This window comes from Plectropomus leopardus, chromosome 11 (assembly GCF_008729295.1).
Source record: "Plectropomus leopardus isolate mb chromosome 11, YSFRI_Pleo_2.0, whole genome shotgun sequence".
Lineage (NCBI taxonomy): Eukaryota > Metazoa > Chordata > Actinopteri > Perciformes > Serranidae > Plectropomus > Plectropomus leopardus.
The window spans coordinates 5,316,601-5,460,779 of record NC_056473.1 but is presented as its reverse complement, the minus strand read 5'-3'; the positions used below and the strand labels follow the sequence as shown (position 1 = coordinate 5,460,779).

The window sequence follows — 144,179 nt, the reverse complement described above, 5'->3', positions numbered from 1 at the left end:
GTCTTGTAGCTTATGAATCTGGACATGTTAACATTGTAAAAACTTTAACATCTTGTTATTGTGTGTGCAGGAAGGAAGAGCGTCCAGCAGGGCCTCGGGACGTCTCGCCTGCCTACATTTTCCCCCCAAGAGAAGAGCTACATCAAAGGGACCAGCGACTTCCTCGGCATTGGCCATTTCACCACCCGCTACATCACCCAGAAGAACTACCCATCAGGCCGTAGCAGCAGCAGCTACTTCACTGACCGTGACCTGGCCGAGCTGGTCGACCCACGGTGGCCTGACCCCGGCTCTGAGTGGCTCTACTCCGTGCCCTGGGGTTTCAGACGTCTGCTCAATTTTGTCAAGGTGACTAATGTCGTACAGTGAATGATGCAGAACAGGCTGAAATGATCTTAGCACACTGCAGTCCTGATTAAAATTACATAAAGGCAACTTATTGCATGTTGATTTGTTCCCCATGTAGACTCAGTATGGAAACCCAATGATTTATGTGACCGAGAACGGAGTCTCTGAGAAGATGCTGTGCACAGAGCTGTGTGACGACTGGAGGATACAGTACTATAAGGACTACATCAATGAGATGCTGAAAGGTGAATGAGCTTAAACTTGTATTTTTTGTTTTGTTTGGTAATTTGGAGCAAATGTATTCAGCTCATTGTCTGTGGTGTCACTCAGCTATCAAAGATGGAGTCAATGTGAAGGGCTACACCGCGTGGTCCCTGCTGGACAAGTTTGAGTGGGATGAAGGCTACTCCGAGAGGTTCGGCTTGTACTACGTGGACTTCAGGAACAAAAACAAGCCTCGCTATCCCAAAGCCTCTGTTCAGTTTTACAAACGCATCATCAGCTCCAATGGATTTCCCAATCAGAGAGAGGTAAGAGACACAAGGTGGTCACTACAACGTCCTGTCTCTAATCCTTCCCAGACAAACTTTTCAGATATTCCTCTAAAAACAGGGAGTCAGTTTACTGCCTGGGGGGGGGCACTTTTGCATAATGACAGCAGGCAAGGCAGTTAGTAATATTTAACATAACATATAATGAGTGCCAGGGGGCATATGTTGAGTATCTCTGCTCTAAAACATTAAGATGGATTTGTTAATGCTCTACTGTGCCACAAAACCTATTCCAGTGATGATATGTGATTGCACTGTAAACCCCCACAGGTTGAGAACTGGAGGAGGAAGGCTGTGGAGACCTGTTCCTCTAGCAACCAGCTCCTCGCTGCAGGTCAGTTCATCTCGAGCATCCCTGGCCACGTTTATCGATGATCAGAGGTGAACAGCTAGCCGGGGTAAACAAACAAAGATTCTGAGCTAAAGATCAAAAAAAACTTCCATCAGTTTAAAATGCAAACAAGATCCAGAATTATAATTTGACTTGAATGTGTGTTGCTGCACCTCAGAGAACACATGAATAAATTACTATTATTTTTGTTAAATACAATGATGGAATTATAATACATAATTCACAAAATCTCCAACAGAATATCTGAGATATCTTTTTTGTTTGCCCCTCCAGCTAGAAGAAAATCCCAGGAACATGCAGAAATGCCAAAGGTTTGGCCAGTGCATGATGAAGTTTAGAACTTGAGGGTATAAATTTTCCATTAATGTCAGTTTTTTGTTGTTGTTTTGCTTTGTGATTGTGCTGTTTGGCGTGCGACTAACAGAACAAAGCCTCTGCAGTTTAACGCTGCCTCTGAAACAAGCTAGTACTCCCTGTGCAGTGTGTGCAACTCATCTTCATTTATCTGAAGATTTACTCGTGTGCTTAAATCTAATTTGCAACCAGGAGCAGCCCTTTTTGATTTCACAGCAGCTTTGACAGTAAGCATAAAGCTTATCTGTGGACTTGTGCCCATGGGGTATTTCACAAAGCAGGATTAGGAATTTAACCAGATGACATAATAGTGGTGAAATGGTCTATTATATAATTAAAAAAAAAATTTAAAAAAGGGAGCATAATTTATCCATGTCTGTTAATATCTGGTTATAAATAACATTTCAGATTGGACTTTCACATGTTATCTGGCTATAATGCTGCTTTCTGAAATAGTCCCCCGTAGCTGCATGCAGTTCTCAAAGGGTTAAAGTGTCGTTAATCCACTCTGAGTACTTTCTCTTTTTTTATTAGAGGAACAGCGGAGTACTGCTGCCAATATTCTAAGACTTATACATGGTAAGGAATCACTCATGCTCACTATAAATTAGATAAAGGATGATTTGATGTAGGGGGAAAATATTAACCCTTTGAGTGCTGTGCTTGAGCATCATCCCTCGCTTCATAAGCAATGTGTGAACTAAATGACAACATTAGTGAGTTGTTAATGTGTGTGTGTGTGTGTGTGTGTGTGCTTTGCAGACCCGTTGACCAGCCACATGGAGATGGTAACAGAGATCGTTGTTCCCACTGTGTGCACGCTCTCGATTTTGCTCAGTGCTGTCTTCCTTATGTTCCTGCTGCGGAGGCGGAACTAGACAGTGTGCATGTTTACAACCACAAACATCAACGCACACATACACACACATAAGCTAAACGCACCCACTCATATTGTAAGCGCATCATTTCTTGGATCATGTGTGAGCGTATTTGAATTTCAAGATAATTAGTGACTTCATTCATTTGAGGTGCATACAGTGTTTGCTGTAAAAGCATTGGTTTGGCCTTTTATAATGACTTTAGTACCACACACTCAAAAAGTGTGGATAGCCCTGCAACATATTGATTTTCTCATACTGCTGTGTAAAATTACTATTGCAAATGGCCCTTGTGATCTATTGTACTTTGTGTTTTGAGTTTTTTCAGCAAAATCTCTTTCTGCTGCTATACTGAACTTAAGAAATTGTGATAATAATAAAGATGCAATTAGAAAACCCAAGACAGTGTTAAAGAACATGCATTCATCGGACTGAAAGTTATTTATTCAAGGCATATGACAAAAATACAGTATATTAACAGGAACATACACTTTGTGATGCAGTAAAAGGTCATCTGCACCTTAAACCGGAGAAGTTGATTTTAGTAAAATAATCTTGGAAACTGATTACCTTGAAAAAGGAAAGTAAATATAACTTTAAATATTACAAATGACAAGTAAAGTTACCTTGTTCTTTCTAAGTGTTAGCAACTACAGCAAACCAAGTTAGGCTGACATAACTTGATCATGACGAAGATTTTGCCGATGATGAAGTTAGGAGATCTGCGAGTTCTGCTTTGTTAACTAGTTTCTGAATATACAAATATTTTGCAATCAGCAAAATACAGATATGTAGCTCAGTACACTTGGTTTACTGATGTTACCAAAGTTTAGAAAGATTGATTTTAATTAAAATTGTCATTTTTATGTTGCAAAAACTTGACAAAATTAAGTAAAAACAACTAAATTTCAAGTAAACTTAATTAGATATAAAGTAAAAATAAATTAAATTTATAGTTATATTTACTTACATTTTTATGGCGATTTGTTTCCTTGATATTTTAAAGTAAAATCACCTTTTCAGATTTCACAGTGTGGGTATATGTTTTTGTAATTAAAAAAATGTTATTTGCTGATGAGAATATTATGAGATGACAATAATCATCTCCTTTGTTGTTTAGTTGCGCTCTTTGTAAATTTACGCAAAGTTGACGAGACTGCAGCACACCATGGTGGAGAAGAAGGCGGGATCCTCGCTGTCCCCATTCACTGTTTCATTTGGGTAATCTAAAGACACAACAATTAAGAAAAATGTTAATCTGAACTGAGTTAGGTAGCTACTTAAAGGTATACTTTGCAGAAATTGTCAGTAACTGTTTGTAAACCATATTTGCATTTTTTCTGTGCTTTTTCTTCCTCTTTGGTGCATGCTGCTTATGGTCTGGCAACTGGCCGCTACCCTGTTATGAAGTCTCGACCTCACTTGTGCACTGTGCCGAGGAACGTCCCGAACACAACAAAATAAGAGGAAAATAAGAAAATACAGGCAGAGGGCAGAGTCTCTGCAGATAAATACACCGCCACACTTCTAGTGGCTCATAAGTGATAATAGGAATTACTTTTGTAGTCTGTACATTGTTTTTTGGGGAAAACCCTGCATGGTATACCTTTAATTTTATAGCATGTACTTTATTTTGAAGTGGTGCATAAAGATCACCTGTGTCAAAGATGACATGATCAACCAGCGGTCTGTCACTGAGCTGCACAGATGTCCTGACCTCACGTGGACCGTGGCCACTGGACATCTCAGCCCCCCACACAACAGGGTGCTCTCTGAGGAACACACACAAACATGAGGGATGAGACAGTAAAACTTAACAGTTACAGTTGAGTGCATATTAGCTGATCTAATCTCTGCAGCTCAAAACACTGTTATGAACATATTAAAAAAGATGAATACAGAGGGTCGAATCACGACAGCTGTATTTGGAGCGAGCAGGTACTTGTGATCACATTAAAAAACAGTGGAGTGAATGTTTTTGTCTAAATTCTCAAGCTCAATAAAACTCATGAACACATCTACATACTAAGGGCTGTCCTGAATACCATTTTCTGAGCTCTGGAGCTTCGCCATTAATCAACAATGAATACTAAGAGCTTCTGATCTGTGTTCAGCGTTCTAAATCAGTCTGTTAAATTTCTTTGTGCATCTGAAATGATAAGTGTCCTCATTATGTAAGATATTAAAATTCTCCTGCTCTGTGCTGCAGGAGAGCTCCACTCAGGGTGAGCTGCTGTAGGGCTCACGTTTGCTTTCTGGTGCTGCACACAGCCTCACAGAAATGGCTCAAGTCAGTCAATAAACCTGTTAATAACCGTTGTGCAAATGATCATTCCCGTCACTGTTTGACAGGTGCAGCAGCAGTATCACAGACATGGAGGGAAAAAAAAAAGAATATCTGAATGCCTAAATTGAAAACCAAATAGCCAAATATTTGGGTCCAGCCCTACTAGATACAGTTGACTTAAGTCTTTCACATGACTTAGGCAAGTTTTTAAATTTAATACCTGATGCAAAGTAAATGCCCCCAATTCTCTTTTACTTTTTTGACACTTTTTTAGGTGGAACAAATGACTACTTTATGTGAAAACACGTGAAAAGACAAAAATCTTAATTTCAGTTCCAATTTTCTTTGCATGTAAAGCAGCAGTTAGTGTGTAAATGTTTGTATTCCTTACTTCTGGTAGAAATGGCTGATCAGCGCAGGTTTGATTTGCAGTTTGAATTCATGCTCCTCATCATATGGGTGTGTTTTGTAGTGCTGCAAACATGACCTACAAGGAAAATTCAATTCTTTCCTTTAATACCATCTTTTGTAAGCACATTTTGCACAGAAAAATCATCACAGGAACAAGTCAAATTGGTTTACTGTGTGAGAAGGAAGAGCCGGTCGTAGGGCAAACCCAGGAAAGTACTGCAGGTCACGATTATCTCCAGCAGATGGTGCAGTTTTCTAAGTCGGATCACTTGCTCCTGCAGGTCAACCTCCGTGCTCAGGTAATAACACTACGGAGGCAATTATTCACACTTAGAATATTTGGTCAACAGTCATATGAAATAGCTGTAAGTTAAATAGTCTTAAGCTTACCAAGTGGTTAAGAGTTGTCAATTCTTCACCTGTGCAAAAAAAGTTGCAAATGGAGGATTAACCCTTTAACACCTGGATATCAGTTTTCTTGTGTTGCATTCAGACACCTTAAACCTCTAAAACCGAAGAAAATTGGTTTGATTTCTTTCAAAAACACAGGAAAAAAACATAAGGAGCAACTTCAAAAGAAATGTCTGGCAAACTGCAAAAATATAAGTAAAAGGTGACAAGGAAATGATCTGGAAAATTAGCTGGGGGATAATTATTAGATATTATCCAAAAAATTAAGGGGGAAATGTCAAGAAGACTGTATTTATAATTATCTTAATATATTGATTATATAATAAATCGGTACAGAACATTAAATTATATATAAATTATTTAATTTTTTTTAGCACTTTCATGAGGTAATATTCTTAGTTTTTTTGTTTGTTTGTTTTTTCCTTTTTGGGGCCTTTTATAATTTCATGCATTTTTTTGGACCACTTGCCCTCGTCACATGTTTTTAAAAGAAATCAAGTCAATGCGCTCAGGTTTCAAAGGGTTAAAGCAATGTTTGTGCATAATGATTTGCATGAAGTGAAGTTAATTATGACTGTAAAACTCTAAATCCCATGGAACAGACATAGAATTTCAGTGTGATAAGTGAGAGATTACCAATGAGGTAGTTAATGTAATCCTTTCTCATCTTGTCCAGACCCATCTCCAGCAACATGTGGACAGGGGTGACACCTGTGAGAGACACGTGGTCGATCTGCTGATGGTAGGACTGCAGGATGAGCTTGCTGAGGGAGCTATTGCTGTCTCTGTGAATCTGGAGAAAATTAAACAAAACAAAAACTTTACACCCAACAACCTTCAACCTTCTATTAGTGATAAACAGTTTTCAGAGGCTGCGTCTTGTCACACCCAGGGTTTGATGTCACCGTATCTCAGAGCTTCCGTGACCAATTTCAGGCATTCTCCAATGTCTTGATAGGAAGTCACACCTGTAATGAAAAACAAAACGGAGGAGAATGGTTGTCACTGTCTGTTTGTAACGCTAAATCAAGTGAATCCTGGTTTCCATAACAGAGGAATCGACTCACTCTTTCTCATCCGAACCCACAGCTGCTCCACAAAATCCAAATCGCCTCGTTCCAAGAAAGAGTTGAAAATGGGAGGGTCTGTCTCAGCCTTCGGCTTTGTGGGCTTTAAGAAAAGACGAGGGAGCATATAACTACCCTATTTGATGTAAAATTAATGAATATGTGAAAGGAGCCTTAATTTTTAACACTATCATACCTCAGCTGTTTTTGTAGCCTCATCCTGTAGTGTCTTCGCAGTGCCCCGAAGCTCTGAAAGAAGAACCCAAAAAGAAAATACTCTTCTTAACTAACTATTAGTGTTAAATCCTAGAGGAGGAGCAGTGATTTAACAAAGCAGACACCTTCTAAGAAAGCTTTGGTCAGATTTACAGCTGATGTGTTTTCCAAAGGCTCCATCCATTCAGTCTCACCAGTTCTTAAACCATCCGCAAGAGTCTGAAATAACAGGAAATATATATGATATGATAATGATATATTTAGCTGTTTATTTGTTTATTGATACATTCATCTCACATAACTGTGGGACACAAACCTGAAGGAACTCTAGCTCCCTGTAGATCTCATACATCGGGCTCCTCATGTCCCCGCTGGAAACTTTGATATTCTGTAAGTGAACAGAGATAAAAATTAATTAAATAAATAAACCACAAAAAGTTAAGTGTACAAAATATACAACTTCATTCTGTGGTTCTAAAGGTATTACTAATGTAAAAGTCAAATTTCTACATTCATTTTTTTATTTTTAAATAAATTATGGTCAAGAAAGTACGGCGCCCCTCTAGTGACATTTCATAAAAAAAATAATAATGTGTGGCCATAAGATAATAAGGCACAGCTACGAGACAGTAATGTGTGGCTATGGGATAATCATCCCATAGCCATGCAACGTTATCTCATGGCCACAAGACAATTAAGTGGTGTCAAGATAATTATTGTAGTAATTTCCACGCAAAGACTGCTGAGTGTTGCTTTGAGACACTTAAATTCGACTGCTTAAAATGCATGGGCTTAGATGCAAGGAATAGGCTGATCACATAATCATCTCATGGCCACGCTTTTTTTTTGTTTTCTTCATTAAATGTCACCAGAGGGGCCTCAGTAAAAAAAAAGTATGTTTCAAATGTTAAGTACTGGTGCTTACCAGTGTTGCTGTGGAGGACAGGGGTGGAGTCTCGAGAATACTCTCCACGTGGCTCCACTTGAAATCCACTGTCACACTACTCTGTGACTCAATTATGGTGTTTTCAACAACACTGGAGCCAAACAAGCTGAACTTGGCACTGCCTTTAACGGCCATCTGGAAGCATTGACAAAAAGTAAGTGAATGAACGTTTTACCCACATTGACTGACAGAAAAGGATGCCCACTCACTTACTGAAGATGGAGGGTGCCTTTTCTTGTGCTCTTGTTTAAGCTCCTCCAAGGTGATGAGACATCTTTTGTCCACAGTTGAGCCTATATAAAATTAATAAAACAAATGCTAGAGACATTAAAATCACACACACACACACACTCACACAAAGGAGTTAATTACAAATGTTCACTATACTACTCACAGAGGAAAGAATTTGACATATACCTTTGCAGGTAACAGAGTATAATTTGACACCAGACACTTTATTGCCTGTGCAGACTGTTTCAGCTCCAAACCAGGTTGTCCCAGCTGGATCAGACATGTCACATCGCACCCACAGTGGGTGTAAGCCAGGGTTGTTGTCTACGGCTGACACTTTAGCATTCTGAGATAATGTGTACCAGGACAGCAGCTGCCTGTGAACAAAGTATGAAAATACTACATTTCAATTGTTATCTTCCGTGTACTAGATTCACTGGTTATACAATCTTACACTTGCTTAATTTGTGATACATTTCTTAGCAATAATCACCTTGCTTTCATGATTGTGAGTGGCTGTGGTCCCAGCTCTGTCTGGAGAACATTTGCATCATCATCAGCACCGTCATCAGTGCAGTTGGATGTTTCAGTCATCGGCTGATCATCAGGTTCATCTATTTTTGGAACCTTGTTAAAAAATGAAAAATAAAACCATGAAACAATAGTAAATATTAGTTAGGTGTTTTAATTAAGTATTTTGTTATAAACCTTTCTTTCAAATGGTGCATGGTGGTAATACACAATTATAGAACTTAACCTAAAATTCAAGGTAGTTCATATTCAAGCTACTAAACTGACTGTGCACCACAAAATACCAACATTAATTAAATCCTAAGCATGATATAACATGTCAAAAGACAACACAACAAGAAACCATAATGAAATGCATATCAATGTTCACGTGGTCATCTATTCAGTTACCATATTATACTGTGAGATTTGCTAAGGGTTTGCAGACACACTGAATATATTTAATGAGTCACAGCATTAACATAACTTACAGCTTTTTCACAGATGAAGACCGGCTGGTTGCCATAGTACATATTCAGCACAGGGATGTTGTCTCCATTCATCTTTAAAATTTGGATGTCCTCCTAAATCAGATAATGTATCAGAATCGTCAAAATAACATATATGCATACACCAAATTACAACAAATTATGCTTTAAGCAAAATGAGATTAGGACCTCATATGTAAATGGATCGTTGCTTTCCTTATCTTGAAGTGACCTGAGATCAAACGAGACATAACACACAGAAATTAACATTACTTCGGCATGATAAATAGCCTGTTAGGTGTTACTGAAGCACTCACTCATCCTCTGTCTTGCGTTCATTTGACGTTAGCTAAAAAGGCTAAACAATTAGTAAAAAGTAAACTCACCGCAGAATTTTATAAAACTCCTTCGCACTAGTTATCACCTTTGAGCCCATTGCAAAATCGTTGCGCAAGACACCTATTACAGAGCGAACAACATGGGAAACAATACAAATTTGTGAAGTTAATCGAGCTTTGGGCTGCTCAAGTGAAGTTTGAGCTGCTAGTGTTGATATTTTGACAGTCGCGCGCTCAGTCGGGCGGTGACGTCATGAGTTCACAGGTCATCACTTTATCGAGCTTTACATATTATAAATTAATTAATTATTCAGTAAAATACACATGTAATCTCAAAACGGGCACACTGATTATATAAATAAAATAAAAAATATTCTATATTTAAAAAATGTTAAGAAGAAAATAGTTCTGCCTTTACGTTTATCCTGCGCCAACATGGCGTAAAGAAGTAGTCCCAATTGTCCCAACTAACTTTTTTTTAGCCGTGAGAATTTGTTTGAAACGCTAACGACATTTTTCATAACATAGATACACATTTTATAAAATGTGTTTCTCTGCATTAATCAAATCAATGATAGAAAATAATCTCTGAGCGGAAGTGGTATCCGTCGAGGCGGAGGCATAAAGCATTTAGGGTGATTTATCAACTTCCTTTTTACTGTGGCCGCCATAGCGTGAGGAGCGTGGTTCCCGGCGAGCCGAAAACTAATAACCGAAAATGGTGAGAAATTACGCTCAGGTCGTTGTGAAAATGCCGTGTAATGCTTAAAATATATCTCGCTATCTTTACTGATCAACTAAGCCGGTAGTCTTTGTCAGTGAGAAGCTTAGATTTAGATCCAAAACAGCAGCGAGTTGAAATGCTCCCGGCTAGCGGAGCTAACACGAGGAGCCATTTTGGACGAGCAGCCCAGTAGTTCAACCCAGTTACACGTGTAGTTGTCGCTGCAGTGGCAGACCAGTATTGAACAGATAGCAAACTTCGTTCACGTAGATAATATCTATATTTTCCTTATTTTAAAGTCGTGGCATACGAGTGTTTTTACGCTCCCCTGGCGTTAGCGCTATTTATTATCAGCGGACAGTGAAACGTCAGTAAGCTTGCTAAGTCACATTAGCAGAATCGGGCTAAGCTAAGGCTAACAATTGCAGATTTCATGGTGAATTTGTCTTAATACCATAATGGTATTGAACAATCGTCGCCGCTCTTGTGTCAATTAAGTGCGAGGACATGCCAGTTACACTGGGTTGCATTAGGCTAGCTCTAAAGTAAGCAGGTCTTCGGCCTGCACATGCTAAGCGGTGGCTTGTTCGCAACACACGTTAAGAGAAGTCATTAACTCTGTAAAGATCAACAGCATCTCCTAGAGTATGCAACACCCTCTAAAATTAAACGTGAATGTGCCTGAAGCTCAGTGTTCGTTTTGCTTCCTAGGCCTGTGCCCGACCCCTGATCTCGGTGTACTCCGAGAAAGGAGAATCAGCAGGCAAAAATGTTGTCATGCCTGCTGTGTTCAAGGCTCCAATTCGCCCTGATGTTGTGAACTTTGTGCACACCAACATGCGCAAGAACAGTCGCCAGCCATATGCAGTCAGTGAGCTGGCAGGTGAGTCATGATGTCTGCTTTGTTCTATGATTTGCCATGATAATTTCAGGACTAAGATGGCAATGAAGCTCATGCATTCATTAATTTTATGTATATTGTATGTCATTTAAGTGTGTAATTGTGTTAATTGCAGGCCACCAGACCAGTGCCGAGTCCTGGGGTACAGGAAGAGCTGTGGCTCGTATCCCTCGTGTGAGAGGTGGTGGTACTCACCGCTCTGGCCAGGGTGCTTTTGGAAATGTATCCTTTAAAGCTGAAATTGAAGCTTTACATTTCTTCCCTCAGTTTAGCAGTACTGTGAAAGCTACAGGTGACACAAAAACTTGCTGTGATGGTGTAATTTGCGACTGACTCTGTGACCAGTGACAGAATGCCTGCTGTCATATGCTGGCACAGATGGCTGACGAACAATGAGTCTGAGCAGGTATCAGGTACTTCAGTATCAGCTAATGCAGGTGTTGTCAAACCTCCTTGACCTTGGCTTAGATGTGTCGTGGAGGTCGCATGTTTGCCCCCACCAAAACCTGGCGCCGCTGGCACCGCAGAATTAACACAACCCAGAAACGCTATGCCATCTGCTCTGCTGTGGCTGCCTCTGCCATCCCTGCACTTGTGATGTCCAAAGGTAAGCTCCAAAAACAGTATTTTATCAATACAAGTTGAAGAGTTCAAAGTTCATTTTTAATGTTGTTTCTAGAATGAAATATTCTAGGGATGCACAATATTGGGCTTTTTTTTTGCTGATATTGAAACAACCTACTTGTTATAACAGGTACAGAAATCAATATACCTACCCGCACTGATTTTAGTGATCATAAAGTGTCTTATGTAGCGGGAATAACATCATATAATGCTTACTCACACTGTGATGGCCCATTAGCAGATGGAGACATGAAATACAATGCTTTTCTCTGTATGTAATATTCATTTATTTTGATATTTTAAAGCCAATATCTGCTGATACTATGCACCCCTAAAATATTCTCGTAATTAAAGTCTAGTTTAACATTTGCCTTGCCATGATGGTGTAATTTGCGTCTGATCCTGTGAACAGTGACAGTTGCCTGCTGTCTCTAAGCTGTCACATGGTATTGATGTGTGTTAATTCTGAGCTAAACTGGCAACATTGTAGTGTGTGACAGTCGCAATAAGTTGGTGTATGTGTGGATATCTTTGGTTGACATGGCGATCTTGTCTGATAGGACACCGCATTGAGGAAATCCCTGAAGTCCCACTGGTGGTTGAAGACAAAGTCGAGGGCTACAAGAAGACCAAGGAGGCAGTTCTGCTGCTGAAGAAGCTTAAAGCCTGGAATGACATCAAGAAGGTAATCTAAAATTTTAAGTTTTGCTTGTATTGTAATTTGCTGTATTCAGTCATCCTTTGGGGTACACATGATTTGAGTGGAACCACAATGATAAAGAATTTTAAGTGCTGATTTCAGCTTGATGGATGTTTGATGGTTTTCATATCTGCATTATGGGGAGTGCAGGAATCATGGCTGTTTTTTCAACAGTCTCCTCAATTTAGGAAGACTCTTGAGCAAGTTTTACACACCTGTGGTAAAGATGTAATGCAAATAAATTAGATGGCTGCAGCACAGGCTGAGTACAGCGTGATGATGTCTACCATCTGTTATCTGATTGATGTGCATGATATGGAGTGTAGCAGTAAGACCTCAGTCTGAACTTGTTACTTTCAGTAGGATTGATTGACAGCAGTTCCTCTGTGTGGGATAAATGCTTATGTTTAATATCTGAAAAGGCATTACTGGGTTTCTGAATTTCTTATGATAGTGTATGAGAATAACATGAACTTCTCTCTTCCCAGGTCTACGCCTCTCAGCGCATGCGCGCTGGCAAGGGAAAGATGAGGAATCGCAGACGTATCCAACGCAGAGGACCATGCATCATCTACAACCAGGACGCCGGTGTCACCAAAGCCTTCAGAAATATCCCAGGTGTGTAGTTAAATCAAATGCAGAATTCATAACTGTTTCAAAACAGATATCAGAACCTTATCTAAATAATCTTTAGACTGAAAACCTGCCAATGCATAAAGCATGTATGAATAATTCAAGATGATTCAACCTGTGAATGTTTAATTATTGTGCTGTGTCGTAAAGGCATCACTCTGCAGAACGTGAACAAACTGAACCTCCTGAGGCTCGCCCCTGGTGGTCACGTTGGACGCTTCTGCATCTGGACTGAGAGTGCTTTCCGCAAGCTGGATGAGCTGTACGGCACCTGGCGTAAACCTGCTTCCCTGAAGGCTGGCTACAAGTGAGTACTTCAGGAACAATCACTCTGCAGCACAACTAAAACTATTGATCACATCAGTGATGAGCTTCCACTTCAGGTCCGTGTTTTTGATACCAAGTGATATTTACCGAAGTTCTGAGTTTGAGGATCAAAAGATTATCAGTTTGCCATTTTCATCATTTCCAACATGAGGAATTAAATGTGTAATGTCTATTTATTCCAGCCTGCCCATGCACAAGATGACCAACACAGACCTGACCAGGATTCTGAAGAGTGAGGAGATCCAGAAAGCACTTCGTGCACCAAAGTAAGCACTGATCTCTTTAAGATGTTAAAATGTACTTTAGCTCGTCAACTATGATGATTTTCCACTTCAGGTCCGTGTTTCTGAACCCTGATTATATGGAAGTCCTGAGCGACACAAACTAAAAGCTCCTAATAAACTTTTTGTTCACTGAAGTTTGCATTGTTAAGACCGGGTTGTGTTGTCATTACAGCAAGAAGATCAATCGCAGAGTACTGAAGAAGAATCCTCTGAAGAACTTGAGGATAATGCTCAAACTGAACCCTTACGCCAAGACGGCCAGACGTCATGCCATTCTCAAGCATGACCCTGCGGTGAGGACATAAACGGTTCAAGACAGTCGCAAAAATTGTCAACTTAAATTGTTGATTGTGACTTCAACATCTTGTTTGTTGCCTCCACAGATCAAGGCCAAGATGCTGAAACCCAAGAAGAAGCCTGGAAAGAAGGGTGCACCCGCCAAACCCAAGGCATAAATCTCTACTTGCAGACAAGAGTTCAGTGATTTAATAAATCATTTGTTTCAAATACATGAGTCAGACCTGTCATTCAAAACGGATTCACAAGACTTTATTTTTTTTTTTCACGTAAGCTAACAAAGACTTAAATCTGTTGGCGCTGTAAGAACACAAGGCAAAGAGGAATATCAAGCACACAGGTTGAGCAGCATTTGTCATGATTAAATAATTTGATCATTAGAAAAAGATGGCTTTTCAGGCAGGCCTGCAATGTAGCCCAAAGAACTTGTTCAAGACCGTAGTTAATTTCACTTGGCATGTAGGTTTGTACACTAAATATACAACTATTGATTGCACAACTTTTAAACCCATTTTAGAACGCGCTATAAATACATTTTCTTTTTACCCATGAAATAAATCCAGTTGTCAGATGTCCTTGGGATAACAGGCCTCACATCGCTGTACCGTGGGTGGGAGTCAGAGGCTGATTGAGTCCAATGGTGCTGCACAACCAGCCGGCAAAGTCAACCTGCTCTGCCTCAGACTGCTTGATAAAAGGATGCACCTGGAAAAAGAAAAAGTGTAAGAAATGTTAAAGAATAATGCAGGGAAATAAAAACATTTCTGAATGAAGACTCACAATCAGCTGTTTGAGGTCTGCTCTCTCTGCAGGATTCTTGATCAAACTGCAATGGAGACACAATACATCATAGGATGCAATGCATTTTAACACCACTAGGTGGCATAAAGCCTGATGTAGATTTTGCATTGTGTTTAATGTTTTAACACATTTCGCCTACATACCATTTGTTCACAAAGTCTTGAAACTCAGAGCTAAATATCCCGGGCAACTTTGGTGGAGGCTGAAAATGTAAAGGTCCAGTCAGCAGTGAACGGATTCAGCTTTTAATGCTCAAATTACTGGAATGGTCATGTTCAGATGTGGTCACGTCAGGGGCCGACTCACCTCATTGACGATGTAATCAAGCAGCTCAAATATGGCCATCGGTGGTCTGCTGTCAGGACCGTATGCTGAGGGGAGATAAAAAAAAAAGCCAGTGTCATAATTCACTGTGTCTCCTGCATTAACTATCACTTATCGTCCATTGATTTCTCATGGTTTTTAATTATGGTATACCTTTTTAAATATTTTCAATCAAAGGTGCCATAATCTTTAACCCTTTGAAACCCGGATAGACATCTTTCTTGAGATGACTTTCATAAGTATTCAAAGCTTTGGACCCTAAACAAATTGGTTTGAGTTTTTGCAAAAATATGGAGAGAAAGGCAATGAGAAACTTGGCAAGAAATGTAAAAAGTTATATAAAATTTAAAAGTATATACTTTTGTAAATGCTATTGAACAATGTCAAGAAAACTGTAATTGTCAAAACAATATATTTAAATTATGTCACAGAATAATGATTTTAAAGTGTTTTTGCAGTTGATTTCCTTTATTGTCCTTTTTATTTCTTTATTTATTGCTATTTTTTGGGTCATTTTCTGTGCTCATTGCCTTCCCATGTTTTTGAAAGAAGGCAAGCCAGTTTGTTGAGGTTTTAGAGGGTTAAAGAATCAGTTGATGAATGAGTGACTTACAGCTGCCTGGTCTCCCGGGGGGCTGTGGCTTTGGGGTGGACTCGCTGCAGGCTGCCTCGCCCTCCACTGGGAAGCCGAAAATCTGTTCCAGTTCTTTAGCATCAGGAGGCGGAATCGGGAAGCGTCCGATGGCCATTTCAACCAGGGACAGACCCATGCTCCAGATGTCCGACTGGACAGAGTAATGGGTGCCCTGCAAACGCTCCGGCTGCACGACACACATGCATTTATATCACCACTACAACCATTACTGCTTTGTACGATAATTAGTGCCAGTTAAAATACAAAAGCATATAATAAAATCATGCAAAATCGAAATGGATCGTGTGTTTTACTTTTTCCTGTCACATGTTCCAGTGCAGTCAGTATACACAGACATGAGACGGTGAAATTATGATTGATGATTCCCTAGCTTTTTAAAAATAATTTTCTAAATTTCTTGCAATTCATTGCACATTTCTTGCCAAGTTGCTCATTGCCTTTTTTCCCTATGTTTTTGAAAGAAATCAAAGCATTGTGCTCAGTGATCTGTCTAAAATCAAATTTAACATAAAAAACAAACAAATAAATAAATGAAGTACATCTGTCTTATCAGTGACAGTTGTGTTAATACAAATAAGTTCAGAAATGTAATTAGTTTTTGAGTGAGCTCTACATCATTCCATCAGTGGTATAAATGATATTAGTTGCACAGCCTGTGTCTACATGTGGGCCTGCTGCCGATGCTGAAAAGACATGAAGCCTGTCTATTTATAAAGCCGGTCCCAATTGATTTGTGACTCATCCGAATTGGGAATAGACTCTGAACTGGGGACTGTGGCTGCCTTACACACATAAATCTGAGACTTGAATTGCAACAGGAATCATGAAAGCTAATGTGAGAATGAGAGCAGCAGGAAAGGAGGAGCGTGTCCGTTTGAACTCACAGACATGTAGGAGCGAGTGCCCACAAAGGAGTTGGCCATGGAGTCTATGAGCTGTCCACTCACTCCAAAGTCACACAGCTTGATCTCACCGCGGGAATTCACGAGGATGTTAGAAGGCTTGACATCTGAAAGAGGGACATGCAGTCTATTTAGAAGAACATGGTGGGCAAGTGTTCAGCAGGGAGCAGAGAGCAGCACAGAGCAAACTGCTGCAGAGGCTCAGTGCATGTTGTGCAGCGCCTGCTTGTCTGTTTCCTTTCATCATTCATATACTCTGCCTAATTAATAATGTTATTTAACCCCTAGGGAGTGTGGTGAATTTAACACACTTTTCATTCTTCATTTTTTTATCATTTTGGCTGTGTTAATGCATATGGCATATGTTTTGGCAAGATTATATGTTTTTGTTTAATCTTGGAATTTCTGGCTCAGCTCCTACAATAAGTATAAAATACACCATATAAACAAAATTGTTATATTCATACTCTTAAGTGCAAAAAAATGAAACCCATTCAAACTGCAAAGCATTAAAACACACATTGTCTTATTTCTGGGTGTCATTTTGTGCTTTTGCCTTTGTCATTTTTACTATTTTCCATCTGATGATGTCATTTTTTCCATATTTCTCAGAAAATACATGCTATTTCCACTAGGTGCACTGTCACAATTAATGCTGCTGCTGTTGCAAAGAAATCCACTTTAACAATTATTTTTTTCATTTAAAAAAATAGTGGCATCATGACAAAAACCTGGCATTTAAAGGGGTAAAATTTTGAAAATTAATGAATATTTGATATTAATTGTTTGGACAGACTTTATTTTATTTTATTTTTAAACTCAATGAAAGAAGAAAATTATTTTGAAGCATAATATTTTTTTATAGCCTGATTAGGAAAAGCACATTTTGCGTGTAGAGTGACATGAGTGCGAGTATTTGACAGTGCACAAAAAATAATAATGTCAAAAATCAACATTGCTGCTAATCATTGACAAATCCCAGACTGTGATAAGAAAAAAAAATCTACCTAGCATGTAGTATATTGGAAATAATGGAATAAAATAATATTAATGCATACTATTTTTTAAAACTTGATTCTGAAAAGCACTTTTGTGCACAGAGCAATATGAGTGTGTGTAATATTAAAGCGGGCCCTGACAGTGAAAGCACGCAGTCCTCATTCATAAACTTAAAGGTCTTTTAAGTAAATTTACAAAAAAGAAAGTGATTGACCTCTGTGCATGATCTTGTGTTTCTCCCTCAGGTAGGTGAGCCCTTTAATAACCTGGAAAGACAAATATTGCATGATAGCGTATGATAGGAATGTGATTATTTAAGCACATACAGTATGCATCAGTGCTAAACTCAATTTTATAATAAAGACAAAACAAATATAGCTGTACTGTGACGACCAGAGCATGAAAGTGGTGGGAGAGGTGTTGGAGCTACCCACAGCGATGCTGACTTTGCCCAGGATCTGCTCTGGGATCTTGCCTGCCTTCTTCAGCGACTGGTCCAGAGAGCCGCCATCCTACAGCCAGCAGGGAAAACAAAATACAGAGCATCTACTACAAATTCAAAATATCATTTATGACATGCAGCACACTAACTCAAAATGAGAATGAGCTTGTACATAGAAGGAGAGGCATGCCAGACACGTTCAGCACAGTCTGTAGAGCAAATCAAATGCTGTATAAACAACACGCCGGCAGCCAGAACTTATTAAAGATAAGTACCATATGCTCCATGCAGATGCTGATTTCTCCATCGCTGTAGAACGCTCCATAGAAGCCCACAATGTAGGGGGAGTTACACTCATGTAGCACCTGCAGCTCCCTAATGATCTGGTTCCTAATGGCTGGTTTGATCTCCAGGTGGATGAGCTGGAATGACGGCAGACATCAGGTTTAATTTATGTCCTCATATCACACAGAAATTAAATACTAGCAAATTAAAGGGACAGTTCACCCTAAAATCAAAAACACATATATTTCTTCTTACCTGTAGCGCTATTTACCGATCTAGATGGTTTTGGTGTGAGTGGCCGAGTGTTGGAGATTTTGGCCGTAGAGATGTCTGTTTCCTCTGCAATATAATGGAACTACATGGCATTCGGCTTGTGGTGCTCAAAGTGCCAAGAAATATATATATTTGATAAAACTCAACAGCAAGGTCTCTTTCCAGAAATGGCGACCCAGTTAGGGGCCGGTCACACCAAGATGCATCATGCCAGGTGCGACCGCTCCAAAAATACCTTGAAAGCGCATTGGGAAAAACAACTGGGAGCGCCTGTGAGCGGGGCCAAAAGAGATACTGACGAGGGGTACCTCTCTGCACCTTGAGTGGAAAAGTTGAAAATATTTAAACCGCCAGAAAAACGTGTTGCGCAGCAGCAAGAGAGGAGTTCCTGACAGGCACGCTGTACCATGAGAAAACAACGGTTTTGCTGGCGACGCTTCTCTGGCGATGCGTCCTGGTGTGATAACCCGCTATTTTCTTCATACCAAACAACACGTGCCACCTGGATCACAACGCAGAAGGAGGCATGCATCTTCTGCTAGATCGCCTAGCACCATAGAGCTAGCTAACATTACAGCTTAGCTGAGGAGGACGCCATTAATGTTTACATCTTGCGCTGTCATCCATGAGTAGATGCACACTTCCTTCTGCCCAGTGGCGGTTGGAGGATGTAGTTCAGTGATTTTTAGGGTGAACTGTCCCTTAAAATCTTCCTCCTGAATGTGCGTGTACACACAATTAATCTACACTTCTGTCCTCTATCATCTTATCACCACGCAGTAACCAAGAACCAAGGGGCATCAGTCACTCATCGCAGGACTGTTCCACCAGACTCAGTGATGGTATCTTTTCGGCTGCTCTGTATCTCGACACCAGTGCTTTTCCTCGTGTTTTTTGAGCCTGTTTATTGACAATTAACTTGCATGTCTCTGATCAACTCACTACCTCCAATCTGAATTACCACACCCTGCCAAGCAAGCCCATGCATTCATCTGCTGGCTTTTCCTAGCCACAGCCAGTCCCAACTCCTCGTCTTCCTGTCTGACCTGCCATCTCCGGCCTCCCACATTCAGCCAGCCCTCTGCCCGAATGTTTTTGGGTCCTGAAGAACTCCATGCCTTCACCCTTTGAAACCTGGTGTCTCATTACTGCTCTTGTGCTGTTTTCAGATGCCTTTGACAAGTATTTAAAAGCAAATTGGTGCAAGGCAATGAGCAACTTTTTAAGCATTGTTCAAAAAATTGCAAGAAATTAGTAGATTTTGATTTTTTAAAAAAGCTAGGAAAAAACTATATTTACTGTCAATTATCAGTTTTTTAAAACATTTTTAAAAACTAAATTTCAGGTAATTTTTTTGTACTTTTGTACAAGTTTAAGTTTTAGGTATTTGTTCTTTCATTGCTCATTGTCTTCTTCCTGTGTTTGCTCAGGCTTTCAAAGGGTTAACAGACACATGTTTCAGTTTGTATTTCAGTCTTTTCTGCCAGGTGTTTGAATATTGTACAGTGGCTCTTGGACACTGTGACAGACAGTTGCCCCACTAACCCACATTTTATGCTGCTCACAGAATACATGAAAGTGAGACACGTGTGACCCCACACTCTCTCAAAACAGCAATGGCCTGGAAAAATACATTTTTATCTGACATAGTGAAGAAAAAAAAAGTTTAAAAAAACATTATACTCTGTATAGTTAAGGCTGAGTGGCTGTCTGAAAGCAAAAGTAGCTATTTTGTCCACAGTTTCTTCCCTTCGGCCCTACTTACAACCAGCCGCAGCTTACCTTCCTCGCCATAATCAGACCAGAGGGTCTGTGGGAGACCTTGAAAACGACTCCTCCGTTGCCGGCGCCCAGCTCACAGATCTTCTCAAAGTCATCATCCTTCAGCTCCCCTACCTTCTGCTTCTGTGTCAGAAAGGCCTCCAGGCGTTTCCGCTGCTGCTCGTCCAACTCAAGCTCCTCGAGTTTCTTCTGCAGTGCCTCCAAGTTTGTTCTTAGAAAGAAGAGAAAGATAAACAAAGACAAAGATCAGCAATTCATGTATTATTAATGCTTTCCACCCCAAATAAAAAGGTCCTTAAGTTCATTCTGATGGAACTATTGCAGATGTTTTTTGGCTGTCTCCGCCTCAGGAGACATGGGGCAGTACATGGTGCGTCCAGATCTATTGTATTATACTGTATTATTAAATCCTTGGACAAAAGACAGAGCTTAGTGCGTGACAACTGCTACACGTGCTTCTGCGAACAATGGCAACTGACCAAGGAGCCAGCAGGACGACACAAAGTGTTTCAGTGTTTCTTCCCAGATCTCAGGGAGAGGAAGCTCCAAGTTCCTCTGAGCACTGACACCACTCTCCTGGCGCTTGTGTTGTCATGGCGATGTATTTCCTTAAGAAATCAATTGTGGAGGAACCTCCTCTGACATGCTGCTGTTTGACCTCTGCTTCCCCTCCTACCCAGCTGTCTGAAAACCCTGCAACGCAGAGTCAGTCCGAGCTTTTATCATTAACTTGATAAGAATGCCATGTAGAAATGAGTCTTTGCGTTATTATACATGTAAAATTATTTTTTGTTAACCCTTTTAAAACCTGGATCAACCTCAGTTTCCTTGTGCTGCTCCCAGATGTATTTGACAAGCTACTGTATTTAACCCTTTAAAATGTGCCCAAATTGGTTTGAGAAGACCAAAATCCTAATTATATTTTTAAAATTGCATTGCAGAAAAAAATACAAATAATTTTCAGCACTTTTTGGAGTCATTTTCTTGGATGTTTTATGTTTTTTTTTTACTCTCTTTTTTGCTTATTTTTTCATAATTTTCTTATAATGTTTTTACTAATTTCTTGCTAAATTTTAGGCCATGTCTTGTGAAGGTGCCCATTTCCTTCTCAATATATTTTTTGAGAGAAATCAAACCAATATGCCCAGGTTTAAAGGGTTAATTTAAAAAATCCCAATGAGTGTAGATGTCTTTCGACAAAAGGGAACTAGGCCCAAATGAGCATTTTTGAGGAAATAATGCAAACCTAAAGAATAAAACAAAAGCATGCAATATTTAATGGAATGACATTTCATACGCCTGCAGGCGCACAAACTGCAGAGGAACTGCAAGGTGTTCCATCTTTAGCTTCCAACAAAAAAAAAATCATACTTCGTTTCAATGCTCATTTTTCATATGCATGCTAATGTGTTGATAATAAGCTAGGTTTCTTTAAGCGCAGTGCTTTTTAAAAAAAAAAATACAAAATTGTACTTAATCATGACTCATTGGAGAGCTGTAGGACGCTGAGCTCTTCTCTCTGCTGCTAAACTACATGGCAAAGAGAGGGTTAAGTGGTTTTATTTTTGACAGTAGGCCTGCATATCCATGGAGACGAGGTGCTGAGTTTGAGTTGGTTGTGGGTAGCGTGGGCGTCTTGCCAACGAGAGCTGGAGGTGGAGGAGGCCGGAGATACTGAGAAGAGGAGCAGCCTGAAACACAGTCCACACAGTGTGGGAAGGACCGCAGCAGCTGCACACTGCAGCCTCCCCCTTGCCGGGTGCAGCAGGCAGTGAGCACGATGCTGGCCTTTTGTGCTCCATCCACACAATGTCCAAGGACATCTAATAGAACCCTGAATGCAAAAGATGAAACATTTTTCTACAGCTTGCCACAAAGCCCCAGAAAGAGGATGGCATTGCTGTTCTTCCTTGTGACTTTGGCTGCAAAACTGTCCGCCTGCTTTACGTAACATGAATCACAATGGACTGAGAGGAGTTCAAGGGAAATAGATAATCATAACATCCTGGCTTTTTAATATGGAGAGCTTTGTGCTTTGATTTAATTTTTCCAAATACTGGCTTTCATTGTAAAACCTGAGTTAATCCTTTAAAAACTGAGAAAATTGGCTTGATTTCTGTCATTAAAAAGGCAAAGAAGAAGGCAAAGTGCAACTCAACATGGAATGACTTGGAAGATAAAAATGGCAAAATGGTAAAAATCTAATTTTAAATGTAATGACCATTATCAGAAACATAGTTTTCTTGATATTTTTTCTAGTTATTTGATAATCCTCTAACCGGTCTCTCTCTCTCTCTCTTTTTGGGACATTTGATGCAAAGTTGCTGATTCACATTTTTTTTCAGGTTTAAAGCATCTGAATGCAGCAGAAGAAAAGCGCTGTCAATCCAGGTTTGAAATCGCAAAATGCACATACATATCACAGTTTGATGTACGACACTGTCGGTGTGACTGCGTTTTCAAAAGATTTTACTCTGCAAGAATGCTTTCGTAACCAAGCGTGCATATTTGTGAGTATAGCAAATAAATATAAAGTCATTTTTGTTAAAACAAGATATGCTAAGTGGTAGACTGTGGTCAGCCAGACAGACTGTGGTCAGCTATGAGTTAACCATTTATCTTCTTTTTGCTCATTCACATGCACTCTGTGGGTCAACATGAACAATAAAAAAATCATAACAAAGTTCTCTAAACACAAATGAATGGACACACTTTTGAATATTAAAACTTAAAAGATTCCCTGAACAATGCAGGCTTGTTCTGCATGATTGGATGTGTGAGATAGCAGGATCTTATCCAAGGTTTTAGCTAATTTGCCTGAGCAGGTTTGCTTTTATTTGTTCTCAGATCTCCTCTGATAATATTCCATGCTTGGCTGGCATTATGTGGGCCGCTCAGTACACTTCTCTCATGGCTGCCAGCCATTTCATACTGAGAGAGCATTTTTTGCGGGCTGTAATGGCAGCTCCTCCCCACCAGTGGAATAATGGTTTCAGTAAGAGAGATGATCAATTGCACCCAATATGCAACACCTGTGCTGCTTGTATGGGCATTAGATCCTAATGTGTGCTGAAATTAATTACCCAAAGTATCTGTAGTGTTCTAAAGCATGAGCGTGTTCTATTTTTCTTCTCTATTTAAAACAACTGGTGGCTGATCAGTTATAATATTGACATATTGTATTGTGAGACTAGATATAGATAATATGCAGTCTACATCTACAGTTATTGCTATCAAACATCCTTACACAATGCAGTCTTTTTGGAGGGCTTTTTTCCTCATATCTTGACATGCCACAGTAGAAAAATCAGGGATGTAAATGTCAAAATTAATGATGACTGAATTCCATTCAGCTGCGTCAGTTTCAGGGTCCTGAGAAGAGAACATAGCGTCTTTAAGGTTATCAGTAACACTTGCGCTTTTCCTACCAGGACAAATCAAAATTCATTCCGTGAAAAATGCTGTTTGGTTAAATTATTGCTGCCTCCGTGTGTTCCCCGGAAATATTTCTTGCACGTTTTTAGTGCATTTACCATATTTCTTGAGTTACAAGCACATAAATGGGCCTCTAAAGTCGTAATTACGTGTGGAAAATTTGGAACTTTCTATGATATCCTAGTTTCCCACTTGCTGAGTTGTGACGTTCGTGTGAAGTTTCAGGGCAGCAGAAATGGCGGAACGCATGGAAACAGTGAAAGCTGGTGAAAAATAATATATTTTGTTAATTTGCTCCTAGTAGCTATCATTTAATCTTAGTAGTTGCACATTTTAGTGTATGCATCTATGAGCTGTAGCAAGCAAGCAAACTTTTAACTATAAAGCATGCCATGTGAGGATACTAACATTAATAACAACGTTATTTTATAACACGGATTACTGACTTGATGTCATAAATGCATAAACGTGTTCGACAAAAGTCAATACTTTGTTGATATTAAGAAACTTTTTTATTAAATCATGTATTAAATATCAATTTTTGATCACGTTAAGTGTAATATGGTATTAATGTTAACTGCTGTCCATGTAAAGTGACCTAGATTAATAAAAAATATGATATGTAATGTTCAAAATATTGAAAAATAAAAACAGCTATCAACCTCTTGTTTAAATGCTGTTAGCATTAAATAAAACCCATCCTCTCTGTAGCTTCCATATTGTTCTCATCTCAAAGCACATGTATGGAGGATTTATTTTATTTTTTATTTTTTTATGTGCGGTGTCACTCTGTTGTCTATTTGACACAGTCAGCCAAGTCAGACAGGTCATGTTAATTTTTCTGTTTATTGTTATCATCATTTCCTCTTTTATTTTGTAGGTCTCACCCTTGTCTCTGTCTTCTAGGTCCTGCTCCTTGTGTCTCACCTCGCGCTAACTGTCCTCACCTGCATCTTGTTAACCCCTTTAGTCTGTGTATATAATCCCCATGTGTTCTCCCTCATGTTGCCAGTTTGTTGTGTGTCCCTGGTGTCATCTCGTGCTCACGTTCTTTATCTAGTAAATCTCCTTGTGTGAACCACAGGCTGCCTTTTTAATCTTTTGTCTCAAGCCTGCTCCTTGTTTGTATGTGTGTGCCTGAAATTTTGATTACCTGTGCACCGACTTGGACTGTCATCACACTCTGCCTCGTGGTATCTGCGCCTGTGTGAGTCCACCTTTCTGTGCTCCACTAGCTGTGTTGCTATTTGTCTTTTAAATCGAACTATAAACAGTAAGACACTGCAATGTTGGCAATTAAAGTAGGTATGGGTAGTGGAGACAAAATGGTAAATTAAAGCTGTGCCAACGTGTGTGCCTGCAGCTGTGCTCGTATTTCATTCCACCTGTGCGTAAGTCAGAGCCCCACAAGGGCCAGTGAGGTGAAAAAAGTCTTGTCAATATGTATGGCACTGTCAATATTTTCTTCACATGACTCATTAGGGAGACTATGACATGTTGATTAGTCTTAGTATGAAAAGCACAGGTGAAATTGCTAATATTAACTATGGCTTAAGGCCCTGACAAACTTAGCTGACATGCAGCTGTTGGTCAATGTTGGGCTGATGAGCCTTTGTCCACTTAGTCACTGTGGTGTGTCCCAGTGTCCCACACCATTGGCCCTCATTGGCAACTGACAGCATTTTTTTTTTTTTTTTTTTTGCAACGTGAGGCAATGCTGGTCAGCAGGGTGCAGGCAGAGCATTCCAAAATTTAGGTGCAACAGGCTCAAATGCTCAATCACCACGTGTTTTAAGGCGAGTGCCAGGGACAGTCAACAAGTTTAGCGTATATGGTTAAAGAGTACAAGCTGAAGAGTACGGGTAAAGTAGTTCAGCCACATAAAAAAGGAGTTTGATCGTGTAAGAATAATACGCTCCATAAGTAAGAATGAGAACTCAGTGTAGCCTGTTTCATAACCCCCTCTCCTGAAAATGAGTCCTTTTTTTGTCTTTCTTTTTTTGTATGCAACTGTTGGGGGAAAAAAAAGAATCGTGGGCGGCTGGCCACATGACTTGATAAATGCGCTGTTCTAAACCTAGAGAGAGAGAGAGAGAGTGCATGCACACTGCATATAAGTAAAACAGATTTTGGGGAGGGTGCTTTTCTGGACCTTTTCGGGGGCCCAGTCATCTCTGTGGGCGGGCCTGCTGTTAGGATCTGACAGACATTTTTATCATTAGATAAATAAATTTCAACCTCTATCTGTAACTATCCCAAATCTTACCCATGCTCCTTTTATGATTTGGTTTCATGCAGTGTTTGAGGAACAAGACGTGTGCAGAGCGTGAGGGACGAGCGTGTGCCTGCAGACCCGTCAGTCACCATCACTGGCCTTAAAAGCGGGATTTGCTTTCCGTCAGAGCCTCAGACAGCTGAACATTTGGACCCGCGTGACTTTTTATGGAAAAGAGGTCAGAAGTGACAGCAGGCCGCACGGCTCTCTGTCAGCAGCGTGCCAGTCTGAGTATCACAGAGCACAATACAACTGTATCACTGACGCACATACATACACACACACACCCAAACACATGCACACACACATTGTGAGCTCCCTCAGTAGCAGAGACTTCCAAATATCTGATTCAGAGTTCCTAATTGTTGCTGTATCCATGACGAGCTGCTCCTCTGCCAGCTGAACATTACATCATCAACAAACAAAGCCAAGTGATAACTGATGGTACCCACTTCTTAAATGTGAGGGTTTACTGATTTTCTTTGTCCTAAAAAATAATAATCTTTGTGTTTTGGACAGACAGAAAAACAACAATAATTTGATGATTTGACCTTGCCTTACAAAATAACATTTTTTCCATTACATGGGCCAAATGATTAATCAACCAAACCACAAAATTCTTGGCAGATAAATGGAAAATAACTGTTGCAGCCCTGTGAATATGTACTAAAATGCTGAGCTGTGGAAAGAGACACCTGAATGTTAAATGTATAATTATATTCAGATTTCATGCAGGATCCGATTTTCACTTTTTGTGATGTGCGATCTTATAATGAAATAACGAAATATTTCTCCTCTACAACACGTTAAAAAAGCATTGACATGTTATGTAATTGTCATCTCATCCGCCGCAGCTTGTTGCTGGACTGACTGGGCTTTTCTCTGCGAACTGAGAACTAGAGCATGTTGTCACAACAGTTTAGGATCTCAATTACTGTGTTTTGTGGAAGGGTGGTGGGAACAGGCCTACACAAAACTTCTTCAACGCACAGAAATATTATTCTACATGCTGCCTCCCTGCAAAGGTCAATCTCTGACTAATCACTGTCCCCACAGAGTGCGCTGTTAGAGTGATGGAGCGACCTGCTCATCCGTGACACCATGAAGAGATGACCCAAGGACCTGAGAGCTGTATATTATACACTAATTTTTTATTTTTTTTAAATTTTTTTTAGACACACAGGTGAGACAAATGATTATTAAAAATGGCTCATATCCATCAAGTGCACTGTAAGCAAAGCAGTGAGTGATAACAGAGCCTGGAACTAGGTCACTGAGAAAAAGGTCAATGATGTTTGGATTTTCTCTGGATTGATTATGAAAGCATTTAACAAAATAGCTTATTAATTGGAACTGTGAACCTTTTAGCAGTTTGTATTCAGGAAAAAGTAACAAAACATATCATTTTTTTGATCTGACAAAGATCCAAGTAGGATCGAAAAGTTCTTATGTGGCATGAAGTAAGTTCAGGTGTTTTTCTTCATGCGTGCTCTTTTTTTTCTTGCACCTGTGTGATGTGATTTAATTATTGTCACTCAACATTTGGCATTTTGCAATATTAAGTGTAAACTGGTGCATGAAATGATGACATTGTAAAAAAACCCAAACGATAATCCATAAACTGTTAGCATTACTGATAGAAAATTAATCTGCAAATATTGTACTAAATGCTTAATAATTGAAGTCATTTATAAATAAATACTAGGGGAGGGGGGAAATCAATAAAGCACAGTATCGTGATATTTTGTGTGGGAATATTGTATTGATGTAGGGATACTGAGCATCACTTTTTTAAATCATTTATTGTTTATTTATTATTATTTATAGGATTATTTTTTGGCTTTTTTTCCCTTTATTAGATAAGACAGATGTAGCATGAAAAGGGGAAAAGAGAAGGGATGACATGCAGCAAGGACATAGCCTTTTGTATGTGGGGGGGGGGGGACTCTACCAGGTGAGCTACTGGGGGGGCAAATTTCTTCTGATAATCTCATAGAATAATAAAATCAATTGCTTTTTTAGTCCAGTAGATACATTTTGCTGCAGTAAAAATGACCGAAGTGAGACAAACAGACTGAAAACATAATGATGTTGACAAAGTTTTCCTTTAGGGACAAAATTTGCAGTTTAAAAAGGCAATGAATTGTAAAATATGTTATCGCAATACTTAAATACTAAATAATAATCACTATAATACTGTATCGTGACTTGAGTATTAAGTCTCTGGTGGTTCACGCCTTAAAAACATGCTTTGTGTTTTGGACAGTTATGGACAATACTGTTTGAAGATGTCAACTTGAGCTGCGGGGTAATTTTTCTTTAACTGTTTTCTTACATTTTATAGTATAAATGGTTAATTTAAAAAAAAAGAAGAAAAAGGCTGATTAACCAATAAGGAAAATTTTCATCTGTTACTGGGACTCCCTGGTCATATATATATATATATATATATATATATATATATATATATATATATATATATATATATATATATATATATATATATATATATATATAGAAAGATCTCACCTTATAGGCTCTAGGAACGATCATCAATTATTTGATTTAAAGACATCTAAACAAATTAATAATAATGAAAGATGATTATTGCTCAGTGAAAAACCTCAGTGAGCATACAATGACACACACACACACACACACACACATACACCTGGTGCAGTCTCATATCAGAGAGCTGGGATAAAAGTTTAGGCTACACACACTGTAAAGGGGGGATTCTGGTGTCTACACGTTGCATTTGTCAGGAGCCTTTGCACAGGGCTATTGATCATGGATCTATTGATAACTGATCAGTCAAAGAGCATTAATCAATTCTTCCCAATCACCATCAATACTAGCTGGTTACTGACTCACTCTGTGGCTCCGCTGCCGTTGATAGTGTTTCCATCAGGGATCGGGTTGAGTTGGATCGGCTCTGGCTTCCTTCTCTTCTGCATGTTGGACACAAGAAGAAGAAACAGGCTGCTGAGGAGACGCACGAGCTGCAGGAATATGGCTGGAAACCCCGAAGAGAGAAACGAAAAAAGAAAAAGCAGAGCTGTGCTGTGAAAAAGGCACAGTGAGGCTGCTCCTCGACACACACTGACAGGAGAAGACACACAGCTGAGGAGTCAGGAGCTGGAGGGGCTGATGATCTTCTTAATGGGTGGATGTGAATGATCCGGGAGATGAAACGTCACAAAAATATTTACATTCGTCTTCCGGACAGCATGGCTGTGCTGGGGACAGCGCCCCCTCTGCTGGCGATGACTGGTATTACAACAAGATGTAATCAGCAGGTATTTGTCATAAAAGTAGCAATACCACAGTTTAGATATACTCTGTTACGTGTTATGAAATAATTAGAATCATAATCCTAATCATAATAAAATAATATGTGAAAGTACAAAAATATTAGTATCAAAATACACGTAAAGTCCAAAACAGTAATAGTACTGCAGGATGGCCCCTTTGAAATGCACAATATGTTATTGAATTATTTATGCATTAATATTACTTTAATGTTTAATGTCTTATTTTACCACACACACACACACACACACACACACACACACACTGCTGTGTAGCTGTCTAATAGATTTAGGATTCGATAAAGTTTTATTTCTATCCATATATTTTACATCATCACTTATTTGTTGATTATATTTTGTATTATTAATGTGGATTTGCAAAATAACTAGTGACCTCTTTGAAATAGATTAAAACCCATTTTATAGTGCTTTGCTTTTATGTGATGTAACCTTTTTACATATCTTTTTATTCTTATTATTATTTTTATCTTTTTACTTAGTCTTGATCCTGTTTATTATGATTATTATTATTACTAGTAGTAGTATTGTAGTTTTGATCCTTTTTATTGGATTTACTTTTATTAGTATGTTTTCAAAATCATTTTTATCTTCATTCATTATCGTCTGTATTCTTTCTAATATGTTCTAGCATTTGATCTCTTGTTTAATTTAGCTTTAGTTTAGCATTATTGTTTGACTTCTATTGTTGTATTGTCTCTGGAGTTTCTTGCTCTGCTTGTCAAAGCACTTTATAAACTTTATTTTTAATGATTCTATATAAATCATTTTATTATTGCAATACTACTATTATTACTACTTCTACTACTACTACTACTACTAGTAATAATAATAATAATAATTTGTATGTTTCCCTCATAGTGAAAACAGTTATGAGAATACCCAACTGACTAACTATTCTAGAGCAAGTTACAAGAGATCAAATGCAGGTTGGCTGTTGTACCACTTAAACTACAATGAGAAGTTCAAACCATATAAATAAAGCTGAAAAGTGCATATTTCTCACAAAATAGAAATTTATTTATTAGCCTTCATCCACCATTCAATTCCCGTAAATGTTTAATTATCAAAAATGCAGAACAATGCTGATACACTTGGACCTTCCACTAAACAAACTAATTGACCGTCTCACCAGATGCAAGCACAAAATATATTCAAATCAAGAGCAAGAAAGAATGTACTATGAAAAGTAAATGACATGCTAATGTGAGTTTACTGTCATGCAAGTTGTGTAATCATTGTGCAAATGCTCTTAATGCAGGAAACTTATGCAAAACCACTTTATTTAATGTAATTAATTTCTAAAGGATGATCATTGAAACATTAAACAGACATCATTCAGGAATTAGGGCAAATAGATATTTATACAGATGTAGGGCTTTTTCCATGTTGCAATATTTAGTGATGATTTAAATAGTTTTATCTAATTTAAAAAAATATGGGAGAGGTGTTATGAAAACGACATTTGTGAATAAAATATTTTACCAAGATATATATATATTATTGCTCTTCATTCTGAACACCAGAGGTGATTTTCTGTTAAATGCTGAGATCTCTTGTGCGCATGCAATAGCAGAGGTGCGTGTGTCTGCAGATAGGCGTTCTTACAGACCAGGTACTTTACACCAGTAAAGACACTGCAATATATTTATAAAGCAATTTCACATTACAAATCAGGGTTTTCCTGATACTGCAAATACTACTACAGTGGCTGACGCAAAAACGTGAATGGCCATATCTAGAACCAGTGTTTGGTTTGTCCCTCCTGGGCTACCGTAGAAACATGGCAGAGTAACATGTTGTACTCCTTGGGATGAGGACCCTCCTCCTATGATGATATATACATCTTATTCTAGGGCAAAGAAAACACCACAGTTATTATATTCTGGTGATTATACACTAAAGAAAACATACATATTATATTATATCTCCTTTCAGCCAATATATCCCTTTAAATCCTACACACTGGACCTTTAAAATCTTACCACAACCTTTTTTTTCCTCCAGATTATCATTAGCTTCCCACAGGTGCATTTTTTAGTGAGGCTCCTCTGTTTTCTTTACTTCAGCCTCAAATCACTGAGGATTCTTTGTCTGATTTCACACACAGCAATACCTTCCCCTCTTTAACACTCCTCTTTACATATTTTGTAACTTTCATTATTGTTGACACTCTCTGGCTGTTGAGGGGATTAAAAGAATCTGTTGATGAATCTTTTTATATTGAACAAGAGATTTGACTCTAACAGGAACTCAGACTTGTGCTCAGCCGCCTCAGAGCTCTCTTCTCCTTTTTCCATCCGTGCCCCGCTTACCGTTTTCACTCTCACAAAAATATCAAATCTCCAATGGCTTTCTGCATAGAAAGCCGTTCTTTCAGGACTCATCTCTGAACGTTAAAAAGATTTGAGCAGTATTTATTAATTTATCAAAATTTTTTGATCTATTCTCACAGAGAGATCACAACATGGAGAAACTTTCTGATCTTCTCTCTGCTTAATTTAGATTACATACTGTATCAGTCAGACTGTTCGACCTCTGTGGAAAAAATTAATCAGAACCGTCAAAAAATGGTTTCACCTGTTCGACAGGAGCCCATCACCTTCCCCGGTGAATGATGTGTCAGCTGTCAGACTAACTGTCCCATGTAGATTAGACATCAAGCACAACTTGAAACTGGCTGCCATTTTTACAATCTGCTCTGAAGTCTCTACACATTGTCCTGACAGACACAAGGCCACTGAGCCGTGCCTGGTTTACCAAAAGCATCTTACTGCCAAAATCATCTTTTTCTCCATAAACCAAGACTGACAGAGAGGAAAGATTGGTCGTGTCCCATCTCGAGCCCATGGACAGGAACCGTGTGAATTCTAAGTTGCTTTTGACAAATTGGGTTGCGGGCACTTGAGCATATCAGATCTGACTACAAACCCGCTCTCCCACACGAACCATAAAACATCGACACCAGTGGTTTCCCTTCCTGGGGGGTCAGGGGAGCTGCAGCTACTATAGATATTGCTTTGCATTAAGGGCTCAAAAACTGATCTGCAACCACTCAAAAGGATATTGTTATCATCTGCAGGAACACAAGAAGTCCTTCAGACCCGGTGGGAGGTGTTGCAGTAATGTGAAAGAAATTATTATTGTTTTTTTGCCATTCCATACCTTATATCCAGCATATTTGGATGTTTGAAAAAAGAAAATCCTATCAACAAATCTAAAAGAAAATACACAAGGATGACAACAAAAAGACTACAAGGATTGAATCAAGATCATGGTGTTGATTTAGCTCGGAATCAGTATCATATTATGTCAACAAACAAACCCCCTTTCCTCCTCCAACCAAATATGTAATGTTAACATCTTTAAACATACACAATATGCAGACTTTTAAAGTGGTTCTGAACGTTAAGATAATGCTGTCTCAAGAGCTCCCTCCCAGGCTCCCAACACCTCCTGTCTGAGCTCAGTGAATGCAGAGATTTCCATCTTGTTGCTCGCCTGCTTTTTGCTGCGGTGGATGCAGCTTGTCATAATCTTCTCTGAGACAAGTTTAAGTTCAAGTTAGAGTCATCATTTGATAACATCACTTGTAGATGAGAACATGTGTTTTTCCCCAACATCTGCGGGAGATATTTATTTATTTTTGTATTCATTTGTTTATTTATATTTTTCTTTATTTGTGATTTTCTTTATTTATTTTTTACAGTGCACATTGATAAACATTGTTGTAGTGTTACGGTGCCTCAATTTGCGTCCGTCCTACCCCACTTGTGGTTTGTATCCATCCACAACCCCCCCCTTCTCTACCAGAAAAAGGTTTATTTTAGTATTTCCTGGATTTATACAGAGCTGTTTGTGAGTAGCTGTGTTGATGTAAGTTTTTTGAAATTGTCACTCCCTCTCCTCATGTCACCAGCTTAGTCCACATTGCAGGTATCCCAGCATGCTTTTTTGTACTGGGAATCAGTCGTTTCCAATACAAAATGCATGGGAGTGGATTTCCGGTTGCGTGAAGTCGCCTATAGTGAGCATGCACCATGTCAAAGGCTAGATTATCAAGTCCAGTATGTAGGATTGAGTGATAATTATTGTGACTGCAGAAGTGAAACTTCTTCTGTGCGCCGAGCGCGCAGGAAACTATGGTATCTGATGCAAAAAAACGAATTACCATATCTAGAGTTTGTTTGATTTGGCCATTCCGGGCTACTGTAGAAACAACAAATGAAAACACCAAAAAACCAAAACATTTTTTCGTTTCAGGTGATTATCCAGTAATGAAAACATAGTAACTATTACTATATTCCATTTCTGCTCATATATCCCCCTCAAATCTAACACATTGGACCTTTAAGTGGGGCAATTTTGAGCATTAAGCACTTAAATTCCTGCATTCTCTGGAATTTTTATACATCATTCTGTGCCTATTCTGCATCAGTTCATGGTGAAAAGGTCATGTTACTTCTCGCTTCAACTGTGCATAGATGATTCATCTTCTTTTCATTTTATGGCAGATTGCAACCATAGCTTTTGAGGGCTGCATAAAGCCATTGTCACAACTATGATATAATAGCAGTTTGCCAAAATAAAAGTCCTGTGCTACTTTCTTGTTTTGATTACAAATGCATGTGTTCTAAATATTGAGGAAGAAATGTGACCTGCGTCTCACCCAAAAAATCTACACTATCAAAAAATCTATGCAGTTGGGTAAAAGCGATCGATTCAAGAAATGATTATAGTCCGTATTTTCTTGTTCTACAGGATATCAGTTTAATCAAAAAGGAGCTTTTCTTTTTATTACTTCGGCTATTTTTTTAACTTTGATTTTATCTAATCAGCCACAGTAACTGAAAACACATTTGTGGGTGATTTTGGCTTGATTTTGTCAAAGCCCCTTCTCTCGAAAGGGAGTTTCGGTTGTTGTTGCTTCACTTGGATGTTTGATCCTCACTGTGCAGAATGATGGATGTGCAGGTTTTGTTTCCACATTTAAATGCTCACAGGAAGAAGATTCTCAGTGCTCGCTTTAAATCTGAGTTTAAGATGCCGATGTACGAGCATGATTTTGAGACTCCATCATTTGGAGGCTAATTGTGGTCTCATTTGCATGTGATATCAATATAAAGTGTGATATTGAAACATGAAACCTCTTGTACATATACTGAGAATGGATTGTCAGTGAAGTAGGAGACATCTTGGGTCCAGTGGTTAACATTTTAAAATTAATAATAGAGATTCTGGATTTTTCAATGAGGGAGATGGGGCAGATGTAATTTTAGGATTTTTTTTTAGCAGAGTAATTGAATCTTTTTTTGTGGAAAAACCCTATCAGACTCAAATTATTATTCAAAGCAGAGTATTTTTTTCTTTTTCCTTTATATCTCAACATGTCTGGAGGGGATCTTTAAAAAATTCAGCAGCAACATTTCTTTCCAGAGTCAGTGTCCCTGATTCTGTGGATAATCCACGGACCTCAACAGATTTTATGAAGGCTATTTCTTGGTAAGTAAGTAGTAAGAATGACAACAGTTGACTGTGAGTTCTGTGGATAATCCAGGGATGTTGCTCCAGACTGGCATTTTCAAAACTATAAACATCACAGACAAAAAAATGTATTTATCTCCATTCTAATGTGGTGGCAGCAGAAATCTCACAGATATGTCAGAACCAGGGCAAATAAAACAAGAAAAAATTTATTCTAATCTGTTTATTTCCATAATTTTCTCTTTGCTTCCAACTAAACTGGCAACATTCAAACTTTTCACTTCTCCCAGTCAGATTTCAACCTCAATCTCTGTGAGCCAATCACCAATTTGCAGTCAAACTTTAAATAAACAAACAACACACAGTCTTTACTCTATTGTTTTGTTTTTTATCTTTATATAGTGTATTTATAGTTTTTATTTTATAGTATAGCTACTACATTGTAACTTTCAAATGGTAATATAAGGTATTCTTACCTGTGTACACACATGTAGCTGGTGACCCACATATTTAGCTAAATCCATGGCTGTATACATATATGTATATATAATGCGTATTCATGATGATCAACCTTAACTATAAATTAAAAGCTTATGAATCCTATGTCTTCAACTTTTTCCTATTGTGCACACAATATCTATATTTACATTTTTAGGGGAACAAGCATAAACAGAGCACATAGAAAAAAGACAATATTTTCTTTGCTTGATTTAAAAAAAAAAAAGTTTCACAAAGAGTTATCAAAACCTTAACCCTAACCATAAACTTTATTCAATCCAACCCCAGAGCAGAAATAATGAGGAAAAAAAGGTTGTCGCTGATGACCAGGGTCCTGAAGACCTAAGAGGGAAGGACCAGTGGTCACAGCCTGTACACAGATGCACAGCCATGCACATCTTATCTGTATGTATATCTAAACTAGGAAAATCTTACACAGAGGCTAGATATATATATGTCTGCGGCAGACAGGTGGCAAGAAATGCATTTAATTTAGACAATACTATGGTAACACTGCATTAAGGACAAACCAGGAAACATAATTAATCAGTGCCTTCCAGTTGGAATAAAATCTTCAGCACGAAATATCACATAGATTAATTTTTTAATGATTCTCTAAGCCCTTATTTAAACTTTTATTTCTCCCTGGAAAAAACAACTAGACAGGTCAACTGTGGGTTCCCTCTTGTGACTGTGGTAATTATTACAGAAGCAGAGGAGGAAGTGACATGAAGAAGCATAGAAAGCAACACAGTCTGCGTAAAGTTGTATGAATATTAAAGAGGATCCTATAGGGTGGGTAGGAGGTATTGTAGATGGTTCAAACAAGCGCAGGACTTTCGCCCAGGAGACCGGTGTTTATGTCCCAAAGTCAGTATTGACTTCTTTTAATAACAACTTAGCCATGTTCATGCAGCATGTTACACAAGCGACATATGTGACATGTCCTAGCATGTGAGTTATGTCACATGACATACATCAAGCTATGTTAGTGACAAAAGTAAAGCTCAACTATGATGTTTTTTTCGAAACCTAACCACCTAGTTTTCTTGCCATGTAGTTTTGGGGTGGAACTGCGATTGTTTCACGATGTTAAGGATGAGTTTAAAACTACAACCATTACGTTAATATTGTTGCGGACCTGTGTTATGGGTGCTTTACTGAGGGAGACTTATCTACATCCCAGTTATTTTTTGGTTCTAGCTGTTGAGTGAGTTATTAAATTCACTTCGAGAATGTTACTCTGGTCTCTGACTGGTCAGTGATCCATTACAATATGTGGTTGCAGTGCTGGTCATATAAGTCGTTATGGAAGTCAGTAAAAAAATCCACCTAGTCTGTTGTTTCGGCATAGCATAGTGCTGAGTGTGAAATAAAGTTTTTTGGGGGGGTTTCTTTTTTAATTTGGGTGAAATGACCCTTTAACTGTCAGAAAAGGGAAAAGGGCAAAAGGCAAAAAAGTCTGAAATCACTTCAGTGCAACACACATTAGGGACGATGTTAAGTGAAAATTACAATAGACTTCACACAAGCTACAAACTTACAGCTCACAGAGTTTCAGTCTGACACCATTTACTCAGCAGACACTGCTGCACCATAAGGAGACAGCAGATGAGACATGAAAGGGACAAACTCAGATGCACTGATCGAGGATAAGCAGCAGTGCTGGAAAACCAGAATACGCTATGTCTTGTTTGATGCTGCGGATTTGTTGCCTCATCCACCGCTACTTTGTTTGGGGAGTCAGGGATTTGTGGTCAGGGATTACAGCGGGCCACAAAGGCAGCTTCTGAAGCAGCCGATAACAGCAGCCAGTTGCTCCGGCTGAGAAGAGAGGCCAACAGTTGGGGTCCCAAACATGCAAATCTGTGCAATGACTAAGACAGAAATGTAGCCACAGGATGGGACAGTTATTGTAGGACAACGGCATACTCATGCACCATTTTCACTTCTCAGAATAACTGTTTCAATAAGCATACTAATTTCCTTTTTATTCAGTCGCTGAACCTCATTTGAAGTATTTGAGATTCCTTCTTCAATCCATACTCAAGGTAATCACATGAAACACATGGGCTTCATATTCAAGAGTTGGCCCATTTTAATCATTTTTTTTTACAGAGTGATATTCATATCATTGTTTCCTTCACCTTGAGTGTCCTCCCCATGGTCAGGATGGAGTCTACTAAGACTAGAGACTTCTTAAATTAATTTCCCTCCACATTATGTGCTATATAAAATGTGCTTCAAGAAATATGTTTTTTCTTGACTAATGGGTCGCATAGATGGAGGCAAATCTCTGTAAAGATAACAGTAAAAAAAATCATGCATGAAAAGGATCAACAGAAAACAAAGGCAAACTTAAGGAGGGGGAAATACAAATAACTTCAGGAGAGGATTTTTCCAAAAAAGAACTTGTTTGCAGATCCTTGAGTGGTGTAATGGATTTTCATGTTTCATACAGAGCATAATGTCCCTTAGCCAGTGGCAACGGGAAGGTGGAGCTGCGCCCTTCTGTTTGGGTAAGATAACTCAGCAAGCTAATACAGAAGCAAAGGCAACTGTGTCTTCTCTTACTTTTGGGCAGATGTAGTTCATCTGGAGCCGTGCCAAAGGCGGCACACAGAGGACTGCATGCTCCGAATGTGGCTGCAAACACATTTCTGATAAAGTACGAAAAAAACAAAAGTCCAACACTCAGCTTGTACTGAGGCAGAAAAAGTACTTGTAAATGATTGAGACATGAACACAAACACAAGTGGGGTACACCACCGGGAATACTGCAGGTTTGATGAGTGGGATGGAGTATTTTGAACGCATATGTGGTGGTGTATAGTTACTTAATACATATTGTCAACTAATGTAAGTAAAAAATTGAGCAGTACTTGTACTTAACTTGAATTCTTCCATTTTGTGCCACTTCATGCTTCTCCTCCATATCATTTCTGTGAATAATTTACAGGTATAGTTACTGGTTACTTTACAAAAAACACCTGGAGAGCTTATAAAAGATGGAGTATTGTTAGAGAAGTGAGGTGGACAACACAATCAATTTTAACATGTCATTTGGAGCAATTTTAAACTTTTTTCTGACATTTTACAGGAAAGTTTCCAGTGTAGGGACCTCAGAACTGTATCCTTGCTCTTTGCAGATGATTTGGTTCTGTTGGCGTCATCACACTATGACCTCCAGCATGCACCGGGGCAGTTTGCAGCAGAGTGCGAAGCCACTGGGATGAGAGTCAGCAGCTTCAAGTCTGAAGCTGTGATTTGCTGCCGGAAAACTGTGGATTACCCTCTCTGGGTTGGGAGAGAGTTTCTGCTTCAAGTGCAGGAGTTTAAGTATCTTGAGATCTTGCTCATGAGGGAGGGTCAAACGGAGTCTTGAGAAGGGCAGGCAGTTTGGCACAACATCTGCAATGATGCCAGTGGTGACCTGGACTGTTTTTTGGTAAAGAGGGAACTGAGCCAGAAGGCAAAAGTTTTTTAATTACTTGTCCATCTATGTCCTGACCCTCACCTAGGTTCATGAGCTTTGGGCAGTGACTGAAAAAAATTAAATTTTGGATACAGGTGGTCAACATGACTTTCCTCCGTTGGGTGGCCAGGCTCAGCCTTAGAGGTAGGGTGAGGAGCTCAGACATGTGGAAGGAGCTTTGAGTTGAGCCGCTGCTCCTCAGTATCAAAAGGGGCCACTTAGATCTGATCCAGATGCCTCCTGGGCGCCTCCCATTAGAGGTTTTCCTGGCATCTCTAACTGGTAGGAGGCCCCAAGGCAGAGTTTAAACACACTGAAGGGATTATATATTTTTTCTGGCCAGAAAAATGCCTCCGCATCCACCAGGAGGAGCTGGAGAGTGTTGCTGCGGAGAGGGAATACTTGATTGCTTTGCTCAGCCTGCTACCCCGATGACCTGGCCCCGGATAAGTGAATGAAAATGGATGGATGGATGGATGGGAAATAATGACCGTGGCAATCAATAACCAGCGAAGAGCTCTATATGAAACAGTTAATTCCACCTCAACCAACTACAATAGTAAATTGTTGCTTACACATTATTGAATCCCAATTCCAAACAATAATCCAGTGATATTATATATAATATTATTACACTCACAGGTACAAGTACTTTATTTGTACAATTATTTTACAATCATTTATTTTCTACATTTTGCTAATGATACAATTTACCAAGTTTATACATACTTGAATCATTTTTTCAGTGAGTAATTGTTGCTTCCTTTGCCACTGTCTTCATGTACCATTTCATGTTCTCATGCTGTTTAAATGGCAATTGAATGTAGATGTATTAAAAGATAAGCTAATGGATGTAAAATCTGATGTTGACCCTTTGAAAGTAGCCTATGTTTTTTACGGCGTTATGTGTGAAATATTCTTGTTGTTGTTATTTTTTGGGTATTTGACATTGAACATAATAACTAAGAAATAGCTGAAAAAGAAGGACAGCTTGGAAAGTAATAGGTTGAGAAATAATTATTAAAAAGCACATTTCGATACAGACGAGTGACTCAGCAGAGTTTTGATGAGGCCAGTAGCAAGTTCTGAGTCGCTGCAGAGGTGTTGATTGGTCTTGCAGATGATTACAGATCTGCAGCTGTTCCTCGATCCTTAGAATTTATAAAGCGGGTTGTGAACACTCGTTTCAAAGTTTTACTTTTCATTATCTTTTGATGTGTTTCGTGAAACATATCTGCATTGAGTCTTAATTTAAGGATAAGTCTGATATTAAACTGTACATTCTTATTATCAATAAGCCTAATGAAAAATCCCAAACCAGCAATGTCTCAGTCCATGTCTAAGCTCTTTCTTACTTCATTATCCTGTCTGAGGCACTCAGCCCGAGGCACATTTGTTCCTGCTGAAGAAAAGGCTCATGTGTATACAGTGGAAGAGGGAATCATAGCTCTGATGGCTAAACTGACAGGCGCCCTTTAGAGGGTCAGGTGAAAGTAGGAAAAACAGGATCCAGGAAGTCTTGGCAATTGCCCATATGCTCAAAGAATACATTTATAGTAGCCTACTATTTGGCCCAATAGAGTGCCTTGTTGTTTTTCTCCATGGTTGCCTGCACCACTTAATATCAAATAACACTTTCTGTATGTTTTTTGCAGCCCCAAAAATATAGTTTCATTTTTAAAAAAGGCTGAGAAATCTATTTTCTTAAAACCAATGGACACTGCAGCCAATGTTCATCAAACATGGGCAAATGGTCCATCTACTGGGGACTATTTTCAGCTGCCCAGCACTTCTGCATTTGCCCAGCAATGCAGAAAATTCAGGTACTTTCATGCCATGGAAATAGAGCTTTGTATGCTTCATGCACTACTGAGCAGCTCTCATAGGAATGAACGGGGACCTGCCTTCATGCCATATCCAGATTTTCTCAGTACATCCATGACATAAATGTGGACAACGGTTAGCAGAAAGCTAAACTATCAACTACATTCTCTCTCCATCTCTGAAAAGCTTTGCCAGTATTGGCACGTTTTATTTAGTCTCTTTTAGGCTCTTATCTTTTTGATAGGTCCATTTTCCTTTTTTGGGTTGCTTTGCCTTATGGGCAGTCGTCTTCAAATCAAAAATGACTAATAGACCCACCCTCTACCTTCCTTCTTCTTCTACCTTCACCTTTTTATGCAGGATTCTTTCCTATTGAATAAGGCTTTCAACAAAGGAATGTGCACATACATGTGCATCTGTAGAACAGCTGCCCTCTCCCTGAAAGGACCAGTGATTGGCCAAAGTCTCCTGCCATGGTCGAGATTTTTTAAAAGCCTGAAAACAGAGCCAGGCGGAGGTGCAGAAGTCTAGTGTTCTCTCAGACCACTTTAATTACAATATGCTCAAAGTTTTTATGAGACTTTTGACCACTGATGCCAAAATAAAACTGCCTGTCTCAGCTTTAAGCTTCATCAGGCTTTGGAAACACAGACAATACTTGTTAGTAGGTTTAGTTCATTGTTAATTTAACTGATAATAATAAAAATATTGAATTTATTGAGTTATGTTTTTAGGCACTAAAATCAGTCAGTAAAAAAAAAGGAGCATTCACCTTAAAAGATCTGTCCACCCAACTCACCAATCTCTGACCTCCCACCATGGAGCCAGACATAGCCGCCTCCATTAAATGTCACAGTGTGAAAACTAGATTCAGTGATAAGTTTCCAAATCCTCCATGTGGAAAAATCTAAAGTGGGATCTTGTCTATTCTGTGAAACATCAGGATTGTAAGGTTGCTCTGCAACATGTAGCCGTCCCTAAAACCTTGCAGAGACTTTCCGCAGTAAATCATTGGTCAACTTTATCTCTAAATTGCAGCATAGATCTGTCAGAGGCAAGTGAGGATACGTCAGTAGGTACAGGTGGGTTTTCGACAATCATCTCAAGGAAAACCTCATTTTACCAGATCAGACTTGAACTTTTTTGTCGTGGTTCAGCGGACTGTGTTCACCCTCGCAGAAAAATATAGGATGTAATTATGCTAATCACGCTGTTCTGGGCAATTTACCCACTTTCACCTCATACACTTTTAAAAGTTGCAGCCATGTGGCAAGCTGACAGATAGTCTTTAATGGCATAAGAAAATTATCTTTGCATTTTCAAAGTGTCCCACAAGTTGTTTAAAAAGTTCACAAAAGCACACACATCCAGGGGACAAACAGGAGGATAGGTGCTGTACATGAAATAATACCAGAGAAGAAAAAACTAATTCAGATTATGTTTCCATTAATATTTAATAAAATTACTACAGAGGTGACATTTTGAGTTGCATGCTCTTCATCAGACAAGTGAACAATGCAGACACATACCTTCAAATACTACTTCAACAGGTCACCTGGTACCCAATAGGCTCCCATCCATAAATACATAAAGATAAAAACATTAATAAACATATTAACAAAACAAATTGCAAAAAAATGCAAAAAATGTGCATATACACATGTACAGATAACTGTAAATAATCTATATATATACACACATAGCACCAGTGTAGAGAGCTAGAAAATCACTAGAAAAGGGGATAATTTTAACATCTGAAATTGCAACAATCAGACAGAACCATGAAACTCATTATAAACATTGTCAGTGATGATTACTCTCTGCTTGCCAAAGGACAAACTAATATCTCATACTTTTCGGAGTTCTTCTGCCAAGACTCATTTGTGAGCTACAAAAGTTAAAAAAAAAAAATCATCAATGTTATTTCCTCATTATGATTTAACCTTTAATGTCCTTGAATTTAAATCTGTATCATTTTGTTGACCATTTTGTGGCCTAATATTTGATATCTGTGTCAAATATTAGCTTCATTGTTTCCAGCCAGAAGAGGTTGATTGTGTCATTGGTGGTACAGTTAGGGTCAATTGTAATGGTGTGTTTCAAATGACCCCAACACCGTCCTAACCCATTAATGTCCATTGTGGAATTCCAGATTTTCCTTCCCAACACTGACCTAAGAACTAATCAATAGAAGTATGAGGCTAAGTTTTTCTTAAGTTCCTTGTTTTAGTCATTAGTCACAAAGGGTTTTTTGTTTTTTGATTTTCCATGAAAACACATCTAAAACAATAGGTTAGGAATTTCAGATCTGAACAATTTTTCATACACACATTGTCCAGACTCTCATAAAATAGATTCGATGCATTTTATATTGTTTTCCTACTGGGTTTTAAATGTGAATAAAATACCTGTTTAATGGCTTCCAGCTTAGCGACAACAACAAAACAGATGACCCCCCCCCCAACAAAACAGATGATCCCATTTAAGAAAAGTGTTACTTAAAATGTCTTTGTGTGCTTTATTATATTTTTTGTGACATAGTTCAGTGTGTAAATCTTTTGCCTCATAATCTGGGGACGTGGGCTTAATTCCTGCCTAGAGCCAATTTCTTATGCCTTCAAAATCTTAAATTTCTAGAAATCAAAAGTTGTCTTAACTTATCATCTAAACTGGCTGAAAATCAAAGTATTTTTGAACTATTATTTTTGGTTTGTAATAGTAACTTTCCTATAGTTCTGAAACTCAGATGTTTGGGCCATTTAATTGACACTTTTTATACAAGAGGCATTTGTACATCTCACACTGTACCAATCAGATACAAACAGGGACATGAAACTCGGCCTACTTACTTTATTTGTACCCATATGTATGTATATGATTTCTTTACAGTAAAAAACAAGGCATCCTTGTCACACATTTAATAAACAACACTGTGGTGATCCCTCCCTGCCTGCAAACTGACAAATGGATTAATTGTATTTAATAAAAAATGGATAATTATATGTTTTTATTAAACTGGAATCAGTTGTTTTGAGGATATGAAATTGTTTGAACTATATCTACATTCAAAAGTTTATTGTTTTCGTTGGTACTTATATGAAGGTTTTAAGTATGCTGTTGCAAACGCCCCTGCATGTGGGGGCAGATGTAACATTTGACCTTCCATGTTTCAATTCATATTGTGACTCTGACGTTGTTTGCAAAAAGCAATTAATGACTGTCAACAAGTACAAGACAGATACAAGTTGCCTACATAAAAGCTGTATCCAAATAGATGAAGAGATTTTTGAGTAATAACATCAAAACCAAAAAAAAAGTGATTCATTTCAGAAAAAGAACCTAGGGTCAATCAATAAAATGCTTTTCACAAGTATTTAAAAGTTAATTTGAACCTTGAACATTGGTGTAATTTCTCTCAAAAACATGAAGAAAAAAAAAACAGGCAATGAGCAGCTTGGTAAGAAATTATTCACAAATTGGTAGGAAAAAATTGATTTAGGGAGTTTTTATATTCAAAAAGATAGGAAAAAAGTGAAAAAGACAAAAGCTAGGGAAAACTATGTATACATATTTAAAATTATGTTTTATTAGAATTTTTAAACAATTTTTACAGGTAATTTCCTTTTTTTAACTTTCTCTTTCTTGTTTCTTGTTTATTTTTCTTATTATTTTTTTTAACAACACGTAATTTTCTTGTTTGTTTTACTTTTTTTTTTGCTAAAATTCATATGTTTTTTCATAGTTTATAGCTGTCTTCCCATGCTTTTGAAAGAAATAAAGCATGACATTTAAAGTCTATCTGAACAACCTGAATATCGTGAGAAAAACATGTTTTTTCTTCTCCAACAGGTTGTTTACCTGTTACAGGTGCATTTCAAAGTTGGCTTATATTTCATTATTTATTATGGAAAGATTGCAGGATTATGTTAAAGAAGAGACGTGTGCGTTTTTCTGTGCGTTTAGGGGTGTGAGGCTGGGTGATGGGGGGGGGGGGCGCGCATCATCAGCATCAGCACCCATGACGTCACCAGAGTTTAAAGTGGGCCGCGCTTCACCCAGTGAAGTAGAGGAGAGAGAAGCGCGAGGAAGCAGCGGCGGCTCCTCTCAACTACACCTGACTTCTGCCTGTCGCCGTTTGTGTCAAAAAAAACGTCGCTTTAAACTCCGAAAACTACCGAACCTGCCAGCTGTTTCGACTTTTTCACTAATTAAACATGGAAGACCTTGTTGCACCGTGTCGGACCCGCTGAATTCGTCGAGGGCGACAACTTTAAAACCTCAATAAGGGTGAGTTCAAACGCATTTTTTCTAGCCTCCGAAACAAAAATGGCTTTGATTAAATCGGCCGAGGATGCTAATGATGCTGCAGCAGGCATGTCACCGCCACCGACACTATCTGTGGTGACAAACAGCTTTGCAGATGTTTGCTCAAAGAGATGAATGAGCTTTTGTTTGTATCTGTTTGTGTTGAAGCGGCCCCGCAGTAACTTAGGGCGCAGTCTGTTGGCATTTGCTGCCGTTGGCTGGTTGATGTGACAAATTGTGCTTTCTATTTAATTAGGCTATTGGCGAGTCTATCCCATGGAAATGTGCATGCTGTGCCAAAGGAAAAAAAGGGCTGTATCATCCCGGAGAGTTTTTCTAATTCTGCAGACATGTAGCCTATTGTTTCTTTGCACGGTTCGGAGACTGCATGATCTGCCAGGAGAACTATTAGTTTGGAGAAACAGAGATTTCAAAGGCTGTTTTTGTTATGCACTGAATGCTAATGATGTGGAAGTGTGTTGAAGGATGCATAAGCAGTTTGGTTAGAGCTGCTTCAGTAACTTTAGATTATTAACGGTGATGCTCTTTATGTTCCTGATAAGTTTGCAGCTGATCATAATATTGCATTTCTTACATTAAATCATTACATTTGACATTATAATTGGTTTATGTGATGCCTGTGTGATGCCACAATGTCTTTCTCAGTCATACATTATTTTATAAACTAGGATTTAAGATAATTTCTAGTCCTTCAAAGTGATGGATGAGGAGTGAATCCAGCAGCTGTGATGAACATTTTTGATTCAGTCTGGAATTAGGAGCTCATGCGGTATGTTATGTCCCGTTTGAGCCACTAGATGACAACAGAGTGCAAGTTAAAGCAGCTGATTAAACTTGCATTAGTCTATTAGTCAATGAGCAGATCTGCACCATAGTTTAATAATGGAATCATTACTGCTGTTGATTTCCTTTTGCGGAATAAATAAACAGGCCGAGATGGCTTTTGTAAAATCAATGATTTTCATAAAATCACTGGCAGACACATTAGGTGGACTCACACATGCACACACACACACACACACACACACACACACCCTGTCTCATTTGAAGCAACCGGAGCCCTAGAGAAGAGACTGTTGTTTTGCCCTGTTGGAGCTGCATACATTGTAAGCCCACGCTCTGCATGGGGTCCCCGCATTATAGCAATTTGTCATGAAGTCATTTATCATAAATAAACATATTAAGCCATGTTTCTTAAAAATTAAGATATACTTATGATTGCTATATTTTCTTCAAGTCTTGTTGTTTTTGAAAGGGTGTATAATGGCTTTACATTAAGTTTTTAATCACTTTTCAATTTTAACATCCTCCATTCTTTTGACATACACATCCACATGCACAATTAGATCATGCAAACTCATGTTCAACTCATTCATATCATGCAAACTCATGTTTAACTTTAAATTACTGTTTTCCTTTGTATTAAGACATTAGAGGACCAGTTTCATTGTCAAAACAATTTCAAATCCACTGAAGCAACACACGAAGATAACTGTGATTTCAGAAAAACAAAAAATGTGGACACATCCCATCCCACAATTCTATTTTATTTTGTTTGCAAGTTCCAAATAGGCGACAGCTGTAATTTTAGCTAGCAAACAAGTTAACTAAATCTACATATTCCCTTTTCATACCTCATTGCTGTGCTGTGAAAACCATGCATATTTAAAATTTCAACTTTTCCCAATCACAAATAACCGCCTTGTTTTCTGCTTCGTGACAATGCAATTTTTTAGCTGATCAAGTGGGTTTTTAAAATGTTTATTTATGTCAAGAAGGAGGATTTTCCTAATCCATCAGTTTGTCTAATAAATTCCAAATCACCAAATTTTGAATTACTTGGTTTCTTAGAGCATCATCTGGTGAATGAGCTTATATCCCATTATGAGGCATAATTATACAACCTTTTTTCTTAAATTTACAGTAAATATATATATATATATTATATATATTTATTTGTATGTACAGATATTTATATGGTGAAAGAGACATTGCTTGCTGTTGGATCCACATGCAGTAGTTTCAGTCTGTCAGGGGGTGGCATGCACTTGGAAGTAACATGTTCAGTGAGCTTTAAAGTTATTTTCCCCTCCAATAAAGTGTCTGTTCATCAAAACTTGTGATCTGTAGGTTGTTGCTGTATACCATCCGGTGGTCCTCCTTGGGGTAAGGGTCGGCTCAAGCTGTGATTTCATACATCTTTTCCTTGCGATGAGAGGTCCTGCTGCCAGAAAACAAATTGATACTCAGTTCAGCCTCAGTGGCTTCGGCTCTCAGTCGAGCCAAGGACGACATTTGCCTCTGAGACGCCGTGAATTCTGCCGTTATTTTAATGAGAAGTGAGCGGACACATCTTTGTCTCATTTTCTGAGCTCCTCCAAAGCGACGGAGCCTTCAAGGGCACATAAGTGGCTCATGCATTTGCTAGTTTTCTTTTTTTTGTTGTGTGCACTTTACAGTCTAGTAAACCCTTTCAACTGGAAATCCTGATGTTTGGCTCAATCAATATGTTTAATTAGTGCTGATTAATGAAAGAGCGTGGCTGTGGAAGGCAGACAGCTTTCTCACTTCACAAGGACACATTCTATTGCCAAAAAGAGAAATTGCTTTCCATGGTGGGAATTTGATTGTATGGAGTAATAAAGCCATTCACAATTTAGATGAGACACCATGAAAGAATAGTGTGTGAGTACAGTTTACATTTCTTTTAGATTTAGAGGACACATAATTCATTCTTTAAATATTCAATGAATGCAATTAACACTTGATCAGCTGCCGTTTTGGGACCATGCAAGCTCAATAATCTCTTAATCACACGTGAATTAAAAGATTTAGAAACACTCATCAGCACATATGCTTGGAAATAGTTTTCCCCCCACAGGCCAGAGATGTTGCTTGCAGTTTGAATAGTCTCCAGCAGCATATCGAGGTATGCAGTATATACTGTGTCCTGTAGGAAAATGAGTGGGTTGGGTCGAGGTCACAAGGGCAAATCATAATAGTCAGCACAGCGCTACAAACTTGACACTGATTTTGAGAACTACAAGTGACGACCTCAGTGTACTGTAATATTTCAAGGCACAGTTTCTTCCAGAGTTTGTTGTTTTGAACACTGTTCTCTGTCAAAGCCCCTCAAAAGTAACAGCTCCAATGACCTTTATTCTGCAAATTAAGCTGTTTTTGCTTCGCACTGACTGATAGATCTTATTATTTCAGCAAAAGTGCATTGAGCATTGAGCAAATACCCCGGAGCCATAGAGACTACATTAACAAAAGTTAATGAAATATATGGAGGCAGGACCTGGACTTTGCTTTTCTTTTGAAAGCTGTGGCATTTACATTTTGCACGTCTGTGGAGAGGGAATAAAAACACTATAAGACGGCGTACACCCACAACTTATCTCTCTATGTAAACGTATTTATGCCGCAGCCTATACTGTACTGTTTGACTGTACAAGCAGACCTGTTTAAGTCCCTTTTGTCATACATACTCTTCCCATGCGAGTCTAGACGGTAATGAGAAGTCATGATTTGCATCACAACAAAGTTAAATAAGTGCAAAGTGATGCTAAATTTTTAAAACCGCATAGCAAGCTGGCATTGAAAAATAAGAAGAAATCTGCAATTTAGATTCAGCTTCAATTCTATGTTAGCTGTCCCAAAGGTCTGACCATGTCTGCATCTGATTACGCCTGCATGCATTTAATTAATAATTCGACAATGCACAGCATTGATGTCGGTCAGCCGGTGCTCTGCAGGGGAATAGATTGCCTGAGTCTGATATCCAGCCACAGCCTCTCAGCGAGGAGCAGAAACGATGAGCTCAGGCAGATTTCAGATACAGGAGCTCCAGTGTGGAGCTGCGTTAATCCCCCCTCCCTCAGGTGCAGCCACTCCTGGGGAGGAACGCCACGGACTACAGCTCCCCACCGATGCTTGGCCGCGCTCTGATTAATGCACTCATCAGTTCTTTTCTTGTTTGTTTTAATGACAAGCATGTCCCTTGTGGGAATCTGGTGACTTTTTGCAAATACTGCTGATGCATCTACTTACACCTGCCACTTTTTTTTCTCTTTCTTGTCTTGTGAAAGGACCGTTACCAGAACGCCTGAGTCTTTTGACATGACTAGGTTGTCAGTGGGAGTGCAGGGAACCACATGACACATTTTCCACCGGAGATACAGGAAATACATGAGCTGAGGAAATGAGCAGTGATAAGATCTCAGCGTGTTGGGATGTGTTGTGCTTTGTTGATAAGGCTATTATTCATCATTACGCCTTAGACAGCAAAATTCCGCTTCTCCACCTCAGGCATATGCTTTATACGCACAGTTTACTCACAGCTTTACATTTGCAGTTGAGTTGTACTGGCTAATTAGTTTAAAAAGTATTTAATCACTTATTCAGACCGTATGGAAACTGAAGATATTCAGTGAGCATCTCAGAATTTGGTTAATCTTTTACTAAGGTTGTCGAGTGGAAGAACTGAAATATGGTCCTCTCAGAAACATGCTGAAATTGAATATTTAATGTTAATTTGACAGCATCAAAAAGGTACTGAGAGGCACCAAGAGTGTTTTAAAATTTTGAGAAAATCAGCTAAAATGGATTTGATTCATTTTATAAAAGTCCCAGGAAATGCAGTAGAGGATTCATAACTCAAAAGAGCGAGGCCGCTTTGAATACTTGATGGATAAAACAAATCCCAACAATGCTCATCTCTGTTAAACAGAGGTTAAACAAACCCAGTCACTCCCTTGAAGTGCGTGGGTGTGAACTTTGCATGGGTCTTACATGTGTTGAAACTTCTCATATTGTTTCTTTATTATCAAGCAGTCAGAAATGTCACACGCTAACAAAAAGATCCAACGTGAGAGGTTCGTAATGAAAAGGCTTGAAATACTGATCTTAAAAAAAATATGCAATTAACAAAAACATGAAATGCTGACCTGACTGTGAACTCCTGAGGACACAAGATTGTTGCGTGGGAGTTTCATAAGCACCACAGCAAGTCCTGTATGCCTGAGTAGGCCAGCTGACACGGTAATTGTTATTCACATTCCATATTATACAGTAATTCTGCAACATGATCGATGATGGATGATGATCATCCTGACAAATGCAGACAGGGAAGAGTTGCGGTCATGCCACATTTGGCTGCCTATATTTGATTGATGATTAAAGTGGACAAATGATTCACTGCGCTCAACTGTCCATTAATACTGTGATGCCTATTAGAGTGTGATACCTTGCCTCTGGCACCTTTCAGAGAGGGACCTCATCATAGTATTTTCTCTCAGTCTGCCTCTGTGTGTCTGAGTGTGTACTCCCGGCTGAATAAATATAATCACAGTGCAGCTGACTTCTGCAGAAGGGAGATCTGTTTCAGCAATAGAGACGCTCACTTGCATACACTCAGCTCTATTGCCACATTGCATGGATACCTGACATGTAACGTATTACTGCCACATCCCAGCCACATGCTGCGCCACTCCTGTAATAAATGTTGTAGATGCATCTCCACTCAGCCTGTCCGATCTGTTCTGGCGAGCTCTGAACTCTGGCCCATTTCCAATGCCCAGTGATGGATCTTTGTGCTATCAGTGAGACGCTTTGAGCCCTATAACATAAAGCCCCTGCGCTTATTCAGCACCCGGGTACCTCGCTTGTGATCAATGGCTAGCGGTCAGGACAGTGAATGGAGCACAGATTGAACCACATCTGGGATTCGGATGCTGAATAACTGCCCACTCAACAGGGGCGACTCATGAATAATACACCAGGCGGCAGAGTGTCCCATCTCCTTTTGGCCCCTCACAGGCGATGCTTTCACACTCAGACCTGTCCAGAGAGCAGAAGGTCAGGGCGCAAATACTTGGCATCCCCAAGCACCAGCACCAGGCCTTCCACAAACGGCCATGGGAGAGTGCAGAGAGTAATTGCAGAAAAAGTTGCAAGTATAAGGTTGTGAGGGCGTTGAGGAAATGTAGCAAAACGTAGAGAAATGGTCATTTAAGTTAGGTTTGTATAGATTTTTTAAGAGTATTTTTATATATAGCACAAGGCTGAGTAGGTTGAGATGGCAGAGAAAGCTGCAATCAAAGATGCTGACAGCATTGGAGCACATAAAATGTATTCTACTTTGCATGGTGATATTTTCACCATAGTGATATATGACACAATTATATTTTAGTATTTTACACTGCAGAAAAATGGAGATACAGTAACAATGTGAACCTCTAATGAAGCAGATGATTTATATTAAACACATTTTGTTTCTTCAGCGCTTCCGGTATCCTAATGATTATACGAGCAAATTCCTAATGCCTTTTGATTTATGTGTATTTTCACCATCAGTTATAGTTTGGCTTCTTCTGAGCCCGTCATGTCGGTGATGAATATAAGCATCTTTCTCGTGCATTCATCATGTAGGCTGAACAAGCACTCCTCTCTTTTGTTCATTTTTTAAAATGCAGTCAGTGGAAGTACTGTAGGCGTGTTTTGCTCGAGAGGATTCAAGGACATTTAAAAGGTCATGGTGGCAAAAATTGGGCATACATTTTTAATGCAAATGTCGTTGATGGAGCTCTCACTTCACCAAAGTTGAGATCACCTGGTTGCACGATGGCTGGGGCTTAACACACTGCAGAGGCATATTTTCAGATTTAATAATCATGATGGTAAATCATTCCTCTTTCAGTCATTGACTGGTGATCTGTAAGGTTAATGTGCCACACTGGTAGAGGGAGTAAACCATTGATCTGGAGAGGGACGTGGGAGCTTTTAGTCCAGCATGAAGAGTTAATATTCTTTTCTAATTGGTTATTTTGAGCAAAGAAATTCCACTTACAAATACAAAGATTCTTCTTGGGAAAGATCCCACTGCGTCTTTAATTTCTCTGAATCAGCAGCTGAGTTTGGCCTGCACTTGACTGATTATTGAAATACCAAAACTACAGTACATCAGTAGTAGGATGTAATTAAGCACATAAATTCAGTTACTGTACAAGTACAACTTTGAAGTACTTGTAGTTAATTTCTACTTTATACTTCAAATACTCTGCATTTCTTTTTGTTTCTTTTTTTTTTAAAAAAAGAAAAAGAAATACAAATAAAGAAACGAAAAGAAGAAAAAAACAAGCTGGCCATAAAACATGGGTTTTATTTTGAAAGGTTTTAATGAAAGTTTGGTGAAATTATAAAGTTTTCTTTCTATTGTGCTGTTCCTGACAACTGCACTCACTTTTCAGATTTAGATTTTACATAAAACATCTATTGATAAGATTTGGGATGGGATTTGATACGTTTATTATTGATACCAATGCCGTTATTGACTGCCTATTGCTTCAGTTGTTTATCGATTCCCTTATTGATTCCTAACCAATTTTCTGTGTATAAAAAGTAAAAAAAGTAGAATTACACAGGTATTAAGCATCATTGCAGCTGTTTTATTATCTCTGAATCTGAACACAGGGTTGACACAGAATACAAAAAAAGCATGCATGGAGCTAATGTTACTCTTACAGGATATTTACCTTCAGTAACGGATGTGCTGCTCGGTTGGGAAGCTGTGGCGCTCGTGCGTAGAGTGTCAAGTACGTGGCATTTTGCAGTTCAGCTTATAATGCATAGACATATGTTTGAGCATACTGCTGATGTTTCCATCCTTACTTGAAATTATGATTTTACAAACACAACAAGCAGCACTGTTGTCATTTTTCTTTGTGAAATGAAGCTTTGGACTGTTTCTTCCTCTCCATCATGACTCCTTCTTGTTGTGAGTTTCCGGTAGATGCATGAGTTTGGTGTCATTATTTTGCAATACGTCACTGTCAGAAATCTTAATTCCTATTTATATATGTGTTTATAAAACCCATTGTTATGTATAAAGTGGTGGTTCCAACCTTTTTGACCGGTGACCACATATAAAAAGATCAGTGTGAATCCTTTGTGTAACAAAATGTATCTTCTTTTCTCTCCCATTAATCATCTCCTGACCTCTCAGATTTATCTTGGGAGCCTTGAGAGGAGGCTGACCCCTAATTAGAGAGTTTAGTGGTATCCCCCAAACGGTATAAGAGTAGTTGCCTTGACCAGCTACCATAATTAAGTACTGCATACACATTGATACAATAGTCTAATAATGTCATATATCACTGGCAGAGGCAAGGGCGTCACTTGTGTTGAAAAGTGGTAGGGACATATGGTTCTGATTTAAAAAAAAAAAACACACACACAAAAAACATGTTTTAAACAGCCTTTAACATATGCTACATTAGGCAATGTAATGGGATGATCTGTATGAGGTCGGAGTAGATAATTACAGTATTTTGGGAAAAACTACATCAAAAAGGCACAGCTTAGGCTACCACAAAGGGCATATGTTTTTTGTCAACATTGGAGAGGGGACAGTGATGAAGTCGGAGGTAAAGGTGTTCCCCCTCAGGAAACTTTGAGTGTCAAACACTTCATTTCCTGCATTATAGTGCATTTTTATGCACCAGTTTATGGTAGAAAATGGCTTTTATTTAAAGGAAAACAAAAAAATTCACACTGTAACAAACTTCCGTGTAAAATCACAGTAAACCGCTGGCAGCTATGGTTGCCACCATCCTACTGTTATTTTACAGTGTCACAACCGTAAATTGCTTAAATGGTATCTTACAGTTACAGTTTTTTTTTGTTTTTTTTTTTTACATCTCATCAGTAGAATGTAGGATAATATTGACTCAAAAGAGCATCAAGATTTACATCATTTTACAGTTTTTTTTGTTGTTGAAAAATTGTATAGTACTGTAAGAATTTTGTCATACTTTTACAGCAATTTGTTACAGTCCAGGCAATATTTGAAATATGAAAAATGTAATGCAGTGAGACTCTCAGGTATTCTCTATTGCTCTTAAAAATATTCTCTGGTAGATCAACTTTTCTCCTTTGATGTTTTCTCTGCTGAGCCAACACACATGTAGACATGATTTACTCTCAGTCCTCTTTTGTTTGGGGAAGTAACCTCTGTCAACGACATCATAACTTGGGAGATTTTAATAAATTTATAAACCTTTGGACTTTATTAGCTCATATGCGTTGTGATGTTTACAGAAAAAGAAAGGAAAATTGGACAGGGAGAAACTGTTAAGAATTTGTTTGAGTTAAAATTGCACATTTCTTATTAATTTAGAATTGCTAGAAGGTTTTTTTTTAGGTTAGGTTACAGCATTTGTGTGGAACAATACACATTTGTTTTCTCTATATTTGCAGTTCATTATATGTGTTGTAATTGTGCAAAGTATTGTTTTTACAGGGCCGTTACTGATTATTAGCACTTAATGAGACCAATAACCGTTATTTGGAACTGATATGCATTTATAATAAAAATGAATATATTTCTTTTGAAATTTAGAATTTGGAATATAACAAAATACAACACAAAACTTTGTTTAAATGCCTTCAACAAACGTTTAATTAAAACTGAACCTTTCAAAATCATATACAGCAAGTTCTCTGCAACTTTTTTGAATAAAGTTCAGTGGAAATTGAAATAAAACATGAATAAACAAACATAGCTCCTTGAGGTTTTAGAAAGTAAAAGTTCCTCCCATGCTGACACTTTCTTTGCATGTATGGCAGACTACCTTTCCTCTTTCATTTATTAATTTCATGGACGATCATTAAAATAAAATACAGATACAGATAAGTGGCAAAATGCCAAATATCACCCCAGATAATCAGCCATCTGAAAATCTGTTCACCCTTAGTGCAAAGAAACCTTATTAAAAACTTAAAAAATAACATTTTTTAATCAAGCTATTTTGCAGAACATTATTAACAAATTATACTTTTACAAAGTGTTGGGGACTGCATCCCCTGTGTAATGCACAGAGGCGATTTTCTGCAGAAACAGTGCATTTACTTTGAGTACAGTTTGCTGATAATACCTCTGTACTTTTACCCAAGTACAATTTTAAATGCAAGACTTTTAATAAATCGCAAGGGCCGCTGGGGGGCTGGAGCCAATCCCAGCTGTCATCGGGCGGAAGGCGGGGTACACCCTGGACAGATCGCTAGACTATCGCAGGGCCGACACATTTAGACAGACAACCTTTCACGATCACAGTCACACCTAAGGGCAATTTATAATCACCAATCAACCTGACCTGCATGCCTTTGGACTGTGGGAGGAAGCCGGAGACCCCACGCAGGCACACACACAGGCACAGGGAGAACATGCAAACTCCGCACAGAACCTGGACCGAGAACCCCATTCCAACCCGGAATTGAACCAGTGACCCTCTTGCTGTGAGCCACGACGCCACCGTGCCGCCCTTTTACTTAAGTAGATTTTTTTTAATGCAGGACTTTTTCCTGGAGTATTTTTACATCCATGTATTGGGACTGTTCTGCATCTGTGTGCTTCTTCTACCACTGCAGTTAATAGAGTGATCAAATGATATGTTATTTGTTGTCCTATGTGTAAGACCAAGACGAGGTGAAATACTCTTTAAAAAAAATCAACCTTCCTGTGAGATCTCAGAGGACTGTCTGCACAGAAAGCAAGGTGCATCCAGGCGCAGTGGCTTTTCTCCTCCTCGCTCCCCCCTCGTCTACTTCACACACCGCTTACCCTGCGACATTTGGGACGAGTTTCTCACTGCTTGGCTTCTCACATCTTGGACACTGACACAAAATAAATGAAGACACCAAGAAGACACAGAGTTCAGAGTTGGAAGGGGTTGGTGGCTGAGGTGTGAAGCTATTGGGGTGTAAAATTGCCCTGGCAGCCGTGCTGTTGTTTCAGCATTTCATGGCGAGCTGCTCAGCTAGCGTCCCTACTTGCCTCTTCAGTGCCTTCTTGCCTCCACTTTTTTTTTTCCATTTGTTTCTCTGTCCACACCATACCTCTGCTGAGTCTGGCCTTCTCTCTGTAGAGGATGTAACTTTGCAGAATACAGTAATAACGGTGTCTCGGCTGCTTAGTGCACGTGATTGTGTGGTCGTGTTTCTTGACCAGAGCTCCAAAGTAATAGTTTGGTTCTCCTGGTGGGATGGAGCAGAAGGTTCAACAGGCTAATATTCACACATTAATTTGTCCTAAGATGTCCAACTGTTCTCCAGCAGCTCTCATTATTTGCAGTCAGTCACGGGGTGGCTAATTGTCTGTGTGGTGAGGGAGAGCCTTTTTGCTGGAGCATGCACGAGCCTGACTGGCGCTTCCTCCTGGTGGCAGCAGGAGGCCAGAGCCGGGCCGCAGAGAGAGGACAAACGTAGAGCAGAGGGCATTGCAAGACATTTGGCTGTCACTGTGATGCCTGGGGTTTGTTATTAGAAGTATGGAGTGAAAAGCAGTGACTATTCCAAGCAGCAGGCAGAGCTATGTGACATCAGGCACATTGTTATTTTGGTTCATCAACTGGTGTTGTTTCACTAATTAGTTTTCTTACGGAAAATGTAGGCCTAAAGCTGGTAATTGGTGACATGTAGATTCTGCGCCTGTTATGTGGATAAGGACCCAAAACCAATTAATTAGGAAAAAATTTAACAATGTTTGAGAGTAGAAAAACCGTAAGGAAAAACGAGGTCAAAAGTTGCTATATGCTCTATTCTATTATCTATATTTGATGATCATGTTTACTCACATTAGTTTCAAATTTCCTGCTCTTTCTTTGAACCACTTCTGAACAGATGGCTCGACCGGCTCCGCTGCTTTGCTCCCTTGTGTGCCTGATTCTACATTCATAAAGCTAACGTTAGACTAGATTAGTTCCTCTGATGTCCATGAAGCAATTTCTTATTATTGCCTGTGGTTGAGAGTGGGCAGACTGCTGCCTGGGAGCACACAGGACAGTGTTTGTCTGCTCTGACAGGCTGCAGAAAGTCTTTGTGCCCCGAGTGAAAGAAATAAAAGTATAAGGAGAGCCTCCCTCCAATGGGCTGTGTCTGGTGTTGGCCTGCCCTGCGGTAAGGCAAGGTTATTCAGATGAAAGATGGTGTTGAGATTAGTGAGCCCTGCCCGAGCGCGTGTACGTCCAGCATGCCGCACTGCGTGATTTATGAGAGTCGTGATATCAGCGGTCGCCACATGAATAAACCATGTGGCCAGAATTAAGCTCCTGTTAAACGACGCACAGCAATTTCCCAGGTGCCCCAACCTCCAAAGTGGAAATCACAGTCGTGAAAGTTTTGTTGTTGCTGTTGTGTTATAGCAGTTTCATGAGGCCGCTTGTTGATGGCCCGGTGCAGCAGCAGAAGAACTACCAGTCTTTAAATCTCTGAGGAGTTTACTAATCGCTGATAATTCCCACGACTGCACCAGAGCTGTCAGCATGTTGCCTGTTTGAAGGAGAACTCCACTAAATAATGTATTTCCATCCCATAATTTATTTAATATGGCTTGTTAAATTCAAATATTGGTATTTATAAAGTGCCATAATACTAGTGCTGCACCTTACGATTATTTCCATTATCGATTAATCTGCTGATTTTTTTCTCAATTAATCAATTAATCATTTGGTCTGTGAAATGTTTGACAATTTTGAAAAATAGCCATCACATTTTTTTTAAGTGTCTACCAGGTAATTTTTTGCCAGTAAAAATATGACTTCAATGATTGATCACTTATCAAAACAGTGGCCAGTTAAAGGAATACTTCAGCAACAAAATGACTGTTTGTGTATTGCTAAGTCATGTTGTCTTAACCTGAACTCGTAAAGAAAGCTGTTTGTCCTGCATGCCTCCAGGAAAACAGTGAACATATTGTTTTATTGATTCATCAGAGATCACACTTAAGCCTTTTTTATGAGTATTTAGACCTCAAAAGCTTGAACAAATTGGTGTGCACCATTTCTTACTTTGTAAGAAATGTTCTACAAATTGCAAGAAATGTATAGATTTAGAAAATTATTTTTAAATAACTAGGTAAAAAAACCCTCAAAAATAAAGAAAAACAAGGGAAAAATGTATTTATAGTTATTAGTCATTTAAATTTATGTTGCAAAATTATTACATTTTTAAACACTTTTTCAAAGGTAATTTCTTTTTTTATTTCTTTTTTTGGTAGTGGTTTTATTTATTTATTTTGTTTTTAAATGTTTGCTTATTTTCTGGTAATTTCTTGCCAAGTTTTGGGTCATTTATTTTGTTGCCCATGGCCTTCTTCCCATGTTTTAGACAAAAACCATGCTGATTTGCTCAGGTTTCAAAGGGTCAACAACAGCAAAACTATATCAAAACATCCATTCACAAACCCCCACACAACTCACGCAGTATAATCCAAGTCTCATTTCATATGCTCAGTAAAACATGCATTTTCACTAAAATATTAGAATCTGAAAGTGAAACTTATCTATGCTGTCTTCAAAAATAGACGCCAATACTTTTTTAAAGAAAAATGCATGTCTGGAAAGACTTGGATTAAACTGCACAAGCTGTGTGAGAGGCTGTAAACGGATGTTTTGATACAGTTTTGCTGTTGTTAAATCAGGTCCCCGATCAATCATAAAACATCAATATGTTCACCATTTTCTGCAGAGGCATGCAAGGTTGGTTTTGAGTTATACTGTGGTATGAAAATCGAGGGGTGTTTTTTCTTCTTATATGACTTAGACATCACAGGTTATTCTAAGCCAGATAGGGTGGGGAGAAGAGCGGAGGGTTAGACAAAAAGCTAACTTTCCTTCTGGAATATCAATAGCCGAAAAATTTGTAAAACATATGGGCACATATGGATGAGACGCAGATAAAGCAGATAAAGAATCCCATTCATATATCACACTTATTTTCAAAAGAGAGACACATGACTTCCATTTAAAAGAATGGTTTCAGTTACAGTAATGAAGCTTTTGTTTAGCTGTGAAAATCCTTATGTTTTCATTCTTGTTAGTGTCAGTGTAACTGATAATCGCAGTAATAATTGTATAATACTGTATATGGTCATATCATGAAACCGCAATACTTTCTGAGATAGTTGTACCGTGAAAATGTCATATCGTTGAAGCCCTAAAGGTAACACGGAATGATTAATTTATATAATGGTCATTTTGTAGATTAAACCCCCTTTTGATTGATTAATTGTCTCACCTCTAAAACATACTCTATTCCTTCTTGTGATAGATTTCTGTGTCTACTTGATTTATTAATATACATAGATTGACCTAAAGTTAGGGGGAAAAAAAGCACAGTCTTTAAAGACATAAATCAGATTGATTTTTAATGCAAACTGGTTGTGTGAATGTACAAAGTTAGAATCTGCAGTGGACACTTGCAATGCCCGAGATCAGGTCTCCAAATACTTTTTCAAAAAATGTTTTCTCTTTAATACAGTATATCCTTATAGGTAGAATGTATAGTGAAGTGCTGTGGTGGCCAACTGCATTTGTACTCCTGGGAAATTGAAAACTGTATATAAATATATATCTATATATATATATGAATGTCGTCTACGCTAATAATAATATGAATATTGCACATCTGTCTTCTGTCCATCTTCACCCTCTGCTCGGAAAATCATATGCTAAAGCCCAAAGCTAAAGCAGGATGGAACTCTTTTCCTGTCGCATATAAATCAGACATAGTGAATTCACTCTGTCCTATCCTCACAAATGAGTTGACTTCTAATGTCCATAACCATAACTAAGCAGTATTATAGTCACATAGTGTCCGCTCTGAGATTGAGAGATTGTAAAGTTAATCCTTAGCTGGATCATGTCAAGCTGGCATTCCTAATTTTTCAAGTGTAATAAAAAGTAAAGTACCAAGGAGTGCATTTTTACTGAGATCAGGTATAAGACATTGCTGCTTTGGCTGCACTTCATGCTGTCAGCAGTACTGAAATTCTCATAAACGCAGCGACAAACACCCTCTCGGGCTTTACGACTTCAATACACTTGATGCCAATTCATGCGTTTGGTCTCCTTAAAGTGATGTGTGTATATATAGTGAGGAATAAAACAGGAAATCAAGAAAAACTAAAAAAAATCACTAACTAGATTCCTTGTTGCCATGAAGGTCAAGATGGCCCAAGATGGGCTTTTTTTTCTGTGGTGGAAGAAGTGTTTACATCCTTTCTTTAAATAGAAGTAAAAATTATGTGCAATACTCTGTTCCATTCATTAATCCATTTTTTATTTTGGTGTCATGCCTGTTGGCCCATCCCACATGGGATTATAAAACACTATTTGCTTCTATCATCCTACAGTCACTGCATTTAGAAAACAAGACATAAGGAAATTGAACTCTGAACGACACTTTAAGCCTAAAATGAGCTAGGTCCTTCAAAATAAAAGCACCATGGTTTTCCACTTTGATTTATTTAATTATAACAATCTTTTTTTTAAAAAAAAAATCTATATAAAAGTACATGATTTAACATTCTTATAACCATTTTTTTAAAATGTTATTCTAACAGTGGTGTGTTGAACTTAACAGTACACAGGACATTTAAATATATTAAGACATATATTGTGTATCACGATATAGCCTTAAAATAGTGCAATATTATTTTAAAGCCATATCGCCCAGCACTACTTTCCACCATTCAGCAGTCTAAACCTGTGTCTAAAATATAAGGAGCTTAACTCCAGTTTTTACGGTCGGTAGCAGCAGGATTTAGTTGTGTGCTGTTCTGCAGCTCCACTTGTCAGAAACCAGCACGTCGCCCGACATGTCATTGTCCTCCTGGCCTCCTACACATCAGATGCTCAGGTGTGTGGCTGAAGCCGGGGGAAGCGGTGTCTATGATGCACCACACCATGGCCTCTCTAATGAGGCCTGACTCTTAATGACTCACAGCCCCCAGCAGCAGACAGAGATGGCCAGCAGTGAGGCTTATCTCATTGGCACTCTGTGCTACGCGGTTACACCTGTAACCTTTAGATCACTCCAAATTAGGTTGCTCCGGGAATCTTTCAGTAGTGATTACAAAACAGATTGAGTGGCCAGGAGAATTCTCATAAAAATTGTATATGAGCCCTCCACTTGAATCCAGAGGAGGGATAATGGGCTGATCGTGCAAAGACATGTTACACACAGAAGCCCACAACTGATCAGGCATTCTCTCTGCTGCTCCAGACAAGATTGCAATACCGAGCAATGTTTCCGTTGACTGGTTTCCATTATGTAGATGTAAATTAACACAAGCAAGACGAAACTGAGCGTTGTGATGAATGAGCACATGGAGCACTGCGATGAGCCTCAGAAGCAGCTGGGATCTATAGATGGGAGGTGAGCTTCTGACTCGTGCCAGTCAGTCATGCCTGCTGAGCATCATTCATGGAAGAGTGCAGGTGCTGGTCAGCCAGGGGATGTGGTGGTTAATTGCATCGAACTTTAATAAGTCACACGCTGAAGACACATGGCTTTAATCATGCAGATGTCTCAGCTGATAGGCAGTGCTGGGGACATAGGTGGCTGTGGCTCATCGGTGTGAATGTCTCTGCAGGCAGGGGTCTGATGTTCACCATGGGTGTCCGTGTCAAGATCCAAAAGTCCCGTCCTCACATACTCCACATCCTAAGAACACCTTAACACTATACTCTGCCTCTCTTGCTCTGCATTTGTGTCTCCATCAAATGATGTTGCTATTTCAGCAGTTTGTCAGCGGGATCAGATACAGCAGCTCAGCGACTGAGGGGGTTTCATAGTCTCGGTAATCAAAGTGGCGAGGAACAGGAGAGAAATTCATTTAGGGGGGAATAAGGTCTCTGGAGAACATTTTCTTTGGTGTAAAGTGAACACATTTGAAGGCAAAACAGAAACAAACTGTTTTCGTGGATGTCGGCAGATACAGGGAGGAGGGCGTACAGGAGGGCCCCAAGTGATGAGCGTCATATTGATCTGACTTCTCTGTCTTATGCAGTGCTCTTTGTTCACGCTTGCTGTATGCAGAATCGACAGCGAACAGTTCACTTCGACCCAGTGCACCATTATTAAAAGCGTGTTACATTTAGTATTATTTTTTAAACATTCAAATGATAAAATCCACCTTAAAGGACATGGCAGGGATCTATTCAAGTATGACAAAATATCAGGAAGTTTCTTGTCCTTGACATTTAGATTTTTAAAGTCACCAGCCTGTTCCACAGACTCACGCTGTGCCGCACACAAATGTGTTGGTGGAGGTAGATTGTAAGCAGATCTAACAGGGTAAGCTTTGGCATGAAATCTCAGTTTGATAACATGGGACAATAGTGACAACCTGCACAGAAGATTTGATTTCAGATCAGATTTTGTACCTGCAGTCTCTCTTTTTTTGTAACGGTGGCTCGAGAAATAAATGCAGCATGCAAAATAATTTGAGTTGGCTACAAACAAAGACATGTCATAAGTAAACCCTAAATTAAATTGAGGGCTTTGTTGCACACTTAAAGATACAGTTAGTAAGTAAGAAAGTACAGTGCAGAGTAACTTTTTGTCATATATGCTGAAAATATCACTATATTCCGAAAGAAGCATACTAGACATAAAACATGCAAAAATGGAAAGAAAAAAGAAAAATCAGGTCGCCTTGTTTTTGACGCAAACACCATGTTAGAGACAGTCAACTGAAGAGCCAAGCACTGCCCACTGGCCGGAGCAAATATTGTCATTTTACAACTAAACAGTGCACCAAAATATGTTTCTGATTGACAGCCGAGGGACCATTTACATAGCAACAGCTCTTGCATTAAACGGTTTGGCGTTTCATTTACACTTCAACTGCGTTTTGGGGGCCTGAAAACACAACCTTTTGAAACCGGATTCCAGAGTGTAATCTTTTGAAAACACAACCCGCTCTATAACCGTTGTAAACTTGCAATGCACGGATCCTGTGAGAACAGTGATGTCACGGTTGCACTTTGCATATGCCCATGGTGTTCTTCTATGGTGTGTCATTACAAAGTTACACTGCCAACTACTGGCTTGGCGTGCGTGATACAGCATTTTTGGTTTTGCGGCCCCTGTGCACAAAGCTCATTATCATATGAATGCAGATCTTTTAAAAAATGCGAAGGAAAGGCTTTTCCATTTTTAGTAGGGCCATTCTCCACTAAACGTGGCCGTAGAGACTCCTCAGCTCTGATTGGCTGTTTTTGTTCTCATGCACTAATGCCAGTTGAAGCGCTACAGGGCAATAGAGGCAGAGGGATATGATTTTATTTGTTGTTGCTGTTTTTGTTTTTTGCAAATTATTTATCTGCTGTGTGAATATAGTGACAGTTTCAGAAATTATGACAAAGGTGGTTTTTTTTGTAAAAGTTGCCAACTACAGCTTTAAGGAGTTAATCAGAAAACTGGTAAAAAAAAAAAAAAAAAAAGGGTTGTGAAAAAGTCACATAGACATTTAAATTTGGAACTTATATGACCACAATTAAGCAGAAGCAAAATACAAAAACTAACTTTCGTGGTTTTTGTTGAGTGAAAGCAGAAACAGAATAAAATAAGTGTGGGCTCTTTATTAATCTGATAGATCTGATCGAGTTCTCCAGATGTTTATTATTTATTTATTTGCGCTTATTGCAGTAAAGGTGTTGTGTATTTGTGGGTCAGCTAAATGATGGTGCCTCTTTAGACATGTTAATTTAAATTCAGTTGTTATAACCAATCAGACATCTCTAAATAATCTTTCTCCTATTGAGTCTTGCTACATTATTTCTTCACTGCTCTGTCTGAATGTCCAACCAGCTGGGCCTTAGCAACAGTTTACATGCGAAAGAAAAATGTTGAATTATTTATTTAGCCATGAACAAAAACAGCCATATTATTTTGTCGTACTTATGTTTACATCTTAATTCAGCATTCAGAACACATGTAGGCCAGAAGAATCTCAAAGCTGCCCTCTGACCTTCTGGAGGAATCATTAAGAGCAGTGAAGTGCGAGAGCTGATAAACACATCAATGTTCTGCTCATGTCCTGCATTATCATCGCAATAACCTCTGTGTAGGCTTCGTTAATGAGCATACATAACGTCATCTTGTCACACTGTGGACTAGCCACTTGCAGTGTTTGAAGTGTGAACAGAGTTCATTGTATTTGGCCCTCTTGAGTTAATATAGGCTTTTATTCCTGTGGGTAACATAGTGAGTCTGTGGATACCAGGTAGGAGGATGCTGGAAAATGGAGTGAAAACTGTGTGGTCGGATGTGGAGGCTGCACGAGAGTAAATTGGCCTTTCAAGAGCAGCTTTTGTGAACTACATCCCTGTTGAGATTCTTGATCCCATAAGAAATTTATGAGTTTGTGCGCGCGCATGCGTGTGAGAGCGGGCAACGAAGCATGTGTCTTCTGTGTGTCATCATAAGCTCATTATTTTTCCTCTCTCCCACAGATCTGCGACCTGTCATCACCTCTCCCAGTGAGTGTGTGTGTGTGCCTGGGCACAGCGGCACTTCTGTCACTTTGTGCTTCCAGAGCCCCCTCAGCATCCACTAAAAACACCCAGGGACCACAGGCTGGAGGATTAGGTGAGCTTAGGGCCACGTGCCTCCGGCTGCTTGTCCTGGCTACCTTGCCACATACTCGGGATAATCCTAATTTTATCAACTCGTGGCCTACCGCTGCAGGCTTCTGACTGAGAGCTTGTGAGGTTTGCAAAATGTGACATGACAAGTTATGAGGTATTTCCACTTGTCCAGAGCGGTTCAGAGGAGTGAGCGCGGGTGGTGGCCTAATCGCAGCAGCAATAAAAGCTTTCCAGTCAATCAAGCAGAGTCCCTGTAGTATTTAACAGGATTGTTTCAGAAAGGGGTCTGAATATGAAAGCGGCTGTAGCCCTTTAACATGTGTGCATGTTGATTAATCATCCTGTTAAGGAAATGAACATGACTTTAACCTCTGCCTGTTCAGATGAACTGCTACTTAGAGAAAGTGGAGGTCTGATTGATTTTCTTTCACATGTGAGTGAACTACACACGGCTATCAATGCAGAAGATTAGCTGAACATGTGAATGCCTGTGTTACTGGATACAGTCACTCACAAGCACATCCCCTATAACACAAGGAAGCACATGCAGGGCACACAGACTAATGTATACATGCAAACCCAGCATCACGTGTGACCATGACGAGCCATGCAAAGTTACACAGACGAGTCAGTGGTGAGTTTCTTTGTGTAATACAGCAACGTGTGAGTTTTCCCTTCTCCAGAGGCCACATCATATTCAGAGTCACGACACACCACACACAGGATACAGTTACTGTTAATAGCATCCAGGCATTAACCTTAGATATGTTGTGTGTCAGTCATACATGTGTCATCCATATATCTTTATCTTTGGTGGCGATGTATTGAGGTGAGACCTGCTCGTATGGCGAATCCATCACTGTCATGCCTGTTGATCATATGCACTCTCCCCCTGTCTATAGGTCTAATGAAATAACCTGCTGGTCTAAACAAATCAGCATCTCAGTCACTGTCACAGGGAGGTTTCATCTCTGCAGCTGCTCACAGAGCGGACCACATGTGCTCTTTGAAGGTCTCGATGAAGGAGAAAAGCATACGAGCAAATGTTAAAGAAGCGCAGGCATGCCATGCAGCAATCTCTAGCTGCAAAACTACTTTAAGGAAATAGTTTTACGTACTGGAAAGTACATTTATTTGCTTTCTTGAAGGGAATTAGATGAGAAAGTTAACACCACTTTCTTGATAAATATGAAGCCACAGTCAGGGGAGAGTTAGCATAACTGTAGTGAATTTGACAAAGTGGCCAAATCATGTAAAAATACAACTTTTTTGTCCATCAGGTGATGCCATTAGTCCCAAAAATACTTTTTCCCACAGACTTACATTGTGAAAAAGATACTGAAAACTAGTGGACCTCTTCCTGAGATACATAAACCTCCCACTACAAACACTTAAATAGCCCTTATTTAAATTTTGTCCCTAAAATTGTAACGCTGACTTAGAGCAGATTCCAGACTTATCTAACTGTCATTCATGTGATTGAGTTAGGAGATGGTGATTTTAATAGTGAAAAACAGTGTAAGTATAACTCCCAAGCCTGTCATGCGATGCCATGGGGCCCAAAAAGACTTTTTCAAATAGATTAACACTGTGAGAGAGACATCTGTAAATCAGTGGATACATTATATTTTTGAGTGTCAATACCGACGGAAAATGTGTTGTTTCACTATCAGGATATGATCCCTTCAATGCGATAACATTTGGAAAGTCTAGAAGATCTGCAAGATTAAATAATTTTTATCCCAATTCAAGTTAGCAGACCACTAAACTGGAAGTAGCCGGCTCGGCTGTTGGAAGTCTCGGGTGTGCTTACTCTAAGGGTCCAAAGTTGCAGAAGTAGCGCAGATCATCCGGGTAATTTCATGGCTTCATGCACCACTGAACAACTTTCATAGGAATAATCAGGGCCCCACCTCCATCACTGTTTCCAGTTCTCTTTGGGGGAAAAGGCCAACTTAGGTCCGTCCAGAGATGGGCTTTAAAAAAAAATCCATCTGCCAGTTCTGTGTGTTCACATAGAAATCAAAGCAAATTTTCACCCTGCGTTATTTGCTTAAATTTCATATTGGCCCCAAACATCTAATGCAATGTAAGGTGCAGATGTTTGCCACAAGCTAGCTAGGAATGTGCACAGCCACGCAGTAACTCGCGGCCCCCGGTCATTTCTATGATGGGAGGGCGGCAGAGGGGAAGCGGTTTTGAATGAGGTGGTTTAGTTTTTGCTCTGCCATGTTAAGTTAAACATGTTGAACTTTTGGCAGTTGCCAGTTGGGGTTTGGCCTGTCAAATAGGATAGCAGACGTCACGGAGGCTGAAAGAAGTCAAGATAGAGGTGCTAGTAATGTTGGTGTCTGAATACCTGGAGATGTTCAACACAGTGTCAGCACCTTCTGAGGACAACTAGTGAAAAAAAACTAGGCCTGGGATAACATTTTAACCAAACTTCAGATGAAGGGGTAATTGTCCAAATGCTTATGCAGGACTGAATGCTGCAGCAAGACTTTCCTTCCTGCTGCCATTGTTTTTAACTACTGCACTTTTGCACTTTTGAAATTGTATACACTACATAGTATTTATTATTAACTGATATTATTTTATTTTATTTTATTTATTATTTTTACTATTTATCATTTAGTATTTATTTATTTTATTTTATTTTTTTCCTGTGGATAATTACAGAAGTGCTTTTATGTAATGCGTGGTTGTGCGTGCTTAGCTGTGAATGAACTCCCGTAACATAATAAAGTATCTATCAAATATGTAGACATTTTTAGTAATTTCAGTGGTTTCTGTTGTCTTGCGGCAGTATGCAGCTACAAGCTAGCTTGTACGTCTACCAGTGTTCACTGGAGCACCTGCCTGGCATGACAGCCATCACTGTGGTGGCAGCAGCCACTTTTAAAAAACACTATACCTTTCGGGTTAATGCTCTTGCAGGCAGGCGGTTAACAGGGCAGTAACCTGTGAACATGTGTATACACAGCACAGCCTCTCACTGATCTCAGAGCTCATCAGGAACATTGATTTTGTAAGCAAAGTTGTGCCGCCTTTGAAATTCACTTTGGATTCTGTCTGAACACATGTAAAGTTCACTAATTAATGTCCTAACATTTTCTACACATAACTCCCCTTCAAAACCACAATTAGATTTTTTTTTAACAGCTTAAACAAACATTTTACATTAAGACATTTTTAAATGGTAGGCATAGTTTACTACCTTTTGGACAGGAGCAGCCTACCTGTTTCCACTCGTTTCCAGCCTTTATGCTAAGCTAACCTAACCTAAGCAGCTGCTATCTTCAGCTTCATTAGCTATCGGTGTTGTGGTGTTGATGAGGTGGGTGCACTACTAGATAAATGGGTAGGATACTATGGAGGAAGTGGATATACTCTCCTATATATCCCAATAACTTAAGATAGGATTAGAATGGTGGATATGGTGTAAATGTGCAAAAAAGAGGTAAATATCCCCTGTATACCTGCATATGCCCTCAAATACAGCACTGATGACAGTTGCATCTTTTCATCTTGCTCTTGGCAAAAAAACCCAAATGATTGCAGCTCCCAAACTATCAAACTATTTCTTTAAACAAGCATAGTTTTGTTATTCATTTCTCAAAAAAATACTAGATAGAGATATCCCAATTTAAAGTACCAATTGGTTTGTATTTAAAAGACCAATTAGAGAACTGATCCAAGTTACAGTCGAAGTAACACCATCTATCTTTTTTCCCATGCCCCTCCTTAGAGTGAAGAATGGGGTCATCCATTGCCCTGCCCACCCTGCTGCTTGTTCTGAGCCTGACCACTAATGTATGGAGTCTGAACCCTGACGACCCCAACGTCTGCAGCCACTGGGAGAGGTGAGCAATATCTGCATGCGTTTACCACAATACATTGAATTTTAGATCCTGAGAATGATAGTTGAGCGGTGCCAGGACTGACAGTGTCGATCTTGGAACTTTTTCAGTGTACCTGCTACAAGTGCTCTTAAGTAAAGTTCCAGATCTATTCTCAAAGTCCATACAGCAGTATCGATCCTGCACAGCTCATGTCGCCAATGCGCTGAGAGATGGGAGGAGTTGCAGCTTCAAATGAAATACGCAGGCAAATTGATCAGTGTACTCTCATCCCGATCAATCTGGACAGCCATAGAGCCTGAATAATTATCAGTTGTGCTGGGCAGTGTCACTTATGAGAAATAAGCAGGAATAATTTCTGTCCTCGATGCAAAGGGGAGGAAAGAAAGCTGTGAAGATATATTATCTGGATTATTGCCTGACCAAGGTGAGTGTACTCAGGGATCGTGGTTCCACCTTGTTGGCATCGAAATGAATTCCCTAAGTGGGCTGTGTTTGTGGCTTTGAGGTCCTCCAATATCCTCAGACCGCCTCCGGCTGCATATATCACTAGCATGAATCACCTAAAAGCTCCTTTCAAGTCCTTTCTTTGCATATCAAAGTTATTGTATTACTTTCATTGGGGCTGTATCCACTGACAAGACCTGTGTGCTGTTATTGTTTTTTTTTCTCTCTAAGAACATCTCCAAGGAGCATGAAAATCTATGTTCCCTGCAACATTTACTGTGATTGCAGCAGCGTCTTCCACTGATGCAAGAAGTATTCAGGTCCTTTAATGAAGTACAAATACTTCATCACAGTTAAAAGTCCTACATTCAAAATGTTACTTAAAGGTGCATTATGTAAGTTCCAGCCATCCAGTCCAAGCGAATGGGAGGCAATAATGACAACACAAACTGTAAGCCTACAGTTTGTGTTGTCATTAGTTACACTAAAGATATGTTTCAGTAAATAGTCAACATTAGATGTTACTTACCAGTGTGAAAGAAACACAACATTCCTCATGATTTTAGCAGTTAGCATCATAATCAGCATAAGGTTCATTACCAAGTGAATTTTTACTTGCATGGACTTTCCCTTGGTGTTGGGTTCATACAACAAGCATGCAACATATTAAGAGGATATAAAATTAAAATACTGCAACAGAGTCAAATGCAGGCCAGAATGGAAAACTGTTCCAGCTGTTATGTTTGGAGTTATTTCAGCATTCTACTTTGCTCAATAGTTGATTGAATACATAGTTTTTATATATAAATATACTCTTCTAATATTTGTGTGATAAATGTTAGGCTATTTTTTTATACAAACTCCACACAGAGATGAGATGGAACTGAAGTCATTCTTCTGGGACAGCGACGGGACAGGGATTTTGTTTTTTACTTGCTCCCCTTTACTTGGTTACTTGGATTGGGATGGGACAGGAGTTTTTTTTTTTTGGAGCAGGATGGGACAGGGGTGAAAACCCACTCCAGTTTCACCCTCTACTTTGGACTTCTTCCCCAGGAGGAGAGCAGGCAGCAGCTTGAGAGACAGACCCTCGGTTGGCGGCTGTAGCAGCTCGAATTTGGCCAGCAAAAACCCCCCAGTCCCGGATTTCACAGCAGGGATCTAACTTGCGTAACTGCAGCAACAGAACGTTTGCTCCAGATGGGGAGTCGGGCTGTCCGGCCCCCAAGAGACGGAGTTTTTGCTGCCTGGCTTGGAGTTGCTGCAGCTGTTGACTAGAGATCCCATGTCAGAGCTGCTGTTCGCTCTCTTCCCAGCACAGTGGCCTGTAGCAGTGGAGAGCGAGGTGGAGGACACATTGTAATTTGAGGCTCTCACTAATGTTAGCTACATAAACATGAACTTGAAGCTGCGGCAGTGAGCCCTTAGTTTTTTTTCTTTTTTTGATAAGTCCGTTTTTTGGTTGCTTTTTAGTGTAGTTAGGTGTTGCCAATGCTGGAATAACAACTTTCTCTGTAGTATTCACTGCCATTTAATTATACTGAAGGGACTTGCATGTACTTAAACTCCTCCACTTGGGGCAGGACTTCATCCCCGATCCGGAGGGGGCACGCCACCCTTTTCCGGCTGAGTACCATGGTCTCGGATTTGGAGGTGCTGATTCTCATTCCAGCCGCTTCACACTCGGCTGCGAACCGATCCAGTGAGAGCTGAAGGTCGCGGCCCGATGAAGCCAACAGGACCACATCATCTGCAAAGAGCAGAGACCTAATCCTGAGGTCACCAAACTTGACCCCCTCAACACCCTGGCTGCGCCTAGAAATTCTGTCCATAAAAGTTATGAACAGAATCGGCGACAAAGGGCAGCCCTGGCGGAGTCCAACCCTCACCGGAAACGAGTTCGACTTACTGCCGGCAATGCGGACCAAGCTCCGGCACCGGTCATACAGGGAACGGACAACCCATATCAGGGAGTCCGAAACCCCATATTCCCGGAGAACCCCCCACAGGACTCCCCGAGGGACACGGTCAAATGCCTTCTCCAAGTCCACAAAGCACATGTGGACTGGTTGGGCAAACTCCCAAGCACCCTCAAGGATCCTGCCAAGGGTCCAGTGCTGGTCCACAGTTCCACGACCGGGGCGAAAACCTCATTGCTCCTCCTGAATCCGGGGTTCGACTATCCGGCGGACCCTCCTCTCTAGTACCCCCCGAATAGACCTTACCAGGAGGCTGAGGAGTGTGATCCCCCTGTAGTTGGAACACACCCTCCGGTCCCCCTTCTTGAAAAGAGGGACCACCACCCCAGTCTGCCAGTCCAAGGGCACTGCCCCCGATGTCCACGCAATGTTGCAGAGTCGTGTCAGCCACGACAGCCCCACAACATCCAGGGCCTTGAGGAACTCCGGGCGGACCTCGTCCACCCCCGGGGCCCTGCCACCGAAGAGCTTTTTGACCACCTCAGTAACCTCAGCCCCAGAGATAGAGGAGCCCACCCCCGGGTCCCCAGGCCCTGCTTCCCCAATGGAAGGCGTGTCGGTGGGATTGAGGAGGTCTTCGAAGTATTCCTTCCACCGATCCACAACGTCCCGAGTCGAGGTCAGCAGCGCCCCGTCGCCACCATACACAGTGTTGATGGAGTACTGTTTCCCCCTCCTGAGACGCCGGATGGTGGTCCAGAACCTCTTCGAAGCCGTCCGGAAGTCGTTTTCCATGGCCTCGCCGAACTCCTTCCATGCCCGGGTTTTCGCCTCGGCGACCGCCGCCGCCGCACTCCGCTTGGCCTGTCGGTACCTGTCTGCTGCCTCCGGAGTCCCACAGGCCAAGAAGGCCCGATAGGACTCCTTCTTCAGCTTGACGGCACCCCTTACCGCCGGTGTCCACCAGCGGGTTCGGGTGTTGCCGCCCTGACAGGCACCAACCACCTTACGGCCACAGCACCGGTCGGCCACCTCAGCAATGGAGGCACGGAACACGGCCCACTCGGACTCAATGTCCCCAGCCTCCCCCGGGACTTGGTCGAAGCTCTTCTGGAGGTGGGAGTTGAAGCTCCTTCTGACGGGAGACTCTGCCAGACGTTCCCAGCAGACCCTGACAGCTCCGCCCCTCTCTTCACCCGAGTGTCCTACGGCCGCAAGTCCAACGATACGACTACAAAGTCGATCATTGAACTGCGGCCTAGGGTGTCCTGATGCCAAGTGCGCATATGGACACCCTTATGCTTGAACATGGTCTTCGTTATGGACAATCTGTGGCGAGCACAGAAGTCCAATAACAAAACACCACTCGGGTTCAGATCGGGGGGGCCATTCCTCCCGATCACGCCCCTCCAGGTCTCACTGTCATTGCCAACGTGAGCGTTGAAGTCCCCCAGCAGAACGAGGGAGTCCCCAGAAGGAGCACTCTCCAGCACCCCCTCTAAGGACTCGAAAAAGGGTGGATACTCTGAACTGCTGTTTGGACCATAGGCACAAACAACAGTCAGGATCCGTCCCCCAACCCGAAGGCGGAGGGAGGCTACCCTCTCTCATTTCACTCTCGATTTACCAGTCGATCTTCGTTCCTACCCTCACCTATGGTCATGAGCTTTTGGTAGTGACCGAAAGAACAAGATCACGGGTACAAGCGGCCGAAATGAGTTTCCTCCGTAGGGTGGCTGGGCTCTCCCTTAGAGATAGGGTGAGAAGCTCGGTCATCTGGGAGGAGCTTGGAGTAGAGCTGCTGCTCCTCCGCATTGAGAAGAGCCAGATGAGGTGGCTCGGGCATCTAATTAGGATGCCTCCAGGACGCCTCACTGGTGAGGTGTTCAGGGCACGCCCCAGGGAAGACCCAGGACACGCTGGAGAGACTACGTCTCACAGCTGGCCTGGGAACGCCTCGGGGTCCCCCGGGAAGAGCTGGACGAAGTGGCCGGGGAGAGGGAAGTCTGGGTTTCCCTGCTTAGGCTGCTGCCCCCGCGACCCGACCCCGGATAAGCGGAAGAAAATGGATGGATGGATGGACTTGCATGTGCAACTGCATCAGCAGAACAGCCAATAAGAATGAACTCTCTCTGAAATGAACTGTGATTGGCCAAAGTTTCCCAACATGCCTCAGTTTCTTAAGCCTCAACACAGAGCCAAGTGGAGCAGCAGATTTGCTACCTGAGTTTTAAGTAAAAAATGCAGATATATTATCAGCAAAATGTACCTAAAATAAAAGCCCTTGTTCTGCAGGAGAATGCTCTTGTCACTGTTGTATTAGATTCATGTTGATGAATCACTGTGTAAACATTTAACTGTAGCAGGTAAAGACGGAGCTATTTATTCAGTTTAGCTGAGTTACTCCCAACCCAGGATTTTTTGCCCCTTTAGAGTGACGTGTGATAAATCTGAGGGGTCTTGAGGTAATTAAGAGGGTAGAGAAGAAGAAAACATTCAATTCTGTTGAACAAGTTTCCAGTCATTTGTTGATATACTCTCTTATCTTTGTTTTTCATGTGAAATATTGGATACTTCTGCTTCTTTGGGCCTCAAATTAACTGTTATTCTAGTGAAACCATCTGAGACATTCAGAGGGGAAAAGTCTCTTTGCTTGAACTGCTAACAACTAATAAGACATCTGAAATATGACAAGGCGCTCCAGCTAGCGCTTCCCAACATGTCCAAAGGCTTGGGAACTGCTCTGGTTTAATGTTTAACAAATGATTGTAAAATTATGAATCTGAAAACTTAAATATAGCTGCCAGATGAATTTAGTAGGAGAGAGTTCAAAATCTTTTTCTGAAATGTTGCGTTCTAATGGAAATGGTTAAATAAAGAGAAATGATCTCACAATTAGCACTTCTCTCTATCATTTACATTTCTGCCTTCTAGCTATGCTGTGACTGTCCAGGAATCCTACGCCCACCCATTCGACCAGATCTACTACACCAGATGCACTGACATCCTCAACTGGTTTAAATGCACAAGGCACCGGTAAGTTTGGAGGAGCCTCTTGTTTGTCCCAATTTCTGTTTGACGAGTGACTCGCCCTTTACTGTCCCCCAAAATCAGAGCCAAGTCAATGAAGGCCACAGTAAATGTCCTTGTAAATGTGGCTGACAGTGAAGTGCTCAGAGCCTGGACGCCTCTGACTGTAATCATCTCACAGTAAATGTTTTAATTACTCCATTAAGGTTTATAGTCGGTATCCAGCTAAATAAGTACACAGAGTCACCTCCCAAATACTGTCTTTTATGTAGCAGGTGTTATACACAAAATTCCCCTGGCTTTTAATTTTTTTTTCCTCGCTGCACTTTAAAAACTTGCCAATAACATTAGAGAAATATGGTGCAACTTACTTTACCCTTCTATATGTTTCTGTGCCCTTGAGGATGGGTCACTCTTTGCATCACGTTGCTGTCTCTCTGTGTGTGTGTTTCTCCAGGATCAGCTATAAGACGGCTTACCGGCGGGGAGTGAGGACCATGTATAGGCGCCGCTCACAGTGTTGCCCTGGTTACTTTGAGAGCGGAGACTTGTGTGTTCGTGAGTATCCTTTTTTTTAATCTCCGTTGTCCTCCATGATGGCATTTCAGGTTTTGTCTGCTAGACATTTAGAGAACAGGAGTAAATATTAGGATTGATCGTTACTGTGGGTGGCTTGCAGATAAAGCTACAATACCCCGCCAGGCCCGCTGTCGGCCCCCGCCTCCGTCGCCCCCACGACCGTCTGATCGTCTATATCATAAACACCCAATAACATCAACACTACCTTCCTCTGTTAGCCGCCATCTATGTGAATTGACTCAGTTTAAGGTGATTGAGCCTGATTTAACAGGAAGGCACAGTAGACCGCTCTCTGCTTTACTCCTCCAGCAAGAGTAATTTAATTGAAGTTGTATAACAATGAGAAAAATTAACGAGCCAAGAGGGTCCTGGTTACAGACTGAGTAGGTATAGCACCCGCCATAAAACCACACTGGAATTCAATAACATAAAAAAGAGCAGAAGCCGTGAAAATTGGACTGTGGCGATGCGCTGATAACAATCCTTCCCTGTCGTTTTTTTTACAGCTTCATTAATGGTCATTGATTTCTATTTTTATTCACGCACATCAAACTGAATATCTTTTCATGCTGGCCAAATAAAGACAGAACATATAGCTTCGGAGAGTTAAGTTTTTGATTTTCTCGCCTTACCTAATGTTTTATTCCCTTTAAAAAAGATTAAAATCACACTTTAATATTTTCTGAGATCTTTTGCAACAGGATGGGTGAGCGACTGATACAGTGACTGCGGCCGTGTGGGTTTGCTCTTTGACCATGGCTGGGCTTGTCCTTGTCTTGGCTTTACTAGCCTCGGGGCAGCAGAGCACCGGGAAGCCAGCCAGCGAAGAAAAAGAGCCGGTGTGATTATCAGGGGGTCTTGAGGAAGGGAGGCGCTGATTGATCAATAATGTATTCATTAACCATTTGACTAACAATGGAGCTAGTTTTTCATTACATTCTTTTCAGGATGTTAACCAGATGATTCTACAAACCGTGGAGGTACCTCTCAACTCTCGCCTCTCTACCGTATGAAAAAACAGTCTTTGTTTTGATATTATGTCAGGCTGAGAGCAAAAACAGCTGCCCTCGCCTTTAACCCTCGTTCAGGTGGAGCGGGGAGACCGAGTTGATAGGGGCCGAGAGGGCAGTTTTGCTTTCTGCTGCCTTTGCAAACTGTTCCACCCCTTTTAATCCTAGCAGTCTCACTAGCAGGATTAAGAGATTTGTACTCCCCGAGCTGTTTTGCATGCAGTGACAAAAGGGGGCATTATAGAGTAAATCGACCCAAAATCAACTCATGTCGTCTATTTCAGGACACGTTGTTGTTCACTGAATATAAAATACCCCCCTCCCCCCTCGTGTGTCGTTACTGTAGCTTTCTTTGCAAAGTCTATTTCATTAAAAGTCCGAAATGCTTCAAGAGTGTTTGCCTTTTAATCCTGCCTGTTTTTTTTTTTTTGTCATGTGGCACCACATCAACATCTTGGCTCCAATGAGAGGTGGTTAAATGAATCTGTGGACCTTGAATGAACCAACATTATCACACAGACACACAAAAGGAGACTAAATCGGCAACATTATCTTTAAGGATGTTTTTTCCCTCCAGTTTTGTTGTTTTTGTTTCACTCCGTCTTTTTGAAAGTAATTGTCTAATTTTCTCAAAGCTCCTCCGCGATAAGTTGAACTTTGATCTGTTTCTCATTAATTAGTGCTTGAAGTTTTCCGACTAGAGGTCTTTATTAATTCCGTGACCTTTGATCTGTCGTAAGTCATTACCTTAATCTGCAACTAGCCTATGTAGAGGATGTGAGGAACTCATTTTCCCTCCTAATAAGCATGATTATTGCAGTTGTGCACAAGGGGAACTCGCTAATGACAACAGCTTGTAATATCTTCAGAGGCTGACAGGCTCTGCAGGGTTATGAGTCCCTCTTTTTGCAGTGCATTCAGGTCAGACGACTTCTGCATGACTCTTGCCTGTCCACTGATGCAGTGCAATCCTTTAAGTGAGTTTGGCGGCAGAATAAGTCTGGTTCTGATAAAGTTTCAGGCGGCAAGACGCTAGCACATTTCGCATTCGGGTTTTGATGATCGGAAGATGATGAGATTTTTCTCCAGAAAGAGATTCTTTGCCTTTGATTTCATTTTCTTTTTTTTTTTTGGCTTTGTTGCGTTTTTTTTTTTTAATGCTTCAAAGACACAGTTTTAAAATGAATCATCTCTGTGCTCGATAGAGGCATGTGGAAGAAGCTTTGGAGCGAGTTGTTTGATATGTTCTGTAGGCAGATCTCTCAGACTGATTTATCCATCAGCTTCATCATGATGTTCCGTGTTTTTTTTTTCCACTTCACTTTCACCACCGGTGTACGACAAAACTGCTACGTAAATCATAAACACACAAAATTGTACTGGTAGGTATTTTTGTTCTCAGTGCACCAAACCTCTACAAAAACAAGGCGGATAACGCAGCTGGGGTAGGGACCAAAAGGATCTATTTTATCAGACATTTTAAAAGATTGTAGTTTGACTGGGCAAGAATATTGAATTTATTAACACTGAATGACAATCACCAATTAGCTCCATTGTTCCCCGTTCAGATAACACCTCTGCATAATGAGTTAGATTAGCCTTTTATCTAGATGAAAGACTCAATTTTCCAACAGATTCCTTAGACATGAGTTAAGCAGAGTGATTCATGAATTTCAATTAAAATGAAAGACCTACCTCCTCCTACTTTATTATGCCATCCCTTCAGAACACCGGTTCAGATCTCAGGAGAAGGGTGCGCTTTATCCTTTCTCCCATATTCAAAACTTCATTTCCATATTTCTTTTTTTTGTATAAAGGATGTGACACATTTGCATTTCCCTGTTCTCGCTGATCAGAATTTGCTGATTGAAAGTAAACGAAATCAACTCATCATGGTGACATTGAATTCGTCTCCTCTTCTCTTTGAATACTCTGCACACTGTGGACTCATTGATTACAGGTAGTCGATCTCACACCTTCGTCAGCACAAATGTTCCAGCTCCTCTCCCCACCTTTTTTCTTTTTTCGCCCAGCTTACTGTAATTAGACAGTTTTCTGCCAGACTACTGATGCTCAGAAATCTGCCCTAAATTATCTTTCAATCTCTGGTTTACCATTTTTGCCTTGGGAGCATTTCTGCGATTAGAAGCGGCTCGTGGGTGTTTGGGATTCACTCCTCTTTCTCTTCTCCCGCTGCATCTCTCTCCTGCTGGCGCTGGATCCTAATCGAAGCCTGATTGAGTGATAATCTATAGTAGCTCTGTTCAGGCCCGCAGCCAGCGCTCTGCTGACCTCTCTGCCTGCAGGATGAGTGCCATAGCGTTTCACACAGAGCTGCAAAATCGCCTCAGGGCGTGTGTTATTTTTAAAAAAAAAACCTAACAGATGCTTTCCTGCAGTCCTTTTTTTTCCATTTTTGATCATAAAACTAAAAAAAAAAAAAAGAACAAAGAAGCTTGAATGAAGTGTTGGATGAGGTGTGATCAGTTAAGAAGGTGGTCTGTCTGTTCTGCTGCCCTTGGATTGTGTATCATCCCTCCACAGGCCGTGTTAGTGGACTGCTGATTCCCATCAGGCAGGGTTTCTCTCTCGTCGTATTGGCCTGACTGTCTCATTCCTCAGATAAGAGCCTGTCTGTCTTAACCCTGCTGGCCAGATGACCTTGGCTGCCACAGTTTTATTCATGCTAAGTGGCTATTTTTGTGATTCCTTCTTGGCTTAAAAAACACACAAGAAAGCAGGCGCTGTGGCAAAAAAACAAAAACTCCATGTGGGTCACTTTATTATCCAGCTTGAACCAAACCCTGCAAACACACTCACAGGAATACTAATGCCGACCCAATCAATCGGGTGCCGTGTTGCTCAATATGAATGATCAAGAAAACTGCACACTTGGTAAACACCGAGGTGCTTGGACCTGCTACATTAAAGCATCACTATATGACAAAGCGCCAGCTGATCAAATTAGAGGGGATTTACAGCTTGTTCCTTCATGGCTCAGCCTCCTGATAACAGCTCATTGTGGAAAGCAAAGCTATGTGATAAACAGAGATGTTAACCAAGGACTCAATCTCCTAAGAAATCATTTAGCCCAGTGTCAAGTAGCGGAGATGGATGTTGAATATGAGTGCCATGGCTGAGATTTAGTCCCCTGATGGTATTAGGGAGATATTGAGTGTTCAATTTTATGGCCCATTTTCTTTCAGCTGTTATCTTGGTGGTTTTCATTATGCTGTTTATTGGTGGTTTAATGATGTTTTACACTCTGCTTATGTATGCGTGTGTGCGTGTGTTAACTCAATTACAAACCACACTGATGAGGAAATGTCTGTGTGTCTCAGCTCTGTGCACAGAGGAGTGTGTCCACGGCCGCTGCGTGTCTCCAGATACATGCCAGTGTGAGCCAGGATGGGGCGGACTGGACTGCTCTAGTGGTGAGTGCACTTAACTCCTAAACCCACAATTAGTCACTTAGACTCATTTATTCCTAAATGGCTTTCACAGCCTGTTAGTCAGTTAGAATTTACTGTGAGTCCTTCAACTGTTTTGCCTCAATGTACGTCTATCTCAAAGCTGCTCAGCTTTGTGTCCTCTCTTCTTAGCAAACACAGCCAATGGAACAGGTAAGTCAAAATGAATTCATTCTCATTTGCTGGAAGTGGAAGTGATTTGCTTGATGAATATAGCGGATGGATGGATGGTTGCATCACCCCCCCCTCCCCTTCCTCCTGTGTCTACCGAGCTCTCTGTTATGGTCTTAATCATGATTAGACCGGTGCCTATGACTTGTTCAGTGGAATGAATGAATCAATGCCAAGGAGAATGAAACCATTGTGCTGGCCTTTTCTGTTTACTGGGGTTTCCTCCCAGCTTCCCAGAGCTAGTCTCCGGCACTGATGGGAGGGTGGAGTTCGGCATATCCATCCTGCAATCAGCTAAATGCTGGAGCGTCACTGAGGCCAGACAGGAGGAAAGAATCTATTTACTCCTTTTGTGATATTTATGTCTGCAGAGAACTAGTGAATGTGCATACAGGAGGCTGTTATTCCCAGGTCGGGACAGAGATAGCAGTCAACATTTCCGACCCCGAATTCTGAACTTGAGCAGTCTGCTCCCTGTAGCATTTAACTGGTATTGCCTATTGCATATTTAGGAATGAGTAATGGGAGCTAAAATCATATCAGCACTGTTATTGTATGGATCTATGAGTTTTCATTAGCAAGAGAGCCATTCCCTGATTAGCAACTGTGTGTAAATCAGCTGCTCTTGCTGCGGCGCCGGCCCATTGGAGGTGGATTCATGGGTATAAATGACAAGCCTGAGCTGTTTGCCTCTGCTCACTCCTACAGGCTGGTGAGGGTCCAACTGGGAGGATGTGAGGTTGAGGGCCCCGAGGGGCTCTTGTCCCACTATCGGTTGGTTAGGAGTGCAGCGGTGTGTGCCTTCCAGCCTGCAGGTGCTGGGCTAATCCACCTTATTAAAACAGACTTGATGATTGAGACAGAGGCATTATTCATAACTTTAGATTTCCATACCAGGCATGATTCCAGGCTTTTTCATTTACGAGCTTTCATCTGTAGAAATGAGGAATGCGTGCCAATTTTTAAATTAAATCTGCCCTCTTTTCCCTTCGTGTAAATGGTTCAGCATGTTTTTTTTTTGTCTTTCACGGTTAATTTTACTTTCACCCAGTTCAGGTAGGTGATGTGAGCTTTAGCAGTTCTCGTTGAAGTGGGTGCAGTCATCATATTACGGCTCATGTCGGCTGGAAAGCACACATTTAAAATCTATTCAGTTCCAACACAATCAATGCCATGGTTTATTCGCTGTTTATTTTACCGCCATTATGTTTTGAGTTGAGGTATTTGTGCTTGCATAAAAGCCAATTCCCTGATAACGATAGCCGGTGAGAGGGCAGAATGAGCCGGTCACGTGACTGAAGGATGTGTGAATGTGATGGAAAAAGTGTGTCGCCCCGGCTTGGAAATGAAGAGCTGCCGTGGGATGGTGAGCGGCCTAAAGCTGAAGTGACAGCCTTTCAGCCAGTGATCTGGAGCCGCATCAAAGGCTTGGACCCCGTTTCTGGAGCAGCACCCACCAGGAAGCAGTTTTGTATATGGGTCAGGTGGTGAAAATAAAGAGTCGGAGTGTTTGTGGCCAGAAAAAGAGAAGGCGATAAGGTGGGAGAGATTCACTAAGTTGTGTTGGGAGCGGTGGTGAAGGCTGAAGAAAGATATCACCTGTTTGCACCCGCTGGTGTCCACCTGCTGTAGCCAGAAACCATTTCATCCTCTTCCCCTGCCTGGGGCAACAGTCCCACTGAGACCAGACCTGCCCTGTGACCTGCCTGGAGTCCTGGGGTGTCTGAGACTCATCTCAAGGACACATTGATAGATGTGGACCACAGATAAAACAGCAAAGCAGGATGTTTGCGGCTGACTTCTGTTTGAAAATGTTGTCTCGCTCTACATCTATCACGTGGAGCGTTCTGAGTTGAGGCTGTGTTTTCCCAAAAGAGTGATGAATGATTAATTGTTGTTGTTGTTGTTGGTTGGCGTGTTTGCTCTAATGCCTGTGTGTTGTGTTTGTGGAACGTGGTCTTGAACATGTTTCTCTGATCATATGTCATGAGATAATTTTTTTTTTTCCCCCGTCTTACCGAACAGCTCAGGGCATTAAAACAATGCAGTGATATGTACCTGTTAATGTCTGTTCTGTCTGTTTCTCTCTGTTCAGCTTACATTTTCTGTTTCTGTTTTCTTTGTCTCCTTCTTCTTTTTATATTGAAATGCACTGTGTTTGTCTTCTCTGTGCCGCTGTGTGCACTTTGTTTTGTCAGTAGGGTTTGTCTTCAAAAACAACATTGTTCTCAATAGGATTTTCACCATGTAAATAAAAAAAAAACAAATACGAGACTCAATAAAACAGGGACAACAGCCATTTTTGTAAAAGCAATTCAGATAGATGGAGCTCTGCTTATGGGACTGAACAGTATGTCTTTAGTAATTTTAGTCTACTGAAGTATTGTTGCCAAAGTTACATTATTGGTTACTCTTTGCAACAAATATAGTATTTTGAGAACAGCACAGTATGAGATGAAATGGGAAATCAAATCTTTGTAGAATATTATGAGTAAATTTAATGAAAACTATATAAAGTTAAGAGTTTCTTGGGTTGAAAAGTAGACTTTCTTTTTCTAAAGCTGCAAAGAAATGACCCAGTCTCCACCACTGTGTGCTTTTCAACACATTTAATTTCTCCAGATGAGTCAGTCACACGGGGTCACTATATGCTACAGTAATAACAGCTTTCAAATAAAGAAAATGATAAAGATAGATGTTGCATGTGCAAGGTATATTTAGCTATGACTGCCGTCACTTGTAAAATATTAGGTGCAATGAAGCACAACATTGATTTCATGTGCTTCAGTTGGATAATGATATGTTCCCAGGGCTCGGGAGGAGGAAAAATGCAGAAATATGGAGCTTATAGTGTTTCTTCTCTCTGCCCTTTTTGCAGTTTGCTTTTTCTTGTTGTGGTGGAAATGTTCACCAACTTGTGCAGAGATTCTAAAAATCGATGCTACCAAGTTAAGTATCTGAAAAGTCCACGGAGTAGTTTAGCTTTGTTAGCCACAAAGCATCCTTTGTGTTCTAAGAAGAAATCTATCACACTTAATAGTCAAATCTAATGTGGCTGGTCAGCCGTGGTCCATGAGGTAACATATTCCTCCCTAATGTATTCAAATGGGAAGGCAGCCACTGCTGCGGGTGCTGTACACATGGTTAATTGATGAATGTGGCCTATGAATACTCGTTTATGGGATATTGCACCAGACAGGGGGGCTACATGCTACTTATTCAATGTTAATTCTCAACTAAAACACTGAGATTATTCATTATTAAGGTTTTAAATCAGTGATTGGTTTTATTAGATATTGAACTCAGTGCATTTGAGAATTTGGGCTGGGTCAAGCAGAGATGGCAGACATTTCCTTTAGCTTTATTAGCGTATTTTATTGCACCAACTGTCTGAGATGCAGTATGAAGGAGCAACCAGACCAAAACCGTGCAGTTAAACTTCATTTTGACTTGAAAAACACCCTCGCGAGGAATCCTCTGGCACCCGTCGACAGAATTCACACATTATTCTCAGAAGTGCATCTGAGCCAGATGGTTCCTCTCTAGTCCCACAGCAGCAGGACATTGACATGCAGCACTGTCAAAGACCAAAAGCCTGTGAATTACACTGAACGGGACAGAAGATGCATGCGCAGATTCACTGCGGATGGCTCCACACATCAATCCAAATGTCTCTGTACTTTTCTCTCAAAACTTCTCTCTCAATTAATCTTACAGATAGAGTGATCAATTATATTGTAAGTCACTCCTCTCTGAGATGATGGCCCCATATTAACAAAAAAAATGTAAAAGTAAGATTTGATCTTCACACCGACTTTTAAAAAAGAAGTCTAAATCGATTGAATTCCTCATTATAGGCCTACAACCATGTAAAGAGAGACATTTTTGGAGAACTATAAATATTCTAACTGTATCATTCTGAAAGGGGTTCCTTGCTGCATGTAACAGTCGATGCCGCCTGCCTCATTCATTTTGATAGATCAAAGCGCCCAGGCAACTGTATTTCTCAAGGGGACAGCAGACGGACCGATCCATAGTGCCTTGTGGAACACAGTTACTACTCTGTATGTGTGTGTGTTTGTCCATGAAGCCCTCCTGCGTTGACAGAGCTTTGTTTTTGTGTAGTACACTGGGCTCCCGGGGAGTGTTGCAGCCAGTTTATATACTGCCAAGTATGTGACAGTGTTATTTATTTCTCCACAGCACAGAGTTCATTCTCATTGAGATATCACCTCTTTTCTGACTCTATATCGCACTGATGAACTGGAGCTGTTGGCACCAAGTTTTTCTAAAATTTGAATCTAACATAGTTTTCACATGTTTAATAGTTTAGATTTCATAGGCGTTCAGACCAAAAACAGCCCTGTGTTAATACAGCGCAAAGGGCTTCTTTGATACCGGTGAGGTCGTTATAAATGATCCAGGATTCCAGTTTAACTGGGTAACAAATCCATGAATTTAAAGGCTTATCAGAAGTCAAAATTCTGCACACCAGTGAGGGGTCAATTCACAAAAGGATTGTGTGGATTTTGCAGCCTCTCACCCTGCACAAATAAGACAAAAAGAAATCGTCAAAGCATCTTCAAGGGGTGAACCACTCCTAACTGCACTGCTTAGCAAATAGTGTCTTGATGCTTCTGTTCTGTTTATATATATTTAAATAATGCATACATTTATTGCAAAGTTAGCCCCTCTTTATTCAAAGTGAGCCTCATTGCAGAAACAGTCCCATTCACAAAGATCAGTATTAGTAGAACAGTCACAGTAAAATTATTATTGTCTTCAGAGAGTAGGTGGTAAACAGATTTCTGCATATGAATGCATAATATGTAAATAACAGTACAACATTTTGGTACTGGAAACGATCTGGTTTCCAATTGTAGTCTGCTTGTATTCAGAGTAATATTGACCAATCACGTTTTAATGAGCTTTGGTTCCCTGCAGCTAACCAGTCCTCATTGAGAGCAAAACGGCGAAATACACTGGCCTAATTGCCTGATCTCAGATGCCATCAGCTATCATCTGATGATGATCTAGTGTTTAGTTAGGTTTTTACTTATTTATCTGCATTCATATGCATACGTTATCTGTTTATAGAGATAAGCCAAAGAGCAGAATGTTTACAAAAGCACATCCAGGTGGCAAAAAGGCTAGGTGCTGGACAAAATGTAATACAAGAGACGAAAAAACAAAGTCCACATACTAGATTATGCTCCCATGAATCTTTAATATTACCACTGAGGTGATGTTTCGAACTACGTGCTCTGCAATAGACTACAAAATTAGCATGAAAAAACGTAGAAAAAGGAGCAAACTGCACTTGACTGTGAAACTTTGCTCCCCTGTTTACAGTGTGATATCATTAACATCTTCTGTACAAAAGAACCTTGAGACGGGGTGAAAAGTGGTTGCAAGTGATGAGCAATTAATAGTGCTATCAGTGGTCACGATCCAGTCTTTGTGAGTTAGACCTTGAGACAGGATTTTATAACCCTGGAAAGTTAACATGTATTAATCTTTTGTCACAACTGTAAAAATATGACATTCACATTACAAAGTAATGACCAGGAACACGTTCTTGATTGGTTTATAGCCTGGCTGAAATTTAGCCAGACAGCAGGCCAGTGTTTTTGCCAGACAACTATTTACTGGAGTTGTCACTGCTGCTGTTTCACCAAACAGGCCTTGTTAAAACGAATAAAGAGACTGACTTTTTTTCAAAGTCAGTCCTAACTTAGCCTTATGCATGACTAGACAGTACACAAACAAATTCTAATTTAGTTGCTATTAAATAATTTCACCCAGCAACTAGAAGATCTACGTGTTACGCACGCAACTGAAAAAATTCACAAGAGTTAAAGGCATTGGAATACGGTCATCTCGTGTGACACAACACTTGATTAAAATACTGTTTAACAATGATGTAAACTGGAAATATTTAAAATAGTTTTTCAGAAAAAAAAAACACAATACACCTTAAAACATAATGCAACCAGACCTAATGACCAAATAATTATTCTAAACTTTAAGAACTCTGAAACACAACCACACTGTTGTCATTCACTGCTGTTACATATACTCACAAAAGATAATGTACCAGAATTAGTTCATAAACCACTTCATCATGAGCCAGTTATTTCTGTATAACCCATGTGATCAGGAAGGCTGCAATTACGTGACCATTGCTCTGATGGGAGTAAAAAGGGAACTGGTATAAAAGGCAAAAGTCAGCAAAAGAAGTCAGGTTAGGGTGGTGGATGGGTGAAACAAACACAGGACTTTACTCCAGGAGAATGGTGTTTGTGTCCCGTGAGAAACCAAGCCACCTTTAAGTTATTTTAAGGTATGTTGTCTTCATGTTTCTAATACTAAACCTAGCCCGCGTAACTTTACATTTAATACATAACTTTACATTAAGCAGCCTATGTAATGAGGCCATTCGCGGGGCAACAATTTGTTAGATATCAAACTGTTGTATGAGGATACATTGAACAATATACATAACAATATACATAAAAAAAGATACCTAAATTACAATTACAAGATAAAGGTACCCTGTAGAGTTAAGAATGAATGTTTTTTATTGGTCCTCGATTTGTTTGTATAGTACACGCATCCTGCTGCTGCTATCTGACTGACAGCTTATGCAAACAATGCATGATTTATTTATATTTTTGAAAATCTGATTTGTAAAATTTTTATTAGCAAAGTAATACATTAATTATGTTTGTTAAGCCTCCCCAATACACATGTATTTTAGCGAGTCACACTGCATGCAACCACCATTTTTGTTTGTTAACAAGAAAACTCCTCAGAGCCCCTGTAAGTTCAATAGAGTTTGACCTGTAACAGCTCACAAGGCTTCACCGACTTCTTGTGCACACTGTTGATTGCCTTTGATTAGTATGTTCTACAGATGTTTTCTAGCAATCAATTTCCCAATTACTAAAGCTTTTACCAGCTGAGACGTTTCTTTGACTAGTAGTTGAACCTGGGAAGGATGCAGCTGACAAACCTTGTTGGTAATGTGCCATTTAGAAACAGACACTGATGATGGCTGTTAAGTAGATCAGATTGAACCGTGTGCCACTGCCGTGACTCTGACAGAGATGTTTCAAGATGTGGCTCGGAAGGCAAGCCTCTCAGATCTTTACTCTCGTGTCTTTAAGTGACTCATGTGACTTATGTGTGGTGTAAATCACTGTGCCGAGGCTTCGGCTGACTGATGGTGAGTCCACCGAATGAATTGTGGCACATGCGGTGCAGCTGACAGCTTTCTTCACTGCTGAAGATGCTCACAAATGTTGATCACAACTTAAATATTAAAATATTCTCACTGAAAGTGACAACCACAGTCTTTTGAAGAGGTTTCGCATTAGTATCATGCATCAGTTGGTTTGACGAACACACACGCGCAAGCATGTCTATAACATTTTCTCTACATATAAGCCTCATTGGCCCAGTATGCAGATTGCCAGGCTCTGAAGATTTTTTTTGTACCATCCCATTAAGCAGGATTTATTGTTCCCCAAGAGCTCAATGCTCCATTACCTTTGGGAGAAAGCCTGAAATGTGTTTGAGTGAATGTGAGTGTGCTTTGTCTCCATGCATATAACCTGGGCACAAAAAGCCGATGGATATCATGGCATATTGTGGTGATGGTTAGGATGATACGATAATTCTGAAGTGAGCAGAACGGCATCCAGTCCCACTGGTCATTATCACCGTGATGCTTATTAGTCAGAAAGAGAGAGAGTGAAGAGCTCCTGGAACACACTAGCCGTCTCTGAGAGTCTGCATAGATGGCTTGATTTAATAAGGACATTAAAAAGCCTTATCTCATGTCCTTAAGAGAAGGTCAGTGTGTCTAAAATAGCTGAAATGCTATGATAACAGTTTAGAGAGATAAGATATCTCCTGAATACTAATGCAGAACAAAGCTGTTTTAGGCTCATTTCACAGTCTATAAGTCACACTTGATTTTGTGGTCCATTGCTGTGTTTATGAAGTTTGTTTCCAAAGATTCAATAGATTTTTATTGACCATTGCTCTTGATGACCTTTTCACAGTTCAGTGTGTGGTGGGCATGATTCCACACACCTGATTTAGACTGCCAGAGAGTTAAAACACTGCTCGGTTTTGCCTGTGAAGTATCTCCAGCAGTGTCACATCTTCTCCTTTAAGTCCTCAATATCATCTTTTTTTCTATTGTGATGAGTGGCATTCATGCTGCATTCACATGGAATCAGTTAGACGGTAGATGGCAAACTCCTTTGGACGAAAAGGGAAAAACAAACAGGCCGCTGGAAATGCAGGACATTAAAACGAAACATACTTTACGATAAATTGCAAGGGTGAAGCCATGTTGTTTATAAACAATGGAATAAAATATATTACATAAAATTATTTTGTTATTATTATTTGATGGAATTTCCCTACTAGTGTGTAGTAAATGTCCAGATTGCCTTTGTTTTCACCTTGTGTAAAAGAGCTACATGACATCCAGTTGTTGACTTTATGGCGGACGATGGCAAAAAGTTGTTTTTTACCATCCATTAAGATGATATCCAGTGTGGCGTCTACAGTCTCCCTGATTCCATGTGAAAGCAGCATTTATCTTGTGACACTTTAAAGTAAAGTAGTGTCTACATTTGAAGTTTTCAGAGGTATGAAGAAGTAAAAAATACTCACTATTGTACAATGATCAAAGCAGTTTCTATTATGCTTTAAACTCTAATAACAGAAGAGGTAATTGCTTTGGTTGTCCATTACCTTTGATGATGATGATGATGATGATGATGATGATGATGATGATATGGCCACAGTAACAGGGCATGTTGTATTGTAATATGATGATGCTGACGATGACGATGACAGGGTGACAGTTACAGTACACATTGTACTTCTAGTAATGATGATGATGACAATGATTAGGTGGCAGTAACAGTACATAATGTACTTGCGTGGCATTGAAGATAATAGTGATGAGGTAACAGTAACAGTACATATTGTACTTGTACTGAATGTGATGATGATGATGATTGATGATGTTGGGGTAACAGTACATATTGTAATTGTAGAACTGATGACGATTGATGATGTTGATGTGCAAGTGACAAAAAACAGTACTTATTGTACTTGTGTGTAATATATTGCTCAGCCTTTATGGTGCCGGTCCTGATGCTGCATTGTTGTGACTGTCACAACCTGTAGATGGTGATGTATACTACCTTGGAAATGGTTGGTTATGTTATTAGGAGATGGCATTTTTAACACCCACTGAATCATTACAGACCTTATGGAGTTATGGTGGACACGTTCTGCTCCTGTGGAGCTTGAACGTGCATCGGTGCAAGTCACCCTGTGTACAGTTTGTCAGCTATTGTATGTTTCTGTGTCATATTGTTTGCGCTTTATGTGTTTATGTTTTTATACTATCCCCTCTGGGACAAATAATGTAATATAATTGAAAGAGAAGGTTAGATAAAAGTTTAGTGTAGATGAAATTGTTTTTTCTTTTCTTCCGTCTAACCTTAATAATCTCACAGCCCCCCAGATTTCTTTTGCAACCCCTTGGTTGGGTCCGACCCCCAGGTTGGAAATCACTGATCCAGACCAGTGGACCCTGACCTTTTTGGCCTGCGATCTCTCATAATTGGTATGTCTACCAGTTGTGAAAATAATTATTAAAAGAATAAGAACCGTAATTAAACAGTGAAGGAAAAATAGGGAGTGCTGCACTGGGTCAAGAAAGTAGGGGTAGTAAACAATGGGTGGTCTTCAAGAATAGGGCAATAATTTAAATAAAAATAAAAACCAATGAAAGTCCAGCATAATTAATGTAGAAGTCTGTGGCATAGGTTGGCACACTGAAAAAGTATCAGAGGCACACAGATTCAAAGTAAAAATTATTTATTAACTTAATATTATTATTACTTACAATTTAGGACCTTCTATTACGATCAGAGTGCCACAGATGCTTTTTCACACTGTCAACCTTAACCGCAGACTTCTACATGAAGTTAGCTGAACACTCATGGTTTTTTACTCCTATTAAATAATTCAATAGATAATAACAATAATTCATAAGATAAAATAAAAGATTAGAAAGAAGTCTGGAAAAAAGTGCACAGAATATTGCGCAGTCTAAATTAGGTTTTTTTTTGCTTTAATATCCTGTTAATCATTTCATAACCTGTCATATTGAACTTAAAACCCCTTGAGGAGGCGTCTGGGTTAGGAAGCACTGATTTACACTCATGTAAAGTCTTGCACAGAATTTTATTTGCAAAATATTTGTTATAGACACCCGTATCACCTCTCAGGACCTTTTGGTTCATGTTGATTTTGGTCGGAGTAATAGCTTGAGGTGTAGCTCTGTTCTAAGGTATCATCACAGTCCGCTGGGAGCTGTGTTGCAGTGTCCTTGGTTTGCTTCGGGAGTGGGAGCATATTAGCAGTCTTTCTCAGATCCTCTGGTGCACCTGCAATCTCCTGATGTTTAACCCTGGACTTCATTGGAGTGTTGCAGTGATTACAGGCCGTCCTGAGGGACATCGATTGTCCTGCTCCTCCTAGGCAAGCCCCACACAATGCTGACGAATGAACTCGTGGCCCTGCCAAGTCCAATTAACTGTCAGTGCCGCATCGACGAGCTCCTCCGTTTGTTGAGAGTGAAGAAAAACAAACTTTTAATCAAATTTGCCTCCGGGCCCTAGGGTATTTGGGGTTGTATTTTGCATTCCACTGTGTTCTGCCTCGCCTGCAGCCGTGCCACCCTCTCAGAAGGTTATATTGCATGTTGTTTGTGTGAGATAGCAGAATGCCCGCACCTTACTTTAATGGCAGCCCTATCTTTTCACTGTCTGTGACTGATGAATCATCCAGCGCTAGCATCTTAATATACAGTCACAAAGCAGAAAAAGGAAGCTAGGTCAACTCATATAAAATTTATTTGCTCACACTGGCATTGTTTTATACAAAAAGGCTGTGCTTTGGTCTGTGAAATAGAATCACTGTTGAGTATGTTTGGGGTGAGTTTACAGCATTTTGTCACCATGCCTTCTCCATGACGCCACAAATGTCAGTGTCTGGAATGTCTAAAAGCTTCTTTGACTGGTTGATCAATATCAGCCCTGGTTACGATCTTGCAGAATAGTTTTGTTTTTTTCTAAAGCATTAACATCTCTACAAATACCCTCTGCTAATTCTACCAAGGTCGAGATAAACAAATCTACTCTCCTCTTCTCTGATTAGAGTAATGCAGACATTAAAAGCCCAGAAATTCAATTAAATTGGTGGCTTTCCCACAGAGGGAAAAAAGGGAAAGGACAAAACGCGAAGAGACTCTATCGCATAGCTAGGGCGCACTAAGTGGAACAAAGAGATGTAGCTTGGGATCTAAACACTGACAAAAAGGGCATCTGGATGATAAGGATCAAAGGAAATTTTAGAGGAAATGCAATCATTACCAGACACAAGGATGCATTCGTGAGGATCCAATCTGAGTTGTGCAGAAAGTGTTTCAAAATAAATCGTAAAGCTGAAAAACCCACAACAACAACAATAACAACAACAACAAAAAAACAAGGTCAATGCCACTGAAATTGTCTTATTCCACGGAGCAGCGGAGCACGTGTCGTCGGCCAATACAATGTTAAGTCTAAGCAGAAAAGCAGACCAATAGGAGTTCATCGTCTCCTGTAGCGTGCACTTCATTAAGAGCCTTCAATTGAATTTGGATGGATAAAAGACAGAAAATGCTGACTTACTGGTTCAGGCACCCGCATCCTCAAAGTGATGAATCCCCCCCTGAGAAATTAGATTTGCAAAGAAACTTGACACCATGTGATTCTCCCAGCCTCACACTTTAAACATTAGCTCGTATTATGATTCTGGGACTCACTCCCATTCCAGGCGAAAGCATACTGTAGTATGAATGACAAAATCGCCCTCAGACACAGAACAAAAAGAGGGTTAAGGTCCATGGATCAATAACACCGGTCCTTGCCTTGACTCTGAAATACGTTTTTTTCTCTCTCTCTCTCGCTCGTATCGTCTGTGTGCCCTTTAACGAGACAACTTCAGTTTAATCAAAAGTGACCAGCGATTAAATCTGTTGTTTTTAAATATTTTAAACGTCGTGCCGTCACTCAGAGTAAACGTCACATGGACTGAGATTCAGGATTTATGCCCCATGCTGACATGTGCTAGAACCTTCTGCTCTTCCCAGATGGCTGGATTTATTTCTTAGACGCTTCTTTTATGTCAGTCTCTGTCTCTCTCTCTCTCTCTCTCTCTCTCTCTCTCTCTCTCTCTCTCTCTCATACACACACACACACACACACACACACAAAAAAAAAAATACTCCCTAAGTTGCTGTTGTATACTTTTTACTTCACTTTGACTTTGAGAATCGGGGAGAATAATTCATGGGCCTAGTGAGTTTCAGAGACTGAAAGAACAACACTGCTTTCAGAGCCAGCAGTTCATTTGAGATGAACTCCAAGATTTCCTTTTTTTTTCTTTTTGGGAGAAGTCTCCAAAGGGTCTGCATTATCCTGGAGAGATGATAGTATAAAGGGAAAAAAACCCTTAATCTACAGTTTTTCTGTGTTAATCAAAGGCTAGAGATGTTTTCCTGTTTCTGTCCTTTCATATTGTAGCAGCTATCTATCCATCCAGTGCCGCTGCTCTTCATACCTAATTGAGCGTTATACTCTACTGTGGTTTTCAAAGTTCTGTTTTTCAGATATTTGAATATTTCACAGGATCTAGTGCTAATTTAGTAGGCTATTAAACACACTGCTATGCCACATTTCACCCGTTTTTATATAAATATCAACCCAGCAGGAGAGTTGTAACGTTAAAATGATACATTTCTGGTGTTTTTTGGCCTCTCTGTTGCAGTTGAGATCATTTAAATGCACAGTGTTAAAGATACACTGTGCAAGATTTTCCTTAAAAACAATGTACTGACTAATACAAGTAATCCCTCTTAATCATCATTTGCAGCTCACTAGAAGTGTGTGGTGGTGCATTTTTCTGCAGAGACTCTGCCCTCTGCCTGTATATTTTTTATTATTATTATTTTCTGTGTTCAGGACATCTGTGGGCATGTACCTTCATAGCACTCAGGTGAGGTCAAGCTTTATTAGAAAGTATTGACCAGGTGCCATACTTTAAGCAGCAGGCTTCCAAGAGACACAGCACTGAAAAAATGCAAAGAGAAGCCCCTCTCCCACTGCGCAAAAACTCACAAACACACATGTTGACACAAAATGCCATCCGTCCCCATCCAAGCAGCGCTGAGCTATCCCTCCAAATTAGTCTGTACTGGTCAGAAAAGGAGAGAAAGGTTAGACTTGTTATTTCTTTTGTCAATAAGTCAAAACCAAAAAATTCCAAGGCACACTATTTTGCAAAAGTCAAAAAGCCTTTAATAAAGGGGCTTCATGCCTACGCGTTTCAACTTAGTCTTTTTAAGGGCATGTAAAAACAAGTGGCAGCTCACAGATATATATGTGAGCTTTCATTCCTTTTTGCAAAACAGTGTGTCTTGGAATTTTTAGGGTTTTGACTTATTGACAAAAGAAATAACAAGTCTGCCTCCTTTTTTGGTTATTTTTGTCCCTAAACCTGTTTTTGAAACCTACACATGTGAAGTAGCACTCATCAGCCAAACTTTTTTAGTTTGCACTGAGTTTAAAAAGAGTGACTGAATAAGTAACAGAAACAAAAATAAACGTAGTAAACCATTATAACATTTTCACTGGTCTCCTAATCTGGCCTGTCCGTGACATCTAACATGACACACCAGTTAAAAAAACAAAAAAAAAAAAAACCAACACACACACACACACACACACACACACACACACACACACACACACTAACACACACAGAGAGACACTTGTCTGCTTCAAACACTAGTCAACTGGCAATGAGAAAATAGTTATTTCTTATTTTAAGCAGGTTTTCCAGCGTTTAAATAACCATCATACATACGCTTATTTTGGTGGAAAATGTGATATTTATGAGGCAAAACACCAAATATGAATGAATCTGGGGTTGGCTTTCTTTTTCATGAGAGTAACCGACAGTCATGCATAGTATACCTTTAAGGTGTAAGATTGCAAATCTAAGCAGATAATGGCCAGTAAAAGTCTTTTTTAACTTTCCTCGTAAAAGAGAACCTGTCAGTCTGCTGGCATCACTGACAGTCAGGCAGGTAGAACCTCCTCCAAAGATTTATGGCTTCATGATGAGCATTTGCATAATGTGAGATCATTAAAAAGCAATTATCCTTGTGTTAGTGTGTGTTTCTGTATTGTTGGGATTAATTTGTTAGGTGGATAAGCGCACTGGTTCTTTAAACTGAATCATGTTTGTGCTCACAGTGAGGGACTGATCCATACGCTGTGACATGTCAGACACATAAAATCGTTCCTTTGAGTGAACAACTGACAAGTGCTGTTTGCTCACACTCCACAGAAGGAAACAGTCAAAGGCATGCAAACAGAAATAATAACTTACACTACATTTGCATTCATGCACTTCTCTGTATTGCTCGATAGGTGTTTGTGCTCTTTGACTCCAATTTTATTCCTTAAAACTTACTGCATAGGTACAGCTCGAGGTGATTCAAATAATAAAATTGGCAGATGGGAAACATTATTTATAGCCTTGTGCTTTATAATGTCACTTTTTTAATGACTGGTCTGCTTGTAGACGTCCTCTGCAAAAAAAACAAAAACCAAAATCGGAGATTGAGACATGTAAATTAGCAGTGATAAAAGTACCCACCCTCTCTCCCCAAATTAAAAAAATTAAATCTATTTTAATTGAATGTTAGATTGCAGTTTAGTTTTATTTTGTTCTGAGTATAAATTTCAGTTTTTACTTGCTAGAAGTATTTGTGTTTGTGTTTGGATTTCTAAGTTAACTTAGCTAAAAAGAAGTTTAGGGGTTTAGGGGTTATTTTGTTGTACACAGACTGCTATTTTACTGTTAGACCACATTATTAATAAGAAACAGCAAAGAACAAAACGATAAATCTTAGACATTAACCTCTAGAATGATTTCTCATTCTAGAGGTGTCTCATGTTTTAACTTTTACAACAGTTTGAGCAAAGACCAAAGATAATAAAGGCAATGAAAACTTATTTTCTCAATCAGTTTCTTACTCGATGTGATGTGATCCTACTTGAACACACAATTGTCTAGCCAAGTGTGAGCAAATCTGGTTATTTCACATGAGAGACTTTTATTTTCGTCCGTGCTCATGTCAGTTGTTTGAAGTGAATGGGCCTCAAATGTTTAGCTTTTGAGTTTTTCAGTAATAAACTCTTTGTCAAACTTAGACTTTGAATGTTTCACATTTAGTAATAAGCTTTCCTTATAGGGAAATACTTCAAGATTTTTGGGGGCTTAGGTAAGACAGGACAGTATTTTATTATTTTTATTATTATTGGGGCAGCTGTGGCTCAGAGATAGAGCGGGTAGTCCTCTCATTGGAAAGTCAGCAGTTTGATCCTGGGCAAGATACTAAACCCAAAAATGCTCCCAATGCTGCACCATTGGAGTGTGAGTGCGTATGAATTGTTACTGAGTGACAGGTGGTACCATGTATGGTAGCCTCAGCCACCAGTGGGTGAATGGGTGAATGTGACATGTAGTGTTAAAGCGCTTTGAGTGGTCGGAAGACTAAAAAAGCGTCATACAAGTGCAGTCCATATTGTTATCATGATATGAGAGGAGATATCGTTTTAGATTTTATATTATCGTAAGTGTTGAAGTGTTGTGTTAAAATGGGCGCCAAAAGGAAGCAGGAAGTGCTCCACGGAAAAAAAGCGGCATGCTGCACTTTGCAGCACCTTTGCATCCAGCGTGAACCTGGTGTTAGTCTCTGTATCCACCCTGCTGATGGTTGTTTGGCCAATTACAGATCTCATTTTGTAACATATTTTGTGAAAGCACTATTAGTCAACCCTACACCCCAGACATCGACATTGAGGTATTTGGTCAAAACAATGTGATATTTGTTGCATACTTATATCAACCAGCTCCAGGCTTAAGAGAATTGAGAAGCAATTAAATTAATCTCCACCTAAATATTTATTACTCCATCATAACCTCTTTAAGTTTGAGAACTAACACTGCAAAGTTTGCAGCAGCTGTCCTATGAAGTTTGGATTCATCTCAATGCTCTTCTGCAGCACAACCATCCTCTATTGACTGTATTTTAAGTATGTTGAGAGGACTTATACCAAAGTATGTCTAAATCCACTGGCTGTAGTTGTAGATGCATTTGTAGTCACAAGTGCAAACATTTGATATATGCAGTGCACCATATAAGGCCCAAAAAATATGCGCTTGAAACATAGTGGGCATACTGGTAGTCATCTGTGAATTTAATTACACCGTAGGAGTGATTTAACAAAATTTCTGTGGACGTTTTGAAACATTTCCACCCTGAAAACTTGTCATCATTAAAGCACAATGTAACTGTCATGAATTGAAGCTGACCACTGTTCTCCGCGAACGATTAAAGTGCCACGTTTCAAGCTCAAAGAGGTTTTGAGTGTTTGGTGCTAAAAAGAGTTTAGGTATTTAATATGGAGGTAAAGATAATTATACAGCCCTACTCATACTGGAAGAACAACAACAAAATCTGTTTTTATACAGTTTTGCTTTAGGTAGCTTCCTGGATCACATTTTCTGTGTTTAATGACACCGCGACCACTGAGATTTTATCCAGTGAGTTTAATCCAAGAAAAAAAAAGGTCCAGCTATTGTGTAAAAAGCATGTTTACACTCTTGGCTGTGGAAACTATATTTAACTTCATGACTGTTTATAGTGCTGCTCATTTGTGCATATTGGCCCCTTTTGTCAGACACGTGTTGAGATGAGTGTTTTTCTGTGGCGTGATGCTGAATGTGCGGTGCGGTGAGGGGCTCGGCGTGACAGCTGCAGGCTGCAGGTGTCCGTATAGTGCGACAAGCTGCACTGGCGCTAATATTTGTGGTTTTGTTTGGTGGTGCACCAGACAAAGCCTGCTTTTATAACCTGCTATTTTCAGTCGAGCAGCCTGGCACATACATAGATAATTGATGTCATGTTGATGTTAAAACAGACTGCTTTAAAAAATCTCTTTCAAGCTCGCTCCACCTGATTGCATGTCCCAGATTCACCTGTGACTCTCTCTGCCTCCTCTGTTTGGAGAAACTTGTGCCACATAACACTGTTTTTGTACAGTTATATTTACAACAAATCAAATCTGTTAAATGGGCTGAGTTGGATTTTCTGTGCCTCTTCTATTGGATAACTGCAAAAGTCATACTATGCACATGGAGTTGCACTAATTAGCAGCATGTGCACAAATTTTACAGCCGCAGCTTTCTCCAGTTTAGTGCCTCATTTATTTAGCCCACTTATGCAAATCAAGTCAGTCATAATTCTCTAATTAGAATACCTCAGGCACAACAATCGCCCCTAACACTGCCGCCTGGCACTCTAAATGAAGGGGTGCAGGTGAAGGAGCACCCTGTGATTTTACCACCATAAACCACAGGAGAGATGAGGAATTGTTGCCAAGTTTTGGTTCATCTCATCTCGATTTGAGGTTTTAGTTCATTTTCTATTTCATCAGGAGATCCTTGGAATCTAATTTCATTTATTTATTTCATCCTGTCACATTTCAAAGACGGGTATTATCAAATGGAATAGCCATTATAAAGGGTTTGTGTTCTTCATTTAGGCATTTATTATGGTATCTATATGAACAAATAATTAGGGCTATCAGCATTAATTGCAATGCACTTAAGGTCCGTACATAATGTGTCTTTTTTTTTTTTTTTCAAGTGCGTTAATCACCGGCTGTCTTTAAGAGGTTGTACCAGGCTAAGTTTTAAAACTACAATTATGATATCATATCTGGTATCATATCAAACTAGACCATAAGGAATTCATAATTACCATGTAATGCTAGATTCTTGGGAAGGGGGTTGAAGAATGCTGTGAAGTTAAACTAAACTTTGGCGATGGATAAACATTATGGTCATTACACAGGGGTTCCTTGACCTCTGACCTCAAGATATCTAAATAAAAATGGGTTCTGTGGGTACCCATGAGCCTCCTCTTTACAGACTTCCATTTGATTCCTAATCAAGACAATCTGGTAAGAATTGCTTTACCTTGTCAGTATGGACTTTGTAACTGTTTTGTAATGTAAAATAATGGGGACGAAAACATGCAATAAAATAATGCGATTAATCGCAATTAACTATTGAAATTCTGCGATCACTCACAGTAAAAAAAAAAAGATTTGACAGCCCTACAAATAATAGATCAGCTCTTGCTCTCTCAGTTTCTCTAATATGTGGTTCTGTAAATAAAAATTTACACTTACCCCATTCACCTGCTCATTGCTGTTTTTTTTTTTAAATCATCATCACAATGTAAACTTTTGTGATAAAGACATCCCAAAAGACTACGACATTGTGCTCAGGGCTTTTTTTTCGTTAGTTGAAAAAGAGTCAGTAGAAAATGGCACTTTAAAATTAGAGATGTTGTGATTTGACATTTTTTCCTTTGTGAAAACAGTTCCAATACTTGACCTTAAGTATCAGCCGATACTGAGTATCAACCCAATACCATTACGTAAAAAAAAAGTTATGCCAAATTTCTGACATTTGACTGACAGCCAACATTACACTATTTATAGAAATAAATTCTTCTGATCAATTCTAAAAAAGTAGTTGCCAGTGGCTGCACAGCGCAGCTTTTTGCGTAGGCAAATGTTTTACAGTAGCAAAGAAAAATTGATTTCCAGAAAAACTACACCCAAAGAAACTAATTTTTATTTGGGTGTTAAACTACTTTCAAGTTTATGAGTAAATTACATGGTATAAGATCTGTGCACAGATTCGCTTACTTACCACACACCTGATCAAGCATTTTAGACATCAGAGACATTTCCTATTCAGGTATCGTTATTGGGACAACTCTATTTACAATTAACTATCATTCTTTTTTATTGGTGCCTTTTGCATTCAGTTCAGTGATCAATATGTGCAATAAAAGAACATCTCAACAAGCAGTTTGTTGTTAAGCAGTAAACTGAAAGCAACAGGAAGGCAGAACTGAGGACATTTTAATTTCTGTTTATCGCAAATAGCATCATTATTGTGGTTTTTAACAAGATCTCATGTCTTCCTCTTAATGTGCAGGCCTACTTTACCTGCACTGGTGAAGGAAGCACTGAGATATTTCCCTAACGCAGAAGTAGTAATACCACACTTTTAAAAGCACTACTGCAGTACAAGTAAAAGTGTCCAGGCTGCCTTAAAATGAATGAGTTAAATGAATTAAGTTGACTGAATTTGAGAAGACAAATTAGGTTGTTTTTAATGATTCAATTTGTTAATGAAGTTGCACTTGTTTTGCGCTCCTCTAGTCGTTTGACCTCTCGAAGCACTTTCACACTACGAGTCACATTCAAACACACATTCACACACTGGTGGCTGAGGCTGCCATACAAGGTGCCATCTGCTACTCACCATTCATACGCACTTACACACCAATGGCCCAACTGTTTGGGGTTCATACTTCGCCGTATTGACAGGAGGAGCTGGGGATTGAACCGCCAACCTTATGATTAGAGGACATCCCCCTCTACCTGTAGAGCCACATTCACCCATTTGCTTCTTAAATTCAGTCAACTTAAAAATTGAAAGCAGCCTCAGCACTGACTTTTCAAAGTTAAACAAATAGAATATTTTTACAGCGTATAAAGAGGTTTTTGCAAAAAGTTTCAAGTATTCTAAAGTGAAAGTGCTCATCATGCAGATATCATTGATGCATTAATAAGTAGGCAGTGCTTTAATGTAGTGGAACAAGGTGAGACAAATTTGAACTGCTTTGGTGTTTGGCAGTTTTATCTTAACTGATGAAAGATTGAAAGGTAGCTTTGAAATAAACATTATGGAGTTAACCCTTTGAAACCTGAAGCGGCATCACTGTCTTGTGCTGCTTTCAGACACCTTTCATAAGTATTTAAACCTTTGACCACTTAGCAAATTGGTATGATGTCTGTTGAAAACATGGGTTTAATATCAATAGGCAACTTGGTAAGAAATGTTCCACAAAGTGCAAGAATTCATTTTTTTAAAAGCTAGGGAAATACTTTATTTATAGCTAGTTATCATAATCACAGATTTAAAATTCAGTAATGGAAATATCATAATTTTAAGCACTTTATCAGGTCATTTCCTTTTTTCATTTTTTTTCCCCAATTATTTATTTTTTTATTTTTTTAAAACTAATTTTCAAGTAATTTGCTTGTACTTCCCTTCTTCCCATGTATTTGACAGAAATAAAGCCAATTTGCTTGGGTTTCAAAGGGTTACAGTGCAATCTTTGCCTCTGAAATGTAAAAGTGTTAAGTTGCATTTTGTGGAAATACTAAAGTACCTCAAAATTTCACTTTAATACAGTAACTGAGTAAAAGCACTTTGTCACTTCTTGTGCAGAGAGTGTGCATTATTTCCATATGCAGCTGTGTCAGTGCCACAGCAAACATTCATGAAGCATGGCCCTGATAATTCTTGGACTCTCTCGTGATGCTGATGGGGTTGCCCCTATTGACGTTATATGAACGTACATCAGTCTCCACTCTGTGGCCGCACCACACCACATTGACTGCTGCTGCCCCATGGCACATTCTACTTCATCCTAATTAGAATTAATAATTGAAAATAGGAAATCAATGTGTGCAAATTAAGTGTGGTAACAGTTGGTTTTATCGGGTTGACACTGTTTTTGGAGCGGCTGCGTTGCTGCCCGTGACTGAGCTGCCATCGTGTGTAATGTCTGTGATGCGGTACAATCACAGCCTTATTTATACTTCAGTCACTGTGTGTTGCTATGTACTGTAGATAAACGCCCACCTCCACCCTGATTGCGTTTTTGTTGTTGTCCCGTGGCAAGAGAGCAAAGGGGTTTGTTTTCTGCAGGACAGGGTGAAGGGTAAATTATTAATTGGAAGGAGCAGTGGGCTGTGTAACAATTTGCTGATCCAGAAGCTTTCATGAGCTGTGTCAGGTTCTGTTGAACAACTGACTGGTTTACTGCACTGAGGCAAAAGCGTCTCTCACAGCCTGCGTGCATTACCGCTCAACACAGCTTGTTTTATTACAAAGACAGAGCTGCTCTGTAAGTCGCATCACTTTTAAGTGCTTGTTTTGAATAAAGCGTGAGATGACCTGGCCTTGTCTGTCTTGGTCAACCGCCGGCCCTGTTAACCCTGTTAGAGCCTCGCTGCGGAGGAACCTGGCTGGCACCTGCACGGCTCTTATTGATCCGGGGTTCACATCCTGAATAGAACTTGGACAAATGATCAGATCCTCCTCGGGATAAACAAACAGGCCTTTTTAATCAGTAATGTATAGTCCTAAAAGAATTAAGTTATTCACTCATTAGTTTGTAGTTTCAAGGAGGCAACAGTCAGATCTTGTTATCCAGCTGCAAGGTAGTATCAGGAGGGAGCATGTGGTGCATTATGGTGAGCAGCAAACTCTGTTAAGAGAGTCTCCGTGCTGTGTTGTGGGTTTGGTCCTGTGCTGCTCTTTCCCCCAGGGGAACGTGAACACACAAGGGCTTGGCTAAGATGAATTAGGGCAGGACAAACGACACGCCCAACAGCAGAAGCTGCAGCACACTGTTATTCCAATTCAGCACAACTGCCCCCATGACTATTGGCAGTTTCTTCTGTATATTTAGAAATTCATTTGTCAAGCTCACAGGGATGTACGTAAACTGTTCACTTGTCGTGTCGGGGGTTTGAGGACTAATAAATAACAGTGTAATAGGTGTCAGCAGAACATGGAGGGGACAGTAGGGGCCTGTCTTGTGGCGTATTGGCAGCTTTTATAGCTCCAAGTCTAACAAAGCTGAGAGACATTTATCACTCAATGCAAATTCACCACTTTACACAACAATCATCACTTTCCCTCAAGACCCTGGTACCAGTCCTGTCGTCTTTTCACTCTATTAGTCTGCGTCATTGAGACGGGGAGCTGTGATGAATAGCTGAACGTTGAGTCGGGCTTTTATTGAATAATTCCTATTACAAATAACTCATATTGACTGAAGAACAGAATGTAACACGTTCTTGTGTCAGCTAAATTGGAGGCAGAATTGTTTCATTGTTCCTTTTAAGAATTATCATTTTAACATTTTTAAAAAATTTGTAAAGAAAGCTTGTGTCTTCATGCCATTTTGAGAAAAGCGACTTGCCCGTATTAATTCTGGTCATGGAGTGTAATTTGAAAATTCAGATCTGTCAAAGAATGAAAAAAGAGGGAAAGAACAAAGCTCGGCGGTACAAAGCGTGAATGAGACAATATGAAACTCAGAGGTGCGCTCTTCTCATGAGGCGATGCAGGAGACTCGTCAAGACAATGAGTCACACTGCTTTGCTTTGCCACAAGCTCTGCTAAAGAGTAAGCGAGGAGAAAAAAAGGCTCTCAGGAGCCGGAGCATTTTGCCTTCTAATGTCTTGTAAGAGTTGAGTTATTCCCCGAGTGTCAACAGTGTGTGTTAATAATAGTTATGTGACAGTGAGTGACTCAGGCGGCGGGGAGTGAACTCGGGCTGAGTGCCAAATATTCCAATCGCAATAATGTGGTTTTCCTAGTTAGAGCTGGCAAAGCAGCAAGCGACTGTCTGCACCCAGCACCTCGAGTGTCCGGCGTTTATAGCAGCCAGGATTCAAATTGAAGTTTGCCATTTCCCTGCGTCCAGCAGCTGAATAAATGAAGTTTAAAACTCCGGAGCCATTTGAATGGGAAGAGATATTCTGCATTTAAAGAGCTTGACTCAGGCCCCTCATTTTGAATTTAGCTATGAGAGGCTTTCAGTGGCACAGACTCTCCGCCATCATAGAGAGCAGTGACAAACATTCTGCTGAAGAGGCCAAGTTCAGGAGAACTTCGGAATGAAGTCGGCCACAGAAAGCTGTTTGGTTTTAATCCTGTTGCAGCCAGCCCCTGATCATGCAGACATTTGAGCACACTTCAAAGCTCAGCAGCACCACGATGGCTCTCTCAGCCCATTCTTTGGACATCACCTTCAGAAGTTTACTATCTGCCGGTATCCCTCAACGTGATTTGTTTTGTTCCAGCCGAAGGGATTATACCCAGCACCTTGGGATTGGACCTCTCCCCGTGTGTGAGGTTATCCACATTCCAACTGTTACGCTGTTATGAGCTGTGAGAGTCTGGGCTGACGAGTCTATGTGTCCTCTGGTTAGGCTCACTGACCCAGGCCAGGCCAGTTAATGGGCAGAATTGCAGCTTCTCTAGTTTCAGACTTGAGCGGGATTCACTGCCTACACACCACAACCCACAGGGGGTCCTCATCACCTCACACAATTTAGCTGCACTCTCCACAAGCTGAAGCCTTCATGCTACATGCTACTTTCCTCTGCTGTTTCTCTCTGTTTTTTCTTCTTTTTTTGCCTGCAGCTCATCATGAACTCTGACTCCTTAATCACAGTTAAATGCTGTCAGAGCTGGGAAGTGAGAGACTACTGGGTAAAGTTTGAGAACCTCTGTGTAGGAGAGAGACAGCGAGATAATGGGCTTTGCTCTCAATGTGCTGAGGCCTCTAACTGCAAGCTAAAGAAGGTTTAAAACTTCAAATGGTAACATTTGTTGAGCTCCTAAGCACCAGAAAAGTCTGCAAATTAAGCGCTGGATAGATTTTGGTTTATTTCTCTTTTTCTCTGCCGCTCTGGGTATTTTTTTTTAATTTTTATTTTATTTTTTTTTTACTGACATCACATTTTGAGTTACACATGTAGGAATATAGAAAATTGACTCTTTGTTAATGTGGTTTGAAGCTGAAATGGAAGGTAATGATGCCTCGGGTTATTTAGGCACTGCCTGTTTTTGGACTGTGCTGAGGGAGCACTGTTGAGCTGAGGGAGCTCTGATGAGCGCTTACAGAGAGCTAAACCAAGTTGCTGCTAAACTGCTCATCCATTACCCCCGGCCGCCCGCACACACCTCAGATTTAATGTGCCAGGGTCGTTTGCGTGGCAGCAGCTCAACCTTCAGGGAACTCATTCATGCCAGACTGGAGGCCGGGAGCAGATTAGATCAAATCAAATGTGAGCCCTGTGATGTGGCCTCTAGTCTGTCTGACCGCAGAAGTAATACTGCACCGGCCCAGAGTTTCAGGACCCCCTTCAGGGCGGACCTGTCTGTATCGGGGAAGAGCTGATCATCTTCCTGCTGCGCACCTGGAAAAACAAGCTTCAGTGCCGACCATGAAACAGGGTTCATTAAGCTCCCACTCCAGCTGATCACAGCTCTGGCAGAGCGAGCATACAGGGGAGGGGGAGCAGTGTCTTTACATTTACAACTGAGTCTGCGATGATGTGAGAATCAATAGTGGAATATTCACCGCCATGGTTGCTGTGTCGGCCCGGATCTCAAGCTGGGCTTTTATGTGAGGCAATACAGCTGCTGCCGGAGAGACGTAAGGCCATACCAATCACTTAAATCACCACTACATCCTCGAAAGAACAATTACCCTGGTGAGAGGGAAGACTGCCTACCATCCGGGCTCAGCGCCGATTGTTCTTCACATAAAAGCCAGTTGTTCATTTAACCTTGAAGATTAGCTCGCAGTTTATGGGACTTATTGAGTTTTTCTAAACAGAGACATCCCCTGAGGAGTGTGGGAATTGCTTGTATTACATCACTCCCACAGGTACCACTTAATAATGTCACTGAGCTATTTACATTAACCCATGTAAAGCTGCCAGGTTATATAACGTAACCAATTTTCTTGAGTGCCGATATTACAATGCAGCTGTGAAGGCTCATTTTGCTCTTCATCGTTACTGAGGGATGACACCTCAGGGGTCTGCCTATTTGCACAGTCGTCACAGAGGATGAGCATTGTCTCATCCACATGTTATTCCATCAAATTGAGGCTTTCTGCACTATTACTCCAAGTTCAATACAATTAGTCGGTTTAAAGTACATTTAGCAAACTTTGAAAAGTGAGCATTTGTCACCAGGCATGCAGCAGTTTGTTTCACTGCCTCCAGTACACCACGATTTGTTTTTTTCTTTCCTGACAGCTGATTGCTGAAGTTGCACCTGATAAAAGGTGTTAAAAGACATCCAAGTAACAAACTGTTACATATAAAACCCACTTGTTTCTTCTTCTTAATCTTTGCATCCTCTTTTGCTCTTCCCTCTTGAAGTGTGAACAGCTTGCACATTTGGTTCCTTTTTTTGCAGATAAGATTCAGGGTGCCTTCCTCTGTGATGGTTGTGGTATGTCAGCATCACATATTCTCCCTCAGTCTGGTTTCAGTATATATCCTCATCCCCTTTTCTGAGTGACAGCACCCGTTTGATCATAACATTTTGCTCGTTGGTAATGCAGCATTTTAGTCTCCTTACTACAAGGGAAGTGCCAGGAACTTCAGTTAAACCACAATAAACCTGCAAAAATATGTTTGATTCTAACGCTGAATCTAATGACTGATATGTAATGATGATATTGCAGAAATCACTGAAATTTCAGCCAATGCTAAAAAGCTTTTTGGCCCTTTTGTTAACAGTCTTTTGCCTGGATTTTACCATATGGTTGGTGTGAGACTTATTCTTCTGAGTGAAAGAATATGCATGTATGTGTGTGTGTGTGTGTGTGTGTGTGTGTGTGTGTGTGTGTGTGTGTGTGTGTGTGTGTAGTGTAGTGTTTATATATATAGTCACAAAAATTTGAAATCTTTTAGAGGGGTTGGTGGATCTGTAGTACAGAGATGCTCAAATAGATTTGTCCACAGTGGCACTTTTGGCAAATGACAGGAGACCAAGGGATGCTTGATAAACAAACATATATCATTACATATAATTAATGATTTATTTTTTTCTAACCTTTCTGTGTTTGCTGTCCTCACTCATTTTTGCCAAGAGGCAACTCCAGTCTCAGTAGCTTCGCTCCACTCAGGTGTACACAGGGGCATTTAGAGGATCTGAGAACATTTGGGGCTTAGCTAGGCCCTTTGCCAGTGAGTCCTTCCATCACACTTTAAAAAAAAAAAAAAACAAGCTCTATTTTGTTGCTTTTTAATGCACTCTGGCTACATATTTACATTCAGAGTACAAAACAAATCCCAGTGTGAATCAATTGAATTTGTGAATTAGAAATTGGTCCATGGACCACCCAGCATCCTATCTGGTCCGCAGGCTGTAAATTGAGTATCACAGCCTTAATAGAACAGGAAACCCCTCTGGTGGAGTGTAGATACTGGTGGTGCTGGTGATAATAATGGGGCTGTGGATATGGATGTGATGAGAAGTGGATTTTTGCAGAGCTCTACCTGAGCGCTGGATGCGATGAGTGGAGGTGAATGGGGTGGAGGAGGGCATGACTCCGCCTATATTGACAGAACAGGGCTGCATCCCCTAAAAAATAAAGCAAAATGTTTATATAAACAAACAGTAATGTGTTGAACATCCTGCTGTGTTACGGTTTGATATCGCTCATAAACAGGGAAAGATGGCAATGAGCAATAAGAAAATTACTCAAAGTTTGGGGGGAGAAACGTAAAATATATATATATATTTTAGGTGTTATAAATATATAAGATAAAAAACTGACATAAATAAAAATATGTTATGGTATTTTAATTGTATGGTAATTATATATATAGTTTTTCCCCTAGTTTTTTTCATTTCCACATTTTTTCCTAGCTTTTTAAAAATTATTTTCTAAATCTACTCATTGACATTTATTTATTTACAAATTTATTATCATGTTGCCCACTGCCTTATTCCAATGTTTCTGAAAGAAATCACACCAATGTCCTCAGGATTCAAAGCTTTAAATACTTTTGAAGGGCAAGCTCCAGTCGTTCCAGGTTTTAAAGGGTTAATACAGCAGGGTTTAGAAAGAGGCTTTATTGGCATGGGAAACATCCATTTCTATTGCCAAAGCAAATGTAAAATAAAAACAAGAATCAAGGGCACAATGAGTAAAGATAAGCAGAATCTGGTTTATAAACACTGTGCTGGTAATCAGGTAACACCTCTGACACACACACCAAATGAGAGAAAATGTACCTCAAAGCCCGTTTCACACTGTTTCAAAGACACATGTCGTTCAACTTGTAAATCATAGCAAAATGGTGCACATCACTTTGACATTGAATATACCCAAGATTTAAAATTTGACAGCGGCCACATGATTGGCTGATAGAGATTGTGGCACAATGTGATTGGCTTCACTGGAAGAGCAAACGCCCATCATCAGCTGATGAAAAAAGCAGGATGAGTGAGACAGGGAGACAGAGAGCTGTGAATGAAAGAAGCATGAAGAAACTCCCCCTGATTAAATGTGTGCTGAGTTTCACTTGTAGAATAATTGATTAATTAATCGGCAGAAAATGAATCAGCAGCTATTTCAATTTATAATTCATTGTTTGAATCAATTTTTCAGAAAAAAAATCACTGCTTCCAGACTCTCAGCTGTGAAAATTTGCTGTTTCTGAGCCTCATTTAACAGTAAACCTAATGTCTTTAGAGTTTTGGACCATTGGCAGGACAACACAAGCTATTTAAAGACATTACCTTTGCCTGTAGGACATTTTGTTCACTGAACGATTGAACAATCAAGAAAATAATCTGCAGCTTAACTGACGATAAAAATAATAGTTGCAGCTCTGCTCCCATCAACCTCTAGACAGCTTCACCAAGCAAACTCAGCTAAACCCGTTATGTGTTTATTACCGAGCTCCAAATGACTAAAGGTGAGCTGGTGAATATAGGAAAGCATCTAGGAGGGCTGTCTCATTGCAGTATGTGTCATAATAACATAACCCTGCGATGCTTATGTTGAGGGAATATACAGCTACTGGACCACAATGTTTAGTTCAAATAAGTCGGAAATGAAAGAAAATCAACAAGTATGTGATAAACCTTTCTGTTATCAGTTTTTATATTGTTTGTATAGACATGACAAATACATGTTTGTACTACTACTACTAATACTACAACTATTACTACAACAACTACAACTACTACTATTACTAAAAATAATAATAATGATGATGATGAGAATAAAGGAATTTGGGGGCGGGGGGGGCGGGGGGGTTGAATAAAGAAAAAACTATATATAAAGCAGGCTGGTTTTTTGTATGTATAGACATTACCAATAGATCCTTATATTTATAATAATAATAATAATGACATATTTTTTGTTTGGATAGACATGACAATACATCCATATGTTAGTAATAATAATAATAATGATGATGATAATAATAATAATAATAATTATGTATTTTTATTGGGTTTTGAATAGAGAAAAACATACCATTACATAAAACAATATATAAAACAGTGCAATGCACACAGTACACACCCTTACACATACAAGATGCAAAACAAAAATTGAAATTTGAAAATAAAAACAAAACATAAAAAAATCCCAGAATGAAATAAAATTTCAGAAAGATTGCATTTTCATTTAAGTTGCAGAAGGTCTCCCAACATATAGCAGAAATTAATGCCAGATCTTGTGAAAACTTTCAATTGCACCCCCAGTGGTGTTTCTATATTGTTTAGTTTTGAGGTGCATCATTATATCCTCCATCCAGCGCTTGTGTGAAGGTTGTGATGTCTTTTTCCAGCTGAGTAGAATGAGTCACCATGCAAGGGGTTTGGATCCGTATGTTTATGAAGAAAGATAAATGATCAGCTGGACTGAGCGAGCTGTCTGCGATGCAGCTGTAATGTTTGTCCTACACAGTGTATTTATCAGCCAGAAGCTTTCTCTCGTCACTTCTTGGGCTTACCAACAGGTTTGGTTACACTTTGATTAATGTTCTGGGAGGTTCATATTGACAGGCGATATGAATTTTGTTCTGCCGTGTCGCCGGCTTCATATTTGTCTCACAGAAGCTTTGCACAGAGGAGTGTTTGTCGATTTGAAACAAAAGCGTAGTGGCTCACACACACTATCTGAGGTCCTCTCTGTGTGGAGTTTGTATGTTCTTCCTGTGTTTGTGTGCCCATTACTCTGAATGCGTGTGATCGATTGTCTGATGATGTTAGCTCTGTGATGGATAGCAACACCTGATTTTTGCTCAGGGCATGCTGAGATACAAAGCTGCAGCCTACGGCCCTGAGCAGGAATGAAGAAAGGAATTGAATGAATTTAAAAGATACGGCTTGGGATATTGCGTTATTTTTCTTTTTCTTTTTTTATGATTGTGAAAACATCCCATGAAAAGATCAAAACAAACACGTCCATCTCTAGAATAACTTTTGACTTCTGTGGCTTTTTCTGTGGCTCCCGGCGCTATGACAGCTCATTTATTCTCACCGCAAATAGAAATAGAGTCATGAAAATATGCTTTAATTTTTTAAAAAGTTTGAAATAATTCTACATGGCTGAAACAAATGTAGCTTTTAGCAAACACTTAAATGAGAGAATTAAGAATATATTTTGTCTGCTAGTGAACTGCTTCCTAACCAAAGCTTCACAGGGGATCATGGGGTTTTCTTGATTTTAGGAAGCTTAAGAAAACCAACATATAGACAGTAGTTCCAATTTCACCATTTCATTCATTTCTGTGAAGAAAATACAACGAAATTGTTATTTTTTAAAAGACTAGAATGTTGTAAATTTTATCACGTAGCATAAGGGTACAGTTATTTCTGAATACAAGCTGTATTCACAGCCTTCACTCCCTGCTTAACAGCCTCAGATTCAGTTTCATACTTAATTGTCGTCTGTGGAGGAAATTTGTTTTCATCGTCTGTACAAGTAAACACTCAATTAACACACAAGATGTGCACAAACAAGAACATCACAGTAAACATAAAAGATGTCGGTAACAATATGCCTACGCTATTTGAAACAGTTATGGCTGTGGGCACAAAACTCCTCCCAACATGGGATTTCTTGAACAGTGGTTTCCAATATTTGCGGCCAGAGAGGAGGAGGATAATGCATACTATATAAAAAGAGTACACAATTAAAACAACTAAAGAGCTAATAGAATAATGGACATCTGCAAAAAAGTAGCCTATTAAGTATGTATGATAGTGTATAATGTGTGTGTGTGTGTGTGTGTGTGTGTGTGTGTGTGTGTGTGTGTGTGTGTATAGACATAGAATCATATGAAAAGCTACTTGTTTTACACAACTTCCTGCAGATACCACGATCACTATTTGGGGTAATTGTACAGTTAAGTTGTTCCCTAGCCTTTTGCATTGAATATAATGTGAAATATCCATAAAACATGTCACTTAGTCAGGGGTTGTCAGTTTACTCAATGATAGAAAAAGGGGTTTCCTTATGGGAAAAGGTTGGGAGATACTGCACGAATGAGTATGTAGCTGCAACATGACAATGTTTTATGGATTGACTCAGTGTAAGCTACAGAGCCCATGCTCTTGATAATGAAGAGGCATGTTTCTGTGTGCAACAGTGTGGCTCAATGATGTGTTTTTAATCGTTTTTTGACGACAATTGAGCTCTATGGCACAGAGGAATAAGCTACATCAGGCTTTGGCTTCACAGTATTTGTAGGATCGATTCATGTTGGGTTTGATGTTTTTGTGGGATTTGTTGATAGTAGAATAATAAGACTTTCATGGTACTCACCCTTTAAGCAAAAAGGGGTTTTAGGGTTAGGCACGAGCTGAATATGAATGTCAGAACATTTTCATGGCATTAAGCAATTCATTCATGGGTGTCATTTCCAGAAATATAGAATATTCATGACGCACAATCATATATCTTACAGAAATCCATTCGTTTTACAATTGCTTGCGTTTATTTGATGTGATTTTCAAGGATAAATGCTGGTGCATATTCCTCTTTTGTGTTATCACTCTGCTCTGTCTGATGCCTCTTCTCTGTGTGCCTGCAGGCTGTGAGAGTGACTACTGGGGACCTCATTGCAGTAATCGGTGCCAGTGCCAGAATGGGGCTAAGTGTAACCCCATCACAGGTGCCTGTGTGTGCACTGATGGGTACCAGGGATGGCGATGTGAGGAGCTTTGTGAGCACGGTTACTATGGCAAGGCATGCCAACTACCCTGCCAGTGTCTCAATGGTGCCACCTGCAACCACGAGACAGGAGAGTGCATCTGTGCACCGGGGTATTCAGGGGCTTTGTGAGTACCAGCAACGTGTTTATTCCATTGCCACTTTCCTTTGGGTGTCTAAAATATCTCTATAAATACATTATATATATACAATTTGTTGTTTGTGCGAGTGTTCTTTTGATAAAAAGAACTGCAGGCAGACATTTGACTCTTGACTTGTGTGGTGACAGCTGCGGAGAGCGCTGCCCCTCCGGGAGTCACGGGCCTCAATGTGAGCAGCGCTGCCCCTGTCAGAACGGAGGAACATGCCACCACATCACTGGAGATTGTTCCTGCCCCACTGGGTGGACGGTAGGTCACTCAAGCAAAGATGTGGGGGCCATGAGGAAGAAAGGCCAGGGAGAAGGAAAAGGTTAAATGTTGTTGGTGTTCAGGGGAAAAAATGTTAATCCTGCTCATGTAGTTTTTACAGCAGAGACAGACATGTTGAGAACATGAATCTTTGGATCAATATTCTGTGTTTAATTATAAATGAGAGCATGGGATTCTCTGCTCCTTGCTAGTGCAAAAAGAATTGGGTGTGCCTTACAAAGTAATGTCAAGTGAGCACAGCCACCCACAGACAACAGCATAAAGTGTTATTTTATGGACGTCCCAGTGGCCTAGTGTTTTCAAGCAACATTCCAAGCTCGATTTCAGCAGGGGACCTTTGTTGCAGGACGTCTTGTTTTCAATCTACCCGCATGTCTGTCTCTGCTGTCAAACTATGAATGAAGGCAGTAAAGCAAAAATAAAACCAGCCACCAGAAGAAAATGCTGACATTGTACATTTTTGCAAACCACAGATTTGTTACATTTGTACATTTAATACAAGGGCTGGATTCAAACCTGCAGCGGCTACAGTGAGGACGCAGCCAGTGTATTTTGGGCGTTTAAAGCCCAAACATGATTTTCCTTACCATAAACATAAGCAAGTGGTTATTGTGCCTATACATGACCATCATTAACCACAGCAATGCTGTAATCAGTGGTGAAAGAAGTATTCAGTTCCTTTACTGAAGTACCAATACCACCTTATGAAAATGCCCAACAAAACCCTTACAATTATTAGGAAAAAAACATCTAAAAAATACTAAAAAAGTACTTAAAAAAACAAACAAAAACAAAACAAAAAACAGAAAACCCCCCATAAAAACCTAAGAATTATTTTATATAAAAAAAAAGGATTTAAATGTTTATCAGAATAGTTGCCAATTAATTTTGACAGTCAGAATATTGATGAATTAACTAATCATTTCAGCTGTACTTATATAAAGCGTGGTAATCTAATTTATAACAAAAGATTTTTGAATATAAAAAAATCTTAGTTTGTAAAGTAACCAAAGCTATATAGATGTAATGACTACACTATTTCCCGCTTAAATGAAGTGGAGTAAAAGTATAAAGTGGCATGAAAAGAAATACTCAAGTAGAGTACATTTACCCCAAATTTGTACTTAAGTACAATACTTGAGTAAATGTACTTAGTTACATTCGACCATTGGCTGTAATGACAATATATGTTATAAATGAATTTGTATCTCAGTATTTCTGTATTCTCATATTATTCTTATCTTATTCTTCCTTCTTAGTGAAGTGCAACAAAGCCCACATATATGTAGGGACCAGAGATTTTACAGGAACAGATACTGAGATATAAATATCTCTGAAGGTCAACAAATTACTCTTGTCTTATGCTTTGTATCAATGAGTTGCCCAACTCTACTTTAAGTCGATTAACTGCCAATACAGCAACAATTGGTTAACCAGTACATTAAACTATTCTAGTTCTGGTGTCCATGTTAATCCTATCACAGTACAGAGGTCACTTTTCCAATGTGTGAATAAACAGTATTTTGAACTATCTTACGATAAATAGCATCAAAAGAACTGTTTTTCTCAAATGTAACACTGCATTTTATGCTCTAAATAGAAGGATTTAAAGAACATGCCAGACACAGAAAACACAAACCGTATGTCCAAACTGTCCAACTATCAGCAAAACAAAGGTGTGAGAGTTTAGTCTTTTCTGTCCTGATGAGGTCGTGAGCGGTGTATCTCATGTGGCTCTCTGTTGGCTGTTTTTCAAAGGGTTCGGTGTGTGCCCAGCCGTGCCCTCTTGGCAAGTATGGCATCAACTGCAGCAAGGACTGTTCCTGTCGTAACGGCGGGCTGTGCGACCATGTCACGGGGCAGTGCCAGTGCGCAGCTGGCTTCAGTGGACGCAGGTACGCAGCTGACACCTCTGGCAGAGAGGCCACTGAATTATCATGCACAAAAGCCTTTTTGTGAAGCACTCTGCGCAAACTTTTGTGCTCCCACTTTGAAAATAGGTCAGACAATGGCATGATTTATTGATATTGGTATTTAATGCAAAAGGGGTTTATTTCACGCCGACAGTTAGACATAAAACAGTCACTCATTGACCTATTCTCTTTGTTGACGTCCAAATGAGCCACAAACCTGGCTGTTCTTTAAAAAGAGAAAGGAAATGCTTCGATAATCTCATGCTCAAGAGAAATAAGCATTTATAAATGCCCATTAGTCCATTTGAAGGTGGTATGGAAGCTTTTAATAGTGGTGTTTATGTTTAATTAATCTTATACTTCATGCTGGCCAGCAAGGTTTCATGTCTTCAGCCTTCATCCTCCTCCACTCCCAGCCTGCCCATTGATCTCACCATGGGCTACATGCTGTTTGGCTTCTGCTCATTAATTATAAGTAATGGGCTTATATTAAGGTCTCATTGAAATCCACAGATCTTTTTAGTTCCCCATGCCTGCCAGAGCAGCCCAGAGCAGCCTGGGTTTATTAGTTCAGCTGAAGCAATTGTCTGTTGGATGGAAACACTTCCTCGACAAGACCTTTCCTTTCCTTTATTATTTTGTAAAATTGCCCTCATTCATTTTGTCAGTGGCAGGTGAATTAACCTGCCAGGAGTAATCTGAGATTGTGTTAGCCCCCACCCTCCCCTGTCTAGTTTAATAATACCATTGTCCCCTGATAAAACTAAAGCTGGGGTAATTTAAACATGAAACATAACTCGCCCATTTTGTAATGTAATTGAGCTATTTGTAATAGCTTTGTTAGACTCTTGAGATTGATACTCCACCAGGATTTATGGTTAAGGCAGTATGTTTAAAGTGGAGATAAAATCCATTTTCTGATCTACTCCAGTTCTTCACACGGAGAAACTCGACAGTAATTGTAATTTCTGTGGTTGACGACGATTACTAAGTCTTGTCCAACTCCTGCGGAGATGTCCCGCCTGCTGATGGCGGGGGGCTGCTTTTAGGACTTCCCAGTCATGGACTTGTTGAAATTTGTCCATGGCAGCCTCAGATTTATTAAAATGTTTTCCAATTAAATATTCATTATTTGAATTATTAACTATAAAAAGACTGTTAATAATATAAGATTTTTACTAGCAGCTGAAAAGTTATATTCCAAAATGAAAAAAACACTTTTTTCAAATATTTAAAGAAACATTGCATGTACAAAAACCACCATCATGACAGTTAACACACTGGCAAAGCAACTTAAAAAACTTTGCAAGTTACCAAATAATCCACAGTGGAAGAAGCTGGTACTATAGCAATGCCGCTCTAGGGAGAAATATTTTGGTTAACTTAGATACTTAAAGAAGTACTTGAAACTGCTTTGTAAAAAATGAGTTATGTGTTATGAAATTATAACAAAATATAATAAAAAATGCCACTAAATGTATTTAAACTACTAGTTTAATTAATATATTCTTCACAACTCACCAACACTGGTAATTAATAAACGTCCTTTCCTTTCAAAATGGGCATTTTTTTAACAGAAGTTGGAACAACAGTTTTTAAAACTAACTAGAATTTCAGCTGATTAAAATATATCCACAATTCATATTTAGTGTTTTCCATATCAATGTTTTAGTTGTAAAAAAAGTACAAGTAATAGATTGTGCAGCAGTAACGGCATGGTGGTATAATGAAATTGGCATAACACCATAAAAAATATATATTAAATAAAATAATCATTACTCCTTCATCATGTACTTGAAGGATATAAAATTTGTACCTTTTTTTAGGCCAGCAACTGGTGTTTATCCTCACTGTTAAATAATTTGTCAGCTGATTTAATGATTAATCATATGAAATGCCCCAAAATAGTGAAAAATCCACTGCTCTGGTTTCTGAGAGTACAAGGGATTTCAGACAAATAAATAATTTAAAAAAATGTTGAGGTAGGAGCTTTCCTGGGTTCAAATCATGTTTGTTTGAGGTACTCTTTGGATAAGAATACATGTAGGCACAAAACTCACCAATAAACTCCAAGGCAACCTCTTTTGAAACAATTGAAATGCCTTTGTTATGCCTTTATTATTGTTGTTAGGAGTTAGGAGTTTAACATTTTAATTGTTTTAAAAGAAAGTGCTTTGTGAAAACAAATGATTTGCTTTGGCTAACCAACAGTTTAAAACCCAAAGATTAAATTAATAATTATATAAAACAGAGAACATGAGCAAAACTTCACATAAACAATTAATTTATTATCACTGTTGCTGCTGATTTATTTTCTGTGGATCAAACTGATTAATCAACTAATTGTTTCTGCTTCACTGTTTACAATATATTTTGTGTACAGGGGTGCTTAAACTTCTTAAACATTTGAATTTTATTTCTCTTTTTTCTCAAAATTGCATTGCATTTTTTGGAGCACCAATTTAAAAGACAGTGTGATTTCCCCCCAGGTGTCAGGATGACTGTCCTGTGGGCACCTTTGGGCCGCAGTGCAACCAGAAGTGTGAGTGTCAGAATGGAGCCAAGTGTCACCACATCAATGGAGCCTGTCTGTGCGAAACAGGCTTTAAAGGCCCTAATTGCCAGGAGAGATTCTGTCCCCCGGGCCTCTACGGCCTCATCTGTGACAAGTACTGCCCCTGTAATACCACCAACACCGTGAGGTAAGTGAGACATCAGCACAAGGCCGCACACAGCTTTACTCTGACCAAGCCCTGAAGCGGAGCCCCCAGTAGCTCCCTCTGAATTAAGATTTCTCCAGCTCTAATTTTGCTTCATCTCAGCTCTAAGCCAGCGCTCATTCTGAAGTCTGGACACCTCTTAGCCATGTCATCCAGTTAGCTTTTAATCGCGACCTTTGCTTCATTCATAATTTCTCAGCAGCATTCATAGTTAATGCAATGTTAATGCTCTGATTCCGGCTGGAGTTGGGCACCAACCGTAGAAGTCATTACAGACTGAAGGAGAAAAGGGACACCTCATCTATCTGAGACAAGCACGTAGACACATGGATGGATGAATTGCTGTTGGCGCAGACTTCACACTTTGACCCTGCTCACAAATGAAGTGTTGATGCTCTCCGAGCTGAAACTTTGCCTCACTCTTCCTGCTGTTGTCCCATCTTTCTTTCTCATTATGTTGTAGCTGCCACCCGCTTTCTGGTGAATGCACCTGCTCTGCAGGATGGACAGGGCTCTACTGTAATGAGACCTGCCCTCCTGGATACTACGGAGAGGGATGCATGCTACCTTGTAGCTGCACCAACGGAGCCGACTGCCATCCTGTCACAGGCACATGTATATGTGCTCCTGGGTTCATGGTGAGCATCACATACCCTCTCTGGTATTCATCTATACTTAAACCAGTGGCTGCTGACATGCAAATGTTCTGTTGTTATCTAACATGTTATATGTTATATAGTTATTTATTTAATTTAATTTGACCTTTGTTTTGTCTGTCTTGTTTTGTCAATATTCAGTGAAGAGAGAAAACTTAGGAGAGGAGAAAGAAAAGAAAAAAAATGGAAAAACTAATGTATGTAAGGCCCAAAATCTGTGAATCAGATCCCCTCTTCACTCCTCCACAGCAACAGCCTCTCGTCCAAATTTGGTCTCTTCTGGCTCCAAAAAACCAACATGGCAACAGCCTGAAATGCTGAAATCTAGGCTTAAAACAGCCAACCAATAGGTGACGTCACAGTAGCTACAGCCATTATTTATGAAGTCTATGGCACTCAGCACTCTAACTTTTGGATTTGAGAGAGTTGTTCATGTTTATATACATTTTTGGACTGTCTTAGACAATAGGCATAACATGTAGGAATTTTAAAAATGTCATAGTTGCCCTTTAATATTGCTCTGTGTTTTAAGTCATTTAACATGTTGCCTCGCCGCTCTCTGTTTTAATTTAATCACTGCATTAATTACGGCGTGACAACTTGTAATTATGTTGTTGGTTACATTCATTTTTCATAAACCTTCCATAGGTTAATTGTCACTGTAACCTTGCTCCCTGTAATTTTTGTTACACTTGCGAAAATCTTTAGTTTCATTAAATAATAATGATAAAAGGAGGGCTGTGTGAGGGTACCCATATTGTGTCTCTAATGCAGCTCTTTATTTGTGAAGGTTGTTGCTGTGATTTATATTTCATGTTATTTGTGGCCGTTGTAAAATGTTTTGCGTCAGTGTGGTCGTAATGTTCTGGAAGTGGTCCCGGCATTACTTTAGAAGCTTTCTGTACACAGGCAGGCAGAAGCAAGGTGAGACGTTTTATTATTGCCTTATTATAGATGTGCTCTGCCGCACCACAAGAAAATTCCTAGCTAAATGATTCATTCTGTGGTGCAGCTCTTTGCAGGCATTAATAATCAGCCGTGTGTATTTTACAAATACGCTTGAGACGCTTTAACTTGTGGCATCAGAAAGACAGCAACCTTGGATCTGTATTCCAGGACCAAATGGGAGAAAATTGAATCTCTGACCTATATAAGTGTCCGTTTTAGTGCTTTTTGTGCAGCCATATTGTGCCCATTTTACAACTGTCAAATTAGTTGGCTAACTTCAATCAGTTTTCCCATTGTATTTCTTGTCTTGCAATCTGAAGTTACAGAGCAACAGAGACCGAGAGGGTACATTTCTGCCAACATTACATTTCAGTGGAAATTGCTTGTGTCTTACAGCGGGCCACTGTGGTGAATTGAGCTACCGAGCGGGGCCGCAGACTGTGTCTTAATTTGCTCCACCTGTTCTCTTTGGCGGCTGCTGGGAAGGGCTGCCAGATCCATTAAACAGACCTAGAGGGCAGGAGCTGGATAGAAAAGGAGGCAGTCAGATGGGAACAGACACACCTCATATGGAGGATTGGTGTGTGTGTGTGTGTGTGTGTGTGTGTGTGTGTGTTTCAGAGGGGAGGGAGGGAAGGGGTGAGTACACATGGTAGTTTTTTGAGGGGAAAAAAATGCTGCTGTGCAAACAACACAGACATTTTGTTAGAAATTTCGGGCTGTGTTCCTAGCTAAATAAATTTAACAGGTAAGAGCCACCTCTTACCTGTTAAATTTTTTGTCACATGCATGGCAAATGATCATTATCACGCAGTGGGGCTATTTAAAAAAATGTGATTTATGATAGCGTCAAGGCTATGATTGCTGGTGAAGTCACTTCCCCAGGGGACAGCTGATAGGACTAAGCCTCCATGCTGCATCTTTGTTCTGGAGTCCCATCGGGGGGCAAACCAAGCAAAGTGTTAGAGCAGACTGAGCTCCTGCACGCTTGATTTAGCTCTAGTAATTGGACATGCTCTTTTTGACTGGGACAAAGTGATTACATGTTACCTATTCAGGCATTGTCCCTTGCAATCTGCAGTATGTCCTCAAAGTAACATTTCTTCTCTAAATATCTCCAGTTTGGCTTCAGTTTGCACGAATTCTGTTGATATGGTTTTATCTGATATGAGAATGCATTAGGAGTGGATTCCAGTTTACCTTTGTAGGTGGTGAAAACAAATCATTTTCCTATCTCTCAGGGCTTTCTAGCCTCATCAAAAGGTTCAGAGGTTCATTTTCTGTCTTGCTGCATGAATTTTAAATTGCAGTCACTCATCCAGCAGTTAGATGAACTGTTAAGGAGTGAGACTGATAGGTAATTAGTGGTGCCATTTGCATCTAGTCTCAATGGATACCAGGCTGATCAATGTTGTGTCAGCGAGAGGCTTTCTGGAAAAAGTGCTCTCCAATTACATTAAGATACTAATAGGTATGAATTTAGTGCCTTGGCCAAGGACGATCTGGCCACCTCTCAGCAGCTCAGGTCTGGTTGCAGCCTCCGTTGGCTGTGTAGTTATGTAAGGTCCTGCTGCTCTCGTGCGATGGACTGACAGGCCGTGTATTAATAATGATTCTCCACATACAGACTTCTATCCTTTGCGGCTCAGAAGGAATATGAATCAGTCGTCTAATGAGAGAGCTGCCTTCCCCCTCTTGAGAGCAGACCAACTACTGGTCTCGGCACCATGTGGGTGAAACCAAGTGGAATCTGGCGCAGCCAAGGATGCAGCAAAATCCATGTGGTCATTTGTGGCTGCATGACGTTTTATCCATGAGTCCAGTCACCAGTAAATTGCTTGTGCTCTGAAGACAGGCTGGAACCCCTCCCACCCCTTCCAGCCCCCCCCTGGCTGGTCGAACTTCTCCCCGCACTTAACAACTGTAACCGAACTGCTATTGTTAGCAGTCTTGAAGCTGTCATTTTCGGCAGAACAAAGGTTATTGCAACCGATTGATAAAAATTTCATTCACAGACAGCCGCTTTTATGTGGTGTACGGGGAGGAGAGATGTTTTAAGATGTGTGTTCTGCCCCTGGCGTCCACTGGCACATCTCCTCCTGCCTCCTGTTTAAACTGAGTTCAAAATGATAATGAGAGCAGTGAGCAGCCAGCAGTCCCACAGTGCTCTGGTGAGCGAAGCAAGAGCCACTCAGGACTCCTCTGGGCCACTAATTGGAACTCTAAATCATTGTGTCACCTGTCAGTCAAGGCAGGGTGTACAAAGGCGGGTGTGGGAATCCAAAGACTGGCTGTGATCTTCAGCTTAGGGAGGGACAAGACTAGTGGAGGTGGGCTGTGCTCGGCCTTCAAAGCAGAGAAATTCTAATGACAGCGGGCTGCAGAGGACAGCGAAGGAGTACATGGAGTACTCCTTCGCTGTCCTCTGCAGCCTCCTTTACCACTCTAATGCAACGTTAAGGGACTTAAAGGCTGCGCCAGCATGGCTGCCGATCTCCTGTTGGTGTGCCTATTAAAAGTAGATTGAGAGTTGGCTTCGGTCTTTGGGATCCTGCCGCTCCACTCTCTATCCAGCTCACCGTGGAGCTTATTTGTTTGGGTTCTGCTTCTCCTCAGCTTGGTTTCATCACGTTGTCGTTCTTAGCACTGCTAACTCCCACTGTTGTCCTGAGGCAGGTGGAGACAGCCATGTGCTCCCTCTGATGCACATGCTGTCACCAGCTGCTTTGGCTCAGGGAGGTTTATAGTGTTTTCTCAGATCCTTACCCCTTTTTTGTGCATATGCTTCAACAAACCAGTAGGAGTTGCTAATTAGGGGAAAAGGACATAATTTTGTAACACTTGTTTTTTGGATGTAGGGTCAAAATAAGGGATTGACCACTGCATCATTTTACCCTGGAATTTAATCACTCTTGATGGTCCCACTCTCGTGTGTCTACAAAATCCCTGCTGCAGTGTATAGTTTTATGGATCTGTACATCTTCCAACAAGCATTTCACCAAGAAAGGACTGAATTTTAAGTTTATTTATAACAGTAACGGTTGTTTAGATGGGTAGCACAGAGGTGTAGTGGTAAGCACTGTTGCCTCCCTTGGCACCCTCACGCAAGAGGGTGCCAAGTTAGCACACAGTTTAGGGTGAGGTTTTGGACCTTGGGTGAGAGGGGCCCTTCTGTGTGGAGATTTCATGTTCTCCCAGTGTCAGCGTGGGTTTTTTTCTGGGTTCTCTACAATCATGGTATCATTGATTTTCAAATTAAAATCAAAAATTAAAAAAAGGAAAGAACAAAAAAAGTTATTTTTGTCAATACTTGTTTCCAAAACCAAAATAATAAAAAAAATAATAACAATTCATTTTTCCAAGCTGCTATTTTTTATTATTATTATTGTTTTGGTTTAGGGAATGAATATTACACCTCTTTTGGTTTTATGTTGAAAAACAAATGAACAAATCATACACAGATTCTCCAACTTCCCACAGTCCAAAGGCATGCAGGTCAGGTTAACTGGTGACTCTAAATTAGCCATAGGTGTGAATATGAGGGTGAATGGTTTTCTGGGATAGGCTCCAGCCCCCCCATGACCCTTAAGAGGATAAGCGGTTACAGCCAATAAATAAATTAATGAATGGCTGTATTAATTAATTATGCTTGGGTGGTGTAAAGACATTACAGTATACTCATACACTATATAAAATAAGGGATGTTGCTATTGTGAAGTCACCAGTTGGCAGTGGTGGACAACGTTCACAACTCTCTTACTTGAGTCAGCATATAGATACTCCTGATCAAATTTACTCCAATGCAAGTGAAAGTTGCAAATAATTCAAATTATTACTTGAATTAAAGAACTAGGGTACTAACTTTTAAAAAACCTTAAGTATTCAAGGTACTTTTTTCACCTCAATGGATTGTTGTATATTGTCACAATACATTTGCAGAACTTAAGACTCTAAAACAGCCCACTGAATGCAGTGACTTGCTTGAAAAGACTGTAGAATGAAACGCTTATTGAATACACTAAGAAAGCGGAAACATCCACAGAAACAAAAACTGCAACACTTGTTGTTCTCTGATCTTTTTAACTGCTAGCTCAAAACAAATGTCTTCTCATTCTTTGGCCCATGCCTAGTTCGGCAAACATTAACCTCCACCCAAGTCCAAAACTTAACTTCTGTTGCCAGTGCAAACAGTTTGTTGTGGATTTAAGGACTTCTGCATTTTAGAAGAGACAAAAACATCATTAATTCAAAGCAGATGGAAAGAGTAACAAGCGCTTTCATTTAAATGTAGTGGAGTCAAAACTACAATATTTGTCTTCACTTGTAGTGTAGTCAAAGTAATTTGTTTAAAAAATAATAATACTCAAGTAAAGTACAGATACTAAAAAACTGTACTAAAGTAACTTACCTAAGTAAATGTATTTTGATACTGTCCACCACTGCCCACTGGCTTGTGGACTCCCATTTTGACTTTGGCATTTCAGCCATCACCATCATGTTATTTGGAGCCAGAAATGACCACATTTGGATGAGAGGGTAAGGCAATGAAGGACCGAGAGGTGGACCTGATACACAGACTGTGGTGAAACCTCACAGTCAGTCACTCAAGCGGTCCCACCCTTAAATATCCATAACTTTAATCCTTATAAAATGTAAAAGGGTTAGTTCACCCTTATGATTGAAATAATCTATACAGACCAAAACATTTTTTTGCTGTACCAGGCTTTAAACACCAGGCGTTTATTTCTGCTGTAAAGTTGGGCATTTTAACATGGGGGGTCTATGGAGATTTGGAGCCAGCCTCAAGTGGCCATTAGAGAAACTGTAGTTTTTAGCACGTCCATATTGGCTTCATTTTTCAGTCCCGGAGGTTGCCACTTGTGTATACTGAAATATTTAGAAATGCTAAGTTATGAGTTTTGTTACCGTTAAAAAGACAGATGCTCCTCTTTCTATTGAACTGATACAGATATCCTGCATTGGGGTTGTTGTATTGTAGTGCACCACCAACAGAGATCAGTCTCTTCGGATAGAACAGGCAGCTGAGTTGAGAAAGATGGTGACTGCCAGTTGTGAGGATAATGTTGTAGGACAGGTAAAAAAAGAAAAGGCTAATTGCATATTAGAAACACAACATTATAGGATAGACAATGACACATTTGCTACAAAGAATATTATAGGTAGCTCAGCTTTTAATGTTTTTTTTCAACACTCTACCATCATATATCATATAGTCCACTGACATGTCAGGAAGGTACAAAAAAATTAGCACCCATGTTTAAAATGAACTAAAAGCTAGTTGGAAGGGCATATTGGGTTGTAGCTTAGTTTGAGACAGGAGGAGTCTGGACTCTCTGGCTTTGGAGTCATGCCAGTCTCTCCACTGATGAAAGTGGAGACCCCCCCTCATGAGAGCAACCTAAAGGGAGAGAGAGATGGAGAGAGAGATGGGTTTGAGCGTGGTTGCAGAGAGTGAAGTGTGGCTGGGAGAAGGTGCTGTCAGAATATAGAGTGCATAATTGGAAGCTGGGAGGCGATAGCTTTTGGGGGTCCTTCCTCTTGAACTCCAGTTAGGATCATAAATCCATTCACTTTTACAGTTGCTTTGCTCCTCATTCTGAATACAGACAAAGTATGACTGGTCTAGATAAACAGTTCAGTAAGCTGTGGAGAAGTGCAGTGAACCTTCCCCATCTTCGTGTCTATTCAGACTATATTATTCCTATTTTTGGTCTGCCAGAGTCAGCATTTATTGCAAGGCTGATTCTTTGCCTCATGACTTATTGCATTATTTCTACCTCAGGGTGAGGACTGTGCTACAGTGTGTCCTCCTGGTCTATATGGACCAAGCTGCATGTCCACCTGCTCCTGCCATAATCACGCATCCTGCTCTCCGCTCGACGGCTCCTGCATCTGCAGGGAAGGTACAGTATAATTGACTCACAGTAAAATGTTCAGAGCAACTCCTGAGCTTTATGAGATATGCTAGACTGACTGTACTGATAGTGCACATAGTACACATACAAAATGTACTTGTGCTGTTAGCCCTCTTGCATTCTGATGAATCCTGCCTTTCATTTATTCTCTTGCTATGTTCATTTTTCTTTTAAATGAATGATATGAATGAGAGCTGCACAATTAATCTTTTTCTTTGTCATCTTAATATCAACACACAAACACATTGGGAAAAACTGACATGCACATTAAAGTAGAGGCCATAATACATCAAGTAATACAGTGTAGTAACAATGTATTAGATTATGTTGTGTCAAAGTGTTTAACCCTTTGAAACTAGTCAAATTAGCTTTATTTCTTTCAAAAACATGGCAAGAAGGCAACGTACAAGTTAAGAGGAAATGACCTAGAAATTAGCAGGAATTTTGTAAAAAAAATACAAGAAAATTACCTGGAAATCATCCCAAAAAAAGCCCAAATAAATAAACAAAAAAACAAAATAGGGGGAAAGCAATTTGCATGCGTAATAATAATAATAATAATATAATAAAGGAAATAACCTAAAAAAAACTGCTTAAAATTCTCACAATTATTGAAATGAAATAAATAAATAAATAAATAAAATAAATAAATAAAGTTAAAGTTCTCTGGATATATTTTCCTGGATTTTTCATAATAATCAGTCATCAGTCATTATCTGTAACTGCCTGTCCTCGTAAGGGTCGCGGGGGGGGCTGGAGCCAATCCCAACTGTCATTGGGTGGAAGGTGAGGTACACCCTGGACAGGTTGCCAGACTATCTCAGGGCCGACACATATAGACAGACAACCATACACGCTCACAGTCACACCTAAGGGCAATTTAGAGTCACCAGTCAACCTGAGCTGCATGTCTTTGGACTGTGGAGACCCTGGAGAGAACCCACGCAGACATGTGGAGAACATGCAAACTCCGCACAGAAGGGCCCCCGCCACGGACCGAACCCCGTGCCAGGGACCTTCTTGCTGTGAGGCAACAGTGCTAACCACGACGCCACCATGCCGCCCTTTTCATAATAATAATAATAATAGTAATTTAGAAAAATCTACTGATTTATCACAATGTGGACATTTGTCGCCAAGTTGTTCATTGCCGTTTTTCCCATGTTTTTGAAAGAAACTGAGTCAGTGTGCTCAGTGCTCAAAGGTTTAAATACTTGTAAAAGTCATCTGAATGCAGCAAAAGAAAAGGGATGTTGCTCTTGGGTTCAAAGGGTTAACAGCCAACCACAGGCTAGAAATAAAGGGACAGTGTCCAGTCAGGCGTGATATTTTTTGCCTCTTTGGGTGCTCAGCTTGACAGAAGTTTAGGGTACACTTAAAATTGATGGTGCCCAAAATACAGAAATTATTTGTTAATGATATTTTATTTTGTTTTTCCATGATTGTGCACCAGCTATTGAGCCTTTCACCAATTGCGGACCAGGTTTCAATTTGAGAGCATGAATGCTCCCTGTTTGTTGCTGATTGGCTGGAGTAATGTTGTGTGGCTTGGTCCAAGCCACCTGCTTTATTTCTCATTGACAGAGTCAGGGCTGTGTATTAAAGAAATAGTTCACCCAAAAATTAAAATTCAGTCATTATTTACTCTCTCTCATGCCAATGGAAAGTTGGGTGCAATTTTATAGTCCACAAAACACTGCCGGAGTTTCATGGGGGAAAAGGCATTGCACTCATCTCCCAAACATTCAAAGCAAATGGTGACCAGGATCCTGACGTTAAAAAAATACATAATAAAACCACAAAATGCTTGTCCAAAGTAATCCAAGTGTCCTGAAGCCCCGACGTGCCAAGTTGTTTTGAAAAAGTCACTTTTTTTTTAGCCTTGATGTAGCCTGTAGTGCTTAGTGTGGGAGCCGTGTTCATGTACACTCACTCACATGACACCAATGAAAGCCCGCTGTATCTGCACACCAGTGTTTACATGTTACTTGGCTTTAAAGATATTCTCTGAATTTGACAAAAGTGTATTGGAATAGGATCGCTAACCACACCTTTAAATCAAACCCTCAGATTTATCTTGATGGTTCGAACCCTGAGATGGGAACGAGTGAACTATACCATTATTTTGATTGTAATGTTGTGTAAAATTATAGCTGTGATACAACATAGCTGCATCCACTATACCTGGTTTATATGAATGTAAACAGTTTGATGTGTCCTTGCTCTCTGAAACCCCAGGCTGGCAGGGTGTGGACTGCTCCATCCTCTGCTCCAGTGGTACGTGGGGTCTGGGCTGTAATCAGACATGCTTATGTGCCAATGGAGCTGCATGTGACCCTGTAGACGGCACCTGTACGTGTTCACCTGGGTGGAGGGGAGAGCACTGCGACGAGTCCTGCCCTGTAAGTCTGTCTTTTAAAAAGAGCACCGTAATATCTGGAGTGTATCATTGTGCCCATGTGTGGAGTTAAAACAGAAGTTTTTATCGCTGTCAGGATGGCACCTATGGGTTGGAGTGTCGTGAGCGCTGTGACTGCAGCCATGCTGATGGCTGCGATCCAGTGAGTGGCTACTGCCGCTGCTACCCTGGCTGGACAGGTCAGTATGTCTTTTAGAAAAAAAATCAGAGCCGAGACATTAAGGACAGAAATAACCTCTGTATTTATTTCCCCTCATTAAGACATGAGATGCTCGTCAGACCTACTTATTTTCCAAAACAGGAAAATTTGCTGGGGCACTCATAGTTTGTGTTTTACAGTATGTTTACAGAATGTCGGAGCAGTGTTTTCTTAATTAAATGTTCAGTTTGTTTTGCCACTTCGCCGGCGGGGTATGTGAATGAGAAATGCTGAAAATTGAGCTCTATATTAATTTGCTTGGCTAACACACTTGATGCTGGTATGCAATCATTCTTATATCGCATCCATTATTGGTTGCACGCAATGTCTGAAGCATCTCACCAGATAAATATTTGGAGACAGAATCAAATCATTGGCCCAGAATGCTCTCATGAGTTTTACGCGGCCTCTGATATTTTTATTTTTGGCTCTGTTAATTATTGAAAGTTCCAGGTTGTTGTGGAATCTGACTGAACCATATGCCACATTTATTCATGGGGGATCCGCTCTTCCTTAGTCGTCTCTCTGTTTGAACTCCAATCCCCTCTAGACCCAAATTCTTACATAAACACGTGCATGCTCTTTGTTTCTTGTCATTTCAAACATTTGCTTACAGGGAAAAGAGGTGAAGGTAGGAAAAGTGTCTGTGAATGTCACAGCAAGGGTGAGGATCATTATGCTCAATCTGAAGCGTTGCATCTGAATGTCAAATACGGGGGGCTAGCTGGGACCTGGTCTCTGAGCCTGGGTGCAGTCAGAGAGGGAATAGATTCAGCAGGAAAGGTCAAGCCTGTGAGCTCTCAGCAGCCCACTCCATTCAGCCTCCTGAGCTTAGGGCATTTATTCTGGGAAACAATGTGGGTTTTATTATCTGCAAGAACGGAGCCGGCAAAACGGGCCTCTCATGCTCTGAATCCTGCACAGGTCGGGACCATCTGTCAGCCTTAATTGAGTCACCGGGGTGCAGGGCTGGGGGCAGCGTGCAGCCCACTGGGCCGCACAAACACACATACATACCTACGTGAATCACACAGGCTTGACAATGGGCTCTCTGAAGGAAGGAGCACCTAGAGAGAGGAACATGTGGGTTTTAGTCAGGGTTGGAATAAAGTGGCTATTTACAGAAACACTGGAGCTATTTTTTTCCATGCAAACGCTGTCATGCTAGCTCCAGAGGTTGGTATTGCACCCTACTTCGCTGTCAACTCGCTGTTTGTTTTATTGTGGGTTTTGCATAAACTGTCAAGAAGCTTGACTCTAGGAGTATGTGCACGCAAGCGGCTAAGTCGTCTGTGACCCACACAGTCGTTGCTGAATTGTCGTAAGCCTGACATCAGCCAACAAAGATGGAAAGGAGTGCTGTGACTGGACACATGATGCTTCATGCTATCCCATGTTAAATAAGACTTCACCTTTTATTTCTGAAGAGATTGCATGTCACAGAGCAGGTAATGTGAGTGTGTGTTTACACGCACTGAGAGAGAGACTTAAAGCTGGGAGAGAGAGAGGTTTGCTTTTCTCTGCTCACTCTGTACAAATTGGATAGTGGGACCTCTGGCACTTCTCAGCGAAAAGCCTCCTTTGAAGACGCTTCAGTTCTGGCTTCTTTCACTCTTTCTTCTTCTCCCTCGCTCGGCATCCAAAGCCCCTCTGTTTGTCACCATTAGACTGAAAAGTGTGATGCTCTGTCCGCATTCATTTTCTGACAGTAAAGGCAGTCACTTTTTTTTTTTCTGCCTGGCCTAGCAGAACCTCAAACACACTTGCACAAGCCTTGCCCTCCTTTTGATGTCCGTGGCTGGGCCTCTGACTAAATCACTGCTACCATGCCCCCTCCTCATCAGCACTAACATTTCCTCTCCTTTACTCCTCCGTTCCAGCCCTAAGGCGCCCTGGTTACTGTATAACATTAGTCCCCAGAGTTTAGCCCAGGTTTAATTCAAAGGTACTGCACTAATGCTGCTTTAATGGCCACACCATTCTCAGATATTCTCACTCAAAGAAAATTTCAAATGAGGCTTGAACTAAGGGCTGGTGCTTGAAAGGTTGCAGAGTTTGTGAGTGTGTGTGTGTGACTCTAAGTGTGCATGAATGTTTGCAGCGATTTATAATATGAGTCTGTGTGTGTGTGTGTACAGTACTTGCAATGTTGCCCCTTAGTTTTTTTTTTAAAAAGGGGTTGCTTCGACAGGGGTGCTAATGCATGCATTTGCACAGTGAGAGCACTGTATGGATGCAGTGTTTTGCGGTTGGAGTGGCGCCAAACACACTGTGACACTTCCAGACTGCGCTCTTGTAGCCAGTTCCCTTTCGGCTCTGTGCACTACCCCGGCACTGCTGAAAGAGAATGGGAGACAAGCTGGGCCCCTCTGGAGACCCAACCCTGTTAATCAACACAGTGCACTGGCAGGGAGCCCCAGTCAGATCAAAAATAAAATACATTTGGAGAGGAGAAACAGAGTCTGAAAGGATGGGCTGAACTAAAAAATAAAAACTCACTCCAAACGGCAGTTTCTTCATTCAGTGCTGAAATCAATCGAGGATCGTGCTGGGTGAATAACTTTTCACATATCCACTGTGATCAGGCATTGTGAATGCCGTCCTTTGATGATGCATGTTTACAGATGGCAGGCTGTTTAGAATATTTCAGCATGTCGGTCTTTAGTATGCATTCGCTGAATATTTGTGTTATGTTCCTGCAGGAATCCACTGTGATAATGTGTGCCCACAAGGCTTCTGGGGACCCAACTGTTCCGTCAGCTGTTCCTGTCAGAACGGAGGATCCTGCTCTCCAGAGGATGGCACATGTGTGTGTGCACCTGGATACAGAGGGACGTCCTGCAAAAGAAGTGAGCCTCCTTATCGTTGTCCAAACCTTTAAGCAATGATGGCACAAGCCTCGGGGCGCCGCGGTAACAAACTGCATCACAGCGCTGACCTTGCTTTGATCTTTGCAGAATTGTTGAAGGGTGAGCCTGCTGAGGAGAAGCACTTAGTCGTCGTCATAACTGCTTGAGTGTAAACCCTTCATCACAGCTATCACTTAATCAGTGTCTTTACCCCTACGGCAACACACACACACACACACACACACACACACATAGCTCACCCTCCTGCCCTGTCCTCAACAGCCAGCTCACAGTGGGAGACTCACAGTCCTCGCCCAAGGCTCATCAGAGGGCGTGCTCACTGGGAGTGCTAGCTCTGCTTTCTTGAACGGGGGTCTGTCTGGGGCCGCTCTCAAGTGATGAGCTCACTGATTGGGAGTGAAATCCACAGTCACAAACCTGTAAACATCAATTTGAGTGGAATGTAAGACAGAGACTTAAACAAGCTCTGTGTGCGAGAGGGGGAGGTTGTTATGACTCCTTCAAATTCAATGTTTACACAGATAATGTTCTCATCAGGTGAAAACCTCATAGCTGCAGTTTTGCAGTTTTTTCCTGTTGAAACTTTAATTGGGGGATTACATGCTTCTCCGGGGGCTGATAAAGGTGTATCGTACCTGCTGCTTTAAATCAAATCGAAACCCACAGGGGTGAATTTTAACAATGCATGGTTGTCAAACAACAACCAAGGCTGTTTTTGTCAATTCCTAAAAGGTTTCTTTTTTTTTTTAGAAATACCTGACTGTCTCCTGACAATGGTGATTATTTGAAAAGGAATATTACTAAATCACCGGCTATGGAAATAGGAACATAACATGATTTAAATGAATATACTATATGTTCATGTCAGTACAGCTAGAACCCTAAAAGTATGTGTAAACACTCTTTATTATCAGTACATCATTATCTGTACTTCACCAGAACAAAAGACTTCCCCAGACTCTTCCCCACTAACACACAAACAAAACAATACACCAACATAATGCATCACCAACAGCAGACGAATGTGTTCCTTAAAAAAATGCAACAACATAGCAGTACCAGAATAAATATACAGGCAAAAAATAAAGAAAATACATTCACAAATACAGAAAATACATTCAGTTTATGTCTAAACTCTAGTTGGTACTCTTAATCCTTATCTTAAAGGTGGTATGTAAGTCTCGTTTTTTTAAGAATCTGTAAGATTATGGCCTAATGTTTGGGTATCTTTAACGCTTGCATTTCTGAGGAATAAGATATAAGGTTTCAAGGTTTCCTCAACATTTCTTTTTTTATTTCTAGAAATATAAATTATGCTGACTGGAATGTAATATGCTAATACATGATGTCATTTTCTTTATCCAGTCTTTAATACTCAGTCTATTTGTTTTCGTCCCGCAAAGAGCAATAAGCCATTCATTTTGCAAGATCTGTTAGTGTTAAGTTTTTCTTCCACAGAAAACATGTTTTTAATATAAATTGCATTCTCTTCTCATGGTTGCACTGTTAATGCTTATTGTATAGAATGTTAGTATAATTACCTTTTATGACACTTTTTGATTATATCTTAATGGTCCACAGTCTTATAAAAACTGTGTTATTAACGCACAGTTGTGTGTTCCCTTACGTTTATAGATCATCAAGACTTAACATAAAACAGACTTTCACGATTCTCTTAACTATTTTACAGCTCCATCTCTGGCAGCTGATGAAATGGGAGTGATTACAATAAAGACGGACTTTTCCGCTTCCTCCCTCCCTCTGCCGCCTCTCCTTGTCCCCTCTGCTTTAATTCTTCCGGCCTTGATTTTTTCTGTACTCCCTTGATCACTCTTGTCATGCCCTGTTTCATTATTACATACCTCTTTGTTCCATCCAATGCTGTCGACTGATTCCCTCTCTTCTCCTGACACGCTCTGCCGGCTGCAGTCTGCTCCCCGGGGTTCTATGGGCACCGCTGCAGCCAGTCGTGCCCGCAGTGTGTGCACAGCACTGGGCCGTGCCACCATGTCACAGGCCACTGTGAGTGCCTGTCTGGCTTCTCTGGCTCTCTGTGCAACCAAGGCAAGTAGCCCTCTGTGTCCCTTTGACCTTTTCCTGCTTTTTCCACTTACTGTCAAATCCATTCACTGTGAAGTTTTTACTCTTTGCTGCTGGAAAACTGTAAGTACAGTTTATATCTGAAAATGCCCTGGCATTTTGTCTTGACAGGAAATACAAAACGGTTCAGAAATAACATTGATTTAAGAATAATGCATAATACATCAGAGTAAAAATGATACACTGCCAAAAGTTATTATCTGCTGATGCCTACAATAATATCTTAGGGTTCATTTATATGTCAAATAAAGTCCTTGTGCCACAGTGTTTTGTGAGGACACCTGTACGTTTTCCTACAGTCCTCACTGTGCTCAGTGGCTCTAATAAGATCAAACGGATGACCTGCTGCCTCTCCCACTGGCATCTTAGCCTTGAAACTCTGAATAATGGCTTTTATCAATGCACCCCAGACCAAAAACGAAAAAAAAAACAACCTTCAACAGGATCCTGAATATTGCTGAGACCCACTTTTTTTTAGACAAAGAACACGTCAAGTAAATGTTGCTGTCCCTCTGCATAATTCTGCACAAGGAGCTGCATGCAAATTGCTTTCCACGCACACGCAGAGCCAAAGAAACATGTGTAGAGCAGACGTCTTGTTAAATTTAATTTCAAAGCAACCAACTTTTTCCTTTGTGAGCTGCCGCCTTGTTGACAGAAAACATCCATGCAGTTCCTTGTTTTAACCCTCGATGTGTTTTATTAGGATGCTGCATTTTTAGAACTCGTGAGTCATTTTTTAGCACATCTAATGTGCATTTTAAAAGCAAGACATGTTGACAATTCAGCGTTAGAATATTTGGAATTACCATAGAATGTGTTGACAGTATCATAAATGTGTTGCTTGTCAAAAGAAGTGTTTAAAGATGATGATGCAGCCTGCAGTTTGTTTTTTTGTCAGATGTATTAAAGCCCACAAATATTTAACCCTTTGAGACCTGGGCAAATCTGCTCGATGTCTTTCAAAAATGTAGGTAAAAGGCAATGAGCGACTGAAGAAGAAATTACCCAAAACATAGGAAAAAACATTACGAAAAGTACAGAAAAAAGTACCTGGAAAGAAGAAGAAAAAAAATAAGAATAATAAAGTAAAAAAAAGAAGGAAGGAAATGACACAGGTGCTTAAAAATAACAAAACTAAAATAATTACAATTATATTGTTGTGATAATTACAAGCAAAAAGTGTAGTTGTTTTTTTCTTTACATTTTTCCATGGCTTCTTTTAAGATATTTTTCCAAATCTACAAATCTCTTGCAATTTGTGGAACAGTTCGTGCCAAGTTGCCAATTGCCTTTTTTTCCATGTTTTTATAAGAAAATAAATCAATTTGCTCAGATTTCAAAGGTTTGAGTACTTGTGAGGGTGTCTGAACGCAGCACACGTAAAGTGATGTCAATCCAGGTTTCAAAGGGTTAAAAGGAAACTTATAACATGTAAACTTCGTGCAAAATATTTGGGATGACATCTCCTCACTCTCCATCTATTCATTTGGCAAATGTTAACAGTTTCCATTAACATTTGACCACAGGTATATGTCTTTTCAGTGGCTCCTCAGTAGCTGAGCGTATGGTAGATTTTTCTCCTAATGAGTCACCTTTTTATTTTATAAATCACAGAAAGGCAATGGAGATATTTTGAATTCTCTGTCGTGGCTTTGAGCAATGTCTTACAAATAAAAGTTTAATAGGTTAGCTGAGGGAAGAGGGGAAAGGGAAAAAAAGGAGAACCCTAATTTGTCTGGACTGTAATTACTTGCGAGCAAGGCGTTAAGCCACGGGGGACGAAGGTGGCCAACAGCATGCGCATTCTCCTCTTGTTGAGCCCCGTTGGCGTCCTCACTTGTCGTCTGTCCAGCACACAAAGTCCCAGCCTAATGAAGCTCTCCCGGTGTGTCGAGGCTTCAGTCCCCAGCAGCAGCAGGATGGGGGAGCCAACCTCATGGCCTAATGACAACCTGCTTGAAGGAGCTTGAAAGAGCTCTCAAGAAGAGGGGAAAGCCAGTTGAAATGTAATCATTAAAATCACCCCACACGAAAATGAGTCAGACCCATTTCTTTCACAGCCAGCCACCTTATCTGATATTTCTGATGCTGGGCTATTCTCTTTATATGAGACCTTTGATGTATCTGCTGCCGCTGCTGCAGCTCCCTGATCCTCATGGTTACATACACCTTGGTTCAATTTGTCTCACGGGCCAACAAGAAAACACAATGGAGGTTTCATTGGAAATGAGATCTTTTATTGAAGAGTGCCGGAGAGCATTGAAATATTAATTTCATAAAAAATGTATACAGTGGTCTGTGTACATGGTCTATTTTAATTCTGTGGCACATCACTCTTTCCACTCTACTGGGTGGAAATGGGGCAGTTGTGCCACTGGAGGCAGTGATCGACTCCTCCTTTTGTTTAAACAGATCACTATACTTCATGTCCACTCCAATTGAACAATATCATCCATTAGAGGAATATGTTTACACAACCTTTTGCAGAATTAGTATGTTTGCATAAATGTGGTCACAATAATGTGTCCAAGTTTGGTGTCATAAAGTTAATGGATTTTACTAGTCTTTGCATGCAAGTGATAAAATGCAGATCAGGCTTGTTTTGTGAGGTGATTTTGTTTTCTTTTTGTTGCAGTCTGTCCGAGTGGCAGGTATGGGAGGGCCTGCGGTGAGATCTGCCTCTGTACCAACAATGGCACCTGCAACCCCATTGATGGCTCCTGCCAGTGCTTCCCGGGTTGGATAGGAGACGATTGCTCTCAGGGTATGGCTTCTTCCCGGCATTCTGCGTCTTTTCTTATTGGCTTATTTTCTTTGATTCTCCCCTCTCATTGTCTGTCTCCATCCTTTTTTTTCTCCCTCACATTTACCACCCTAGACATTAATCATTTTCATGACCCTACACATTCCAAAGAGTACCGTCAGGCCCAGCTGATGTAAAAGTGATAGCTTGCTTAAATGATTGTTGTAATACATTATGCTCTTTGATTTACTGCACTGTAGGCCAAAGATCATTAGCAGAGCTTTGAGCTGTCATGCCATGGGAAATTGATGTGTGGTTTTTTATTGCATTGACTACTTAAAATAAAAAAAAAAAACTATGATCAGATGGATGTTACATTACCAGTGCTTTACTTAGGGTTATTTAACCTGACACATACGCCTGCTCACATATAACAAATGGGCTTGTGATGGGATGTTGTGCAAGGATCTGTGCTAAGAGAATGTGAACTATTTTTAATATATGAAGAATAGTTAGACATGTCCACAAATATATCTGCTATATGTATGCATGCATAGGACACAGAGTGTGTGTGGGAGGGTGTGTGATCATGTGCTTTGACTGTGTCTCTGGCGTCTGCAGCCTGTCCCTCTGGGCACTGGGGCCCTGATTGTCTCAACTCGTGTAACTGTCACAACGGAGCCCAGTGCAGTGCCTACGATGGGGAGTGCAGGTGCAGCCCCGGCTGGACCGGACTCTACTGCACACAGCGTGAGTCTCTCCATTCCAGTTAGTAGCCACACAGTGTCATCTACTGGCAGTCAAACAGAACTGCAGCAGATGACAAGTAAGACATTTTTTTTAGAGAGACAACTGGGCTACTGGATAATATTAGATGTTCATTTACAGTTTTTTTTCAGAGGGAGCAGCATCAAAATAACACTAATGGTCACTTCATTAATTTGCTAATTATACATTCCAGTCATTCACCCAGAGATAGTGCACATCATCAACATCAGTCCACTAATTTGAATTCCATTATCTATCACCCCAAGGGTTTTTATGCAGTCTTTTTTGTAGTGTCATGCTCCCGCTCCTCTGCATGGAAATGGCTTTTGTTTCAACTGTTTGTTTTTCTCCTCACATAGATTCTTAGTGTTTCCAGTTGTCTTGTTCTTTATTTCCACCTCTATGTTATGTTGACAGCACACCCAAGATTTTCTGCTGAAGCAGGAAACATTTCATTTCCATTCATTCACATTGTCCCTTATTGAGTATGCTGCGGAGGCATTGACTGGTATTGATTTCTGCACTCTCCTGCAATATGACCTTGACTCTTTACATTGTCTTCCTCTCTCTTTGTTTTCTCCACCCCTCCCACCCCAAACATTTTATACATCTCTGTCCCAGGCTGTCCTTCAGGGTTCTACGGCAGGGACTGTGCTGAGGTCTGTCGTTGCCAAAACGGCGCCGACTGCGACCACATCACTGGCCAGTGTGCCTGCCGAACGGGCTTCATCGGGACGAGCTGCGAGCAGAGTTGAGTAGGCCCAAAACATTTTAGCACTGAGTAAAATTACCATGTGGATGAGCAAGGTTGTGTGTGCGTTCTATAAACACTTTGGCTCCCACTCTCTAAGTGCTTTAATTTTGATGGATGTAGTAATGCACCTCTCTCCCATGCAGAGTGTCCTGCCGGTACATTTGGATATGGTTGCCAGCAGCTGTGTGAGTGCCTGAACAACGCTACATGTGACTATGTGACTGGAACATGCTACTGCAGCCCCGGATATAAAGGCATCCGTTGTGATCAAGGTGAGAGGTGATCGGGATGATTGACGCTCTCCACTATATTATTGCTCAAACACAGATGTGTACAGAGTGTTTATACAAGCCACTGTCTGTGTTTTCTCTGTAGCAGCTCTGATGATGGAGGAGCTCAACCCATACACCAAGATTAGCCCGGCGCGAGGCTCAGAGCGTCAGTCCGCAGGGGCTGTCATGGGAATCATCTTTCTGCTCCTCATCATCATGGCCATGCTCAGTCTGTTCGTGTGGTACAGGCAGAGGCAGAGAGACAAAGGCCATGAGATCCAGCCCAGCGTGTCCTACACACAGGCAATGCACATCACCAACACTGACTATTCCCTGTCTGGTAAGTTGTTTTACAGATTACTCAAACTATTTGCTTACTATCGACAAATGCTATATACTACCAAAAAAATGCAGAACTGTAACAATTAGTTGTTTAGTCTATTAGGTGAGCGAAAAATATCAAACATTTCTTAGTTCCTGCTTCTCAAATGCAATGATTTGCTGCTTTTCTTTTTTTAATGTTTCTGAAATTCTCTTATTATTGCATTATAAAAAAGGTCCTTACAGATTGTCCTCATAAGGCTTATTAGCTTTATTTCTGCAAGCCTTCTTTAATTCACAGATACATCCATAGATTCTACAAAAAGTATATTCAAGTACAAAAATACAGAAGACAAAAAGGACCAATAGAGTACAAATAAGTTCAGATGTGAACGTAGAGAAACACATTTTTAAGAGGGAAAACAAACTTCATGAATAGAACCAGAATGATGAGGTGTGTCATCACGATACTTCAGTCAGTTTACAAACAAGGATGTGAAAGCCATTAAAAATGATAAGAAAAATATAAATGAAGAACATATAGGTCTAATATACTCCACTCAGCTTTCCCATCTTTTTAAAAAATGTGTCCTGTTGCAGTCTAATAGCAAAAGTAATTATTTCTGTCTTAAAGATGTTATATTTATCATGTCAGTCCAATTATCAATTGTAGGTATTGTTTTAGCCACTTTCCAGTTATGATTTGCTGCTCTTTGTAAATAGGTAGTGAACTTAAAGGTGTGCGATGCAGAAATTGTCAGCTACTGTTTGTATGTAGTACCACCAGTGTTTTACAGCAAGTTTTGTAGCTTCCTCTAGTATGTGATACATACAAAAGAGGAAAAGTTGAAAACTATGAGGGAAAGTTATTTTTTATAATGGGTTTAACCACGCAATAGCCTGAGAAAGGCTACAAAACAACATACCTTCTTTATCAGAATCAAAGAAGACATTTATTAGTCAGAGCACTCACTCTCCTGTTTTCCTTCCATCGGTTGATTGCTATAACAGGGTTTAAAAGGAATTGAGGGCAAATTACACTATGCAAAGCAGGCAGTTTATGAATCTCCCCAGCAATGTATCAATACTTGAGACAGCGCCTGTGGCCTACACACACACACACCAGCAGCCCCTACACATAACAAACAGTGCTGTCCATGGTGCTGAAACAGCTGTTAAGTAATATCACATGTATCCCAGTGAATCATTTTATTGTTTTTGCTATTTTTCTATAGATACATTAGGCAAACAGTGCAAAAAAATACAACTGAGGGTACTAAGACCCCTCGGGAAGCCTGAAGCCTATCTGGAGAGTAATGGATGGTTGTAATTTTGTAGAGGTGCACATTAGCGTAGCCTGCATGTGTTGTAATGATAATTACATGTTGCACACCCACTGTTTTTTCTGGCTATGCTCGTGGTATGTGTGCTTCCTACAGTCTGACACATATTGACTACCTTTTCATGATCTCACCTGTGTGCTGTGCCCAGGGACGTCCCAAACATAGAAATATAAAGAAAATACAGGCAGAGGGCAGAGTCTCTAAGTACTACCAGTGGATCATATGTAATAATTGAGGTATTACCTCTGTGTGAGTCCATATATTTTTAGCAAATCTTGCATAGTATCCTTTTTAATATCTTTAGATTTGGGGTGTTGGCTGGTAGAAACACCATTTTGAAGACATTTTGCGCTTTGGGGAAATTGTGAGGTTTTCACTATTCAACATTTTATAGACTTAACAATTAATCAATTAATGTGGAAAAAAATCTGCAGATTACAAGGCCACATCCATCCTTTAGACAAATTTTCTGATTAAAATTTGATTTATTGTGTGCAAAATGGACATGCATGTTAAAATATTGATGCATATTAGTAAACAAAAATATTGACACACAAATATATATCTAGTTCACAGACCTCCTAAAGTGATACTTTGCCATAGTATGTGTAAATTAACAGTGGTAAATTTTCCTCCATCTTACCAGCACCCAGATCTCCCAGTTCATCTTTAGGCTGAAAGACAATTTTTGTTGGATCAAGGGCTGCTGCTCGAACTACAGATTGTACTGCAGCATTTTCATTTACCTGTCCTCACAGACACAAAAGCCACAGTTACACTACTTGTTCAAGGCAGAAATATCACACTGGTATGCTGCTTCACTGTTCTGTATAAAAAGTCCAGTCACAGAAATGGGGGACAGCGTGGTCTCGACTCTGAGCCGAGAATGGAGGTAGTAACGGAAAGACGGACCGTGGATGGGGAGCTGTGATGTTTGATGTTGCCGCTCACATCTGGAGATTTAAAAAGCAGCTGTTCATTCAAAGAGGAAGAAAAGCGATCGTTAATGTCCACAAATTGAGAAAACAATGAGATTCAGGAGCTCCTTTCCTTCTGAGCAGAGGACAAGATTAGCTGCCATATAACAGAGATTGGTAAATGATTGTGATTGACATGATAAGCTCTTTTTATTATAGAAAGCATACATTATGTCACACTAGAGGCCAGTGCTGTTGTGTTACATGTCATGGCCATTATGCTTTTCTGTGTAAAAGCAGCTTAAGAGTAGCCTCCATAGGCAGACTGAGAAAGAGAAATTGTTTGCTACCCACTGGCCGCCATATTGTTTCCTGTAGAAAAATGGCCAAGTATTCACCCAACAGTTTATTGATCCGATGAGGTGCAGTGCATTCTGGTAGTTGCAGGTGTTCTCCCTCTTGAACAAAAGTGATTGTTTTTCTCTCTTTTCTCTGGCCATGTATCACCAGTTTCAAAGCACTTGCATCCTTCAACAGCACAGACAGCCCAGTTTTATGAAAAGACCATCTCTTCAGCAGTGAAATACTTTTTCAACCTGTTGTTTGAACCCTCAGAGTGTGGCAGCACTGTAGCGATGAGAACCAGCGCTGCTGAGGTCAATCAGAGCCAGGGCAGCAGCAGCAGTGGCCAGTGCTTCTCCAACCCCAGTTACCACACTGTGGCCCAGTGTAATGTTGTGTCAACCATCTCCAGCAACCTGGATGGAACTCTGACCCTCAAAGTATGGCTGTTCTTCATGTGTATTCACACAAAATTCAGCATACAATAATAACATGTTACAAAGCAACACCAAACTGTGCTCTTCTTTCACAGTCAAGCACTCTGAAAAGCCGAAATGGCTCAGAATGGAGAGCCTACTGCAACCTCAATGACCTAGGTCAGTTTACCTCTCTTACTATGAAACACTACATATAGCCTGGATTTATTTACTTTGTAGTATCATCACTTAAAGGGCAAAGGCGCATGTGTCGTAAGTATGATACTCATAGAAGCAGCAGCCTGGATGAAACTACCCTGCTGTGAATGAAGATGAACCAGAGGTTTCTTGTTAGACATAACCTTTGCTCTGATTTTGATAAGATATGCGGATGGGACGGAGGAAGCTGTGGTGAGGAGGTGAATAGGGGTCACTGTGAGCTCATTAGTCCTCTTTCACTTCCCCCAGTGGCACAGTTCTCTGTGATGGCTTACAGTGGGTCAGATACTTGCACTCCAGGACTGTGAATTATAGAGAATTAAGCCTGGCAGAAAAATTACACCATAATTTCAGCTTAAATCTGTTTCAAGTACTCATCGCATAGCCTTTACAAACTTTACATAAAAATGAAATAAATCGATTATAACACACTATTGTGTAGTTGTGAGCAGATATACGCTGTTAATTTATTCGCCAACAATTATAACTCCTTCTCTTGTGGGCATCCTTAAAACAGGACCAGTGTATAAACAATGAATTACAATTGCAACAATATATAATATGTCCTCATAGAAGAAATTGTAATTGTTGACCAGTACAGTTCAAATGTCACATCTGCTTAGTACTACATTATAGTGTGTTATCTATCATTTAATAAATGGAAACACAGTGTTTATAAATGCTAAATTGGGGGTTAAACTTAAGTGTTACTGAGATTATATATTAAATATAGAAATCATAGCTCTTAGTCTCTTGGTTTGTGGTGGTGCAAACTGAAAGAGACTAAATACTGTATTGTTAGGCTCATTGCTGCTGAGCAACATGCAAAAATCTAAATATCTTTATTCATATGTCTTATACTCAGTACTGCCCAAACACATGCATTTTTACTGAAACCTAGAGAAATGTTCAAGCAGCACGCACATTCAGAAGTGATAAAGACTAGGTGCTGGACAAAGCAAAAACAGATATCAAAGAATAGATAAAGTCCACACATTAGTGAATGCTCCCATGCAGGCATTAGCCCTTCCTCAGACATGAGGTAGGGCTAATGTCTAAGGAAGGGATAACGCCCAAAACATCACATGTGTGGAGGTAATTGAATGAACTTTCATGGGAGCATTTACTAGTGTGCGGACTTCATCTATTCTTGAATATCTGATTTTACTAAAACCTACCATTTCCAATATTTTTGCATACAAATAACATGCATGGGCAAGCATATGAACTCTAGCTGTGCATTCTATTGAGTTACCTAGGCATGTTACTCTTCTATGTGTTACACTGTTTATGGCAATGTAAGTAGTAATGTTGTTGTAAAAATGCTTGTGTTTGAGAAGTACTGAGCATACAACTGGATAAATGAGACTTTGATTATATCACACAAGTTGTGTGAGAGTTTGTAACCGATGTTTTGCTATCATTTTGTTGTTAAATGTGCCCCCCCTCTTTATTTCAATTCATCAAGAATTCTCAGTTTGAGGCATGCTAGAAAAAAAACATTTTACTTCACAAATTCAAGGTAACACAGGGTGAGTAATCAAAATATCAATGGTCATTTTTGGGGTGATGAATTTCTTCAAAGCACAAAGCAGATCAATGGTAATAAAAAGTCCCTCTCAAAAAAGAAAATCTTTGGCGCTCACTCTGCTGTACCTAAGTAATAGACTAATGTAGCCTTAAACAGGCTTGTCCTCTCATCATGATGTCTTGTTGTTGTATGCCAGACATCCCATTATGACCACCGGTGATTGTATAAGCTTATAGGCCTTAGGGGAATGTGATAGCATGCGGGTAAAACATTCCTCACGTTTACATTCCTCATATCATCCTAAATAAAGACATACTACATTGTACATTAATGAGATATTTCCTGTCAACCTTGAGACGTTGGGGGGAATTCAAAACATGTTTGACTTTCATGTTTTGACATTTGTTGCAGATGTTCAACAAGGGGAGACGCAGACACAGAGAGGCTCCAAAAAAGGTAAATCATTAATTGTAGTAACAGCTTGTGTGTGTGTGTGTGTGTGTGTGTGTGTGTGTGTGTGTGTGTGCGTGTGTGTGTGTGTGTATGTGTGGGCAGACATATTTCATGTAGAATCCTGTTCAGCTTCACCGGCAGCAATATTACAAAATCCTTTTTATGCTCAACATCCCATGTATCAATTTCCCCATTTGGTTTCTATTCCCCTCTGAGACTCTCTGACCCCAAATCCCATATCCTTATATTCTCCATGATTTATGTGAAAACTCACTGCACTTTGGACAAGATCATGGTGGGCTGAGGTTTTGTTCCAGCGGTAATTGCTCTCTATGGCTCAGTGCCCGATACGTCATTTTGTCTCCCACACTGTGCAGTCAGTGGTAAATGTGAGGGACCCAGGGGTGTGGAGAGTGGTCTGAAGGAGCTTTGCTGCGGTCTCTAATGAGGCCTCTTATCAGACTGATGAGACTGTTATGGATGAGATGAGCCTTCCACTCTCTCCCCTTTGTACTCTGATTACTATATACCACCATTAGTCACCTGTCGCAGACAAAAGAAGTACAACTTCTTCAGAATGGTAACGAATTTCATTGCCATTCTCCAGGCCGCACTCTGATGTCTGTTTAAATTTTAGTGGTAATATCAGAGTCGAGCATTAATACCACTCAGTGACAATCTTTTCATCTTTGTTGATGCTGAATGTGTCCTTGTCTCGTGGCTGCTGCAGATTACATCAAGGGCTCCATGTGCAGCAACAGCTCCTGCTCCCTGAATAGCGAGAATCCATACGCCACCATTAGAGACCCACCAGGGCTGGCTTGCAAGCACACAGAGAGCAGCTATGTGGAGATGAAGTCCCCCTCCCACCGTGAAGTGCCCTTTGGAGGTACTGCCACCCTCCTGGGCAGTGCGAGCAGGAATGTCTATGATGTTGGTGAGTGCGTTGTTGCTCTGGTGTGTGGAGCTCAGCAGGGTCCTGCAGCTTATAGCCTCTCTGGTTGTGTCCCCTGCTGTGAGCCTGTACAGACTTTGTAAGCCTTGATAACAAGAAATGAGAGCTGCCTCTCCATTGCATGCACCGCTCATTTCTCTTTTTATTCCTGTCTGTGCATGCTACTCTTAAACCTCAGCATCTCTCATGTACCCCTCCTAATTTTTTTCTCTCCTACTCTCCTCCTCTCCTCTCCTATGTATCTCTCCTACTTTTTTTCTCTCCTGCCCTCCTCCTCTCCGCTCCTGAGTTCCACTCCTACTTTTTTCCTCTTCTGCTCTCTTCTCCTATGTACCTCTTCTACTCTTTTTTCTCCTACTCACCTCTCCTACATATATTTCCTACTTTTTCCTTTCATTGTCTCCTCTCCTACATACATCTCCTACTTTTTCTCTCCTACTCTCCTATGTACCTCTCCTCCCCTTTTCTCTCCTACAAACCTCTTCTACTTCTTTCTTTCCTACCCTAATCTCCTACGTACCTCCCCTCTTTTTCTCTCCTTTCCTACGTACCTCTCCCACACCTTTTCTCCTCTACTCTCCTCTCCTACATACCTGTCCTACACTTTTTCTCCTTTACTCTCCTCTCCTACGTACCTGCCCTACACCTTTTCTCCTTTACTCTCCTCTCCTACATACCCCTCCTACTTATTCTGTCCAACTCTCATATGTACCTCTCTTTTTTTCTCTCCTGCTCTTCTCTCCTACATACCTCTCCTACTTTTTCCTTTTCTGCTCTCCTCTCCTCTCCTACTTTTTCTCTCCTGTGTACCCCTCCTACTATTTCCTACCTTCTTTCCTAAACGATCACAGAACCAACAGTGAGTGTCCTACAGGGACCTAATGGAATGGCCACCGGGTTCTCCCAGAGCCCCTATGACCTCCCCCGCAGCAGCCACATCCCCAGCCACTATGACATACTGCCTATGCGTCACAGCCCCACGCACACACCCCCTCCACCTCCAGAAAGTCCCAGCTCCCTGCTCTAGAGGGCACAACCTCCGCCCGGCTCTGACAGGGTGCTGGCATCCAGGCAACGTTCAGCCAACTTTCAACCAACGGCCCTCCCTCTGTCTCCGAGTGTGTTCTATTAGATACTGAGATGTTGGGATGGAGGGACAGCCACAGCTCCTCTGGACTTTGCCCTCTTTGGCTCCCTCACTTTACACTCTCTCTGTGGCCCTGATGGAGGGAGGGGAGGAAAGAGTGTCCCACACACCAGCGACCATTCACCCATTTTATTTTCTTATAGAACTGATCACTCAAACGGCTGCCCGGCCTCTTTATGGACCTCCTGAGGTGGAACATAATGGTTCCAAACAGCATTAAGAGCAGCATACACTGAATGGGTGGACAGATTATTTACAGGGAGAAAGCTATCCTCACACTCATTTTTAGCCCATGATATAGGTTTACTATTCAAGGGCAGCTGAGTGTTTATAATGCCCCCTAAACAGAAGTGATTTTCTCCACGGGAAGGAAGGTATAACAACCTTGACCGTTTCAAAGCAGGTGAAGATTTATGATATACAGACACCAGAGTTTATGTAGTCACTATGTACAGCAGCTGCAGATCACAGTACAGCTGACATGAAGAGATTCTGATCATTTGCTCTGAGGTGAAGAGTTCAAATAGCTGAGAACTCTCTGATGCAATGTTAAACACGAAAACCCAGCTGAGAGTGAGCCAAGTCTGACAAAGCATGGATAAATAGTAAAATATTGTAATTGTCCTTTATTCACTTTTATCCAGTATTGATCACACAGTAAGGTGATCCCTGTCTGTAACTCAAGAGCTTCTTTTCAGTTGCAGTGTAAATGAGGCCAGGTGTATCTGGAGATGCTTTCAGGTCACCCGTGTTAAAGCATTAAAGGACCAGTGTGTCAGATTCGGGGGGATATATTGGCAGAAATGGATTATAATATAAAGGTTGTTTTCTTAAGTGTATAATCACCTGAAGATGAGAATCGTTGTGTTTTCTTTACCTTGAGACAATTATATATACATAGGGAGAGGGTCCTCGCATACAGAGATCACTGTGTTGCACTGTTATGTTTTTACAGTAGCTCAGAACAGACAAACCAAACACTGGCTCTAGAGAGGGCCATGTGCGTTTATCAGCCACCGTATTTAGCAACTCCCGTCTGCAATGATAGTATTGGAGAAACTGATTTTTTAATTTTTTTTTTTTTTTTTACATGAAACTGTTTTATTCAGTGTTTTTACTGGTTTTAATCACTTAGTCAATTTGTTTTGGAGACTTCTGCAGATAATGCAGCTCAGAATGTCTGGATTGTTATGATATCAGGGAAAAAGCACACATCAGCAGGTACTGGGTTAGCAGCCCATCTCCAAACAGCATCGGAGAAACACTGATTTGCGACATGAAACTGTGTTATTCAGTGTTTTTACCCATATAATTATATGACTCCGTTTGTTTTGGAGAGGAGGACATCTCTGCGGATTAGTTGGCTCTCAGTAGAAACCTCCTGAACAATAAATAAGGGAATTCTAACTAGGAGAAGTTTCAGCTGGTTGCAATGTGCAATCTTCACCACTAGATGCCACTAAATCCCCCTAAAGCTTACACACTGTTTCTTGAAGGCATTATTACAACACATACAGTAGGTCTCAAGTTTGGATTTCTCCCCCACACTGATGAAGTGATCGGATATTGTGTTGTTTTATATGTGAGAGCATTTTTTCTTGCAAATGTCTTAGTTTACATTTTGAAAATATTGGGTGTTAAGAAGGGATTGCTTTGACCCTTTTCTGTTTTGTATTTACAAAGCTAATTGCTTTATTTATTAATTTATATTAGTGATGGTGAATTTTTTATCAGTGTGACACTAGAATTTAAAAAAAAAAAAGATGAGCATGATCAGATAATGGATACCCACTGATGTAGATAACACACAATT

The 144,179-nt window shown here is 40.2% G+C and overlaps 5 protein-coding genes and 4 non-coding genes across 11 annotated transcripts in view; 7 read left to right on the top strand and 2 right to left on the bottom strand.

Moving 5' to 3' along the window:
• The window catches only part of lctlb (lactase-like b), a 6,493-nt gene extending 3,616 nt beyond the window's left edge, over positions 1-2,877 (top strand). The window contains exons 9-15 of one of the 3 annotated variants that reach the window (XR_006106299.1): positions 71-348; positions 467-593; positions 679-878; positions 1,170-1,233; positions 1,525-1,598; positions 2,140-2,184; positions 2,368-2,383. Coding sequence is in view for 2 of the 3 variants with exons in the window: in XM_042495568.1 (XP_042351502.1) it covers positions 71-348; positions 467-593; positions 679-878; positions 1,170-1,233; positions 2,140-2,184; positions 2,368-2,483 (830 nt within the window). In the remaining variant the exon portion in view is untranslated. Of the gene's footprint in view, positions 1-70; positions 349-466; positions 594-678; positions 879-1,169; positions 1,234-1,524; positions 1,599-2,139; positions 2,185-2,367 lie in introns of all 3 variants that reach the window. The other 2 variants (XM_042495568.1, XM_042495569.1) reach the window with 2 other exon arrangements.
• A 643-nt stretch (positions 2,878-3,520) lies between these two features.
• Positions 3,521-9,606, bottom strand: zwilch (zwilch kinetochore protein). The gene is made up of 18 exons (XM_042496522.1): positions 9,437-9,606; positions 9,240-9,282; positions 9,054-9,146; positions 8,546-8,679; positions 8,239-8,429; positions 8,035-8,114; positions 7,801-7,956; positions 7,192-7,263; positions 7,001-7,094; positions 6,856-6,908; positions 6,660-6,762; positions 6,481-6,560; positions 6,229-6,385; positions 5,572-5,600; positions 5,353-5,489; positions 5,162-5,257; positions 4,140-4,255; positions 3,521-3,709 (listed from the first exon to the last, which is right to left on the bottom strand). The coding sequence occupies exons 1-18, from the start codon at positions 9,484-9,486 to the stop codon at positions 3,621-3,623; spliced, it is 1,773 nt and encodes a 590-aa protein (XP_042352456.1). The 5' UTR covers positions 9,487-9,606; the 3' UTR covers positions 3,521-3,620.
• A 398-nt stretch (positions 9,607-10,004) lies between these two features.
• rpl4 (ribosomal protein L4) lies at positions 10,005-14,088 on the top strand. The gene is made up of 10 exons (XM_042495906.1): positions 10,005-10,109; positions 10,824-10,995; positions 11,129-11,235; positions 11,482-11,620; positions 12,198-12,322; positions 12,826-12,955; positions 13,121-13,277; positions 13,480-13,563; positions 13,754-13,874; positions 13,965-14,088. The coding sequence occupies exons 1-10, from the start codon at positions 10,107-10,109 to the stop codon at positions 14,034-14,036; spliced, it is 1,110 nt and encodes a 369-aa protein (XP_042351840.1). The 5' UTR covers positions 10,005-10,106; the 3' UTR covers positions 14,037-14,088.
• On the top strand, positions 11,320-11,418 carry LOC121950816. The gene has a single exon (XR_006106346.1). It is a non-coding gene; the product is annotated as a small nucleolar RNA SNORD16 (small nucleolar RNA).
• On the top strand, positions 12,011-12,109 carry LOC121950817. Its single transcript, XR_006106347.1, has one exon. It is a non-coding gene; the product is annotated as a small nucleolar RNA SNORD16 (small nucleolar RNA).
• Positions 13,329-13,399, top strand: LOC121950826. The gene has a single exon (XR_006106355.1). It is a non-coding gene; the product is annotated as a small nucleolar RNA SNORD18 (small nucleolar RNA).
• On the top strand, positions 13,609-13,675 carry LOC121950815. The gene has a single exon (XR_006106345.1). It is a non-coding gene; the product is annotated as a small nucleolar RNA SNORD18 (small nucleolar RNA).
• An 83-nt stretch (positions 14,089-14,171) lies between the features above and the next one.
• map2k1 (mitogen-activated protein kinase kinase 1) lies at positions 14,172-29,204 on the bottom strand. Its single transcript, XM_042495905.1, has 11 exons — positions 28,926-29,204; positions 20,342-20,552; positions 18,277-18,423; positions 17,994-18,071; positions 17,774-17,825; positions 16,543-16,667; positions 15,617-15,824; positions 14,986-15,050; positions 14,823-14,881; positions 14,659-14,704; positions 14,172-14,583 (listed from the first exon to the last, which is right to left on the bottom strand). Exons 1-11 carry the CDS (start codon positions 29,006-29,008, stop codon positions 14,470-14,472), a joined length of 1,188 nt encoding a protein of 395 aa, XP_042351839.1. The 5' UTR covers positions 29,009-29,204; the 3' UTR covers positions 14,172-14,469.
• A 35,178-nt stretch (positions 29,205-64,382) lies between these two features.
• megf11 (multiple EGF-like-domains 11) lies at positions 64,383-142,307 on the top strand. Its single transcript, XM_042496285.1, has 26 exons — positions 64,383-64,421; positions 68,169-68,283; positions 73,581-73,682; positions 74,134-74,234; positions 78,607-78,699; positions 78,868-78,888; positions 109,872-110,118; positions 110,280-110,400; positions 112,180-112,316; positions 114,824-115,036; positions 115,518-115,692; positions 122,462-122,582; positions 124,833-124,996; positions 125,090-125,192; positions 127,915-128,061; positions 130,012-130,146; positions 132,821-132,949; positions 133,550-133,678; positions 134,318-134,446; positions 134,594-134,722; positions 134,826-135,062; positions 137,919-138,085; positions 138,178-138,241; positions 140,223-140,267; positions 140,995-141,201; positions 142,071-142,307. Exons 2-26 carry the CDS (start codon positions 68,177-68,179, stop codon positions 142,244-142,246), a joined length of 3,399 nt encoding a protein of 1,132 aa, XP_042352219.1. The 5' UTR covers positions 64,383-64,421; positions 68,169-68,176; the 3' UTR covers positions 142,247-142,307.
• The last annotated feature ends 1,872 nt before the right edge of the window (positions 142,308-144,179 follow it).

Coding starts and splice junctions, on each gene's coding strand:
- zwilch (XM_042496522.1), bottom strand. CDS start 9,486: ATGGGCTCAAAGGTGATAACTAGTGCGAAGGAGTTTTATAAAATTCTG. Junction 7,264..7,800: donor TGTCCTCCACAGCAACACTG/GTAAGCACCAGT, acceptor GTTCACTTACAG/AATATCAAAGTTTCCAGCGG. Junction 6,386..6,480: donor ACGGTGACATCAAACCCTGG/GTGTGACAAGAC, acceptor AATTTTCTCCAG/ATTCACAGAGACAGCAATAG.
- rpl4 (XM_042495906.1), top strand. Junction 11,621..12,197: donor TGCACTTGTGATGTCCAAAG/GTAAGCTCCAAA, acceptor CTTGTCTGATAG/GACACCGCATTGAGGAAATC. Junction 13,564..13,753: donor AAAGCACTTCGTGCACCAAA/GTAAGCACTGAT, acceptor TTGTCATTACAG/CAAGAAGATCAATCGCAGAG.
- map2k1 (XM_042495905.1), bottom strand. CDS start 29,008: ATGCAGAAGAGAAGGAAGCCAGAGCCGATCCAACTCAACCCGATCCCT. Junction 18,424..20,341: donor GTCTGATTATGGCGAGGAAG/GTAAGCTGCGGC, acceptor CCGTCATTCCAG/CTCATCCACCTGGAGATCAA. Junction 15,051..15,616: donor CCCCGGGAGACCAGGCAGCT/GTAAGTCACTCA, acceptor ATCTCCCCTCAG/CATACGGTCCTGACAGCAGA.
- megf11 (XM_042496285.1), top strand. CDS start 68,177: ATGGGGTCATCCATTGCCCTGCCCACCCTGCTGCTTGTTCTGAGCCTG. Junction 122,583..124,832: donor CTCCTGCATCTGCAGGGAAG/GTACAGTATAAT, acceptor CTGAAACCCCAG/GCTGGCAGGGTGTGGACTGC. Junction 134,447..134,593: donor CGGGACGAGCTGCGAGCAGA/GTTGAGTAGGCC, acceptor TCTCCCATGCAG/AGTGTCCTGCCGGTACATTT.